A 126,664-nucleotide genomic window follows, 5' to 3' on the forward strand; every position below is an offset into this window, starting at 1 on the left:
ACAGTTTTGGGGACTTGGGGGAGGAAGGGTTTGCTTTTTGGGGGGTGAGAAAAGAATTTTTATTGACCAATCGTGGGTTTTTCAGAAAAATAAAAACATTTATTTCCATCTGTCATTTCTTGACTGCAGAATTCTATATTATGAATTATTTCTAGGGACAACTGGTATTTGTATGTCGGCATTCATGCTGCCTGAGGTTTATTTACAGTGGAAATGAAACCAAGGCATCCTTAGGGCCTGTAGACCAGTTGCTTTTTCTCAGACTTCAGTTTGAGTGGTTTATTATTTCTTGGGGGTCTGGAGGGATCACCACCACCAAAAATCAATACATTGCATCAGGTCCCTGTGTTGGCTTTGGCTGCTACCATTGATCTGGTTATTGAAAACCCCAAACCTGACTTAATATTTGGGATCATGTATTTGAGATTGAAACTGCTAAAATCGTATCCCTACTCCTCTTCCAAAAAAAGATGCAGGCACATAATACAAAAGTTCACCCCCTTGTAAGCTGAGTTAGCTCTGCTAGCTGGTAACCAGGATGCTAATGTCGATGCTGGGGGGGAAATCCTAGTGCCAGCCTGCTGCAGCATCTTCTGTTTGTGCAAGGATGGGCTCCAGAAATGGAGGTGTCCTCTGACAGATGGGGAAAAGTCCACTTTTCCTTGAATCTGTGATTTGTTTGGGTTTTTTTCACATTTGTTGACTAGGGTTTTGCTACGTTATTGAGTCCTGTGCCCCTAAAAGAGGTGTGTATTATTTTTCAACTGATGTCAGATATTATGGGCCAGATCCCATCTTCTGCCCTCTGTATTCATGGTGAACTTGTCCCACAGCCAAGGTATGAGCTGAATTACAGATTATCGTAAATTAGGGATTATGAGAAGAGGCATGGCATGGTGATCGCCTGTCAGTATTGTTGCATCGACAGCCATACTACAGCGTCTCTGTTGCATGTTGCTTCTAAAAAATACAGTATTTTTCCACTGCAGGACAGAGTGCACGGTTCCATCAGACTCTCGTCTCTGAGCGCCATTCAAACTGTATGTGCGTGAGCTCTTCTCTCTGGAAGGGCTGTCCCTGGTGTGAACAGGCTGGGTTTGTGCCCCTTGGGGAGCGTGGGGTGTTGGTGCCTGTGCCCTTGCCCAGCCCAGCAAGCCCTGTCCCCTGGACCTCAGAGCACAGCTCTGACTTGCTGGTCTGGGGAGAGATGGCAGGAGGGAGATCTGTCTCTGTAGCGCGGAGTTTGGACTGATAAATGATCTCATCTACAACCCCAAATGGTCTTCTAGCTTCTGTTCTATTTATGTAGCTTGTCAGTATTGTTATTGATTTTCCTGAGGAAAACACATAGCGTGGGATGGCTGGCCTTGCCTGCTCGCCATTAGGATGTGGTCTAAAGGGCAGGGCAGCGACCTGTCGAGTGGGCATTGACTTAAAACAAAAACTGCCTGTGCTGAAGTCCCCAAAACTTGTGTACTGCACTCATTCTGGCTTCAGTTCAAACCAGAGTGCTTAGTGAGGAACACTAGTGGATGTTTGCTACTTCATTTGATTAACGTCCAAGAAATTGCAAAAACAAAAGACAAAACAAGGAGAACGTGGACACTAGTTCTGAAGGTCTGGAGCCGTGATTTCGCTAATCCCTGCCGCTTCTGAATAAATACTTCAGCTCTGGGTGGCTCACATTAAAAATACTTACTACCAGAAAATAACAAAAGTAGCTGTGCATTTCTTTCCCTTGCTTTCTCCAGTTCAGGAGGCTTGTTTTTCTTCTGCTTGGGGCTGTGCCTGGGAAGCGCAAGAGTAATAATTTTGGCCCTAACGCAGTGCTTGGTCTCTTCAAAGCATTGTACAAACCTTCAATTAAGCATCTCTCCACCTGTAAGGGAAGAAAGTAGCAATAAGCTCATCTTGCAGCTGGGGAGGCTGAAGAGGCTCGACTTCCACCCACCTGGGTGGCAGGCTGCACTTCAAGAGTCACACTCAGCTGCCACCCTCTTTCACAACCCCTCTTGCAGTATAGAAAGAGGTTAGAATTGGTGAGGTGCTATGACACAGGATTTTTTTAAAGCTGAGAGTTGCAAGCTCTTCAAGCAAATACAAGGCATCCTTGAAATGTCTGAATAAGCTTAAAAAGTAACACTACAACCATGTTAGGCTTGATGGTACTGTTGGGATTTTTTTTTTTTCTAATTCCTTCCCAAGTGAGAGAAAAATAAATGAAATAAAATTCCCTTCACCTTTCATGTTTTAAGTAGGGTTTACCAATGTCTTCATCTCCTTCCTCTGGTTCATCTCTTCAGTAGTGACTGTAATTTTCTGTTTATGATATTTCAGTTCCTTACCACAGAACTCAGGCATTATGGGGGAGGGCAGGAATAGCAACAAAAAGCTCCAGTGCAATTTGTGAAAAAGCTTTGGTCATTCATATGGTGGTCACAACAAAATCCTGATGCACGCCGGGATAGTTGACGGCAGGAATTTTCAGGTGTGGTTGCTGAGATGGGGCAAGGCACGGCTGTCTCCCAGCTTCAAACGCTCCAAAATAAAAATGACAACAGTGCAAAACTAGGGCTCAAACCCTCACGGATTATCTTCCTCCTTAAGCAGCTGCTCCTCTTTCTCACAGTTGTAGCCTTTAGATGAGTAGTTTAAAAGCTGTGCTATCATCTCCGCTGTAACCAGTGCAGCTATTCCAGGAGAAAGCTGCTTGGCTCAGGGACAGCTGTTCTGCAGAAAAATTCTCTTCTGATGCATTATTGATAGATGTAAGTTAAAGCCATAAAGCTTGCAGCTTTATCAGGCAATATCTACTAAATCCTGGAAGCATGTAAGATAACCTAAATGTAATCTACTGCATACCAGCTCCTTCAGTGATGGATAGCACAACAAAAGCAGGACTAATGAAAAATTAATGAAAACAGTTACTTCCATAAGAAAAATGATCTGTTTTCTCCCACCTTTGTATTGATTTTAACTGGCCCTGTAATTGGAAGTGTATAATTTTTTCCTAAGGTAAAGAGGATTGAGGGCGAGGGAGAGCGAGCGTATAATTCTATTCATGTTTGTGACATACTTTCAGGCTACAAAAACAAAGCATTTTCCTTAGGATGTTGAAGCCGCCTGTGAATGCAGACTTCAAGCATATTTTCTCAGCTCAGGCAAACTGCCACGCTGGTTTGCCTGAAACCAGATATTGCATGAGCAGAGTACTTGGAGTACTTTGAAGGCTAGCAAGGAAGTACAAAGAAACAATGTTTAAGAAAAATCAAATACAGTGCATGTAACTTGGTGGGTTTAAGGTTTCATGCATTCAAGTTCATTCCTGATTGATCTGCCACTTTCTGAAAGGGAAAAATCCTTCAGTTGCTCTTTGGAGAGTGCATGAATGTCAGGCTCAGAGGAAGGACCTTCTCTGTGAGACAGAACCAATTGCACCATGTTGTTCATGCACTGGCTCGGCAGTGAATTCGCTGCCACGTGTAGTCTCACCACCTTCTCACTAACACATTTAAACACAACTGTCTTTTTCCCTAAATTTAATAGAATATTTCTCTCTTTTTCACCATACAACAGCAGAAGTCAGTCAGACCTGCGACTGCTGTAAGCTCTATTTTAGATTATTCTTAAGTCTTTACCTGCTTAATGTTAATATATCCACTAAGCCCAAAGGGCACTGCTGAGATAATAAATCAATCGGAGTAGCATATAGTTTGTTTTGGTAGGGAAAAAAAAGTGCATTTCTCAAAGTGTTTAGGAAATGCTTCTTTCCTCTTCCCTGTTGTGTATGGTGTGGGTCTTTTTCTAATCTCTTCCATCAAAGACATGATATAGGGCCATACTGTGATGAGAAGCAAGATGTTTCTGCACATATTGGTAGTAAATGTTACTCTTTAGCTATGTCTTTTTTTAACAACTTTTGGCTAGTATGCCTAAACATATGTCTATTTTTTTAACTTGAGACATTTAGCCACGTCCTCGGTTGTTGCTTTTTTGGTTGTCTTTCTCATTGGCCTGATTAACAGCTGCAATACAAGATGAACTGCCTCTTTCAATGCATGTCATTAAAAATTAGGGCATTTACTTGTCCTCAATGTTTGGCTTGGCTTTATTTTTGTTGCAGCAGTCTCAGCTGGACCAGCCTCAGCTGGTGCTCTGCGCAGCAGATGTGGTGACCGATTGGCATGGGTGACAACGGGTCCCTTTGTGACGGTGCCCTCCCCAGCTCGCTGGGCCTTGCTGCGTGAGCGAGTGCTGCAAGAGCAGCACCAGTGAGGAGAAACCACCCCACAGTCGCTGTGGCTGCAACCGTCCCGCAGCGAGGGAGGGCTGCAGGCCCGGGCAGCTCCTGTACCAGCCGCCGGGGACTGCCCGCGCTGCAGGGCTGGGAGGGGTGCTGCTGGCAGCAAGGTGTCCTGGGTGCCCGGCTCCCTGCAACACCCTCCGGCAAACCCTCTGGGTCCCCTGGAGATACTCCAAAGCTGTCTGGGCACGGTCCTGGGCAACCAGCTCTAGGTGGCCCTGCTTGAGCAGGGGCGGTGGACGAGATGATCTCCAGAGGTCCCTGCCAACCTCAAGCATTCTTGTTTCTGTCGTTTCCAAGAAGGCTGGACTGACAGAGATGTGAAAAGTTTGTCAGGGAGAGTGAAATGCAGCCCTAACCCCCTACTTGGTGCCATCAAGGTCCTCTTCTTTTTGCAGAGTGATGCACCAGGAGTGCAAAAAATTTCCAGAGAGGAGATAGTGCTGGCTGCAGAAGTGTGCGGCCAGGCCAGGAAAAGCACTATCTATCTGCATGAAACAGCGTTACTGTAAACCTGGTGCTCACAGCACCTTCAATAAACCCGCAAGACTTGTTTAAAAAAATTACACCAGGGAAAGCAGGCTGGAGAAAGGCATCAAAGCCCGTCGTGGAAAGGCACTGGGGCTTCCTGGGGGCTGAGGGTGCTGGTGAAGCACTTAGTGGTGTGAGCAGGGCGTTACTGGGACGGGCCAGCTGTGTCCCCGAGTGACAGTGCATGCTTGAGTAGTGAGCTGGATGGAGGGCTCAGCGCCCTGGGTCCCAGTCTTGCTGCTCTGCAGGTCAAGCTCGGCTCTGCAGGGGTGGGAGCAGTGTACGGAAGGAAGAACACTGTATAAACAAGAAAGGGTCTTAACGTAGGAAAACAAAGCTGTAAGTCATCAAAAATGGTTAACAGCAATGTCACAGGTGAAGAGCATTTAGGCTGACTGGCAACTCTGGTATTAGGTCTGTATTTTGTAGGCCACTTGTGAATTCAGGCTAGTGATGGCAAAATGTGGGAATGATAAATGAGGGCAAGTGATCAGCATGTAATCTTTCCTTAGCATGCCAGAGTGGGAGAAGGACAGTAATTTGAGTGCAGGTGCGTGGATGAGAAAATTATCTTGATTGCTTTCATTCTTTAAAGAAGAAAAACTTAACTGTTACAGTTGTTACTGCAACAAAAAATACAGGCCAGCCACTTTATGCTGAGCAAAAAAGAAGAGACATCCTGAAAAAGCGTGTTTTGTTACAGATGATGTTCTTATTACTTTCTCCTGCCATCATCTGTCCATTAATTACAAAGTCAATCTTCTGCCTGGCCATCACTTCATTCTGTCTTGCTCAACATGTGCTATGGACTGTAAGAAAGTTCATCAAGAGAGATATAAACAATATAGAGATTTTTTTCAGAAACAATCATTATTTACACTAACACCACAACTGTTTTTCTTAAAAATGAATATGCACTCTGTGTCTGTCTGTTCACCCACCTTGGAGTTTGATTTTGTTTTGAGAGAACCTCGGCAAGGCAGAGTCTGAGTAAAGATTTGCTTTGAGAAGTGCAGGAAAGGAGAACGTCTCTGCTCCACACAGTGGGATAAAGTTGATAGTAGGTTGCAGGAAGAGCTCTTCTCCCAAATGACAACTAGGAACTCGCATGAAACAAATATAAATAAAAACAGAGCCTTTCGGGCAGTGTCAGAAACAGAAAATAGTCTGCATGTGTTGCCTCAAAAATAAAAATCAGCAGGGAAAAGGCTTTCATGCTTCCTTGCACTTCTCAGAGATCCAAAGAAGCCACAAACTTCCTCCAAGTGTCACTCTCAAGTTATGCTGTTTACTTCTGGAGCATTATAATTGTCTTGCATCTTCTTAAAACTAAGACATCACTTCATTCTGCTTTCCTCTCCTTGTCCTATAATCTGGGGGTTTAATTCTGTCCTCTTGGTTTTTTTCAGTCGAGAGAGATCTTTTACAACATTTTTTTTCAGTAGGGAATGGAATGGGGATTCAGTCCTAATGGGGGGTTGAAAGCCATCAGGTGCCAGTGCTGAGCTTGATGTAATAAACTATATTTAAAGTATTACTCATAGAAATTCTGCAAACAGCGAAGCTCATAATTACATGACATTCTTGCTGAAGAACGAAGAAACGAACAGCAGAGCTTTGAGAAAGGTAGACCCAGTGCTCCTCACAGCTCCCTTGTGGGCCCCTGATTTGGGAAGGCATTTCAGGGTGTCCATAGCCATCAGTACGGTAAAACTTTAGTCTTCATTTCAGTGGGACACTCGCAGTACTGAAATTGTGCATATATTTCCATACCTCACCAAGCTAAGACACAGATGCTTAAAGGAAAGAGGAGTGAGAAGACACCAGAGAAAGCTTCCTAAAATCTGTTCTTTCTGATTTTTTTGTTTGTTTTACTGATTGTTGGGCTAAATACTGATTTTTCAGCTCTGAAAAACAGAAGACATAGCATGTTCTGCCATGTTCTCAATATACTTAAAAAGAAAAATCACTCCATGACCATGTTTTTCCCCTTTAAAAATGTAAGCAATTAACACAGCAGGTTCTCAGTTCAATATGTATAATTTATTGTAAAATGTATATAATTGGTTTGGCAGACAGCAAATGCACCAACACAAGCATAAACCTTTTTATGAATCCATATGTAATACTGGATGTTGATGGATTATTACTACAGCAAGATGTCATGTTAAATAACTGATGCAGATGTACAGTAGCAAATTACTGCTTTTGCCATTTTCATTAAAAAAGGAAACAAACAGCCCCCCCCCCCCCCCCATTCACATCTCCATTATTTATTGAAGAATTTTTTTAATACACTCACTGCTGGAGCATCTGGGTGTATTAAACAGCTGAATTCAGTATCACATTAAGCTAAATTGCCCACAATGGGCAGCTGCCTCATTTCACTGTTCTTAAAAGTCCAAAATTTGTTTTCTGAACCTGAGGTTTTTGTCTCCTTGCTGAAGCGGTGTGCTGGTGAGTATTTCACTGAAGAAAGCAGGGGGGGAGCATGTTGCTGTGCTGCCGAGACCCAGGCCAAACTGTGGCCAAAAATTTCTGAGCGCCGGAGAGAGGACAGGAACAGGAGGAGAGGTCAAAACTGCGCTCCCAGCTTCGTGTGCATGGACCTGGTTTAAAACCTGGTGGCCAAGGAGCATTGTGTGCTGGGTCTGTGGGGAGAGCCGCCATCCCGGGTTAGCCCAGCAACTTCTCAAGCACCCTGGCTCCCAAATATCTATGTGCCATGTAGGGGTGTAGAGGCAACATGGGTTGTGGGTACCCCACTGGTGCTGGCTCGCAGGCTGGGAGCCGCAGAGTGGTGCAAAGAGGGGTGTGCGTGTGTGTCAGGGCAGGGGGGACATGGTGGAGGAGCCACCGGGGTCTGCCCTGGTCTCCATGCCACATACCCCTACCCTGTGCTCCTTGGTCCTGCAGAAAGCCCTGAAGCCCCTCAGGAAGAAGCAGGGGCTCCTGCAGCACCTGCCCAGGCTTGGTCCCTGGGGCATCTCTAGCAAGTTGAGCAAGACAAGGGGACCCCCCCCACTCTGTTCCTTCCCTGCCCCATTACCCCTATGTCTTTTTCCGTAGAGACCAGAAACAGCTCAGACATTTCCCAGCCTCTCTGGAGGTGTCAGTACTCCTCAGGGAAGTCTCTTCACATCATCGATGGCGCTCAGATGTCAAACCCCTGTGTCTGTCCCTGCACCCAGCACCTCCTGTGTTTCACACCAGCATTCCTCCACTTGTATCCTCCTTTCACGTCTTCTTTGGCCTTTCCCTCATCCCAGAGTGGATTTTCCCATTCATTTTCCCAGCTTTTATATGGTCCTCCTCCTTTATCCCATTTTTCATCATCTCTTTCCAGTCATCTGTTTTCTTTCTTCTCCTATAATCCTGTACATTTGGATAATTTTCATTTGGACTGTTTAACATAACCACTAGATTTGTGTTTTAGCCTTGTTCAGCAGGTTAAAGGCTCCCTTTTCTATCTTATGTTCTGCATTGTCTTCTCCCTCTTAATATGGCAGCATTTACAGACTTGGGATCCAGCACAACTTCAGTGGGAAGCTTCACCAGTGACTTCCATAGGAGCGGGGGAAAACATTCAAAATGTTCCAGTGTGAGAGGCTAAAACTAAAAGTGTCTGGGTTTGTCTATGGTCAGATTTCCCAAGCTACTCCATGCTTCCAGCACCTCCCAGCTCCAAAGGGACCCGTAAGTAGAAAGAACAATGTTTCTGAAAAGCAGGCTGCGTTTCCTTAGGTTACAGATGATGAAGGCAGCATCCTACCTGGTTTGATCCAACATGTCAGAGCAGGGACCTTATCTCCAGCGAATCTCTGCTAGGCATCGTGCCCAGTCCTTCTGCTGTATTTATATTTATCAGTAGTACGTTTGGAAGGAAGGAGAAAGTCTTTTTTGCTTTCCAACTTCTTTCCAGGGGCAGCGCATAGAGGTTCACGTGTTTCAGGCAAGCCAGAAATGTCTGTTCCATCACCCAACTTACACAGTCACACATTACCTGACTGTGGTGCTGCCCCACGGTAGTTTTCTGAGCATCTGTATCCTGCAGACATGCTGTGGCCATCCCAAACCAACCATGGGTGAAGCCACTCATCCCCATAGCTAATCTAACAAAATACCCCCCATAATGTACATTCAGTGATATGCTAAAAAATATGCTTTTGCTGGCAGGATTTATTCCGTGACCCTGCTCTCCTCAGCCAGCAAAGCAGGGACTGATGCAAGGGATGCCTGCAGGAAGCCCACTCAAACTCTGCATAACCCGGGATGGCTGCGCTGGCAAAGTACTGCTAATGCAGCCCTGGAAGTAGGCAGCCCTGGTTGTTTCCAGCCTTGGTGTGCGGAAAGACAGACTCACACATTATGCTCCCATCACATTCAGATGGTTTTTATTCTTCAGTTGCAAAACACCGCAGAAAAATAATCCAAACCGATCTCAGGAGTGAAAGAAAAATGGAGCGGCAGCTGCTTTTGAGTGAGGCTCCTTTATCAAATTCTGTCTGTTCAAACCCCTTCTGTTCAGTAGAAAACGTCCCACTAGAAAAGGTCCCCATTTCCAGCTTATCTTTTCTGCAGCTGTCATTGCGCTGCTCATTGTTCGTGAAGTTACCGGCACCTGTGTCTCCCTGAGATGCGATCTAGAGGCTCCCACTGTTTATTTCAATGTAAATATTTTTTTTGTTGAGAAACAAAAGGGCTGGAAAAAGGGAGGTTATGGGAATATTCAGGATGAGATAAGGAATCTGAGGCAGAAAAGAACACACCAATTACCTCAGCTCACACGCTCATCTGCCAGATGAAACCAGTTTTACCGGCTGTTGCCCCAAGGCAAAACACCATAGGGCTTCTGATGTCATGTTGGCCTTTGGTTATGAGCCCGGGTAAATGGGTACCTGGCAGAGAGAGAAAAAGGGCTGTGCTGCTTAATGCCAGCTTCACCTATTTATGTTCGTCTAGCATCAATTAAAAAGATCTCTGTCTCATTCTGCCTGCCTGCCTGCCTGCTAGTGTGGTATTTGTTTTCTTTCCATAACACTGTAGATTGCCTTGCCCTACAGTTTCCAACAAAGTTGGCATTTGCCTCTGGCAGGCCAGAGGATGAGAAACCATTTCACTTTCATACTACTTTTCCTCCATTCTGTCTCCGCACAGAGCAGCGAAGGTGTTTGATGTGCCGGTTGTCGTGGAGGGGTGATGTACAAGGCCAGGGCTGTTGTTAATTTGTAGTGCTTCAATAGCATTAGCTTTTTCCTTAGGATTTAAATTGAATTGGTGGCATTGCTGGGACAATGTAGCGCTGTAGATCTGAACTGTGTTCCGTATAGTCATCTCTTTTTCTTTATTATGTTAACCTTCTTTTTCTTCCGTTTTTTTCCCTTTTTATATCAGCAAGACCCAGTGAAGCAGACTTTATGTTGCAATAATTCTGCATGTTTTGGTTATAAATATCCCGAAGCAAAGTTAAGGTTTTTTTCATATAACTATCAAAGCAAGTGTCTGCTTCAGCACAGGGTGAAAGGGACGTTTTACACATAAAAGCTCATCAGTGGGTGGTAAACAGCTTTCGTCCTAATACATATTGCAAATATTCAGCTGCGGCACAGACTGACGGCTTTGGTGAAATTGGTAGCATCTGACTGAGACGCAACAGTTCCCTGTGCTGGTTGCTATCGTGGGAGCCTAACCAGGGTCTGAGCACTCAAGAAATCCCAGGAAAATCAAGTCTTTTGCCTATTGCACTACAAAAGACGTCTCTTGCGTTTTAAATTTCCAGTTGTCTCCCTAAGAGCAAATAATGCTGCAAAGTAATTTAAAAGCAGAGGAGGTAAAAATCAGTAACTTCAGCAATAGCAGTGTAGACAGTTTCCTCCATCGCAATCTCCCATCTAGATTTTCTGAGCAGACTCATGATTTCAGCGGCTGCCTTGGCAGGTGCCCAGCGTGATGCACCTGAAAGCAGCCAGGCTGTCTGAGAGCAGATGTGCAATGGTTTCAGAAAATCAGAGGTCTTCAAGACTTCTGAAGTTGAACATTGAAAACTACTAAATATTTCACATTTTTCTTCTTCCTCAGTGTTGCACGCCCTCAGAATGGCAAATGCTTTGTGATGTGAAGTCAACACAACAGCACTGCTGTATCACTGGCTTGCAACAGCATCCATTTGAAGGGATGTTTTAAAGCAGTCTGCAGTGCTGGAAGGCAGCTTTTTCTGTACTGCTTCTAGCAAGGATGTGCTGATCTGAGCACTCGGCGACATGATTTATTTATTAGAACTTCATAACATTTTTTTTTCTCCCCATTGACACAGGATTAAAATTAAACATCCTTAACTGTGCGAGATGGAAGTATAGCTTAGCTCATTCAGGTGCGTCTGTATTAGATATGTGTGTAAGCGATTGCTCTCCACTAGCTTGATCTTGCATTCGTGTACAGGCAAAACTCCCCCGAGATGGCTTGCCTGAGTCAGATGTTCAGATGAACCGTGACTATGCCCGGAGGTGGCAATGATTGGAGTAGGCCAGGGCAAAACTTTGCAGCCTTTGATTCTCCAAAGACCCCATCGATAGCTGTCATTGATACTAAGGGGGGCTGTCATTAAGGCTGAGGTCCTTGGGAATGCATCGGATTCGTGGCCTCATCATTTCACCTGCTGAGCACGGTGCTGTGCCAACAAGCATTAAAGCTCGATAACTCACCTCTTCATGAATTGGTGAAGAGGAGATGCGTTCTCAGGTCATGCACCTGCCTGGCTGCCGAGAGGCCCTGGGGACACCAGTGCTGGAGGAGCCTGGCCAGGCAAGAGGGACCTCCACGAGTGACTGCGGCGCGGTGGGGGTTTTGAAATTGTAGTAGCACTGAAGCAAAACTCGATGCATTGGCAGCGAGCAGGGTTTGCATTCAAAGACGCATTAGAGGTGTGCTGAGCTGGGGATGGCACTTTAGCACGTGCAGATTTTGCAAGGCCCCCTGCGGAAGCAAGGGACTTCCAGGGAAGGCTGTGCTGGAGGCACAAGGCAGCCACCGGCAGCGCGCCTGTGGTCATTTGGGCTGACTCTACTTCACAGTAAGACTTTGCTCATAGCAGCTACCAAGTCTCAGGGGAATGGTGGTACCTTACAGTGGTCTCATCCCTTGGTGCTGCCTTTCCCGGAGACAGTCCAGGCTGACGGAAAATGCCTAGCTGGGTGTCCTGCTGTTGGTACACAGCAATGTCTCACAGGGTGGCATTGTGGGGAGCAGCCCTGGAGATACACAGGAGCCAGGAGAGGGAAGGGGAAGCATCCCGCACCAAAGATCCACTGTCAGGGAGGCAGTGCTGGCTGCTTTGGGTGTTGGGAAAGGAGCAGGCACATGCAGAAACCTGGCTGGCAGGGAAGGCGGCAGATGCACAGGGAAGGATCTCCGTGCATCCAGCCACTGCCATGGGGACCCGGGTGATCCACCCTGAAAAACACTGCTGGGCCAGAACGTGCTGCTGCAAGCAGGTTGTATTCTACCACTCCGTTGTTAAAGTTTCTCCTGCTCTATCAAGCGTACTTACCCCAGTGTCTTGGCTGACAGGTGTGAGTTTGAGTTTGGGGTTCAAATAGGACAGACGGGGGAAAAGGGCTCCAGAAGTTACCACCGGCTTTTCAGGGAGGTGGTTTGCCTGCGCCTCTGCTTCCCTTGCAGTCGCCGCTGCCCTCGCAGCTGGGGAGAGAGCGGTGGGAGGTGGTCACCCGTCCTGGCCACAGGTCAAGGGGCTTGGTGGTCTTTTGCTGATGGACGCAGTATGGAGAAGTCAGTCAGAGTCAGGCAAGCCGGTGTGGTTGTTTGTGGCATACTAGGAACATGCATGGTGCAGAATTGCTTGCGCTGACTGGAGTCCGAAAGGGCCTTGTCAGGGATGCAAAGGGTTTTTTTGGGGAAAAGTGTTGCCTACAAGGATCTCTAAGCTTTGCAAAGTGTGGAGGTGAGCATGGTGCTCTGAAAGGAGCAGGAGGGACTGTGGTGGAAAATGGGCTCTGCTCGCTCTGCCAGGAGCTCTACACAGCATCCAGCAGACAAGCGCAGATGTGGGCTTCAGGGGAAAGCATCCCCTGTAGCATTATCTAGAAGCTGAATGCTTCCCCAGGAAGGATCACAAAGCAGACGTGAAATATACTTCTTGCTGGAAGTTTCACTGTATGCACAACTTGTTGCCTTTTACACCAGCTACCTTGAAACACAACCTCATCCTGCATGTAACCAGCTACAAAAGCAAGGTCTGTTTTATCCTTCAGACTGCCCATTTTCCCTCCTTTTGCAATGACTAACAAGTGTATTACTTTGTCCATTGGTCTCTGTGCATATGTTATGTGGTGACATATGATGTGGTGATGACACTGAAACCAGCTGCCCTGTGCTTGAGATTCCCAAAAGTTTGGAAGGGTGGCCTGAAATGAAAGCTATTGTTGCAAAGACCTTCACACATGGGTTGGTTGGTGATTACAGAGTACGAAGGAATGAGATAGTAGAGCTTGGGCAGTTTTATTGCAAACACTGCGGTCAAGGTTATGCTGTAGATGTTGAGGTGTCCTCATTCATGAAGCTTAAATCACACAATAGAAGAAGCAGCCATGTTACCAATGCTTACAGAAACGTAATATATATGAAAGTACTTCCAGTGCTTCCATCTCCACAGAAGTAAACAGAAATTAAAATGTGCTCTAAGTTTGCACACAGAGAATCATTAACTTTGTATAGTTAGGGACTAGAGGGAGGGAGGGAAGGGGGATTTTTGGTAGTTTTTTTTTTTCTTTTTTTTTGCCCTGGGCAAAATTTTCAACATTAACTAATTAATGTTTATAAAGCACTTTGCATATATAGTGCCTTTCATCAGGGGATCTCCGAGTATTAGATTATATTATCTTGAAGGCCCCAGGCCTGTGCATACTAGCCCTATAAAGTATTAGCCTTATAAACTTTAGTAATTCACTTTGGGTTTTTTTCTGGGCTTTTTTTGGTTAGGTTTTTAATCTTCCCTCTTCTGAAATTGTGCCGAGCATTTTGGCTGTGTATGTAAAAAGGTGGTAAGAAGGGTGGTGTCAGCCAGAATGACCATATGAAAAATCAGGGCCCCATAATGCACTTCTCAAATCCTCTAATTGCTGGAGTTGCTAGGGAGTAGCAACCATGCCAAACTTAAATTGAACTATAAATCCCACATGTCAAGTAGCGATCAGGAGGAGGCATCATCACCAGTGGGGGAAGCAGCTCTGATATTTGCTCTGCATTACCTGGTAATGACAGCGGAGACAGGGAAAGAAAGGGAGACCTCTGATCTCTAGCAGCATCAGGAGGCAAACATAAGCTCCAGCATGGGGGCAAGCTGGTGGCTCTTCTATTTCACATTAAGTTTCTGTTACTGGTGGCTGGGAGCTGGGAACCCAAGGATGGGCTTGAAAATGGCCACTTTTAGCCCATCTGGAGTGTCTTCATTGCTGTCACCCTCCCGGGCAGAGGCAGGAGGCAGAGTACCCCAAAGCCATGCCAACAGTAGTGAATCTCCCATGTGTTAAATCTGAAAAGTCTGCTTGGGCGTGGGCTCAGTGGATGACTCAAACAATTACTTAACAATAGCCAGTTGCGTGAGCTGGCAGGGATGTAGCCAGGTTCACAATGGAAAAAATGTGTGGGCATCTCGGCTTTAGTGAAACACATGGGGAGCAGGCTTGCTGCTGCATGCAGGAACTACCAACAGAGAAAGCAAGGCCTTGGGGAGCAGAAACTTGACAGGGACAAGGCAGAGGATGTCTTTGCCCTTACTTGCAAGTCTTACAGGTGGAATTCCCCAGCTGAATTTAGCTGGGTAAGGGCTGCTGCTCCAAGGGCAAAGACCAAGCAGCAAATCCAGTCTTTCAAAGAGTCAGCGGTACTCAGAAATCAAGAACTGAGCCGTCCCCTCCGAGGCCATCTTGCCCAGACCAAAGTACCATTGCGAGCAGCAAAAGTTCACAGCAAAGGGTGGGAAACCCCTCCCCTTCAAAGGAGAAGGAGAGTTCAGCAGGCTGATGGCACATGTAGCTAAAACCAGACCGGTATTTCTTCATAAAAACAACCTGAGAACTCTTCCAGAGCCTGCACACATTGAAGCACTTGATGGGGAGCTTGGGATGAGTAAAAGCACTCACTTGCTGCTTGTGGGCTGATGTTCTGAGTCCCAAAATAACCACTGCATGCAGCTGCCAGGGGAGAGGCAGCTGGGAGAAGTGTGCAAGGGAGCTGCAGGGAACGGCTCGCCAGCCAGGGTGCAGGCAGCATCTGGACATGGAAAGTCGTATCAGGAAACTGAGCAAGTAGGATTCACTCACCAGGTTTGCAATGTGGACAAGAGGCTTGGAAGGCTAAGCCTTGCACCCCACACTGTGCACTCCCGGTCCTGAAGAAGAGTGGGAACTCCATGCAGATGTGGAGGGTGTTCACTGTGTTGACCTAGAGCAGCATTCGGATGGAAACGCAGCTGTAGCACACCTTTTGCTGGCAGAGAGCAGCCAGAGATGGCTTTGCTGTGGAGCTCCACATCCTCTATCCCTGGAGCCAGTGCTGTGAGAGACCAGGAGGCCCACATCTCATGTTGGCAGGTCTCCTAGGAAACATGGCCCACATGGGCTGCTCTGTTGTTGCAAGCAAGAGAGGGGTGCGAGGGGCAGCTGTGGATTGAGAGCAAAAAGAGAGCTAACTTTCCTCCTCTGGAGACACTACAGTGCAGACTCAGCCTGGAAGCAGCCAAAGTCTCATCACCTTGCTCCAACCAAGTGTAGGCTGATGTACTGTATATGACCCCAGTGAGCATTGAGAAGGACTTCTGGTCTTCTCTCTCCCCCCCAGGTAGCTGTGGTTGAAGAGAGACTGGGAGAAGATGAATCAAAGCAAGAACTACGCTGGGGTATGGCTGGGTCTGTCCTCCTGGGCTCTGAGAATGCTCTTTTCCTGAGATCTCCACATGCGCTAGGCTCATTTTTCTTTCAGCTTCTCCTGTGCCACACACACCATGTTTGTCTCCCATTTGCAAGTGTGTATTTATATTGGCAAATGAGACCATCTACCAGATAAAGGGCCTCTAACAAGGCAAGCAGGCACGTTTACGAGGTGCCGCTGCCGCTGGCTGTGCGTGTACGCGTTATTCTCACCTCTTCTTTGATGTAGACACTTCACTTACAGGTCAGGCTAATATGCCTGGTCCTTCAGGCCAGGATACTCCCACACTTGCTTGTTATGCAGCAGGAGGGAGTGCTTGGTGCTATTGGTATTACCTCCAACCTTGGGCAAGAGTGGATTAATTCATGCTCATCAATAGGGAGCGAGGCGCCTTTTCCCTTTCACTGAACTCAGGAAGCAGACGTTGCTGCACCAGGCCCTGGGGAGCCCAGAGCCGGGCATGACAGCTCACAGGTAACCATAAACCAGCTGTGAGTCATTTCTGCCCTGGAAGCCGACCAGCTCATGCTTGTGAGCTACCATTGCAAGAGCTACTGCTCCTGTTAGACATGAGTGGTTTCACTGCCTGCTGGTTGCTGTCCCTGCCCGTTGGGTTGGAAGTCACCTGCACTCCTCTTCCAACGGTGGGTGGTACAAGTGCTTTGGAGCAAAATATGATGCTCGGCTTTGAAGGAGAAAGGCTGTGAGGTTTTACCCATTGCACGGCTGCAGCTCCACCCCTCACCAAAGCAGGTGCACTGCCAACTGCAGACTTCAGCCTCAGCAGGTCTGGGAGAACTGGGGCTCTTTGGTTGCTCTTCCCATTTGCATTCAATTCCCTCTAACTCCTGAATCCTCTCCCTGTGACAGGTAATTTGCCTACCTGACGGGAGCTTGGGAAGAGCCATGCAGCCTGGGATTTCCCCACGTTTCACACTGATGAGTCCTGACGGGTACGCTCCTGTAACTGTGAGCTGGGATGTAAGAGCAACATGCAAGGATGAGAGTGGCTTCTGCTGAAGCAGAAGAGGTGTCGGTCCAGTGCAGGGAGGCAACACTAACATGCGTGAGCTTGGGAAGACCATCTCATGGCGCTGTCTAGGCAATCATCCTTGGGAGTCCTCTCCCACAGAGGTCACCCTGCTGGTCCTCCGGTGTGGACGGCTGTAGCTGAGCAGCTGTAGCACAACCAAAGAGCTTGGAAGGGCCAACATCGCGGCACTGGCAGTGGCTGAGGGACTCCAGAGGGATCGACAAGAAAGGACTTGCAGCAAAGCTGACTCTGCAAGGCTGAGTTGGGCAACAGCAGTTTAGATCAGCTATAGATCTAGAGGCCCTCCAGTGAGGCAGGAGACAGAGGAAGCTTCCCTCTCCTGCCAGCACATCCATATTTGGAGCTGTGGGTGAAGGCTGCTCGCTGCCTAGGGGCTCAGGCGCCAACAAATTCGGCGACTTAATCTAGCACTGGGGAATTTTGCCACAGTGCTCTCCTTCTCAGGTTTTGGGGGGGGGTTGGGGTGATTTGGGGGGAGGAGGTATTAATTTGTACCCCCAGATAAAATATCTTCAGCTCTGTCTTATAGCGAGCGCTTGCATAGTGTGGAAAGCAATTAATGTCCCTCAAAACAGGCGTCGCGGGCAACTCTCCCTACCTCGGGCAGTGCTGCTTTGGTTTTATGGCCCAGGCTACGTAAGTCTTTGAACTATTCGAAGCAGTGCCTCTCTCTTATGAAAGTCTGTGGGACAAAATAGAGGTGCCGCTTCCTCGCCACCTCCCCACGGGGAGAAGGCCGACCCTGGTGCAAGTGGCTGTTGTTCCCCACTGCGGCAAGATGGGCACTGGGGCTCGGCAGTCCTTCCAGGCGCCTCAGCACGGATGTGATGGAGCGGCAGCGATGCCCCACAGTGGGGGAGAGCACTGCAGTGAGGCAGGCTTGGGAGATTGGGAGGGTGGGATGACCGTCTTGGGCTCCAGCATAGGGAAGACAGGTTCCTATAAGCACACATAAGCCTCGACTCCAGCCTGTCAGCACTCTCTCCCCAACGGAGGGCATGCAGCTTCCCCTAGAGCATTGAAAACATGGAGGGAAATACCCTTCAGAAACTGCCCAGATTTCATATTTGAAATTCAGACCACCAGTCTTGTGATTCCTGGAGATCTGATTCATGCTTTTTGAACGTGTGGGTTTGGCAATCCTGTGCTTGCACTTACAGCCATTTCCCAACCCCTTATTTTCCCCAGAGGTGTTCTTACTTTTCCCTTTTTTACTGTTGTATACATGAAATAAACTGCTCGGGGGTTAGGGGAGTTGTTACCGATAGCAAAACTCATCTATTAAATTCACAGTGAGCTGCTCACTAAACAACAACAAAAAATCCCCCACAACTTTAGAGTCTAAAATAACAACGGGTTGGAGCGACTCCTCCCTGCTCTTGCTTTGCCTTGGGGTGGGATAGACTGGGCAAGGGCTCCTCTCCCCAGGGAGCAGCAGGAAAATGCTGTCCCCCCACTGCAGCCATGCCAGGGGTGGCAGACAAGCCCTGGATCGTCATGGTGGATGTGACCTGTCCTGTCCCCATGTGTTTCTGTGGGAAAGCTGAGCTTCTGCCCTCATCAGTGGCTCTGGGGAGGGAGGTCTGGGGTGCACGCAGGCATGTAAGCCCCTAGGAGAGCATCTAAGGGCCTCTCCTGGGGTCACGAAAAGAGGATGGTTTTGTTTTGGGAGAGTGAGTATGAGAGTTTTGGACCCATATTCAGTCAGGTAGCAAAAAATCCTGGTTTTTCCTCTCAAATATTTTTTTCGTCCAGTCGTGGCAGGGACTGTATCTTTGTTGCTGTAGATATCAATCAGGGCCATAAGTGCTACCTTAGCTCAAAGAAACAGTATTATCTGAAGTCTGTGCTGAGCACCATTTGTATTCCCATAGACAGCCTGCTGCTGACATGATAGAAGGCAAAACCCCACACCCATGGGAGTGGAAACTGTTTTCCATTCCCTGGGAGGGATCCCTGCCCACTTGAAGACAGAGCAGCAGTCAAGGAGCAAAAGGGAGCCCTGCTGCAAGGGAGAGGGTTTGCAGGGTGCTGGCCCTGAATTGGGGTGTGGGGGCCAGGCATGAGAGGTGCTACGAGATGTGGCCTTGGTGGTGGGTTTGGGACTTGCAGCTAATTTCAGGTAAGGGCCTCGTTGTGGTAAATATTAGGGAGGTATAAAGAGCCCCTGCTACCCTGAGGCTCCACTGCCTCAAGCAATGTGCCAAGGAGATCCCCAGAGGATGGCACATTGGGAAGGGGGACTACCAAAACTACATGGAAGGCTTTAGCTGCTGAGAAGTGAGTGCTTCCTTCTCGCGGCGTTCACTGTGATGCCGCAGAAGCCTAACAACAGCAAGTTTTTATTGGCATCACGGCAAAGCCCAACTTGAAGGAGACAGCTTAATAGCCTAAAAGCGTTGTAGCTGCCTGGGACAGCCTGCCTCCTTTCTGCAGTAGATGCACACAGGGGTCTAGGAAAGGAAAACCGTTCCACCATGGCTGTCCTCCCCTGTGGAAAAGGAAACCTGCATTTCCGACACCTTGGGAAGCCAGAGATGATGGTGGAGACCTTTGCAGCCAGCACTCCTCAAGGCTCTCCAGAAGTCATGACCAAGATTTGGAAGCTCTTGAGAGGGCAAGTGCAACAGGAGCGACGTTGCCTAGCCATTAAAAAAGATTATGGGAAGAGAAAGTAACTGAGGCCTATTTTAGCCCTGTTGAATTTGATTTAACGTCTCAGCATGCCCACAGGGTCTCCAGGTGCTCACAATTTCTGCCTGTGCAGAGGACAACAGGTTTGCAATCAATATCTGTGAGCCATTAGCCTAGACAAGTGGCAGCTGAGGAGCTGTTTGTGCAGATGTCTCCTTTGGAAGGCAATGAAAGCAACGAGCCTGAAGAAGGCTGGGAAGGGATGGTAGGTTTCCAAGGGAAACAGATTATTTGAGGAATGGGGAGAAGAACTGGAGCAGCCATGGAAGCTGAAGAGGAAGGCAAGCTTTTGGGAAGAGCAGAAGTGCCCAACAAGCAGTGCAAGATGAGGGTGGGAGCACCCGGTCTGGACCTTGCTTGGCCGTAAGCATTTCACTTGGGTTTCACCTGAGCACAGAAGTTAAAGCCAGGCCAGAGGGTGCTTGGGCAAAGCAGGCAGACTCCATGCTTACAAGTACTTCCTAGGGCTTTGAACACCAAGAAAGGGCAGTGGGCAGGGACACCAGCGAGGGAAGGCAGGCAGGCAGTGCTACAGCATGTTCGCGCTGCAAGGCACTAGCATGGGGGCAAAATGCAAAACTAAGGCAGCCGGGGGGGGGAAGGGGAGGTGGGAAGGAGATCCAACGCCACAGAAACCAGGTGGAAGGGATGAAAGGCAAGAGTGGGAAAGACGAGCTGGGCTATTGCACCCGCATCTCAGCCAGACGCGTCTGGGGATCTCCGTTCAAAGAGTCAGGGAGCATTTGTGCTGCATCCCGATGTCAGGAGCTCAAGCCCCTTACGTACGGCTTACTGCCCATGATGGAGACTGGCGCGCCAAGGACACCTCCTCAACGTGGGCTGTGTCCGAGGAGACTGCGCGTACGGTGCCGTGACGGATCAAGGAGCACCCGGGGGGGTCAGTCGGCCCAAGGAGGGCTCAAAGTCGCCGCAGCCAGGCCTCCCACCTACGCGCCTACAAGCTCATCCTCTGGCCAAGAGCCACCGGACCCCAGCCCGGCGCAGCCGAGGGGCAGGGCAGTCCCGCGGCGGCTCCGCGGGCCCCCGGCAGGCTGGGCCGGGCCGGGCATGCCCGGCGGCCCCGGGGCGGCGGGGCGGTGCTGGCTCCTCTGGGCCCTCCGCCAAGCAGGCGGCTTTCTCAAGGGCACCTCCGCCAGCGCAGCCCCACCGCCCTTCCCGGGACACGGTCCCCGCGCAGGAGCCACGGGCGAGTCGCCACCAGCTCCCACCACCCATCGCCCCCGTGCCACCCACCCTGCCCGAACCCTACGCTGCTTCGACTTCTTCTACGTGCCGAAGCGCCGCCCAAGGCGGCCGACAGCTATACTGGGTTTTAAATCCCTTCTCGAGCAGTGCGCTGTGTTTCGGGGGGGGATATCTCCAAAAGAGGCAGCACCCGTGCAAGGGCTGGGCTGCGTCTCCCCGGCTTTCTTCCTGGGGGGATACTGCCCCTAGGGTCAGCTCGGCTTCCCCGCGTCGGAAACTCAGCCGCGGCTCAGGACTGCAAACTTTTTATCCTGTTAGAGAGAAAAAGCCTGAAAAGGCAGCCGTCTGCCTCAGGAGGTGGAGGAGCCTCATCCAGGTATAGGGAGGTCTGGAAGAGTCGGGTCCCTGCAAAGTTTTCTTAAGTTTTCACTTGATCAAGACTATAGAGAAAAAAAAAAAAAAAAAAAAAAAAAAGCCTCCTGACTCACTCTCTTCCCAAGACTGCCCTAGCCCAGAGCATTTTCCCTGCCTTGGGAAGTGTTGCAAAATTTGAGCTTGCCCTGGAGGTATCTCTCACTAATTACTGGATATCCTGGTTTTGTGTAAGGACACAGGCAGAACCTTCCCACAGGTTCTTCTTTACAGCATGGGAAAAAAAACTCGAAACACTGATTTCTGTTTCAGCATCCCCAGCAGATTGCTGTGAAGGGCTGATTGCACACTCGAGGGGATCTCTTTCTGGAGCCATCCTCCCCACCTCTGGGGCAACACTTACCAACAGTCTCTAAGCAGCAAGGAATTTCAAAGGCAAAACCAACCTTACTTTTAATATTTGCCCTCTGTACCTGAAGTTTGGGTCACTTTCAATTTTTTTCCTCTGTAATAAAGAAGGCTAAAGCGTTCAAATTAGAAGCAAAGACTCTGAGAGCTGTGTGAGATGAGGCCTGTTTGAGTTCACACCGCCCGTCAGCCATGCTGCAAAGGGCTAATGAATCGGCTGGTGAAAGGCAGGGTGCAGAAAATAACAGCCCTGGCCCTGACAAGAGGTAGCACAACCCCGATTACCATGTTAGCTTGATCCGAGACAGATGCTCACATGGGCTGTAAGCCCCCATCCATGGTTTATTCACATTAGTAGAGGAAAACTGCTTCAGCTCTGAGATGTTGAATAGCCCATGCTGTATCTACACATCTTCTGCTCATTCCAGCCTCTTCTTTCAGCATTAGTCAGGCCATCAACTCCCGTGGACAGCACATGTGCCCCCCTGTCCCGCATCCCGCAGTGCTTCAGCTCTGTGGCTCAACTGCAGCACTGGGCTGCAGCTGGTGATGATCCTTCTTGCCACTCCTTCAAAGAGAGATGAGATGATTACAGAGGGTTTCTCCAGATTTTAAGAGACATGAAGAATGAAAACTGCATTGAACAGGAAGCAACGATTTAAGGATTTCTTCCTCAATTAGTCTACTTCATTAAATACATAGCCTGCATACACATACCCACCTAATTTGATGGATTTTTTTTTTTTTTTTTTTTTTTTTTTCTAGAAAGGCCCTTTTCTGTCATTTCTGTAAATGAAAGCCTCTGCCAGAATGCATGTAAAGGTAGCACTGAAGATCCTGGAGAGAGAAGCAAGCTCTGTCTTCAATCCTCCGAGTGCCTTCTCCTTTTCCTACCCTCCCTTCCTGAGAAGTCCCGCTGATCAGCTCTTCAAGGGAGTCTTTATTCTCTGCCCAATTTTGCACAAAGGTATCAAAGGATTTTAATGTATTAAAACTTGCAACCTCTTCAAGAATTTGTCTCCTTCCTCTCTCTTTCCTTGTTGCTGGAGTTTCACACCTGGGAGATGTTATAACTCATCCTTACAAGAAGTAGGGTATTTATTTTTAAAAGTTACTTAGCCATCCTTATACACACAGAGTACATGTATATTCACACATAATTACTTGAAAAAAAAAATACTTCCCCTTCTCCCTTCCAGCTTCTAAGGACAGAAATAAGAAACACCTCCAAATAACTGTAAATAATCAACACTTCAAAGCGGAAGTGCAAATATCTCAAGAAGCTTGGGGAACTACACAAAATTAGCTCTCAAAAACAGATACAGATGATCTGTCAGATAATTTTTCATTCCGAATAGATTTAAAAATAATATTCCCTGTGATCTGGTAGAGAGAGTAACTGCTTACCAATAACTGCAGTTCTTCAAGTAAAGCCTGTGGAGCGGGAGCATGCATGCCAAGCTGCTGAGATGAAAACGACTTTTTTGCCTTTGCAGTACCCATGCAGAAGACCCCCACCTTTGCTCCCTCCCCGCAGGGCACAGCCTCAGGGGAGGCAGTCTTTCAGCGACACTACTGATGGGCAGAGCTCCAGAGAAACACATACTGGTCACCCCCTGGGGCTTCAGCGCAGGTCTTGATACCACCCAATGTCCACCTCAATCATGTGAGACACGGCTCCATACCCTTTCCTACTTCTGAGACAGAAACGGACTGAAGAGGAGATACCTGGAAGAGCTGTAGGACTGTGGGATGGGGAAAAGAACAGATGACCATCTCTGATGGGGTCTCTGGCTGGAACTTTAGGTGGCTCTGCCAGGGAAACAAACATCCCCTGGAAGGTGGGAAGTACCTACTGCTGCAAGGACCTTGTAGAAAACTCTTGACCAAAGCAGGACTTAATGGCAGAAGTCTTGGCCACCATGAAACACAAACTTCCTGCGAGGATGTGCTCCCTGCACAGAAAGTAGCAGCCTCAGGGCTGACGTGAGCTGACCTGCACCACCACCTCCCTCCACTCCAGAATAGCCATTCAACTTTCAAGTCCTGGATGGAGATACTCCTTTTCCTCCCTCCTCCACAGCAAAAACCCTTTCAAAAGCAGGCTGCCTGGAGGCACCCTGCAAACTGTGAAGCAGGGGATCCTGAGGAAAGACGGGGTAGCAAAGTTAGCAGCTGACATGCCAGAATAGCTACAGAAAGCAGGAGAGGAGTGACCAGCTCATGCCAGCTCATGCCTGCAGTAAAAGAGGAAAGAAGAAGTGGTAGGAACAAGGACTGATGTATCTGGAAGGAAAAGACAAGGTTTCTTGCTTATTCCTTCAAAGTGTTACAAAGCCAAAAGGGGTGCTCATCTAGCTTACAAAAGCCCTGCACCAAGTGGAGCACTGACATTGTGGCCTGCAGATAGGCAGCCTTTCTACCAAATGAGGGTGGGACAAGTCACTGACACACGGTAACGAACCCAGTACCCAAAGTGGCAAAACAGAGAGGTCCGGTGTGCTCTGTTCTTCAGTCTTGGTACTCGATTTTGCACTCATCAAAGGAGTAAAGCCTTCACTGCGGTTATCTCCAGAGCTGCAGGCTACAGCCATGGGACTTTGGATAACAACGGCTGGATCCAGCTCTTGGAGTATCTATAGACATCACGTGTGCTACGTGAAGAGGGAAGTGTGTGCAGCGCTTGGCCTCAGAAACCCAGCAACCCTCATTTGAAAAGTTGCTGGGAGCAAGCCTATTTCACCAAGTGCAATCACTTGGACTGTCTGCCCCTTCAGGGCATCCTCGCTTGCTTTAGTCTTTCCTCCTTCACCCCAGTGATTACAAATGAAGAGGAAAGCAAAGAACAGAGCAGAGATGAACCTGGAGAACAGCTGACAGCATTTTTGCCGAGCGCAGTGCACTCACATGGCGGGACACAGGTGCCTACAAGAGAGTGGGCCTGGAACAACTTGATGCAAACAGTAGCCTTAAGCTACTCGTGTCAAAGTGTCCAAGACAGTGCAATGGCTTTGAGGAATCATCTAGCAACATCTCACGGGCCCCTGCTACCTTCCTCATTAAACCTTGAACAAAGCTGCAGGGTGTGTTAGTGCACTCCGGCTAGTCTTTCCCAGGGGGAGAAGGGAAAAGCTGGAGTCAAAGACAGTGCAAAGGGCTAGATTCAGTGGCAAGACTTGAAATAGCAATAAAGGGAAAAAGCAACAGCTGGAGGAGAAAAGAGTGCAGGGCCCCTTTTGTCACCACGTAACGTACAAAACTTGGCATACTATGCTGCTAAGAGAGTAGTAGTCAAGAGCCAGCAACAACAGCTTTCCCCCAACTGTGTACACAGTTTTCTCTAAAGGCTGAATACTTGAGTGGCAGGGATAGCTGCCCAGACAGCTCAGTGCATCAGAAATAGCCACTAGGCTAGCAGGCCATCTGGACAGCAAGAAGTGCCTGGAGCAAGCTTTAGACCCCTCACAGAATCGGTGGCATAGACGGCTCTGCTGCTAGGTTCCCAAGCTTGAACAGGAGCATGCCGAGAACTAAGAGGCAAGGGAGCATGATGGCAGGGTTTGTCCTCATCACCTTATTACTGGGATTTTATTATTCTCATAAAGGGCAGCAAGGTTGGGGAAAAGGGGGGAAGTGAACGCCTGGTCATCTCTCCTTTAACTCCTGGTGTGGCTGAGCAAAGCCCAAGTGTCTCCTAAGTGCCACTTTAGAGGACACTTGTTCTTCTCAGAAGCAAAGCTGAGCTCGAATGAGAGGCAGGCTGAACCCTTGGGAGGGAAACAAGTATTTTTAGTCTTTGCACCAAGGCCTTGTCTGTCCCTGTCTGAAACTAGGCCCAAAGACCTGCTGAAAAACCTTTCTGAAAACACCTGCTACTCCTTACAGGATAAAATTTTTGGGGTTGGGTGTGTTTTGAGGGGGAAGAGGTGGCACACAGGGAAGAACTACTGGTGAAAGAGACAACTTGCTATGGCAGCAATGAAATCATGCAATCTGCATCATAGGCAGGCCATAGATTGTCTATTGTACTTTATTTGTATCTATTTATCAATTAAGTTATTTTCTCCAGCACCTTTCATTTTAGTATCACATTGGTTTAAAGAAGACGAAGAGGCAGGCCAATATGCAAATGCTCGTCTTTGGTCTCCAACCTGCACTTAATTAATTGTGAGTTGCTTTAAAAATAATTGAGGACAACGCTTCCACTGCACATTGCTGAAGTCTGAGACTGTTCCTGTGTTTTTACTTCCCAGAACACATGCGAAGTGCTCACCTGTGCCCAGCTGTTAAAAAAAAAAAAAAAAAACACACAACAAAAAAACCCCAGCCTCTGTGCTGACTGACTGGGGGAAATCAGACAAATGAGAAGTTGCTTTTTCTCCCTGCCCACCCCCTCCTTCAAGTAATCCTTTGGTCTGTCACCTAGTTCTGTTTAAAAACCTTAAAATATAGATGTTTATCGTTAATACGTCACGTGAGGCAACATGCCAATTACTGTGATGGGCAGATAGCCGGGGCTCGCTCTCAGAGGCACGCCATTAGTCATAGTGATGACAGCTTCAGACGCTGAATTTCTCATGTTAGGAAACAAAGTTACCGATTTATTATTTTTAATAAAATAATTACTTTAATGCAGTATTTAAAATAATTTTAAACATCTGATCAATAACAGTACACAAATATGGAAAATGCTGCACTTTACATAAAAAGTAAAGCTAAGCATTTAATTATACAAAACAATTTTGCCTGATGCCATCAATATCTTGCAAACTATAGCTTAGTCAAAGTACTGCTTTTCTTATATATATATATGCTATATACACATATATAAATAATTTACACCATTCATGTACTAGAGTTGTTTGCTACTGTTCCAACAAAAAACCCATAACCGATTCAAAACTTACTGAATTTGGTAACTATCTGCAGTGGTTCTAACAGTGGAGGGCATTTGAATCATTGCTTCAAGTTCTGAAGTAGCATGCCAAATAACCATAGGAAGCTTGTTCCTTAAAAGAAAAAAGTTTCAGCAGGAAGCCATTCAATACAGTCAGTGCCTTTCCCATCAGTCCTGGGAAACAGCCATGCTATACAGCACTGTGTCACGGGAGGCAAAATGTTTGGAGGCTGGGGAGAAGAGTGACTCAGAGGGTTTTCCTTCCACCACAAGGCAGTCTTTACCAGCAAGTAGAAAATCTTTGAATCTATTCTAGCAGTCTTAATAGTCCAGAGTCATCCTCCTCACTGAATGGAAACCAGGCAACTGTCTAAATACTTTCTATTTGGGAAGTTTCCCTGTTATACCACATTAAGGTATTAAATCAATATTCTAAATAAAGCTGTGAATCCTGTGCTTTGCAAACACTGCTTCTCCTTAAGAGAGTCTGCAGCTGCAAAGTTTCAATGCATCTCAGGTTCTCCCTTTTTTCCAGTCAGCACAGGTTGCTTTTGTCCATTTCATCTACATCTATGCTCAAGTTCAATGCTATTTTTTTATCTGCAGAAAGATAAACTGTTTCTTCTGTTCACCCTTCCCTTTTAGGCTCTTGTGCTCCTTGTATACCAAATTCAGTAACACCAGACTTTCCCCGAACATCAAAGTATACCCTAACTACACTGTCTGATGTACTTCAATCACAAGAACCATCAATTTGTTCTCCTTCCCTCAGTCACTTTCTCAGAGGAAAGGGGGAGGGCAGTTGAGGCAAGGTTTGGGGGGAGAAAGTACCCCTCATTCCTTTCGCTTGCTGCTTTGCTCTCACAAATGAGCATCCAGTAGTAATTCTAAACCCAGAAAATTTAAGGAGATGCTGAGCCAGATAGGCAATACATTAGCATGTTGACTGACTGCTGGTTCATGATTAAATACAGTTGCCATGCTATGCAGTGCCTTTAAAGTGTTATTGGTTCCCCTAAATAAGGTTGGATTAGAAGAAGGCACTACACATAGAACAGATGTTGCAGGCTCTGGAGTACTGAAGCAAGCGACATACATAAACTAGGGACACATATCAAGCCCTCAGAGCCTGCAAGACAGTTAAATGCAAGCAGGTAGTCAGGTACTTGTGTGTGTAGCTCAGTGTTTTCACTGGTTTACAGACTGGTTTAAACCAAACATTATTAAAAACCCTACAGGTGCTAAGTTAGGTATTTAATAAAAATGTTTATCTGTAAACAAGAGTTATCCTTACAACGGATCATTTTCCAGAAATTGGAATTTCAAGACAGTGCAACAATGCTTCAGTGTTTTCTTTGGCAGTAGACAGCAAGGTGAAATGTAAAATTCAAATCATTTCAGAAGAGCACGGTACAAGGTTAGAGAATGCTTCATCTCCCTCTCTTGTTCCATGCAGAATATCAAGTCCCTGAGACAGACGCGGGTTATTCTTGGACAGAGCAGCTGTTTCGTAAGGCTAAAACCTGATGATCCAGGAGCAATTCCATTGCCATTCAAACCCTAAATAGGGGAGGGAGAGAGAAAAAATATTAGAATTCCACATAAAGACAAGTTTTTAACCGAACTGGTTGGATTATACTGTCTACTTGCATAAAACTAGCCTGCTGATGTTCAGCTTTACATCTTGAAAACCAGCAATCCAGAAGTCCTTGCACATTAGATACTTTAAAAGACAAAGCAAGCACTTGCCAGCTGGTGGTTTATTTCAGTCAAAGCAACCAGAAAATTCTATCTTTCTTTAAAACTATATTATTATGGTAAGATAAATAACTGCCATTTCACTGAAGTCATACTACATAGACACTTGCACTGAGAAAGGACAAGCTAACTACGAAGAAGGTACTACCCGCAGTTCCTATGCAGAGCCTCAGGTTGTGCATGGCTCTTACTCCCATGTGCAAACCCCCAAGCTCCAGATGTTCACGTCTCTTCTTGAAGAAAACCATCACTGTGAGTGGGCTCTAGCCTTGAAACACGGCCGGGAGAAACTCTTACCCTGGCCATCACCTGTGAATTGTCCTTTAAGGGAGCAACAAATACACACAGTCAAAGCATCTGCGTGTTCAGAACACTGTATATGAGCATATCCATCTCAGTCGGCTGCCTTGCTTGGTTATGAAAGCACAATTGGTAGGAGCTGATGATGTTTAGTAGTTATACATTCAGGCTACTGGAATGAGCAACCCCCACGCATTCCAAAATGCCCCAAGATTTATTATTAGGGGTGGGGAGGAGGAAGATTACCATGAGCTGCACAATAGACTGGCTACTTATCTTGGAGCCAATCTATGCTACACAGCCAGTCTCTTATCACTACTGGAGGGTTCTTGGTAATGAATGCAATTTGTACAAATACGAGTGCTCAGTCTCTGTAACTTCAGCAAGGCAATGCCTGCCAGCATCAACACCACTTGGAGATGGTGTTGCTTGGATGCTGTGTTAACTATATCAATTCTTACCCTAATACTCTCTGCAAGACTTCAGCAAAATGACTTTGCCCACTTTGCTTAGAGAAATCTGGTTAAAACCCCCATATATTAGAAACAAATACCAGTGCTGGAATATCTATAGCAGTGAATGCTACTGTTGTTAGAGGGGGAAGCATTGAAATTTATTTAAAAAGTAAAGAGATTCACCAGAGAGCACACACTAACCACAGAAAACCCAGGGCATATTGCAGAAATGGAAACTGTATTTCTTACTAGCAGCATGCAGGGTATTCAGCACCATTTCATTTGCTTTACAGTCGATACTATTAAACACTATGAAATGCCATCATTTTAAACTTTCAGTCTGTTAAATGGCTTGGAACAAACGCGTGCGTGGGGAAGACTGCTGGCCACATCACACAGAGCGGGCACTGCTGTCCTGGTAAGACACAAAAGGGTCACAGTTCAAGTTTGTCATATGACAACCCTGAAGGATCCAGGGAAAAGATAGCTCTGCAATGCAGCTGCCAGCACGGGTTGAAAAGGAGGTCAATCCAACAGGATGCAGCAGAAGGCCTGAGGCAATGTTATAAATGAAACAAACCCCAAGGGTTTTCAGTAACCCAACAGCAATGCCCTTTATAATTCAAAGAACTTTATTGAGGTGAAAGTACTTTCTCACTAAATAGTCATTAGACTAGAAGTCTTACCTTTAAAAAGACACCAAAGCCACCTCAATCCTGTTCACTCCCTTACAAAAAGAAGGCAGATAGCACAAATCCCCCAGCCTGCTTTGGAAGCTGTTGGAACTGCAAGATGCTACAATAGGGCAGAAACATCAAGCTGCCTGCATTTGAGACAGAGTTATGGATTTGTTTCTTCTTCACTTCTTACTCATCACACCCAGTGCAGAGACGTAAAGCAATGTTATGCTGTAATATCACATCCAAAGGCAAAGCTTATCCCAGACTCCCGTTTGCTAAGACAGCCAGGTCATACTTCCAAGTTTTATGTAGCATCACACCGGCTTATCAGAGCTACTGAGTACAGCATTTCAGGGGCCAGGGCTCTTTGACTAGTTACTGAACATAGTTAAACCAGCAGCTGCTGCTACATGCAAGTTAAAAGAAAAAGTCCTTCCCTCAAAGTGCATGATGGTTTAAAATTAAAGAAGCCAACAGACAGCCTAGGTCATTCCATTCTAGACTGGGACTGCATTGGGGAACTCACTCTGAACTAAGTTTACACGGGGATGAGCACTAACTTCTTTTAGCTACTGTCCTCCATAGCTGCATCGAAACACTAGCCTTTCATGGTTTTGTTTTGGACTTTGGACCAAGCAGTGGAGGGTGTACTGCTTGTCTTTTTCTAATAAACAAAAAGTGAAAACACTTGAAATTAAGATGCCATCTGTGCATCACAATGAACCATCATAGGCGCCTCTGTTAACGTCCAAGACCTTATTTAAGAAGTGCTCAACTCTGAGCCCTCCAGCTGACACAAGGGACACTTTAGGGGAGGGTCCTCTGGTGCTCAGCTCTCAGAGCCTCCTCTTGAGCAAGCGCCTGTTGGGCAGCAAGTCAGCCTTGTCTGGCCCTAGGCAACAGTCAGCAGTCCTCTCCTTTACATCTCATATACCCCTTCCTGCACAGAAGCTCCCCACGCTGCTTTCGAGACCTTAAATACCCTGACTGGGACAACACCAGCCCACTCCTTGCTCCCAGACATCTCTATTACGTTGCTCCCAGTTGGGCAGCAACTGCTTGCATCTTGCTATTTTGGCGGTTTCTTCACTGCAGAAGTCTTCAGCCTACCCTAAGACAGCTTTGTGAGCCTCTTCTGAGGGGAAGTGAAAAGTGCTGCTTTTCAACCAGGCCACAGACAAGTACAAAGATAAGTGAATATAAAATGCATCCCTGTAGAACCAATTCTGGCAAAGGGTACTGCAACCAGCCTGCACCCCCCTTCTGCAACACCTAATTATTAGTGCCTTAACTAGCAACTGCATTTTGTCTTTTTTCATTTTCTCTTTTTTTTTTTTTTTTTTTTAATTGGAAACATTCCAGGGGAGACTGGAAGACATCAGCCGTATCCTGAAGTTCCTGCCTTTCACTGAACCCCCAGCACCCTGCTTTCCTTCCGAAAGAGAAACAACACAGAGTACATGCAGCCTGGGAGGGATAACTACCAGCATAAACACTGCCAGTCAACCTCGGTATCAACAGCTGACAGACTGTTCGTAAGCCAGGTAAGGCACTGCTGCAATGTGGCTCTGTACCACTGGAAACTACCCTTCACAGTACCGAGACCACCAGCTGCCTTAAAACCAGCCCCAGGAGGCCACAACAGCTGCTGTCCTGCTTTTGGACTATCCTCAGAGTCAAGTCAAATCAGCAGCTTTGCCAAAGCAACACGCCGTCGCCCCTTCTTGATCCTCAGAGCCTTTTACATACACCTGACAGAGATCAGTTACTCTCACTGATCTTGACAGCAGAAGACACTGTGGAGCTCCTGCTGTGAGTCCCACGCCTGTTGTGCAGCTAGTTTTGTTGAGAGGTTGCTCCTGAAACCTCTTTTAAGATCTCTAGGGCTCTCTCCAGTGGCTGGACCAAGAATTAAATACCAACTCTCTCTGAAAAGGCAAGAGTGAAGTTGATACAGAGCCACAGCTCACGACAAGGGTCTTCCTTTACCTGAGCTACCACCACCACCTTATTCCTAGTCTCCAAGGTATCTGGAGCATGTGATCTACAAGTCTGGATCACAGGTACTGACAAGGATATCAAAGTTTCTCAGAGCTAGTCTACAGGCCCCGATAAAAAGCTCAGAGGGGTCAGCAGACACCTTCCTTCCCACCAAGTTCGTGTCAGGCTCAGTGAACTGTTCCTGGCACAGTACATGCTCCCTTCTCAAGTTCAGTGGCTTCACACCAATCACATTCAAAATTTTAAATGCTTGGGAGGGGGTGCTTTAAGGGAGCAAAGTGTTCAGTTAAATGTCAAAAGACAAGCCAAGAGTTCTCATTTCAATTTTTGGTGTGGCATAAACACATCCCAGTCCCAGAGTCAAGATCCCAAGAGAGCAAACTGTCATTGCAGCTCTGCTGCACGTTATAAAAACACCACCAGCAGAAGGAAGCAAAGTCACAAGACAGTTTTCAGCGACATCTTCAAACACTGAAAAATTACAGCTGTGTGCAGCAGAGAGGTTGTTGAAAGGTGGTAAGAGCACCTAGCGAATCGGAGCAAAAGCATCCAGGTTCAACCCCCAGCTCTGTCACCTGTGGTCACACTGAGGTTGGTGTTATCTAAGTGTACCCGGTACATGAGTTTTCCAGCTGTAAAACACAGAACACATTCCTGTCTCACAGGAGGAAAAAAGGTTAAAAAGCCATTAACACATTGTGGAGTCCTCAAACACTTTCCTGGGTCTCTCCCAGCAGCAAGGGGGAAGGAAGAGATCTTGTCAGAATTGTGACAGTTTTGCTTGTACAAATAAGTGCCTAATTTAGGCCAGAGAAAAGAAAGTGAAAGAAGTTGATATTATTTTGGTGACAAGCCAGCCTACTGATGCTGCCTATTCTAACAAGCCTCAGTCTGATAGAAATACTCTCACATTCACAATACTAGAATACTACATTACTCAATATTTATGATTCTTTTTTTTAAATAAGTTGGTTGTGCTAGGTGGTTGGGGTTTTGGGGATATTTTTTTTTTTAACCTTATAGACCATTAGGGTAAATCAAGCCAATGTCTGAAAGGCTTTTAGATCTCTATTTCTGGGCTGCTTCTTCTGCAGCTGAAAACAAACATGTATATTTATGATGTTATCTGCAGCCTACAAAGAGGCCTCATGAAGCTGTCAGATCTATATAATAGAGAAAGCTATTCAACTACACATTTTTCCTCCGATTTCATTGCAACATTCTACAAGTCCTTTCAAATGTAGGCAACAACATGTTTTACATATTGAAACAAATTACTGCAATTGTAATGTCAGTTTATTCACTATTATGCCCAAGATTCATGTACGCATGTCACTTTGTATGGCTACATCAGATGCTTAATCTGTACCTGGAGGTAATGAATACTATACAAATATGTCATGTTAGTTAATAGACAATTATTAAGCTGAAATTTTCTGGCTCTTTGCCACATCATTTTAAGCAATGTATTGTCAACTAAATTATAAATCTCTTGACCCTTCACATGTCATCAACGTTTGTGTGTTACCAATACGTTCAGCCTAAAGCTACAACGCAATTAGTCATTTAAATTGCAGATATCTTTCACACATAAGAAGAATTAAGTTCATCTCTAGCACAGAGAAGGCACAATATGGGCCAATAAACTGTATTTCTGAAGTGTGTGAATGGCAGTCAAGAATATTTTTGCCTATTTAACATGGGAAAAAAATTCACATCTAGTGTATGGCCTAGACTGACAGCAGCCAGGAAATTCGGCGCTGAAATTGAAACTCTCTAGCTGATAGGGATGTGCTTAGTTAGGTCTTGCAGCAGGTAAGTAAGATGCTGAAGCCATATTTTATAATTGCAGTAACACTTTTAGCTCCCCTCTTCCCTAAAGGTATGACCACGCCATAGACTCTTCAGTTGTTTGATAGCTTGAATAAGAACTAGGAACTGAAATCAAGAGTCTGCATGCATTAAGCATATGCAAAGTAGGAAAAAAACAAAAACACACTCCCCACCCCCACCTCAAAACCCAAAAACCTCCTGTATCACTTTAGACCTATGGGCTGGGGGAAGGGCTGGTAGAGACACAGAAAGAGAGGGAAATCCCTCAAGTGTAGAAATAGTTTTTGTAGCCTTGCTCTGAACACCTACTTACATGCAAGTAGTCTAGGTCCAATTTAAATTGATTGCTTTTAAATTCATTTTCTGCAGCTTTTAAGGAAATACTTTAGCAGCCTATCGTGTACCAATGCCAAGCACCAGCCAGCAGCCTCTCTGCACACCATGGATATACAGGGAGCAGCAAACCTATCGTCATTCACTACAGAGCCAATTTCTGCATTTAATTCACATTTAGACACAGTCACATCCTTAACACCAATACTGAAGTTGATGAATTGTGCTAGCATGTCCTCTCATCAGAAAAGCTTATGGCCAAAAAGGTGGCAGTAACTTCTATAGCTACCACTTATGAGAGTGTAAAGCCACATACCCCTTAACTACCACACACCCCTCCCGCAAATGCCAAAAAACCTGAAAGTGATTTGATTGTCACACAGTGGAAGAAACAAAACATCTCTCTTCCCCAATCATTTGGAAGAGTTGGGGTCTTCTTTTAATCTTCAGAAAAGGACTTGTTGCTCAAAGGCTTCATTCTTCCTAGGTCAGCCTAAAGAGCATTCCCAAAGCTTAAACAAGCACCATATACAGAATGTTTAATCAACATGAATATCAGCATCCTAAGCTGTAAACAAGAAGGGTAAGTTTAAGTTCTGCTAATAATGATCAGTTGTGGCAGAGACCTAGCCCTAGAAGAGAAGATGACAAGCTTGTTTTCTCCACCCACCACCAATACTAAAAATGGAACAATGACCAGTGTGGTAAACAAGACATTTCTCCTATTTCTTCTTGCCAAACTTCTTCCCAGAAGAAGAATACAAGCTTATTCGTGGACTGCTGCATTAGATGTGCATTGCCGTGGAAGTATCACATTATTTTATGCATGTTGGCCAGAGCTAGGAGTTTGACAGAAATAAAGTGCTTGAATGCCTCTGCACTGACCCCAGGATATCAGTTGCATCATTTACTTTCGTAGCAGCTACTTGCAGTAGCCTAAGTTTCCACAGCAGAGCTAGACTACGGGTGGCAAGGTAAGACCCACACTTACTAACAGAGCAGCCAGTCTTGGCAGTGGACAGAACAGCCACAAGCAGTATCTGGAAGGAGGAAATATCCTTCGCCAGTGGATCAGGCAAAAAGAAAAGACACAAGATTTACCCCCGAGTCAGTCAATGTGACCAACCTGGAAGAAAGCAAGTGAACAACCCACCACCAGCAGCATGTTGGGGCGAGACAGACTGCATCACTTCCAAGTAGTTAATGTGTTATCACTGAGCCAGAAAATGGATGAGAAGCAAGCAGTCTCCCCCCCAAAATTACACAGAAGTGCAGGCATCCAAGTAAGTTTTCATGTATAAAGCAGAAGAATGGTCCAACCACAGTCTTCAGAAGCTGACCGTAAGAGTTAGAGCCAGTGTCCTAACTCTACTTTCAAAAACCTATCTAGACTTTTTTTCCTCCCTTCTGCATGATACCACACAAGTATACTGCTTTCAGTTCAAGACCAAAGATGAGCTGGGACCCGGGACACCTTTGGATAGAAGGAAAGAAAGTTTAAGGACTCAGAACTGCCGCCTGTTTCCTCACTGAAAAAAAGCTGCAGTATCTGCAAGGGTTTTCAAACTTCTAAGACTCCAGTTACAGCGAGAATGAGACAAAGCTGTTTCAAAAATAGTTTTGCCATCAGAAAAGCAGTAAAACTTAATCCAAAATAATCCTTGACTATTTCTCAGCGTTAAAAACATTATGGGGCATGTTACTAACCAATAAAAACTATGAAACACAACACAGAATCAGGAAAATAAGTCTGTGGCTTCAAGTTTACTTTTTTCTGATTTGTTTTAGAAATGTTCTCCCTTCTCAAGTCAAGTTATTTTTCAATTCTTCCCACCCTTTCATTCATTACTGTTCACCACATGCCCCCAAACTGGGAGAGAAGAGGTGGGTAATAAATACACAAACCCGAAAACACATATGAATCAAATCCAAAGGCCTCTCCCCCTCATTGTATCCAGAAGTGTCCAGAGGGACCAGAATGAGAGAGATGAAGATATTACCACCTCTGGAATACAAGTAGCACCAATTAACACATTTTCACAATAGAGGGATTTTCTTACCAGGGCTTTCTCAAATTACTCTTTCTGAACAATACCATTCAAATGTTAAGTTGCAGTGAAGAGAACATGCAAAACTACCCAAATGAGTGTTTCTAACCAGAAAGGGAAAAGAATTCCCATTATACTGATGCTTTTTTTTTTTTTTTAATTAGGCTTAGAGCATTAGCCTTATTGTTTCATTCCATGATCTTCACAGATTTGCCCCTACTGCTATTTCAAGTTTACTGATACATAAGCAATAATCATGGCAAGATATAGTTTACTCTTTTTATATTGCTTTTAGGTCCAAATTAGTTGACAGACACTCCTCTGGGCAAGAACCTCTTTCTTTATTTGCTACCTGCCACACTATGCTCATATCACCACATGTTCTAGTTCCCAGATTAAAATAATCCATATTAGGTCTCCTTAAAAGACCAAGTAAAGAAAGCAGAATTTCAGAGAGCAAGACAGGATGAATGTGCAGGAATCAGGCATTCAACTATCCCATGAAAAAAACTTTCCAGAAGAGGTGCAAAACCAGGTGACAGAGTACAGAGGAAGCAGATACCCAGGGCTGAAGAACCATCCCAATAAAACACAGATACTCATTTGTGGAGAAAAGAAACATGGTATGCTAACAAAATGCTGTTCTTAGCCCTTCACACTTACTGTTACTGCAACAGAAGGTAGCAGATCCATACCAGCCCAGTCTGCTGAGCTGACTTTTCCAGTACCCATTACATTTTGGTACTGAATAAAGGCAGGCAAATATATAACAAATTTGCTTACAGAGTTTCACTTTTTTAATACATACTGTGATTATTTCTTCCCTGTCTCCCCAAATACCTTAGGGCTTCAGTTTACACCAATAATGGCTTGAAACAATTCCTTTCCTTCAATTATTGCAGTAGGCAATGATAAAAAGAAGCTTAACAGAGTCAACTTTGCTTTAACATGGACATAAGAGATACAAACATTGTACAAAGAACGTTATCCAAGGAAAGTTGAAGTCTTAGTTAAAAAAACAAATGCAGTTAGCATCAGTGATTTCATTTAATCCTGTCAAATGATCATTCATATTTAGGAATAACTTCTTCCATCATACCTGTCTACCAAGATATTAGGCTTTAAAAAAAAAAAAAATGGTCACAGGAGTATTATGCACAGATTTACTCCTTGCCGTTGCAGTCAGGAAGTTCTGACATTTAACATTAGTTGAGAGTAAAGCTGTCTGTATTTGCAACTTGAAATGAGAAAGTACATTCTGCCTGTTTAAATTATTCTCAGACAGGTTGCCCAAAAAGATGATTTTAAAGATGCCCAAATGCGTATCAGCCTAAGGCCATATTGTACTTGCTTTCAGTTTCAAAGACCTCCTTTCATCTCTGAAGAATGGAATGTTGTTTACTGCTCAGGATGTTTTGCCATGTTATCATGAATGTATTACAAACGTTCTGCTGCTTGAACTAGAGAGTGTTTGTCAAAACCATTCTTTATTCTACATGAGAAATCTTAAGGCTTTTATAAATCCTGCTTAGATATATTGGGACACCTAAACGTCTAAGTCTAAACATCCTTCTCAAGTTTGCCATCATGCATAATTTCACAAAAACCAAAAAAGGTCTGCAGAGAATTGCTTTCTGGTAGCATGAAGCCTAAGTACTAGACACTGGAATGCAAGATTGCATGCAAGAAACAAAAGTAGTTTCACTGGCAGAATTACTTTCACCTACTGCCCTTACAACTCAGTCTAGTAAGGCAACCTATATGAGAAGCAACTCAAAATACAGCAGGTAAATTTGTGACAATGAAACGCTATCAAGGTTTATTGGTCAGTCTTAGGCACGTTATGTCCACGTTCTTTTAAACTGGCAACGTAAAGAATGGATTGCCCGTTTTCAATAGCAACACTGTTATCTCTCTGTCTTTTGCACAATCTCATGAAGTTTTTAATAAAGCAGACACACTACAGACGATGAGAAATAACTGAAAAATACTTAACAGGCAGACTTGTTAAATATTCAGAAACAAATCCGGCAATAATTACAGAAAACCACTACGAAGAACAGGAATAGTTACTCGATAGAAGCTTGGGGGAAGAGGAGAAAAGGATGGGGAAAACTGTTCTTGTGCTAGACTCATTTTTTCAAGTTTTTCCAGTGGTATTATAAAAAAATAACTATACCTTCAGCTTCATGTGAAAGTGCATTAAAAAACTTCAAAGAAGTGAAGAATAGTTGCTCAACAGCTAGGAACACTGCTTTCTGCAGCTTGTTTAGATACAGATTCCTTCAGTTTACTTGGATAAACAAGGAGCATTCAAGGAGCTAATTGTGTCTCCACATCAGGAAAAAAAAATCAGAGAAACAAGTCTACCTCACCTCCTTAGAGAGGTCTCTTGTCACAGTCCAGGCTGAGGGAAAACCTACAGGACAGATGCCACCACTGTCTCAGTTACACTGCAAATAATTTAGCTTTATATGAGGTCCTTCCAGACTCTAGCGTGCAAAAATGCCAGAGTATTTTCAATCCTAGCATGTATTTAAGCTTCCTAGGCCACAAGAATGAAAAAGACTTAAGGTTTATCAGAAAGGACAACTTTACCACCACTTCTTCCAAACAGGAGTTACTTTCCAGGCTTCTGTTCACTGTGCTTGGGCCACAAGCCAACCAGCCGTTCACTTGAGCAACACTGAGGCTTCATGAGAACAAGGGGCAAAACTGGCAACAACACTTGAATGACAGCCCGCAACACATTTCTCCCGTCTCCAGCCAAGATGATCGCTAACAGAAGTAGGCTGTCATTCTCCTTGGAAAGAACTTCTGCAGCCCCGTGAGCTTCCCAGGTCCCAGAAAGAGTTAATCACCAGCACAACATTAAGAGATTTGTTCAGACCAAGATTAGTTAAAAGCACCTCCAAGGCACTTTTAAAATGCTGCATGAGCCAGGAAAGGTGATCTGGCTCATTGTAGGAATTGAATGGTCTAGCTTTATTTATTTATTGATTGATTTTTGGAGGGATCTAGCCAAGGCAAACTCACAGTATATTTGAAGAGAGTCCCCATGCATTGTGCATGGAAAAAAGTCCCCAGCCAAATGTCAGAGCAAGAGCCAAGGTGCCAGTTTTGTTCCTCTTTCTCATTTCAAAAGCCATCCAAAACAGCCATCATGACTTCAACTGAGGGCCCATGACAACTAGCTGCTGTGGAAGACCACCACAGCTTCGTTACCCTCCACTGCAGATGGAAGTTTCTCTGAGCCATCATTTCATTCAGTCCCTTACACACAGTGCTCTTATTCACAGTTCTTCCTATAACACACAATTAAACATCCCCATGAAATTTACCAGAAACAATCCTTTCAAGTATCTAACACACAGACTAGTTTTCTTACAGTATGTAACCAGCCATTTAGTCTAAGAGAATTCTCACTTCTTCCTACAGGGAAGGATAAAAATAATTCAGTATGAAGATACAACATGCAAGTCACCGCCGTACCTCCAGCCCAGATCCAACGTTTGATGAATCCAATGGTCTTTTCTTCCTTGGTCCAATGGCTGCCAAAGCTGTGAGGTTGGCTTCTTTTTGTTGCATTTGTGCTAACTCCAACTGTTGTATCTAATTGAAAAGGAAAACACCTCCATCAGTTACAATATACAGTATCCTAAAAGTCTTGTTCTCTTTATGGCAGTTTCAGACAGCTCTGCAATCCCTACTGAAGCAATGTATTTCACAGCATCTTCTCCTGTCTTTCTGGACACTTTTGACAGATTCCAATACTCAGTCACTCTTAGAGCCTTGAAACACTAACGACCCTAGAAATAGCACCGTGTAAGTAACACTTTTTATGGAGATCGCATTGTAGTATCAATGCAGCCTTAACAGGTGTCTTGCTGCTGGTTCTGCAGCTCAGAAGCTTTGCTATTTCTGATTAACAGAAAAAATTGATCAGAACTGGTTTATGAGGCTGGATTAGTATTAAAAGCTGAAGTTACCGAGTTCTGTGAACTAGGCATATTCTTAATTCAAAATCTCAATTCATGACTGCAACAAGCAAGACACTCAATTTCTTCATGCTGTATTACCTGAAACCAGCACTCAGTATTGCCATTCTGAAACATCTTATTATCCAACTGAACAGGATGCTGTCAGTGCACTGATATTCTTTCTTTTCTCAGTACATATTTGGATGTTCAGGTGTATCTGAAGCAAGTTAGAGATACACTGCATATATTTATTTTCACTGACCTCCAAAACCTGTTCAACATGAAGAAATCCTTAGAAACAACTTCTACCTGGGTTTGGTAAACTTGGGATGGGAGAGAAACCCATAGTCAAGAGGATTAAAAAAATAAAGGTTTTATCTCTGCGTTTTGAGGTACATCATTCTACTTCATTCTAATTGATAACTATAGATACCAGCTGCTCTGGAGCTTGGCCCAGTCAAGTCTGGTAACAGACTTACTAGCTTGGATTGGCCACCTTGGTAATTCAACCACACTGCTTTAGATCCGCCAGCTGTCCAAATTGGAGCATGGGTAGAGGGGAGTGATTTCTCTCTCTGTAGAGAAGGAAGCTTTTCTATTTACTCAGTTTGAGTTTGTCCTTAAACACAAACCTCTGGGTTTGATGTTAACCCTTAGATGATCTGACATGCAACTAGGACAGCTCCTTAGCCCATGCTCTCCCCATTCCCAGGACTTACAAAATTGTTTGGATGGGAATTCTCTGCATGGATATGTGTGCATATCTTTAAAGAAAGTACAGCCATGGTACTTGGTAGCAAAGCATCCAATTCTCCTCCCTTACTCCCCTCTACCCCCTACAATCATAAAACCAATTAATTGGAATTCCTCATCCAGTCAGTACAGATATTTTGCTTACTAAGCTTGCAATACACTGTGTTTTTGCTTGCTTTCAGCTCTCAGAAATCCCAACTGGAGAAGAGAAATTCAGCTGTTAAGAACTGAGCTTGTAGCACCTATATGGCATTACTCCCCCACTTGCTACTACTTAAATAAAGACAAATCCACAATACAGAAATACCGTGGGGTTTTGGGGGGGTGTTTTGGGGAGGAGGACTGGTTTTTTGTGTGTGTGGGTTTGCAAGTCTTATTTTACTTCAGTTAGGTAGACTCATTCTTACTTCAGTGATGCTGGCAGCTTCACATCAAGTACTGCGGCAGCTAGGCTATGTAAAGCAAAATAGTATTTCAGTGCAAGACTCCTAAAAGGACATCCGCCCCTGTAAGACTCAAACTATATGCATGTTCAAGATTTTTCAGCAAAAATCAGGGAATGCAAGACTGACATACATATGTTGAGACTAGTTGTTTGGGGGTGGGGGTGGCATTTTTTTGGTGTTTGGGGGTGTTTTTTTTGAAGATGAGACAAATGCTTCAGTTATGAAAACAACACTATTTGCAAGTCAGCTTTGTTCACACTATGTAGGCTTTTGCTTACAGGAATGTAATAGTACTTCTTCAATGCTAGATACCATCATTCACTTACCACACACACTATTCTTGCTTTTGTGTGCAGTATAAACGCTTATAACCTTATTTATCAGAATTCATTCAGTTCTGAATGGGATTTTTTTTGTTTTTTCAAAATATACAGTATTGCTTTCAAGAATGTTTTACAGACTATAAGGTTTTATGTCCCTTAAACTTGAAAACTACTAGTGTGCTGCAGTTGTCTGAGGTTACCTCCAGCTAGCCTACTTGCATAAAATGTTTAAGATAAAATTCTCTTTAATCTCAGTCTTAAATATGTATATTTATATTCAGGAACACACTGCAACCCATCAGGGATGGGGGGAAATAAGACTGAATCCAAAAACATAACTTGAAACTTCACAAACTCTGCGAACACTGAGGCTTAGAAACTCTTTTTATGCGATGTCTTCATCACTCCCTGGATTAACCAGGAGCAATAAAATGCTGAGATTCTTCGGCGGAGGCACACGCTGACTTCCAGCCCCAGCTGCCCAGGCCTCCGACACCTGGAGCCACCCCCACTTACAGGCAGCTACGGAGCATCCCTGTAGAAGTACACCTTCCTGCTAGCAAGTGTAGTTCAGTCGTCACGGTGGTCACAGGTACACCACAGTCTTCTTGCCCTGAGAAGAGGCATTACAACATGCCACGCACGTGGCATCCCTCTGGGGGCAGATTAAATTCAAAAAGGCTCCAGTGGCAAAGAAAACCAGAAGGGGAAAGACGATTTGCTTTACTTTTAAGAATCATTACACTTAAAATGAAAAGGACTTTCAAAACCATTAAACTTAAAACAAAAAAACCCAAAACAAAAGCCTTTATTAGCCTAACCTTGTGCTTCCATCCCTGGGAATCACTGAAAAACATATCCCCCCCTCTCCCTCAACCCTACAAAACACACACAAACCAGTTTCACTGAAGTTAGGCATGTCAAAAATGGGTGGCTGCTGAACATTTGGTCACTGGCTTGAAGCAGCATTGAAATAAGACACCCTCTCCTTTTTACAGCCGATGTTGATAGGCAGCCGTGGTAAAGACCAAGGACAAGAGGCAGAGTTATGACCGAGGGAGCTTTGGGTTGGCATCAGCATGGGGTGGAGGGGACTCGGTGAGTTGAGTTGACTCGCCTCTTCGTGGAGTACCAGAACGCTGCTCTGGCTGAGGACTCGGTAGTGCTCAGGCACCATCACCATTTACCCCAAGGAAGTCAAGCTGACAAAGCATGCTGTCGACACAGATGCCCTTCTCCTGGTTTCGGCTAGGATAGAGTTAATTTTCTTCCTAGTAGCTGGTATAGTGTTATGTTTTGGATTCGGTATGAGAAGAATGTTGATAACACACTGATGTTTTCAGTTGTTGCCAAGTAATGTTTAGACTAAGTCAAGGATTTTTCAGCTTCTCATGCCCAGCAAGCAAGAAGGTTGGAGGGGCACAAGAAGTTGGCACAGGACACAGCCAGGGCACCTGACCCAAACTGGCCAAAGGGGTATTCCATACCATGTGACACCATGCCCAGTCTATAAACTGGGGGGGAATGGGGCTGGTAGGGATCACTCCTCAGGAACTAACTGGGCACTGGTCAGTGGGTGGTGAGCAACTGCATTGTGCGTCACTTGTTTTGTATATTTCAATCCTTTTATTATTATTGTAATTTTTTTATTGTTGTTATCATTATTAGTTTCTTCCTTTCTGTTCTACTAAACTGTTCTTACCTCAACCCACTAATTTTACCTTCCCCCCCCCCCCCCAATTCTCTCCCCCATCCCACTGGGTGGGGGGCAAGTGAGTGGGTGGCTGCATGGTGCTTAGTTGCTGGCTGGGATTAAACCACACCAGCCCTGTAGGAGTGAGCACTGCTAGTGGAGGTCAGTGCTGGCAGAAAACCCACTAATACAAAGAACAGGATGACAGTTGGTGGACGGTATGAAAAAGATGTGCTTTCTAGAAACAGAATTGATGCATCTTTGACCACGCAGTTCCCAAGACAATGTCAGAAACACATGTTATTACCATCATCTGCTCTCCCCAATACATTTTCAACCTCGTAACCAGTCAAAGGATTTTTCAAGTCAGGCAGAATCTCACCAGGGTTTTGGAGCAAAAGAAAAAAAGAAATCATAGTCTTATTGCATTTTAGACATCTTGGGGATTTTTCTGAGAACATAATTAAGACAAATGAATTTAAACATTCAATCTCCATAATGGACTCAACAGATCCCCATTAAGTGATACGGGCACGCATCCAAATTACCCTGCTGAAGCCAGCAAAATCATCTTTTCATCAAGTTTTGTTCCATTAAAAAGTGTGAGATTAAATGTCCAAACATTGTGTGAGCAGTTAAAAGCACAGGATAAGGAGAAGACAGGCAGATAACATCAAGGGATACCTGAGGATACTGGCTGGCTAACTACTGCCAGATTTTCCTAAACAAGATTAGGAAAGAGCAAGAGGCAACCATGTTGAATCAATCTTTAACAGACAGTTTTGTAGCACACAAGTTAGGGCAGAAAGATCACTGCAGCAAGTGAAAGACAGTAAAAGTAGTATATATACTTTATTAAAATATAACATAGAGAAGCTGCACCTATAGCATTGATTCCCTTCTAGGGGCCAGTCTTACTAATAATGGTGTCTCTGACTAAAATAGGATACAAATAGGAACTGTCATACCCAGGTTTGTATCTTGAAAATAGATGATTTTTCTCCCTTGAAGATAGAAGTGTGTAATGACAATTCAAGAGGAGCAGGGGGCACCTGCACCATACGTGGGACCCACAAACTAGCAGGCTTCCCCTCAACCTGACCTACTTCATCTGCTGAAAGATGCTGCTGTTCCACCACAACACAGAAGTCCAACACATGTTCTGTTCAAAATTCATTCCTCAAGAAGGGCATTGACAGGGGACGGTCTCCAGGCAAGAGGCAAATGAATGTTCATGCACCTTCTCCCCTCTTTCTGATTTTTACATATGCTAAGAATCACAGTACAAAGAGTTCTAAAAACCTGTGTATAAAGATCAAATTGCTATGAAAACGTCTCAGAACTTGTAAAATAGTCTTTGTTGCTGCTGGCCTTTTTAATAATAAAAATAGGGTTTAAAGTCTGGTCTTGCAGCAAGCAGGAATCTCTAGGGTGACACAATAACCATTTTAGTTAATCTGACCTGCAGCACAAATCAAGAGGTAAGGTATGTTTTAAAGTCCTCCCTTATAGTGAAATGGCATTTGCAGCATGGCTGTAATCACACAAAATGAAAGGTTTTAAAATTGACCTCTCTGTTCTTCACTCAATCCTCTACTGAGAAAAATATTTCTTTTCCTGCTCACAGAAATTCTATCTCACTTTTGTCTCATACTCCACATTTCAGAAAATATGCAAAATCTATTTTTACTACTACACCAATGACATTTCTGTGGCATTTTAATATTAAAAATTAAATTTCAAGTTGCGTAAGAAGACACGAAGTACCTCAGCTATGAGATGCCCAGACTTTTTTTTAAAGCAATACTGCAAGTTGGTTTTAAAACCCTTTAAGTTACGAAGTACATGGTATGTGGTTGTTAGCATTATCAGAGCTCCAATAATTCAAGCTATGCAAATCTTGCAAGATTTTCCCTAAACACTGCAAAGAATCCCTTAAACACAACTGAAGAAAGGAAAAAGTATATGCTACTACAAATAAAGTCAACTAGGTCTGAGGTTAAAGAAAAGCCAGACAGGTGGCACTTGTCTGCATGATGCTGGCAGATAACATGCATCTCAAGAAATTCCTACCACTGTCCACTTCTGCAGGAACTTCAATATATAAAGTACTAAGAAATAAATGAAGAGATTTCTTTTCTCTGCTTCTCAGATTGAAGTGCTAGGAACCTATGTTGAAAAAAAACAACCCCAAAATAGTCTTGGCAATGCAATAACAAATAAATACAGCTGTATGGATGTAAATGAGCTCAGAAGAAATGCTGGTAAGACAGATGGGGAAGCTGAACACCACAATTCTGGACTTGGTTATAATTAACGCAAGGGAAAGACTAAAAAGCATATATATAAGATACTGGGTTTAATATCAAGAAAAAAGCGGGGCTGTCTCCATGTATGACATTGTAGGCTGACAGAGTATGGGACAGATTAAATAAATATTTAAAGTAACAGAAGAACTGGCAGGAAAGGAAACCAGGGAAGGCTGAAGACAAGTTAATGTATGCCTAAGGGTTATGTGTGCTATCCAGCAATAAGTACATCAGGAGTAATAAAAGCACTAAGGTAGATGAACACGAATTTGTGTAAGACTTGCAGGGGAAAAAAAGCAAGGAATATAAGCATACAAAAGTGGCAAAAGCCCCTGATTCTTTCAGCTTCCACAATAAAGAAATTAAACAATAAATTAATGAATATTAAAATTCAAAGTAAATCAAAGCAACTGTGACCAAATACCAACATTTATTTTTCTAGCTCGCACCAGTGAAAAAGGAAGCTGAACACTTACATAAGTCCTTACTACTGCCCTTTACTGTACATTTTTAAAGAACTAAATATTGAGGTACCTTTTAAGTGGGGCCAACTTATCCCACTGAACTGACTTCTCTCTCTTCTTTCTATCTTTTTTTTTTTTTTTACTACCTTTTTTAATCAAAGTTTCACTGGGTTTCATTGTGTTCTCCATTTAGTGCTTTGAAAGTTTTCTACTGCTCTCAGTTGCTTCTCCCTTCACTGTCTTTGGAAAAAAAGAACTAACATTTTTTCGCGTTCCCTTTAAGTGTTTCAAGGAACTTGTGACAAAAATGAAAAATAAACCTTAAAAATCTGTTTTCAATCCTGAGCCTCTCACACTGGTTGTCATAAAGCTGACTGAGCATTACCGCCTCCAGCCTCTACCTTTCCTATACAAAATTTTCTGCCCTACAGGTTGAATGCAGCTGAATAGCAGACTTCTCATATGGGGGACATTCTCTGAGGAAAACCGACATTTGAAGGCTGCATATTTAAACATTTACCATCCTCTCCTCTTGCCTGTAATGCAATTTCTCTTCTTGCAATTGCTTCCTTTCAAACTGTTTTAATTAGCCATACAATTAGTTTCCACTGACTCTTCCCTCTGTTGTAATTTAGATTTAACAGCAGAAAGGCAGAATAGCATGCAGTGGTTTGATACGCAGTCCTAACTTATAATAGGGATGAACGTAATACTGTAGACTTCTTTCAGGTTAATATTCTACACACATGCTTCAGTGGCAGAACAGGCCCTACCGTGGCTGTGTCCCCCAAGACCAGGTTCCTTGCCTGTCTAGAACTAAAGGGTGCAATAAGATGTTTTGGAGAACAGAACATTTTTCCAGGATAGCCATGAAGTAACCTACCCATAAGGAAAAAAACAAATTCCTTCAGTTGATATCCAAGATTCCCTAATATATAAATAATTAACTCCCCAAAAGAATTCAAGAAAAAAATCCAGGGTGCAGTGACTTCCTGACTCTTTATTTTGCCCATTCTTGTTAGGAATTTCCCAAGTGTGAAATGTATATTGCCTTTTACCAGTTTTTTGGTTTGTTTTGTTTAACAATTATTGATGCATTTCTGTGTATCCTAGAACACCTGGAGCATGCTTTCCCCTGTGCAGTCCCATCAGCTTGCCTTACTTGGAGGCTCAGCGAAGTTCCTGGGTGTCTGGCATCCAGCATCAAGCTCTCTATGCGCATTTTCAGATGCTGCCTAGGCTACTTTTGTTGGAAGGCCAAGAAAAAGACTACAGCACATCACACCAAAGCAATATATTTGTAGTTTTTGTTAAGACTGCTCAATGACTGTCAGCAGACTTGCATTATCACAACGGGACGGTGTCCAGCCCTTGCAAGACATTACTTTAAAACCAACTGCAGTTCTTCCAAACGCATGATATTTTGAATGTCTGTCAGCTGCTGTAACACTGCATATTCATTCACTCACTCTTGAGGTCTCAAAGCTAGAGAACCTTTAGGACTTACTTACCTTCCACCTGCAAGTTTCTCCATCTCATCATGCAGTCCACCCAACACTTGTTCTTGGCACAGAACTCTCTGGCTCTCCATTATCATCCTTTCGTCACACTTTTAGTCCTAAAATTCCCTCTTATTAGCAAGTTTCTAATTCAAGGTCATACTTTCAGCTTGTTGCATGTCCATTATAGTCTCAGAGAAACTTAGAAAAGGCTATTTGAAAATCCAAAACCAGGCTTAATGGAGTTTTTAGGGGGCTTTTGTTTTTCCACTGGATAAAGATAGTTGCTACCATCTTCCAGCCAGCTGGTTTTAGGGTATCTGACACAGTCAGCTGCTCTTTTCTGATGCTCCTTCAAAACACCAATATGAATGCCACATAAACAGGGACTTGGTTCACTTTTTAGTTTGCTCAATAATCTAACACTTCACAGCATTTCCATCCCTAACTTTCTGCAAGACTTGTAACACAGAATCTCTGATGATAACCCTTTGTTATTTGTAGGGCTACACTGCAGGATAACAAAATTTATGTCTGTTCAATAATCATGCTTTTTTTTCCAAAACATGCAGTAGCAGGTAAGAAACACTACAGAACAATAAAGATAATATAAATCAGATAATTAAGCAGAAGCTCTCAGGATGTCACTGAAGGCTCATAAAAAGCCAATTGATCGCGATGAGATCTTATTTTGCTCGCAGCATCGTTTGCTTTTTGAGAGGTTATGGTTAACTAGGGAGTTTCCTTTTCCCCTGCCACAAGAGTGGTCTTAAAGAATTTGAACGATTAGGTTCAGAAGACTAAATACAGAAGCAGCCCAAGAGGTGTAGGGGAAAAAGGAAACAGCTTGAAAATATGAGTTGGAGACAGCAGGGAGAGCAGCAAAGAATCAGGTTACAGTTAGTTGTTATCTGAGAATGTGAGAGGAAATAAGGGAAAGAGTTAGGATGGACACACATAATAGAAAAAAAAAAAAGAGGATTTTTGAAAAAAGATAATACAGAACAACTAAATTTCCGTCATTACTGTATAACTCCCAGAAACTCACTGGAATCATGCAAACTTTTTGTTCTATGTTTTTGATAGGGTTTGTTTTGTGTCTACAAAAAACCCTAGGGTTTGCTGTTTTCCTCCCAGTCAGTTGATACTAAAGGTATTTCTCAGCATCTCATCTATTGACGTCTTGTGACATGTATGTCAAAATCTTAACAGTTAAATGCGCAAGTACATCAAGCAAGCAGGAACAAGGGACCTGTGCAGTTGTAAGTGAACAGAGCTGCTGCAAGAGCAAGGCATGGGGCAGGCAAGACTGGTGCCCATCAGGTGCTTGCTCCACATGCTCCTTCCCCTAGTTTAAAACTTGGTTGCTCACCTTCATCTACTGATAGATGCTGCAAGGTAAGAGCAGAGACGAAGGTAGCTACTACGGAATAAGCAAAGATGCTATCAGTACGATACCTGTTCACCCGCTCAACCCCAAGCAGCAATCTTGCACACGTACAATCTGAAAGGTTTGCCCAGCCTCTGCCTTATGCTTCCTGAAGCCATACTATAAGCACGCTCACTTTTGAAGATGAGAGACAGAAATACAAAAGATCAGGGTTTATATTTAAATTTACAGTATATACTGTTTAATACTGACATTTTTACAGGTCTTCTGGGATGCACCGTTCATATGGCATACTTGCACATGTGACAGTATCCTACACCTACTCAATTTAAGTAAGCTCATTTCAGAAGAGGGATGAAGCCAGAGATAAACTATAAATACAGCTACAAGAATTGCATCAGCTGAACATTTTCTTCGTAACTGGAAGTATAGTTGAAAGTAGAACAGGAAATAGCAGAAAGCACCTAAAAAAAGTTATGGTTTAAAAGTGCAAGCACTGGGGACAATGCAAGGACTGTATCCCCTCAGCTTGAAGTGGCAGATAAGGCTGAATGAAAAGTGGGGGTAATTCACCCAGACTTTGGGAATGCTGTTGCACAAAGAGCTGGCTCATGAGGTGAGCAAAGACAAAATTCTTGAGTGCACAAAGGAGCAGCTTGGGGCAAGCCTTGCAGCTGTCTCGGAAGGAATGCGCACTTTCCATAGGTATTAAAATCTGCTGAAACAGGTGAAAGGGGGAAGTAAATAAAGATTTAATTCATAGTGAGCTACATAGACTAAGAATATAGGAAAGTAAATGACTTAGCATAGGGGAAGTTTGAGGCAATAGGTCATGCAAAAAGGGATGAAAAGGTCACAGCAATTATGTATAGCCTTTTGGATAAAAGAATCCACTGCTGAGTCTCTGAATGTACTTCCAGCAATGTTAAGATGTTGCCTCCAGCTGCTAGATGACAGCATATCCTGGATTTATGAGAATTCATTGTTAGGATGTACACTCTGCATTTTGGGAAACATTGCTTTAGAACTTGCCCCAGTGCCATTACCCAACACCCTCTCCCTTCTCCCAGGGGTCACCATCAACACATAAAAGACAGCTTTGAGGAAGGAAGGCCCATATTCATTCTTAAAGAACTTTAAGTGGATCAGATCAGGCTTTCCAGTGGATAGTCAACCAGAGTGGCCTGGAAATGATCTGATTCCAGCTGGCAGAGGTATCAAAATTCCCAAGTGTGGTTTCTTAGGAGCATACTACGCTCACAACATGACAAGACAGACAGACAATGGTGAGCCTTTTCAGGCTTTCATCCCAGTATACACAGTGCTTCTGCGTTACCGCTTTCAGCCTTGGGATATTTGTTGATTTTTATTTTGTTCTTATTCCAGCTCTACTCATGTTCGTATTTTTTAATGCAAATGTGTGCTGACCATTTATCTCCAAACTGTCAATAAAGTGCCAACACTGATCAGAGCTGCATTTGGGCTCATTTCTACTCAAGCTTGAGATAGTCTCACAGATAAGAAAGCACCCCCAGCACAGAAGGTGGGTTTCCCATGTGGCATGTGAAGCCTGGAGAAGTTCTGGCTGCCTCATTTTCTGGAGAACAAAGCAGCAGAACAGAGGGCAAGGCAATACCAACAGAGAGATATGCGTTGTCCCAAGAAGCACATCTGCCTCTTCTTTTGGTGAAGCAGTTTGAGACCATCGCTCTGGGAGCAGCACAGCACGGAGAAATAAGCAGGACAAGTGTGATGAAGGCTGTTAGTCTGGCACAACATAAGATGCACTGAAGGATGTGAACTCAAGCACTTAACAGAACATTAAATACTAAACTCAGACACCTTCTCCACTCTGTTGGCTCCTTTTTTGTACATCAATATTCCACTTTTTAACAGAGATCTCATTAACAATACCAACTAATCTAAAAAGTGACCCAAAACACACACATATAACTTCTTTCTGTTCTAAATATCCAAATCACGGAATATTTTTCAAGATCCTACACATTATTGTTCAGAGGAAAAGAGAAAAGAAGTTGGATAAACGAATTGCTTTGCAGTGTTTTATTAAAAGAAAGAACCTCTAGAAATGACCAGATGATGCAGAGGTAAAGCCACCTACAAAACAAGACAAATTAGCATCACCCACTGACTGTTGATCCTGGTGGCACTAGAGGCAAACTGGGAAGGGCTTTAGGGCAACTTTGTACTCACAGACTATAAGCATGAAGGATTGATAAGCAGAAAGAAAGAATTAAAACACAGATACTAAAGCAAGTTCCTTCTCTATCTCCTCTTCTTTTACAAATTTCTTCTACTATGGTGCAAATCCAGAGCATTGATTCTAATACTATTTTACTGGATTTCCATTTGTTTTGCCTGGGCTCCTACATTAATCCAAACAATAAGGGCCTTTAAAGCATTCATAAATAACCTGCTGCTGCTGCTGGCACCTAGGAGCCAAGTGCAGCAATGTTAAGCAACAACAAATTTCATAGTTCAAGAGGCACAGTTAAGGAAAAAGGTTGCTCAGAAAATCACTCTCATTTAGCACAAAGATCCTTAAAAATTGCATGAAATCAGTCAAGTAACTATAGAAACCAATTTCTTCAGCTCTGTATCACACGTCTCACACCTCAATTGTCTTTATTATCATCCGCTGTCAGATCCTTAATCAGAAATGTGAACAGGCTTGATGATTTATTCAGCAGGGAAAAGAATCTGTAGGTCAAGTGAAAAATTTCACACACACATACACACGCACACACATCTTCAACCTTAGGTACTTTCATTTCATTCTGTTCCCAGTAGCTCTGGGGGCAACTCCAGTGAGATCCAATATTAAGGCTCAATTAAAATAAGCTCCAATTAGTGGAGCTTTTTTCTCTCAGGCTAGAAAAGTCAGGAAATGGATATTGGGAAATGTAAAAAGTCAGCTACTGAGAGAAGGCTGCAGACATAAATGAACTTATTTGTTGATTTCTACAGTTGCTATGCAGAGGCCTCTGGGAGTAAAAGCTTAACCAGTCTAAGCTATAAACTAAAACCCCTGCAGCTAAACATGAACTGTGTGAAACAAGGGCTCCATTCCAGAACAGAAAACTGCTGGGCCCAGAAAATTAAAAGCCAGAGGCGTTTTCCATTTAAAACTAAATCCCAGTACCGCCTCCCAGCCAAAGAATTATAAGCAGTATCAGATTTACAAAACGAACAATTACCCTGGAAAAATGTAGCCTATTGTACAGTCCCAGATGCTAAATCTCAAAGTTTCTTTTTTTTTTTTTTTTTTTTTTTTTTCTAATCCCACATTATATTCCTACCAAGTGTACTGCTGCAGTTTACAAAGGACCATTTCTAGACAGGACTGAAACTACGAAAATAAAATGTTAAAAAAGAGAGCTCATAATTCATTGACCTCATTTGAAGCGCTGCCCTTGCCTGTGGCAGTTCCTGTCCTTCCCCAAGGCCTCTGCAAATGGTATGCAGCAGCAAAATAAACCCTGACCTAATTGCCAGGACAGGGCTGCCAACCTTCTCTCAACACACAAAGGCAAGCATGGTAACTGGAAAGTCCTACCTCTTTCGCTTTCTGCTTTAACCGCAGTTGCTCTGGATCTTCTTTATTGGAACGGCTCTACCAAAGGAAGAGGAAAAAGATTGAATAGAAATTACTGGCATCCAAACACCATCATATCCGTTAAATATTTAATAAATGACAATTTTCTCTGATGATTGAAAGATTTAGCCCCAGGGGTGAATGCCTCAATCCAGACTGGCTTCCCTCCCCCTCCACACACATACGTGCACCCCCCTCCTCATCTGGGCCGGCTGCCTCTGCTCTAGCCTGAAGCAAGATTAAGCTGAAAATGATGCTAACGCTGTCAGTCAGGTCCAGTCTAGGCATGATGTTGTTCATGTCAGCAGCAGACACTTACAAAGGACAGGAACTATAAGAAAGAAAGGGAGTCGTACTCATGCAAGTACAACACAATTCTTTCAACTCTAGATTAGGCTTCCACCCAAGGGGCTCCAGAATTCAGCTTGAAACAAAACCAAAAAAACCCCCAACAAACAGAAGATTATCAAGTTACACCTGATGGAGCAACATCTACTGATCTTTATTTTTTCTTGCTCCTGTTCTTGAGGGGAGGGAAGGCAGAAGAAGGGTACTTATTCTGTACTGGCAGTGGCTCCCATCAGGGGTTTGCAGATGCTAGGGTACCACCTCCAAGACTAGCCCTCTGATCTGACTACAGAAAACAAATACATCTGGCAGGCCAGTGGATCTCACCGGGCTCCAGCCTGAACAAGCATAGCGAACCCATATTTTCAAGCAGTGCCATACACAGATATGAAGAAAGACATACCAATTTCAGAGCCAGAAATAGAGCCAGGAAAGACATTCACAGCTATGTGAATACATCTTTTATTTCATTTTGACCAGTAGGAATAATCTCAAAAGAAGAGTTCACCCCACCACACATTTGAAAGAACTCCCGTGATTCTTTTAAAGAATGTAAAAGGCTAAAATCCTCTTCTGTATAGCCTAAGCTATCCTAAACATTATGGATTTCCAGTTACAGGATTAATGGTTACTAAACTTAAAGCAGAAATAGGAGAAACCTGAAGATGTTCACCAGTCTAAAGGATACCACTACTTCCTTGGAGAACAAGAAGTGAAGTTCTTACCTTGGCTGCTCGAAGCAACATTTCACGTTCCTCTTCATCCTTTCTCTGCTTTTCTAGGTGATCAAGCTTTTCAAGAAATCTCAGCTGTGCTCTGGTGTCACTAGATACGATATACCTATCACTCCCCTGGAAAGAGAAGTTTGTTAAAGACAACCAGACTTTTATACACACCACTAGACCTAACAAACCCAATGGGAACAACCTGAAAAGAAGAACATTATTTTTTCAAAGCTGAAAAGTATAGGCTGTTTTGAAAATACTTCAGGTGGGAGGTAGTCATTTACACATCTCCTCTCCACTGAAGCATGTTTCCTGGCATCTGTGACTAGTAAGAGGTTATTGAACAAGTGACACTAACAACATGTAGTCTATATTGACTATAACAAAAATAAAGTCTTTAAGTCTAAAGGCTGAAACTTTGTTTTAAACAGCGACTTCATATCCAGTAAACATAGGTACAAGACTGTCTTCTGGACAGGTTAAGAGTTAAAAACCAAGAATTGTAAAGCAACAGAACATCATATCCTTTCCCCTTTAAAGAGAAAGGGTGAAGAAAAAATAAAATTTGACATTTTAAGTTTCTAGTGTTTGGTGTTCTAGTTTCATCCATTTGATCCAGAACTTGAAATAAGCCTCACCTGGTATTTCCAAAAAGAGCTTTTATGGAGTGGAGGGGTGGTTTAGAACTCGTTATAATGAATCTTGGGGGTGTGGAAAGTGACATAAATTATATATGTTTTATTATAGCTTTAGGAATACTTATTTTTGCCTCAGTGGATGCTCTCAAGTCATAGAATAGTTTATGTTGAAAGGTGACCTGTGGAAGTCATCTGGTCCAGCCCCCTGTGCAAAGCTGGGCCAGTGAATACTAATGAATACTTCCAAAAATAACTGGACACACATGCATTGAAACAAGACTACGGTCCTTTTGGACTAAAAAATAACAATCAGTAATTTATTTTTCAGACTGTTTTTGCCCTCACTGGAAAGCCTGAGTTTAGTTTTACTTCAGATTGGAGAGAAGACAGAGAAAGGAAAGATCTAAAATGTGGTCAACAGGCAATGAAAAGCTAGTTTTTACTGTTCTGCTCTTCCAAAGACACGCTATTTAAGGCATGTGTTGGCCAGAGGGCATTAGGCAAAACAAGGCTGGGAGCCCATTGTAGATGAGGTATGTCTGTGCCACTTGTTTATACCACTCTTTAATGCATGTCCTAGACTCGTCTTCCTTCTGTGTTACCTTGTGAGCTTGCCTTTTCCTGAGAAATTTATCCTTGGGCTTTTACCAGCCAAACACATTATATACTTTCAGCAACCCTTCTTTCTACCCTACCCCAATCTCACACTTTAATGAAGCAACCTTGACACACAACTATTCTGGAATAAGCACAGCATATTTTACAGCTGTATTTTAGGCAAGGGTATATTTTAAGTATACGGACTATCAATGACTTCAGTTGCTAAATTTTTAGTTTTCAAACACACTATACTCAAGATTTCTTCCCATACCCAGTCATATCCTTTTCAGAGCTAGAAGGAAAGTAAAAGTCTTCTTGTGGGGCACTGTTGTCTCCCAATCTGAATTCTCACAACCCAGCCAGAACATGAAATCAATCCCTCTTCCTGTATTAAGTTTGGTCCTTTTCAGTGAGCTACCACACTGTCACGTATCACCAATTGTGGCTCAGACCACACCATGTGTTGCAACCAAGGAAAATTTCTTTCCCAAGCAGAGTCTGTGGCTCTGCAAAAAAGTCCAACAAACCTTTCCCCTCTCTTCTGTTACTGCTTGAGATTTTTTTTTTACTGCTCCCCACAAAATAGACGCTACTTTCAGTCTCAGTCCATTAGTACAATTTGTTTTGAAGCAGCAGTTTATAATAATCCACCACCATGCCACAATCCTTTTAAAGGGACAAAGAAGAAAACCGTATTACCAGAAGATTATTTTTTCCAAAGTTTAGAAATGTTTTGCTTTGGAATGCCCAAAGTCAGAATCAGATACTTAGATTTTTAAAGCCAAATCCAAGACCCTATGCCAATTAGGAATGCAAGCCTCTCAACCAGAAGCACCCCAATGCACTACCATGAGCTTATATGGAACAAGAAATGGGTGGATCCATAATAGTATTTCAGCTCATCAACAACTGTTTTAAGATGCCTTATTTCAGGAATTTTTGGAAGACGAATACCTGCAGTTACATTTTGTCCTGCTCAATAAACTTGTTTTCTGTGATCATTCACCACTGAATTGTTTAGACAGAAAACATCATACTGTATACCTGTTCATAACTTCTGGACATTACTGTTATGATGAAGCAAGTTGGATCCAGTGTTTGTCATGTAACAGTTTAACTTACTCACACAAGGCCAAAACCTGTCCCCTGCTACAACAGTGCAATCCCAACAAAACTAAAGTTACAAGTGTAATCGAGGCCAGAATTTAAGTTACTGATAGATAAAGCACGTAACCACAATACAGAGCAATGGTTAGATATGGATGCGCCAAAGCTGAACTTGTGTATCTGACAGTTAAAAAGTCATTCTTACTTTAACTGAGCTAAATTTAATCTGGAGTTCACCAAAAGCAAAAGGAAGTTTTTCTGCTATCCTGAAAGAAACTATTGCTTTCACACAACAATAGCACATTAGCACATCTATACAATCTTGTTATAAACTCATCCCCCATACTTTTTTTTTTCTTCAAGAGAAATGCATACACTCAAGACTTCTCCACCGATGTGTTCTTAAAGCACAGCCAAGTCCTACCAAAATTCTTATGTTAGGTTTACACATATTTGAAACACACAGCATTAAAGTAAAGCATTCCCAGGTATGTCTTTAATGAGATGATAGCTGGCAACAAATTCAAGAACAGCGATAACGCCTTGTCTGTGATTTGCAACTTCCTTCCTAGATTGTCACATACTTGTAAATGAACCTGAAACCTGACTAAGACACTTGTGGTTTAGCACCAGGAATGTATTGTACGTTCAGGGGCAGAAAGGAAAAACCCACACACAGGGAAGCTGTGGCCCACTTTGGTCCACCAGGAAAGAACTTGGAAGAATCCCACAGAGACCAGTTCTCCCACAGAATCTGAACAGTTTAAGTCATGCTGAACAGCCTTGCTGAGGATGGCAGTTGCAGAGGCTCAGCTACTATGTGGGAACCTATTAAGCTTTGGCTTTTCATAGTCAACTCCTAAACCAAGTTAATAACAGAAAGGCTTCTGATAAGTTAGCTCGGCACTCTGCAGCTTGATGGTGGCATGGGATGGGTAGGAGGAGGCTGGCTATTTTCTCATCTAGGAGCGCTCATTCCTTCACTACATTTAGAGCTTAACCCGTAAACCAATGCAGCGGCCACGCCATATTGCCCTACAGATAGTGCAGTTTAGGGTTGCGGTGTTTTACTGCTGCTGCACATCGGGAAGCTGTTTTCATGGAGCAATGTTTATAGCACAGCACCGTACCATGCCTCTCGAAGCCATGTGCTCATGGGCTCCAAACACAGGAGAGCGGCAGTGAGATCATGCTGTGCTGAATCCACCCGCATCAAAAACATTTTTTAATCATTGTACTGTTTAGTTGTCATTATTAATTCTGGTCTTGGGTATCATATTATGTCACATGCATACTCTTATACCTCTGCAGTTCTCCGGATTATAGGAGGGAAGCAGCCAAGGAACTAAACCAGCTAGCTAATTGCCTTTATGCTCTTACCAAGGCTCTATAAAGGCACTGCAACAAGAGTTGCAGCACAGAGAGCAGCTTACAACAATCTGAAAGGCTATTCCTACTTCACATAGAGACCACCATGATAGTTTTATCCTATTTAAGTTAGGAACTTCCAATTATATACCTTTTTTTTTTTCTTTCTTAAATTTAGCAAAAAAGGGCAAAAGTTGGCAAGTCTACATGGTGGCATGGTATGAAGCTTTTACCTTGCCAACTCTCTCTCTGCAGGGCTACCATCAGTTGTAAGCTGCTAGGCATGAGCTGAGCAAACTGGGAAGAAGAGTTTCCTGAGCACAGTCCCATGAATCATTGGCTTTTTACATCAACTTCTACCCTAACAATAGTTACCTTGGTTTCACCACACCTATCCCTATTCCTGTCCATCTTTTTGTAATTAAGATAGGCCAATACAAAGACTTACAGGGCAACTACCCAATTCTCTTGGAGAGTTTCTGGATAATTCTCGGAAATACATGGAGCCCACATTGCTCACTGGTACCTATCAATAGCCTAGAGGGAAAAGAGGATGGGGCAAGCACTGGGGGAGATAGAATACAGGACTGTGTAAATACATAACAGGGCTCCAAAACCCTGTAGTGTTCTGTTCTTGAACTTAGATTTCTAAAAGCCTGTTAGCATCTCTCACCATAATATTACTCACAAACGCAATCCTGTAGGACACTCCTCTGTAGTGTAATACCATCTTCCTAAAGAAAGAGGGTACCTGTGCCTCCAGAATTATTATGCCCATTACTTTTTTGTTTGTTTGTTTTGTTTTTGATAAAAGACGAAAAGAAAGCAAGCTTATTGTAGTCTTACAATCTTATCATTGCTTCTGGCAATTCAGTCAGACAAAAACCTATCAGTTTTTCTATTGCTTTAGTTCAATGAGAAAGAAACCAGCCCCATCAAGCCCACTGTCCAAAAACATTCCCTTGTGTCCTTGGCGTCTGCAAGACACTTAAGATCTACTGGTTACTCAGGACTTCAGCTTCCACCTCACTTTTGCTCACAAGCAATATTGGATCTCCCACTTTGGAGAGACAACACAGAACATGTGTAGATTTCTAAAGACTTCTCATAAAAAACTCTACTTTTTCTGTAATGATTTTTTTTCTACTGCATCCTCTTCTGGCAAGGAACAGCATACTCCAACTGCTCCAGACATCACTATAAATACTTGGAAGTTTCCACATAGTTCCTGCTCTTTACTATTGCTTCTCCAGTGCTTAAAAGCCTATAAAAAGCGTTCAGTACAAAAATAACTCCTATCCCATCAGTCAGTTGCTCTTGTTAAATTTCATTAAGTATAAAGTTCCTGTAAAAAAACCCAAACAAACAAACAAGAACTTAAGAGTTGACAGATACATCTGCTTCTAACTTCCAATTTTTTTCTAAAACAGCTTGAGGCTGAAAAAAGTAAGGACTTATTATTTAATGAAAAAAAAAAAAGTCTCAAAGCTTCCCATTTGTACTGTACAAGCATCTTAAGGGATACTGGCCCACTGGAACCCAATACACTTTATACTGAATGAAGCTAATACAAGAGGGAGGGGAGGGAATCTTAACTAGCACTGGCAGAAAAAAAGTTCCAGAACCTTTAAGATCAAAGGGGTCTCTGCCTTCACATGTAGCACTTCTAAAAATAAAATACTCAATTCGGTTTCCCAAGGCTTTTTACTAAGCTAGTACTGCAGTTCCACCAACAGTAAATGCATAAAGCAAACACAAGCCCCTAAATCAACCCAACCACCAAGAGCATTCAAAAATAGCTTTACATTTACCATGCAAGACAGATTTTGTAGAAGAGCCACCACTTCTGTGGAAGAGAAGAAATGCATGCATTTACTCTTATGCTGGGTTTTAAGAGCACCTATTCAACAAGTCGAATGGAAAATGTAAAGAATAGTTAGAGGCTATAAACAGTTAAAACAAAACCACCCTTTGGTAGATACTGAAAATGCATGTATTGCATATGATGTACCTATACTCGGAAGAGGTGTACCTGCAAGGCTGCAAAGCAGGAAAACTTAAGTGCAAAACTTGCTTAATGATTTCCTTTACCTTGTGGGTTGATACTCTGTGCTGAGCAATTACAGTTAGTTTTTCTAGGAGCCCTCGTAATCTCTCCTGTGTAGCGTGGGAGATCAAGTTCACAACATCAGAGTTAAGTTCCATAATGTCATGCCTTTTACCTGTGGAAGCAGAGAAAATCCATTACGTGTTTTAGTAGTAGCTGATAATTGAAATAATTAGCACAGCAGGTATTCTGTTCCCCCTGGAAGTCATACCCATTATGAATAAAGGTTTGGAGATTATGATTTTCCTGGTAAAGTCACAACTTCAAAGATCTTAGACATTACATTAATAAAACTTAGCCTGGAGCTTCAGAAAATATAGACATTGTTTCACTTAGCCTCCAGAACCGCTCTCCTTGCAAGGTCATTTATAGGACAAAGTTAATAAGAACACAAATCAAGCTTCATGTTCGGGGAGGGGGAGAAGTGGTAGCTGTAAAAATTAGTGCCATATTCTGTTAATTCCAGTAATTAAAAAAAATAGAGAATTACATTTTGCCCTGTTTGACACCATACTTGTTAACAACTCATGACATTTATTCGATGAGCGGGGATAGTTTTTGCAGCGCACTCCGGGCACACGGGACCCTCTCACCTGCCTCGGCTGCCCGGCACGGGGCGGACAGACCCAGCCATCCCACGGCAGCAGCTCGGACAGCACAGATCAAGTCCAGCTGGGGTCACCGTGCCATCACCTTCAACCTTTCCTCTCGGGCTGCCGCTGCCTCTCTGCGTTTCAGCAGCTGCGACCGAGGCTGCCGACAGCTCTGGGCAGAGCTGTCCCAGCCCCATGCCCAGAGCTGGGCATCACCTCCGCAACCTTCCTGCGGCTGCAGGCTGCCGACAGAGAAGCCTTCCCGTGGTTGACACCATCGATCACTCGACACAACTCCGCCTAGACACCTGGATGTCAGCAACTTTTCCCTGGTAGGCATGGCAGGCAGCAGTTTCACACGCTTCATATGCCATACCCATCAGAAGCGCTCTTCCTTGCCCCTCACTGCATTTACAGCAGCTGTAATACTTTATGGTGCAATATACAGCACGGCTTCAAAACCCATTTCAGTATTTATTGCCAAGTGTAGTGTTAAGAATGGATAAACAGTACACTGTAAAAAACCTAATCACCTATTTCATTTGCCTTTGCTACTCTAACTGAAAATGAATAACAATCTCACAAGACAGGCAGAATCTACAATGTTTTCCCAGATACGATCAAAGTGTTCCCACTATTTGATCTCGGACAGTAAGCATTGACCTGTACCTTAGCTGAGTGCAAACTCATTTTGCTCAAGCACCTTTCAACACTTCCTCAGCAGTATTCCCATCAGAATACTGAAACATCAACTTAAAGAGAAAACAAAATGCCCCCAAACCTCAAGATCTCCCTCCACACACACACACACACACACTTCCTAAACCAAAGTTGGCTCAGTTCAAGAGCAGAAGCATTCATTTTCTGAATCGCTGTACTCCCTGACAGTATTCCTTTCCTTGCAATCAAAGCACTTTTCATTTGTGACATTAATAATAATAAAATATAAGAATAAAATATAAGTTTTTAATAAATAATTAAATAATGATTGAATAAATATTTAAATAAAATAATTATTATTGTTGTTATGATGATGATTGATGGAGCAGCTACCATGCCAGCCATGAAACAGCCAGGCTTGTATTTTCCATCTTTCAATGAACTGTCTTCACTCTCCAAACCAGCCAATTATCTAAAAGTACTTTCTGTTTATGTTTTTGTAGAGGTCTTTATTTTTCCTTATATCTACTTCCCATGGATGACCGGTTAATCCTCTACTGAATTTTGAGAAAAGCTTCTAGGCACCAGTTTCAGTGTATATTTTCCCTTTTCAACTAGTAGCACAGCACTTACTTCACTCAGCTATGCCCCATACAGCTCAGATGGCACATCTGGCTAACCAGTGCAGGATGTACTGAGGTAGCAGATAGCATTTGCAGGTTACATGCTTGTCACAGGCTAGCTGCTTAGTTTAGACTAAGAACAAGTTGCGTGCAGAAAGACTGCAATCATGTAGTTAAACCACTGTGACAGAATTATGACTGCACGTAGGAACTGCAGGCTTTCCTGAATGCTCAGCTGTAAAACTCACTGTTCCAGTATGGCAAGCTACCAGGCAGACAGCAGGAGCAAGGAGTTGAGCAACATTCACCCAGTTTGCTGTAGACAGCAGTGGTACCAGTCAGTGTGGTGCTACACAAATGCCTGCTCCCTGCTCTGACAGAACACAACATTGCCAAGCAACAGTTATTATTTTGCTCAGAAACTAACAGCTGAGATGATACATACACTAAAAAACTTCCTGTTACAGTTGAGTCTCAGCCATTCAACGTACGTTCCACAGTATTATTCACAGATACAAACAGCTTTAACATCTCTTTTGCATAAAATTAATGAAAGATTTTTCCATAGCGGGACTCATAAACAAAGGTCTGCCCCATGCATATTGGCAGTTTGAAACTTATTCCTAATCACATGGGCGGGATCTGTAATGTTTGTCAATAGAGTACATATATCTGAACAGGCTGAGGAATGCAAAAGCTGTTAGGAAAGTCAGCGTAATGCATCAAGTTAGGAGCTGCAGAAATAGGAAAGCACGCTTAAGTGTTTGATTTGACACTAGCATCTATATGGTTGTTATGTGTTCCATTAAGAGTAATATAGTCAATCCATTCTCACATGTAAAAGTGGCACCAATTTCTTTTTTCTGGTTGTGCTTCAGACTACTTCCATGTAAATAACTTAGACAAAAAAAAACCCCAAAAAACTTAGTTGTTTCCTAGAAGAGGAAGTAAAAACTCAGTATAGTTTGGTGGAAACACATGAATTGAGATGGCAGATCTTTATAGTTCCAGCTCCTTCTTCAAAGATTGGAGGCTGGCTGATGAAACAGGCAAGGAAATATTACATCCCTACATCTCTGTTACATATGCTTTGTTCTCACCTATGTTCAAGATCATCTTCTGAAGCGCTTCCGAGGAGAGAAAAGGTTCATCTGCACAAGAACGGATCACTGTACCAATGAGCTCAGAGTTTGTTGCCAAAATGCATGCGTTCTCCTCGTTAAGACTGACCCCAGCCATTGAAGTCACATCATTTATGTCATCTTCATCTCTACTAAAAAGAAAACCAACATTTTATGCTTCGTTCAGAATGCGTACAAAGAAAAAGCCTCTCAACTATCAACAAACAGCCACAGTCCCGTATCTTGGAGGCTACCCCTATACAATAGATGTTTAGTGTGGGCGTGGACAAGGGCAGACAGCTCCTAAAAGCTTTCACATTTCAGTCAAGTGCCTCTCAAACGTTTAATTCACTAACGCCTCAGTTGCTAGGCATGCAAATCCTTTACATGAAACTGAAATCCTGAGCAAGCTCGGAAACCAAGGACTGAGGTAAACCTGGATTAAAAGTCCCTAAAAGCCCCCCACCCTGCACCACTGCTCTTACAGCCTGAAATTTGTTCTAAAACTCCAATTCACCAGGTAGAACCAAGTGTTGAATAAAGCTGAATACTGACTCATTGAACTTATAAACATTTGCCTTATAAACTTATGCCCATTTTCTGAGATGCCTATCCTACAAACTGAAGCTTACAGCACAAGCGTATTAGCACAAACCTGATCTTCACTTTTATTTTAGTGAGTTCCCTTAAAAAATAAGATACAAACTCTCCTTGTCAGTAGTACCTTGCCCTTTGAATCAGTCCTACCATACAGTACTTATGTATGTAGCGGGGAGGATGCTATGCTTCTGAGGAACAGAGGCAGATCTCTAGTTTTTAACATCCCTCTATTAGCTGGATTCTGCTGTAGCAGCTTTGGTCTACATATTCAAAATAAAAACTCAAGTCTGGTGTACCTAGGGCTAACATAACTAAGACTAGCTATAATCATGGCAAAGCTCATGTTAAGCAAATAGCCTGTGTGCCTCAGCTTTGAAAAAAGAAAGATAATTTTGTTAAAATACTGAATGAATTTTATATGGGAAAGGTTTTTGCAAGACTCTAGCAATGAAAATACGCAAGTTATTTTCAATTAAGTTTAGATCATCAAAAGAAAGCCTTTTTTGCTTCACAAAGTGACAAAGGCCCTAATGGTGGCTTCAAGTGTTTAGAACCAGAATGCAAGTCAGCACTAATTAATACAGACAGGTGGAAGCACTCAGCCTGAAGGTCTTTGGATTTGGAAAACAAAAGAAAACAAATATCCCCAAACCAGACACACACCCCTCCTGAAAAGTATTTGCAGGAAGGTTTGATGAAGTTAATCTTCAGAAAATACTGTGTGACCTAAATAACTCTTGAACAAGGGGTTAGTCAAAAACTTGCCATTGTTAGGTGAAATGGGATCTCTTGGAGGCTGTCTTCTGACTGGCAACAGGTAAAAGCTGAAGTTATTAGAATGTGGGTTGGGTTTCAGCAATACTCAAAAAACACAAGAAAGAGTTGGGATTTTTTCTTAAACTATAGATGCATTTTCTCCTTTAGGCTTCAATAGGTTTCTATGGCGCAAGTCTTCTCCCACAAACTTCTAGAGAGAAGCCAGGCTAGGAAAGGAGTCCAGCCTTCCCCTACTCCTCCTGCCATTTGTTTGTGAGCCCTCATGGCTAGGAGTTTCTATATGATTTGTTCAGGAAAAAGGAGACCCAACAGATTCTCAAACCAGCTTCATTCATTAGGTCTAACTAGATGTAGCTTCCTGACTAGGCTTGTGCCCCAAATCCATCGTGCTAAGAAAAGTGTTAATACCCTGGGATTGTCAGAATGGTTAAGTGATCACAGTTAGGATTCAAAGCTGAAGTCACTGCTGCCAGAACAGCTTCCCTCCTCCTACCCCTTCACAACCAGACACTGAGCAGTTCCAAGTGTACACTCATGCTTTATCAGCCTAACAGAGACCCTGATCTTTCAATAAGAGCGTAAATGAAGCTTCACTGCATTCTAATTGAGTGCTAACTCATTTTCACAAGTACACTCCAGTTTCTTCTTCTTAATGACCCCTACAGAGAAGCTGGTGGCAGAGACAAGAATCCCACCGCAAGTGCAGTGACTGTCATGGATCTGCTGATAAAGGAGATCACAAAATCAGCACAGCTACCACCAAGAGTATAGATCACAAGCTATCAGATCTGCAGATGCTGGAACCTGACATCACCCCAACGGAGCTGTTTACAGAATCCAAGTAAGGATGCTTCCATAGCATGAAACCATAGCACGTGGTTTCAGCAAATCATTTTAGCTTTTAATCTGGCCGCATACTCCAAATACTCAAGGAAGGAGGAGTTAAACTTCTGTACTATACATCTATCCACCTTTCTACGTACACAAGTTTCAGTTCTCTAAACCCAGCCTTTATCAGGCTACTATATTCTGTAATATTTCCATGTATGTAGTCTCTCTTGGGGGCTTATATACAAGCAGACATCTCTGCCTGTGCTATTTTTAAGGACCAATTCTAACTTTTTCACTGTGGGACATAAGTTTGCATTAAGTCACCGAGTCACTAGCCTTGATGAAAGATTAATTTGCACCTATGAAAACACTGCTGCACTTATTTTACTTAACCCAAAGAAATTAGTATTACATTTCCTCAGAAGTAGTGCTCACTAAAGATTAATGCAAGTTTCAGAAGCTGTGTTAAGGTTGTACCTTCTCCTACTCTTTTTTTCCTTGCTGTTCAAACAATCCCCAATCATTTTAAGCAAGGTATCATGTACTTCCAGTAGGCTATTCTCATTCTACTAAGGTGATAGATTTAAAATATTCCAGAGTATACATGCAGACATTTGTTGCACACTGACTTGCTTTCATTTTCAGCAATCCCACTGCAATGCCCCTCTTCTACACCACTTCCTTTAATGCTTTTTGCATTTGATCATGTCACACCCAGAAATCAACAAGAAAAACTCTCCCAGCTGTTATAAGTCTCCAGTAATTTAATCTTATCAGGACAAGGGGGAAAACAGAACACAGAATTCTTTCTGAGCATTACCCTGCATGAAGCCAGGTTCGCTATTTATACTGAATATTCTACTGGAAAAAAAGCCCAAGCAATGCAGATGCAGTTCACAGCTATGAATGTGCCTATATTGGCTGAAAAGTGAGTCTGTGGCACCCTCTGGTGTTTGACCAACGAACTTGTCACCTTCTGAATCCATCTTTACTGCATTTTATACAAGTCAAAGGGAGAACTAGAAAGGCATGCATAACCCAAACCTCCATGCATCATCATGGACAACTACATGGGACAGAACAATTCCAGCAGAGTGAGAACCAGCAGCCCCCCCCCTCCATGGGGCCAGAGGAGCAGCTGCCCAGATGTTCTCCACTCTGCTGTTTCACTCCTGTTTGTCTGCTAGTTGAGATTGCTAGTACCTTCCAGACAAAATGCACAAGTCAGAGTTGTATGCGCTTTGGTGAACAACTCCATTAAACAGAATAGATGCAAAACAAATATCTGAAGATGCAAATATGCCTTATTTTTTCCAGAGTGCCCTAGCATATACTTTACAGAAGTATGCAGAGCAGCTTATAAAAATCTTGATGCTTTTAAAACAGACTTCCCTTTACAATACATGCCATGGGGAAATCAAGTGGGCTAGTGATGCCCATGTTTAGCTGAAATAATTTCTAGAAGGTTTTTTTTAACTGGGGGGGGGGGGGGGGGGGGGGGGGAGAGAAATCACCTTTTTTTTTTTACTGTTCATCTCAGGCAACCTAAACCAGCCCATTAAAGAGCAGACAAGGTCAAATTGCAGTTTATTAAGTACAGCTTAGTGAGTATTACGTTCTCGAATCCTACCCTAACCTAGTCGACACAATGGCAGAGAGAGTCAGGCTCAATGACATACTGCAAGGAGAATACACAGCTTGAAGCGTCACATATATAATCACATCAGTTATAAGACACGCTCTCTGCCCATAATGAATCCCATCACAAAACCTGAAAGGGGGCCATGGTGCTTCTCTCTGTCTCACACATGATCAGCAGTTGATGGATCACAGGTCACAAAGAATAGCTGTGCTGGGAATACTGAAAGTCAGGACAGAAGAGAGCAAACCACTTCACAGCTTACTGGGGAACATCTACTGCCCAGGCCAGATTAACACTATGTGGTGCTAGACGTGCTCAGAAAACACAGATACTTGACTGAGGGAAGCCAAAAGTTCAGGTACATGCTGCCCAGGTTCAGGTATATCAGGAATCTCATACGTAGTTTTTAAAATTGGAAAGTTTAGTTATAGCATTGCAAAGAAGCACCAGGGGTGTATCCAAAGACAAATTCTTCAGAAACAAGAGACTTACTAGAAAAATTTAAGGTGAGCTAGAGATTTCAAATCTGAATTCTCATGGACTTAAGCTACTCTGAAAATCATAATCCAAAAGCAAGAACAGAAATCCATCTCAGATCACAGTGTAGAAGCAGAGCTTTTCCTGTGCTAAGAATTTAACGATTCAAAGAAGGAACTTCAAGAATTCAAACTTTTTCATGTAACACAGTTGATACACTCCAATTAGAAGATGACAGAAAAAAAATAATTGTTTCTATTTTTTTTGTAGGAGTTCATTTGTTTGTTGTTTTTTTAAATAAAATTATGTTATTTATGAAGTGATTTTTTTTTCCCCAAACATCACTACCCAAAATTACATCCCAAATTATATTCTGAAGTATATTTCATAAGAGCTTGAGACAGCTGAACAGAGCTATTGCTTTAACATCAGCTTTTCATTTCAACTTCTGGCTACCAGCGTTTTAAGTGTTCGTCGTATACTGTATGTTACTGTAAGCAACAACAGCTCTCTGTCTGTATCAGTGCACACAAAGCTGTAGCTTTCAAGAGATGAGAAGTCAACTGGTCAACAAGACAAAGGTGTCATGTCTGCTTTTATCCCTGCAAGAGCAACTTCAAGCTTGCCTTAAACTCGTAAGACCAGTAATGCTTATGGCAGCCTGTACCTCTGCTCCAAAATTACATTTCAGAGCTACAAAAATAATTTCTGCTTTCAAAAAGTTAATGTTACCAGAACTAAAATCTGTAAGCACTCTTACAATCTAAAGGCCTAGAGAATATGCCAGAAGTCATAATCAGAGGTGTAGTCAAAGACTTTCACCTCTACATACAGGAAGAAGCTTGTCAGAGGAGCTAATAAAAAATTTCAAAATACAGCACAGAGCCTTAAGACAGGTTACCAGCCAGTCCAAGAAACAGTTCAATGCTATCCAGCCATCTGTAAAAAACAGAGGTTATATCTGCTTTAACCCTATGGAGAGCTTTTAGTACAAGGTAACTTTGCTTTACATTAGTTAATAGTACTCACAGGATGGAGAGATCAATATGGCTCCTCTACAAGTGAAAAACTGATACTTACTGATGCACACTGTTTATATCATTACACTCTTGTAATACCGATGAAAATCCAACTTCATCAGGACAGTTTTCTTTCATTAAGAATAATTAACATCTGCTACGAGGTCAAAATTTTTAGGTTCCCCCTTGCCAATTAGTATTATAAAGTGAAAAACACCTATCATAAACAAGTTTCTAAAGAAAGTTGCTTTCATTTGGGCTCCGTTCCCACCTCTATGCTTGCTGTCTGTTCCTTTTGTTCCTTCCTATAGTAAACTTCTGATATTCTTTATTTTTACCTGAAGGATGTTGCTCCATTCTCTTTTATTTTAGCTTTCTGAACAGGAGATGCTTGAAGCGACAAAATTTTATTTCCTGGCAGGGTAATTTGTTTCAGAATGGAACCTAAAACAAAACAAAGAACACGCCATAGTAGAAAGCAAAATGCTAAGACAAATGTTTAACCAGTTCATACTTCTAGCAAAGGCTACTGCAGACTCAATAGCAACTAATTAGGTCCATTGGAAAAACAGACATTCTGGAGTCTTACACTCTACATGTTCTGTATGACCAAAAACCCTACACGCTCTCAGCAAACATCCTCCTCTGTGCTAAGCAGTGAAAGGTTTTAGTGAAAACTGGCTGGCTGAGACAAACTCATCTTATGTGTCAACCTGGATCTGTTGAAGGAAAAAGCAAAGTCTCATGAAACGACTCTCAAAAGCATCATGGTTTAAAGGAAGTTCACTGCAAGGAGCTTACTCGCAGTATTTCAGCAAGTACAAATGTTTGATTGACATGCTTTTAACAGGTGCCAGAAGTAGACATGGCACTGAGTTTCTCATCAGAATTCCAAGCAGACAGTAAAGATGTTCAACTTACTGCACAGCACTGCTTGCTCCCAATAGACAACCACCTTCTTACATTCCTAAAATCTACCAACAGCCTGCACTTATTTCTATACCTCAGCAGTCCTCTCCCTTCCCCATTAGAGAGGTTCCACTTTACCTGCAGGAAACTGGTTAGTTTGAACAAGTGTATTCAGCGGCATCCTTTCCCCAGCAGATGTCTGTAGGGTCAGTGTTGAAGGTTGCGGGAGTGTGGATACTTGCTTTACAATGGTTCCTGATGGTTGTTGGACCACCTGGAAGTGGAATATCCAATATCAAGAGCAAGAAGAGCTAAACATACAGAGAAGTAAATAGTATCAACATGTTCATTTAGCCAGAAGCGCTGCTGGGCATGCACGTGTGTCTAGCTTTCAGTTCAAAGGAAACAGCATGCTCAGAAAAACCTCACTTTTTTTTTTTTTTTTTTTTTACTTCGTGACAAGAAATCTTAACAACTGGTGGTGGGCTTTAAGCTCCAGGTCATTCAGTGAGCTCTAACAGACACTTCACCCCTACTCTCTGTAACCATATTAGATGAGTTTCACTGAGTCTTATACAATCCATTACACTAAGAGGCTTTCCTCTCCGTAAGTCTTGCTTAAGAGACTAACAATTGAATATTGAGTCTGCTTGCCAGTAAGTTCAAAAGGGTAGGTATCACATACACCTAGTTAAAGAGAGAACACCAAAACAGTCATAAGTCTTGCATGAAATCCTTTTCCTGTCAAGAATTAAAGAGTATACACTATAAAGTTACTAATGCATTTTTGGAGATGCAACATCCATGGTAAATTGAGATGCTGAGTTTCAAAATGTTAAGCAAAAGTACACTGAACACATCAGTTAGCAGGAACATGAAGTACCAACTAGCAACACCTATAGTGAGTAGAGCCTCTACACAAAGACATCAGTATACTGCTGAAGGGTAAAAAGGAAGGGGATTGATAGTTTTGTTTAAAGAGGCTCTTGAAAGAAACAAAACCAGACAGCAGGATGTCATCACAACACAGACCTACAGGCACAGCCCATAAATACTAATTCTTCCTCTTCAAGGGCAACTATTAAAATGCAAGAAAGTAATAAAATTGCAGCATCCCTAAAAGCCTCATTTCTAAGCCTCCTAGCTAGCAGAATGTGGTCTGCAGCTTTTGATACATCCTTTGGAAAAGTTCTTGATTACTAGTAGTAGAAAGATGTGCTTTTACCAAAGCATAAAATTATCAACATCTTCAGATTGAATCTAGTTTTTTAGCAGCAAAAGCCTAATACAAAGGAATTTTCAGGGTCACGAAACCACTTTTTCTCCTCTACATCTTTTATTCTAACTACAGAAAGTCTAAAGAGTGCTTGTACAGCAACACTGTACAGGTTTAATTAAAGAATTGACATTTACCATACTTCAGAAATTAGGCTGTCTCCTTCTGTCATCTAACTTCAGATTTATCAGTAAACATCATCAGCATAAGCACCACACATTCACAAAAAGAGGTATTCTCTGTATCAAAGAGTCAAGAAATATCCCACCCATCTCCCATATTCATAGCATCATGGTTTGGCACAGCAGCAGTAACGTAGAATAACTGAGCTGAAGGTGGTGTCTGAAAACCAGTTGTTGAGAAGAAACCTAAGACCCATAAGAGAAAAGAGCCACGGGAATACAGGGACAGACTGTGGACAGAATCAAGGCTCACACATGCAGCACTTCCCCATGAAGTAGTGCGGACACCAACATTTACTTCTGTGTGCTTTTACCAAAATGCAGTTCAATCTTTCTTGAAGATCCAGCTTCCATACACTGGAAGTTGCAAATAATGTCAACAGCATCATTTATGCGTTCAGATAATCACTGAGCCACCGACCAGCCTGGACAAACTACTCACAGGCTCCACCAGCACCCACACAGACACACACCTAGAGATCCTTCCTACCACCAGTGAGAATGATCTTCAGCATGCAAAACACAGCACAGGAGGAAACGTAAGCATTCAAGATTAAGGTATGGCAGACAAAAGAACAGAGATAGGCAATGTTAAATCAATAGTTTAGATGGAGACTGGGAAATAAGTCAAGTAACCGAGGAGACTAGATCAATGAGAAACAGAAAGGATGTGATGGCAGTAAAGCTGATTTTCTCTTTGCCATTCTATCTGCTAGACTAAGAAAAGCTGGAAGTCCTTGGGACTTGCAACAGGAGAGGGCAATAATCCTAGAAATTTCAGCAAAGCTCTAATGCCAGAAAGTAGTATTACAAAAATAGGTAATATCTGCGAGAAAGAGTTACTGTCTCTTTTCTTCAGTTTCGCAGCCAGAAGTAATGAAGAAAAGGGACTGTTCCTTTGTGCCCCGTTAAGTAGCTTGACAGAGACATCAGAATAAAAAGCACCAACACTCTCAAGGAAAAAAAAAAAAAAAAATGCAATGCAACATCCAGCTGACAGCATAGACAGCTGCCTGAGAGAGACTTTGATTAGCCGTACTTGAACCTATTTTACATTCATAAAGCAAAGTTCAGAGATCAGCAGAGACATGTTGAGATACCATCACACACTACAAGCAGTATTGCTTCACGAAGGAAGCCTCACCAGCTGAATGCGAAAGCATACATCCAGGACAAAAAACTCTTGAAAAATAATGGAGAAGACTCTGTTCAAGAAAGATCAGCTCTGAGGGGACTCGACACTAACAACTTACTAAGAACAAGTAGTTGGAACAGCACAAGCACTTCACTACTTTCTTCAACCATTAGCAATGTCCAGGGAGCGTGTCTCACTGGTAATTGCAGGGACTACACCACAAAACTGCTGCTCTTTATGCTTAACATGAAGTTGTAGTCTCACAGCAGCTTTCTCACCATTGGAGGCCAGCAGCTGGTAATGTAAATTCTCATTTATTGTGCTTTAACAAGAGATAAAGCAATACTACAGCAACACAAGCTTTATTTCCGAGATTAAACTTCTTTGTAAGCCACTGCCCTTAAATGAGGCTGTTATAAGAAAGTCACCAGGAGGGAACCCTTCCAAACATACAACTCTCACAGCACAGGCATGCGATCAATCCCAACAGCATCCCAGAAGAACAGGTCCCTCGGTGTCTACCATACAAACCCAGACTTCCAATAATAATGCTACAGAAACAAAAGTTACATGTTGCATCACTCTGGTCACAATGTTGATACTAAAATACTGCAGTGCTGCATTCTTAAGCACCACCAACATTACAACGGAGCTGGCACATGAAAGTTCGCTTTACATTCCTCAAGCACAAGAGACCTAAATTAGAAATGGGCATGCAGAGGGAGTGTGTGGCATCAGACAACCCTGCGGGCTGGAAGGGAAAGAAATTGCTGGCAGCATTGTATGGACAGATTTGCACAGCTGGCGTGTGCTTCCTTTCAGCTGGCAGCAGGACCCTTCTGTTCAGGGAGGGGAGATCCAGATTTGTTTTCTTGTGGGAGGAAACAGACCCTCTGTCCTTTCAAGGAAAGGCATCAGGGAAGCCCTAAAAGATGCAACCGCTTCTACTAACTCGCTCTTTGTGCTAATAGGTTGTCTGAACAAATACAAGCTCCTGATATGGCTAAGCTGCAAAGTGGTCATCTCAGCCCTTCGACTATATCCAAAATACCTATTTAATTTTGGTCTTGAAGAGCAAGTATTTTAATCACCGTGCCTATGATCTACCCAAACGAAGATAAAAACATGTTTTGTATGAAATTCAATGTTTGCAAGGCACAATGAAGAACCGCAATTGCAATAGGCTGCCACACTGCAGTAGCGGAGGCGGCAGAAGTAATTTCTTGAGTTCCCCAATATCATATTCAAGAAGTGTTTCGACTCCCCGGTGTAGAGTTAAGCTTCCTCATCTATTTGTACAGATGGTCAACCTTTCCCCTGGATTACATGACTTGCTGTGTAGCCAACAAACTGCTCTCCAGCCCTTGTACAACCTAAGAAGCCCTCATTTTCTTCTGGCTGGAATTTCAAATTTAGTCCTCAAAGACAGTAAGGGTACCAACTCCTTTTCCAATTTGGCTTTAGCTACTACTATCAAAGACTGTCAGTGCATATGCTTGATAACTGTTTGGGGTTTTGGTTAGTTGGTTGGTTTTGGGGGGGGGGGGGGTGTTTTTTAAAACAAACCCACTCATAAAAAGGATCCCCCATCCCATCCATATAGTTGACTGCTTTGTTCTTTTTAAGCAAGTCTGGAAAGGTGGAAATCTGGTAGCATGAGCTCTTTATTTAGAATGCAGGATTCTTGTTATTACATCCACCTTATGCATTTGAAAGGAAGAAAATTTAAAAAGCAAAACATTTTAGGGGTCTGAATACTGTTAAATCGAGTATACACAATAAACAAACCACAAAGGAAATTCACACACTAGATGCCCTACTATACCTGTGGAAAGTAAATCTAACTTCATAGGAAGTCTAATGTTTTCTCCTCTTTTTAAAGAAAAAAAAAAAATCTTTACAAGGAAGCCCTATGCAAGAATTGAGACTGTTCTCTCAAAACAAATGAGAACATTACTTACAGGTGGACCAGTTAGCACACTACTCAGTATCTCAAACACCCATAAACCAAACCTAATGTCTTTCACAACATTGCTCTTTTGGGTATACCTGTGATCCACAGTTTGTTGGTATTTAGCATTAACATTAGCAAGAAGTTAACCTGTGCCAAGAAAAAAACGTTAACACATTGCTTTTGAGGGTATTGTTTTAATAAGACATTTATTTCTCCTGGAATTTGTTAGCTAATGAGGCCTGATAGAAAAAGCTCACTTTTGGATGACTTCATAATTAACATGTCTTTGTAAATTTGGAGGTCAGAACTCTGCTCTGAGAAGCTCCTTGAGCTAGTATATACATTTCAGTTAACATATCACTAAACATCATCAAGCCACCTGTGCCTGCAAAGTATCCAGGGTAGGAACTACCAAGGTAGAGAGACTGAAATCCCTGGTGGCTAGTTGATGCACAGCCCTAACAGAGCATCTAATAGTAATTAACGTAAGCATCCCATCAGCAATTTCTGACACTAGCATTTCCTGCCTTTTCTTTCAGATGCCAACCTAGCTTGGCTGCACTCATAGCAGGGGTCAGAACTCATATCCCTTGTGTCTCAAGCTGGATGTTCAGTCTGGTGGAATGGTGGTCAGCACATCTTGCAAGAGACCAAGCTTACAGCTTGGCTTTAGATTCACCTTTTCAGCAAGGGCTCGATATCCCTAAACTATGACAAACATAACTAGATAAGATCCAAATTGATATCCTCTTTACAAAACTGTAAGAGTCAAAGTAAAGAAGCCCAGTTAGAGAGAAGCAGAGAAATTCATCTTACCAACTGTTTCACTTTAACCACCTGCTGAGTACCCACTGACTGCGCAACGATGGAGTTCGGCTGTGAGATTTTAATACTGATTGGGGTTCCAATGGCTGGTTTCAGAGAAGGCTGGAGAGGGGCTGTTGCTGAAGATGCTGCTGCAGAGACCAGCACTGGCTTTGCAGACTGGAGAGAGGACGTTGCTACTGCGGAGGTGAAGACCGGCTTGACAGTTTGGACAGCAGTCTGCCCTGATGTTGCTGTCGTTGTGGTGAGGGCTGAAGCTGCGGGCCGAAGAGATGCTGTCACCACTGCAGAGGAAGAAACAGGCTTCACGGTCTGCACAGAACCTGATGTGCTGGCAAGGACCGGTTTTATAATCGGACGGGCTGTGACTGTTACAGAGGCAGACACTGGTTTTATAACTGGAATAGAAGTTGTTGCTCCAGCTGAGGTTGCCACTGCTATCGAAGGAGCTGGTGCTGCAGAGGTACAAGTTGAAACAGCTTCTTGGGTTGGAACTTGCTGCTGCATACACTGCTGGATAAAGCTCTGAGCATTGGGCATTAGCTGCCGTAGGGCAAGCATGCTTTTCTAGAAGAAAAACAAAAAAACACTGGACGTAACATCAGCAGAGTCTTCCACAATACTGATACATTAGCAACTGAGTCCTCTTCCAATTTAATTTTTCATGAGATAATAAATTGTTTATTTCAAACAAGTTTTGCTGGAATTCAGACACCCTTAAATTGATGACAATACTGCTCAGTGAAGACCATAAGAATCACCAGCACAGGCTGAGCAAAGGTCAACAGTCACCACAGCTTCACTGCACATGGCAAATCCCATCTATAGGGAAACTCAACCATAACTTCATTCTTTTGTTTAGATTTTTCAATTTGGAATTTATGTTTCAGAGTAAGACCATTTTAACTGCTTTACTACATCAAAAAACTTTGTTTTGCCAAAAACCCCTGCTATATTGTAACAGCTGTGTTTATTCCACAGAGCCTGTCTGACAGAGAACTACAAATTATCCAATAAAGTCAGAAACAAGCTCTGAAGATAGGAGCACTTCTATACCAATACAGCTGTATCTACACTAGGGGGGGATACCACTTTAAGAATGTCTGTATAGCTGCAGCAGCACAACTTAAGCCAGATAGTTCTCTGCAACAGGAGAACATCAGTAAAGGTACCTGGCAACATCTCATTTTTTACTACAGCTGTGTTTGAGAAGGTTAATGGACAGAATAATCTTCAAGCCCTCTACAGATTTTCCTCCTTGACTATGTACAACCTGTTATGGCTCAGAACCAGGGGAAATCAGTTCTGCAGCTACCTGTATATTCTCAAACCCCTTTTTCCCCCCCTTGACAGTTTTTGAAGTTTTTAAGAGTCTCCAGCATAGAGCTACTGCTCTGGGTTTCATGCAAAAGGAACGTCTCACATGCTAATATACCAAGTGAACAAATTGTTTGCACATCTGGACCTTCCGCAGTACACCTATCTTTAACATTCACTTCCTTTTCTTTTAAAAGGCTGCTCAGCTTTCCTCATGCTCCTAATGCAATTTACCAAAAGCACTCAGCACAGATTTGAAAATCAAGCAGGCTTCACAGCCAAAGTCACTGTACTTTTCCACTTACTGGAACAGACAAAACATGTGCAACAACTTCATCAAAAACCTGCAGCTCAAAGATAAGAGACAACTCCAGAGAGTCCTCCCTACAATTCCACTTCACTAGCTAAAAGTGAATTGGCAACAAGCCGTATCACATTTTTTTCCAGACTCGAGCTGCAAGCATTTCCCCCACAAACAAGGCCTGCACCAGTCCTTGTAGCACCTTAGAGAAGTGCTGCTAAAGTCAGCTTCCATTTGGCACTCAGTCCTGTCACAGCTGCTCAAGAGTTACAGGACAGACCTAACTGGTGTGTGTAACATCCTTACGGTATTTCAGAAAAAAGCAATCAGGGTGCAAAACATTTTAAAGGATGGGTAACACTACAAAGTCAGCTAACTGACCATGACAATGTCTAAAAACAATTCTGAAGTCACAGTATTTCTTTGTTAATATAGTGTGCAACAGGGAGAGAGCACCTTGTCAAGGACTATGGGGTATGGATACTGCCCAAAACAGAAAAACCTAGATGATACCAGTACCTGGCAGCATGCTGCAGGAGAAATGTGCAACAGCTGATGATCCAACTTCACTCCTGACCCATGCTGATGAACCCAACTTAACTCCTGTGGAACTGCGTCAAGGTCTGTGCTCCAAGTGTAGCAGCTCTCCACATTGTGGGATGGCTTATTAACTCAGGTTGAGCACTTCTGCGAGTGCATGAGGACAGCGCTGTGCTTGAGCTAATAAATAATAAACCCTTGGGGGACCCGACAGAGTGGAAGCATTAGCAAGTACAATGCAGCCACCCCATGGCTCCTCTGCATGAGCTAGTCCAGGGCTATCGGGGCTCATCAGCCCTGGACAAGGTCTAGCTGTGCCAGATTTAGGCTGGGTCTGGACAGAGCTACTGAGGTTCACCTGTGCTGTTTTGGGAACACAGCACAGCAGCACTCAAGGTGGCCCCAGGCAAGCACAGCCAGCCCACGTCCAGGGGGTTCATCAGCCAGAGCCCTGCAGAAAGGAGCTACGCCACTTTGGAAGTCAAACTCGCCCTGGGAGTTAGTAGAGCTCTGCCAAGACTCCACACAGCTCACAGGAAACCTCTGCCAGTCACACAGACCCTACACTCACAGCCCGGTCCTTCTGCAGCCAGAGCTGCACTGGACGCAGGAAAGCCCATACTCGAGCTGTTCGTTTTTCTAGCTTTTGCACGGGCATTTAAGAAGACTTAAGGCTTCTTAAGGAATTGACAAGGAATTAAACAGAGAATAAATGACCGATATAAAAATTTTATATCGAGCCCTGCAGAGATGACTGTAGTCTTCTAGACTCATGGCAAACTTGCTAGCAAAGCATTTAAAGGCTGCCATTGTAACAAAAATATTTATCTCACACTTGAACAGATTAACACCAAGCATCTAAAGTAATATCAATATTATCACATGCATTGTTACATGTGCTGTCAAATACTAAGGAAGAGGACAAACTCCAGAAAACCTCTGTCCCAGCTTTACCACTTAACTATTCTTTGATTCTCCACCATGCCTATAATGAATGCCAAGGAAAAGTACAGATCTATCAAGCCTAAGAATATGTGTACATTGCAATTAAGTAAATGTAACCAAGTTTTCCATGTTTTCACTGGGATTTAATGCTTGCTGTACAACAAAGATGTCCATTTTTATTTTGTTAATACCATTCTACCATATGATTAAAAGTGTTAAGAGAGCATTTTTTTTTAATTTATGTGATTATTTGCTTGAATGGAGGTAGAGTTGTCCTGGGTTACTTTTCCTAAGCTGCAGTAGTCCTGTCAGACCCTTTCTGGAGAAAGGGGTGGGTGTTTTTTCTGCCTCCAGTTAAACACAAACCAGCAGACATGACTAGCTTTATGTAGATTCTTTGAGCTTACATATCGCATAAACTGTGCACAGCCACTGTTGTCAGTCTTCTGTATTAGAACTCAGAAGAGCTACAGTTTTGTTGAGAAAGTAAGAGGTCACCTTAGTATAGCTGCTCTACTGTAGATGCACCAGCTTGCAAAACATTAGTCTCCACTAACAACTAGAGGGTCATTATTCTCCAATTTAAGAACACAGCATAACTTACTCCTCTGAAATCCTCCCTCCCCCCAAAATGTCTTTCCAAGAGCAACAGTCACACAGGGCTAGGTTAAGCACCATTTCCTCAACTGATCTGAGCAAGTACCTATCTGAATGCTCTGATTCTTTCCTTTCCTTTCCTGGTCCTCCTCCCTCCCCTCATTAAATACTATAAATCCACAATCGGACACTTACCTTGAGAAAAGGAACTAAATACGGTTGTGGAGATGACTTGAGCTCTATATATAGCTTTTTTGTAAATTCTTCTGGTTCAATTTTTGCTTCCTAAGAGGAAAGTATAATTACAATGGTAAGTTATAACTATGAATCTACCATATTTTTTCGCCAGATGTATCAAAAATTCGTGGAAATTTACATTATCATGTTATTGTTCAATTTCAGTACTCAAATGCTTTTCTCCTGCTGTATTGTTAAACAAAAGGTTTTAAGATAGAATGATGTTATAATTTAGATATAGTATTATCAAATTTAATTACTTTCTTCAACTACAGGCAGTTAACACACTTAAGGATACTTGTTCAAACATCCGTTCACTGAAATGAACTAATAGAAACAAGTTTATAAGTAGCACTGATCCTTTTGAGTACCTCATTGTCATGCAGAGATATGTAAAATCGACTACAAGTACTTTTTTTTTTCTGTAAAGGTAGTTTATCTGCATAAGATCAATTGAAAGGGACCAGAGACAAAAGACAACTCAGTACTTTTTGTAAGACAATTCTAGTCTAATGCATACATAGCACAATAAAGCAGAGCACTTCACATGTCTTTCAGAAGCAGGAGAAGCTGAACATGAGAACATCACTTCCACATACCACTGCTGTAACAGCCCTCTGGCTTGTAGAGTACAGTCTCCTTTCCCAATGCTTTTGGCTCTGCCCCAACACAAGCACCAGACTCAAGGGCTTGGGAGGGTGAGGAAGCTGCAGCAGACTTCCGAGACCCCTCACTCACTACTTCAGTGCCACCACGACAGAGCTAAGGTGGTGGGTAGCCCCAGACACTGCTGCCCTTTCTCACCCTCCAAGGTGAGACACCTGCCACAGAGACACCGAGAACATTGCCTCCTCCAAGAAGGTACAGACACACAAGGAAGAGGGACCCCAGCACCAATCTCTGCCTCTGCAGAGAAACTGCTCGTCTCGCCCATATTATCCTTTGGAACAACCGTTCCAAGGAGCTACATGACCAGTGCAGGGCTTGTAAGGACTGTATATTCACAGACAAACTCTATATAAATGCTCTCCTATTCAGTCATTTGATCTGCTGCCTGTTAGGTCTCACTGAGCTGTGCATACAGGTCACTGAGGTCTCACAGATACAGATGCAGTGATTTGGTATGCTACATCTCAGTGCATACAAGGCACTTGACACCCCACTTCATGAGATGCTGCCTTAAGGGACATTTTACTTCACAGCTGCCATTTACTCATTTTCCTCATACATATGAAACATTCATTTATTTTGCATTTAAATCATGTACACATACTGAATGGCAGAAGAGCAGCATTTTTAAAATACTACAACAAGCAAACAAGTGCACAGTTACTGATGTATTAATGTCTGGTAACCACTGTTCTTAAAATAAATAAATAAATAAAAGTACTGTAAGCACAAGAAGCAACAACTCTAGTATTTTCCTACAGAAGCAAGGTGTATAGTCCAGCAGGGATACAAAGGCAGAGGAATCTATTTTTGCAAGGCTGCATCTTCAAACAATCTGCTCTCTGAAATTACACCTCTGTCTACACCATGCTTTTCTAGACTGAAAAGTCCTTTGGTACCACTAGCAAAGCCATCCCCCTCCACCAGCCCACAGCCTTCTGCTATGGTGGAACAACAAAACAGCAGCAGCGGTCAAATGCCAAGACAAGAAGTGGCAGGAGAAATCGTTACCAAGAAAACCCAGCTGTGCTGGGGCACAGCACAAAGCAGCATACGGAAGCCACCTAAAAGGAGAGGGAGAGATTGGCAGTCCCCACATTATTTTCCCCATCCCACTGTCTAAACACATAGATAATGTCATGCTTCTTCCCCTGGAGCTTCACTGTCAACCTGTAAGTCAGTTCTGTCTTAGAGTAAAGCAGTAGTATGGACTTAGCACTGCACTGCAACCTCCATGGTAATACTCTTGCCATCGAGGACTCAAAACTACACTAACATGGAAAAAAAAGCAGCTCAGACCCAGGAGCTGTGTTAACACTATCAGCTCCTCCTGCTGTCAGTTATCTGTGTGCATAAAATGAAACAGGAATGTGAGGGGCGAAAAAAATACAGCATGGGATCCAGTTAAAATAAGAGTTACAATGTAAGACTCAAAGAGGGTCAGGTGTACTCAGACACAAATCCAACTCTTCAGCTGTTTAAAAAGAAAAAAAAAAGACAAGGAACAAAACTATGATTAAGTCAATGTCAAAAGCGATACACAAATGATGCAGACTTTGTTTAAAAAAAAAAAAAGTCTCACCAAAAGATTTTGCACCAGATTCTTCACATTCTGCCCCATCTCAGGGGCCTGAGGTCCACTAGAAGCCAGTTTTATTAGTGTAGCAAGAAAATTCTTGCATTTCTTCACATTCTCTAACATCTCCTAGTGTGGAAATAAAGAGAAGACTGTTAGATGTTGCGTTGGCTCTCCAACCTCTGATGAATATAGAGAATGTTAATTTTTAATTAAAAACTTTTTTTTTCCCTTACTGTAGAAGCACTGGTCTGTGCTACTGTTGTGCCCTCTGCTTTCACAGAGACTGCCTTTTGGGAGATAGCTTGTGCAGGTGGTCCTGTAACTGGAAGTTTTACAGGTGTTCCAGTACTCGAAGGCTTTACAGCAGTAACTGTAGTAACACTAGCTGTTGCAGCTGCTGGCTGAAAAGAAAAATTAACACTTTTTAACCGAAGACTAACGTGACAAACATACTGTATTTTGCTAGCGTATAAGGTAGCACCCTCCCTCCACACTACTATTTAAAACATAAAGAAACGTTTTTATCTTTGTTTTTAAAGTTTGGATTCATTTGCTTTGAGAGGCTCTATTTAATATAGTAAGTGACAGAACCCGCCCCAACCATAATTCTGTTTTTAAATCAAGGGCGGGGGGGAAGAAATGACAAAGGCTCACCCAGACTGAAGCACTGCCTGCAACTTCAAGTGAAGAGAGAAAGGTAAAGTTGCCTAGAAGAAACCAATATATTAACTTTGCCAGGCTCCTACAGCCTAAGAACTAATGAATTTTGGACAATGCTAAGCCAGGTGATACTACTCTGAAGATAAATACGACCGTAAGTGATTATTTATCTTCCTTTCTTCCCCTGCAGCTCCTCTCCCAACTGCAATATCCCTTACTCTTCCTATCACACAAGCAGTGGGCAAAAGACATCGTCTCCACTTTCAAAGGATGCATGTGCCAGCAGAAGCAGCCAGCTGAGCAAACGCACCTAACAAGTTCTTCCTGCCTTTCCCTTGTGGGCAGCAATTTGGATCTCCCTATTCTCTGCCCAGACACAAACCCTCACAAAATTCAGTTATTTTGAGATGTCTTTTTAAAATCTCATTAGAATTTACCAACAGATTCAGAAGCTCCAGCAACAGGAGAGTAATGAAGGTTTAGCAAAAAGTAAGAACACAACTGCCTCTCTCCTTTGCAAACCAAGCTAAATAGTAGTTTCCAGAGAAAAACCTCCCAAACTGAAGTATTTCTACTACAGATTTTAAAGAGAAAAAAAAACCCACACCGAAAAAACGCAACACAGTTCTTCTGATACAACAGAATACAATATGAGTAAGACTTTGCCTCTACAAAAACCACTACTTCAAATTTCTCAACCTGAAAACTAAAAAGCCAGATTGAACCTGCAGGTTACAGAAAAGCAAGTGTTTCAGGTTAGCATTTGAAACCTGAAGCTGGGTTTGTTTTTCCTCCAAACCTCTCAAGAGAAAGGGAAAGTCTGGTTTTGCAGGCCAAATTCCAGGTTCAAATCTGCACAGCGCAATTGCTTTCACGGACTCTTAGCATTTTAAACACCCCAGTTTAGTCCAACAATCACAAATTAATACTAGCTAATTGCATTAATGATAAAACAGCAACACAAGAGCCTAACTTACCCTACCATGGATAAACAAAAAACTAATCACCGTTGAACAGACTTCATGTAGAATATCAAAGGGCTTTTAAGTCTTTCAGGATAGGGAAAATTAATGAACAAACTTTTAAAGCTATAGTAAACCACTGGCACTTTTCTTATTTATTTATAAATTATTTTCTTCCTGGGTGGGTCCATCCCATGTCGTGTCGTGTGTCCCGTCCCCCACCAAGCTGCTGCCAGCTTGACATGAAAGAAGCAGGCAGCTACCAGAAAGCTTTCCAGCTTAGGCTCCCACTGTTGGTAACACTTTAATAGCTCTCTGCAGGATCTTTGCCACCACCACTGCCTCTTCCAAGGATGAGGCTCAACAGCTCTAAGACCACAGGGACACAAACTGGGCACGGGAATCCCACAAACAGATGGACGGGAGGAAGACGGAAGGGGACAGAGTACAGATCTGTCAAGCTGCAATGCCCTGGGCTTTTAAAAGTCGAAAACATGAGGTTCATGGGAGCTGATCTCTTGCAAATTCCAGCATGTTTACACATCAAGACCAGAACGGCATTTTATCAGCTAAGGGAGGGAACAACAGGAAGTCTGCTGGACCCTTTTCCCAGGAAGATGAATATATGGGAATTAACTTCTGTCATCTGCCCTCAACCTTTTTCACTACTGACAATTCTCATTCTCACTTCGAACAACAGAGAAACAGTAGCAAAAAAAAAAAAAAAAAATGGCATTAATCCTGCATATTTTGAAGTAATTTCAAGAGAAGAAGTGCTCTGCATCTAAATGAAAGTGCCCCAGCATGATGCTAATTAGATACTTTGCAGCTTCGTTACCCCAGCTGGGAAGAAGGTAAAAAATAAAAATGTGCAGGTATTTTGTCTAACTTCAGAGCTTAAAACATTCAGGAATGTTAAAAAATGGAAATGTTTTTGTAGATGAGGAGAATAATCCTGGAGTCAGTAACTAGAGAGAGTTTTGCAGACAGTGTTCCAAGCTGTACTTCGCACAGGACAGGAGATAATCCTTGGCTTGGTTGCGTATTTCCTCTCCACTGTCTCCTACTTTTTGTGATGCCATCATTTCCTAGAGTCATTGTTCCTGCTGTTTAAATCCAGCCCTATGGCTTATTAGAAGTGTTCAAGTTTCTACAACGGAAAAAAATACAGCTTACAAAAAATATTGCATGTCTACCTCTTTAAATATCTCAGAAGAGCACAAGTTAAATTGATTACATCAAAACTGAACTAAGAAAGTACAGAAGAACCAAGTCAAAGGCAGATGTAAGTTAAAAAAGGGAAAGTTAATAGCATGATGAGTCTCAATGTTTACCCACATGAGAGTGTGAGGATGCAAGCAGACTCATCCATCAGATGGAAGAAATCTTTACCTTCATCTCTTCTCCCCAGTGCAAGGGTAGTAGAGTAGATGACTATTGCTTTTATATCCTAAAGATCTCTATGCAGAGATCACAAGCACAAGGTTTGCAAGCTACTATTCAAAAATAAAAGTGGGTAAGGAATACCAGTTACTGTTCTTAGACACAAAGCGTATGTTGTTTCCATTCTAAGCAAAATAGAAAATGTATTGAGAGGCCTCTGGGTTTTCCCCTTTAGCCCCAACATTACCCATATGTAGTGAGAAGGACGAGAAAAAAAGATGACAGAGCTGTGAGTAGTTTTCAGCTGCTGATACAGAAGAACAGCAGGAGGACGAATTTGTAAGTCAGACTGTTAGTTACCACTGTCAGTGAACATATCCCCCAATCCTTCAAACACCCTCAAGGTCAAGAACATACATTCAGCATGTTTTTTTGAATGATTGATAGTGCTCATTTAGTAGAGCGCATGGTCAACTGCTACAGCCTAGTCTCCTTCAAGCTCTTGTTCACAAAAAAGTATGTACAAGCCAGACTTCCTCCCAATTTATCCTCCAGATTATGAGGAGAACAGAAAATTTTAGCTGCAGATAGAAGCAGTTTTCTTTACATCACACGTGCTTATCAAGAACTCTGGTCCCCAAGAATAGAGGATGAACTGTATCTAGAAGTATCATACTCCACAGGTGGCAAGAGCCTCCTCAGAACAGTCCTACAACATTTTTTCTCTGAAAAAAGAGAAATAAGACCTAGGAAGTAAGACAAAAAACACTACCTAAAAATAACGAGGCATTTCCAACCACTGTCTATTTACAGTCGTATCTGTGGAACCCGTCTGCCAAACTCAATTAGAAGACAGGAGGTCTTCAGCTATGACATTCCTTCAGTTTTTAATGAGGGAAAGAAATGTACACCTGAGAAACAGCTTGACTGGCAGAGACAGCTCATTTTCACCTCAAGATCATCTCAGGTATACTTTTTTTCCCCCCTAAGGAATCAGGGAACCCCAACAGAAGAGAGCATTAGGAAATCTCCATCTCCCAGAAAAGCTTCAGCTAGAGCTTGAAAGAGCTCTGTCACAGAGTACAAAAGCACTGGAAACGGCTCTCTGAACTATTTACTTTATCCATTGTTCATGCGCTTTCTCCTGTAGTGAGATAAGATGATTTGACACACTGGCGGAAGCATAATTAAAATTACGCATTTAAAAAAAGACATTCAGGAGAGAATTTATTGTGAGGACAAAAGTTACCAACCTTACTGAAAACCAGATTAGAGTTAGAAATAACAAGAATGCATCCATATTTTCTTCAGTTCTCTCTGTCACTTATTCTTATTCCACTGCACTATAAAGCTTCCCACCTACCTGTATTACAGTAGGTGACTGAACAGTAGAAGCCACAGCATTTGTTGTTTGAGATGTTTTCACAGGAGTAGCTGCTACTTTCTTTAGTAACTGGGTGCCAGAGTTCTTAAAAAAAAAAAATTAAATAATTATACATGTGCAGAGAACAGCTATCAGACAAGTCAAATGACAAAACAGACACTAAAGTTAGTACCTGCTCTTATCCAACATAAACCAAGACACCCACTCTTACAGTAACAATACAGGCATCATTCACGTAATCCATATAGTTTAAACACTGTTCAAAGCTATTTGTCTATCAGTTTAATACTCAAGAACAGATTTGGAGATATTTAGGCACAATGCCTAATCAGAATAAAACGGTTAAAGGACAAGCATGTTGGCAAGAAATATGCAGATGGTTACTTTTTTTTGTACTCACTCTTACTCTTGCGTGCTGACCACATTACAAGAGATGGAAGCAAAAAGTCAGCAGAGCTCAGACAAGGATGAACATCCTGGGGACATGGGAAAGGTCCTCAGCTTCACTCAACTTCAGAGAAGTATTCTCCTCCACAGGATTGCAAGGTTGCAGTTACTAGCAGTAACCATTCAGGTAGATTTTTTTGTTTTGGGTTGTTTGGTTTGTTTGTGGGTTTTAGTTTTTTTTTCTCCTTAAAACCCTTTACATCATCATCAGAGAGGAATTCCTAATTTGAACTATATCATATGTAACAGCTAGCAGTTTTTTCAAACCGAGAAAGCAAAGCACGTAGTGAAGTTTGTGGGCAAAACCAAACACCATCATGCTGTTCAGAAAGCGTTCAAATGCTTATTTAACCCTCCACAACTTATTTGAAAACCCTGTTATAACTACATAACATACAGCTACATCAAATCAAAGCTATGAGAGAAGTTACCTGTACAGCACATATTCTGATTGCAGGTGTGCTGGTAGGTACAGATGGTCTCACACTTGTGTTATTTTGCAGCTGGTTCTGTGCTCGTGCTATTGCTTGTTGAGATACCAGCATTAGCTGGCCATTACTGCTTCTGATAAGAACAGCTCCTGGTGGAGAAAAACATCCAGACTGTTAGAAATTAAGTGATGTTATGGCTTTCCTATGCTTCTGTGGAAGAAATAACTAAACCACACTGATAAGATAATTTAGTATTTAGTTTCTTACTCCAAGGAACAGCGGCCAAGAACTGTAAGAGCTAAGCATACATCAACTTTACTCTGCATTTTATGACAGAAAACAATTCCCAAAGTCAAGAGAAAAACTTAACTAGACAGTCACGTTGAAACACTACGTGCATACAAGGTGGAAATAGTGAAGCAGTTCATCATTTGAGTCAAAATGGTATTTTGGACATTAAAAAGACAGACACCCTACACACACACTCTGGGACTACTTTAACAGTAACTTCCTGAAGCAGTTCTTCAACCTGCAGAATTCATCACCACTGTCACACTTGGCTGCCTCTATACATTTTCACTTTCTGAACATTTAGGCACATACTTACAGGTGAAGATATAGTTTAGAGAAAACCTGCAATGGGAACTGAAGCCTGATTAATACCAGTTCACCTTCAAGACCATCTCCCTCGGTCAGAGGGCAGTGATCTCCAATGAAAGCCAAGGCCACTCTGTACAAAAGCATGAAGATGCATGGTTTTAATCAAAGTGGCTTACAGCCAAATAGGAGATATTAAGGGAGGGGGGGTGGTGGAAAGAAAGGGGGGCGGAGGAAAGAAAGACTTTTCTGTGTTGTTTCCTTGCTTTTTAATGTTTTCCTTTCAAACCTACAGCAATGTCAGACCATCACGATTCAATTCATGCCACCTTTCTCCCACCCCATCAGCTATAACGACAAACAATTAAACAGTTAACAAACAATGAGTATTTTTACTACAGCTTTCAAATGAAAATCACCCTAAGGAGAATCAGTCAGATGCCAGAGCACAGTCCCATTTTCGCTGCATTTGGAAACCACTCAGCTAGGGATGCCGCCGGCGCTGCCCCCTCCCCAGCCCCTGAGGGCTAAGGCTCTGGAAAATCCAGACGTTTCATCAGGGTCATAGATACAAAGTGCCAGCTGGAACCCTGATCTGAACAGCTTCAGATCCTTCAAGGGAGCTGCAGAGCACCCTACTTTTGCCGGTGCCTCACCTCCTTTACCTTCAACAGCAGCTGCTGCAGAGCCCACCACCAAAACCACCATCCTCGCTTCACAAAGACTTCTCGCAGAGAAGAAAAGGGGAAGGTACAGGAGAATGTCAGATACGTAAATAAGAGTACCGCAACATTTTTGGAGGACTGTGTTAAACTTTCTTGCAAGTTACCCAATATCTGAAGAATCCCAGATCTTCCATGCACACTTATGATCATTCCTAGTATAAAACAAGACTGCATCAACGAAATAGTCTTTTTACTACCTGGTTAGTCTGGAAGCTGTCAAAATATTGCTGTACAATACAGCCTAAAACACTGCTTCCATCTTGAGTTTAAATTAACACAACAGGAAGAGCCACAAGCTCCATGAGTTGGGTCTTGGTTATTTAAAAAAAAAAAAAAAAAAAAATCAAGCTATAACCACATGCTTAGAAACAGCTTTTCATCCTTCACATCTAAAAGCATAAGAGGATATTGCAAGACAACACAAAACTTGGTGTAAAATTCCGTAACACCAACATATTGCCATTTACATAGCACAGACAAAGTGAGACTGCAAGCATAGCATCTTGATGTTTCCCTCCTTTCTCAAGCAGTCTTTACGAGATGGGGCAGATGCACAAGACAGTTGCATACCCAGAAAAATACTGTTACTCCATCTGACAACTCAGCTTTCTCCTCCTCCACTGAAGACTTTAATTATATTTAGGTACAGATGGATCCTTTAATTTAATCAATGAATACCTGGAATCATAGAAAACATATCAGATTTCTAATTTTTTTTCATGCCTTTTTATTTAGACAGCGGTTCATGGTGTACAGTTTATCATCAGTCAGAAAAAGGGCATTTTTTAGCTTGTTCACATCATACGCTTATGCAGATTCTAGGGGAGGAGAGAAAGCTGACAATACCACACATTTTGATAGCAATAGCATTTCTCTCTGCTCTAGGTCTACATTCAGGATGACAGAAGTGTTGCTACCAGAGGTTTTAGGTTTTTCTTTTCTAAGCTTGCTTAAAAATGTCATTGCTAGCTCTACTCTTTGAGAAGGCACATATAAATTTATCATTTAATTCCTTTAGAGATTTGGAATGCATTAAGTGTTTTGTTTTCATGTATTTGGATATTTTGTCACTACTCATTACATTTGTTTTTTAAGCCAAACTGTCAAAAGCACAATTTCTACCTCTCTGAATCATACTGCATACCAGAAACAGCATCACTACAAGTCAACTCGATTATAGGTTTGGGGTGTTTTTTGCACTACTGTTCTGAAGTTTCAGTTAGCGTTTGCCAGAGGTGGAGACCCTGCCTGAAGAGTATCCCGTCCTCCAGTCACTTGAATGGGGAGAGTTTCCAGCAGACTCCACTTGATGGGAAATTACCTCCAGCAACACAGCTAGCAAGCTCATGCAAATACAATACACTTCATATGCATCTCAAAACAAAAAGTAAACAAAAAACAACTACCACAAATATTAACAAGTCCCAGTAGCCCCTTTCCATTTGACCATGACTGCAGTGATCCCCAACAGCACTGTACCCTGAAACATAAATCAACTTTCCTCCTAGTAACAGGACATCCATACTTCATCAGAATACCGTAAAATAACTTTAGGCTTACTCTTGGTGAGAGCATCCACAGAAGTAGTTACCTAAGGCCACTCCAGTGGTCATAGCCTTGACTGGAATATACGACTAAGATGATGTCTGTTAACTTCCATATAAGTTATGGCAAGAACCTGCTCCATTTGGAACAAACATTAATTTCCCTATATTTGTTCCATTTGGCAGAACTTTTAATATGGTGGTAGTCTTTCCATGGCAGTAGCTTTTCGTGATGGCTAGCAAAATTAGAACTCCAAAACCAACAACACCAATATTATGGCAATGTACTAACTACAGCTTTTGTCGGCTTAATACTGTAAACCCCTTATGCTAGCACAAATAAAGCTGAAGGCAAATTTGAAACAACCATCATAGCTACAGATCCATACAGTGAGTGAAGAGCCACAAGACATCACTTCAAGCATGAAACACACAGTTCTGGGCAGTTACAACCTAATGTCGCAGAGTGACAGTAAACTGACATGTGGATTGTCTGACACAGTTTGAAAGCTGTTGAGAACAGCATTTATTTTTACTTCTTTGCCACAATTTACTTACACTTTTTCGCAACTTAAAAATACCCCCAATCTTTTGATACTCCCCCTCTGCCTTGTAACAAAAGCAATGACCCAAGACTAAAGTCAATAGTGCAGACTCCAAGGGGAGACACAGGAGGTGACTTCTGCCAGAAGAAAGGGTTCCACAGCACTTAAAACCAATGCCTAAAGTCTCATATACCACGTACAGCTGCACAAGTGTGAAATGGGGGAACAGCAGGTGATGGTAACCTTGAGGTTCTCAACAGAAAGAAGTAAACAGACTTGTGCAGCTACCAAGATGCTACTATTAGAAATGAAGGGCAAGAATCCACATTCTTCACTTGAAGAAAAAAAAAAGATACTATTTCTTATCACGAGCTGTTTTCACATTCACTAGAAGGCAATTTTTGCCAAACTAAATGTGAAAACAGATCAGGTCTTGCAGTCATTGCAACTTCACAGGAAAATGGGGGGGGGGGGGGGGGGCGACGCGACACACGACACCTCTGAACAACTGAAACAGTGATGTTTCAGTTGGGCAGCAGTTCCAAGAAAGCACTGTTCACAGGATACAGTTTGATAGTTTTACTGAAGTTGTTTCAGAGAACAAGAAAGACTTTCTCGAGGAAGGCACAATCCCTTTGGGGCTACAAGGCTGTTCCTATTTTCAGATCATAAACAAAAAACCTAAGTGACCGGTTACCAGCAGGGATTAGTTCTTAACATACTTCGCTGGAGGACTCAGGTGTCTCTTGCAGATTAACAAACAGTCCTTTTTACAATGAATTGAGACTTCTGTCTCTAGATATTCTGCCTGTCCTGCCAAAAAAAGTTTGGAAAGTTATTCATTTTTCTTGACTGCCAAAGAAGGCAGTTAAAATAAAATCAGCTATTTCAGCCCTTTGTTCCCTGCGCACCTTCCTTCGGCTGCAATCCCGCAGGAAGGCTGGAGGAGAAGGAACTGACAACCGAAACCCAGCTCAGCTTCCTCCAAAGCTACACAGAAGGAGCCATGCTATAGCTTCTCACCTTGAAGAGGTCTCATTGGGATCTATACCCTTTCTCCCCAGTGACCTGCCTTCTCCTGAACGGGGGGCTCCAGGAACCATGCCTCCAGAAAGAGCGCCTGGTGTCACTCCTGCAAAGCTCAGGCAGCCACCACCCAGAACAGCCCCTACCTTGGCATGCCAGGAGTGCCTGCCATGGAAAACCAGAGGCCTTCTATTAAAATTCCATTTGCTGCTTAAACCTGAGATACCTCTGCTGTAAATTTTTGCTCTCCCAGCACCACCATCCAAGGAAACCCAGCTTTTTCTGAACTTGGTTATAATGCACTTCAAATTTTCTAAGCTGCAGCTGTGTTTAGCATCCAACCCAGGAATCACAAAATACAGATTAGCAGGAGGAGCAGCTCCCAGATACCTATTCATTGTAACTACAGACAGAGAACCAAAAACGCACCAGAAACGCGAACAAGATGCTGTGGGATCATGGCAGAGATCTGTTTATGCCACTGTACGTAAGGCCACCTGCATGGGCTTCATGGTGTTTCAAGGAAGAGTGTTAAAGAAACCACACTGCTGTTAACGTAAACTGTGCTGCCAACCGAAGCTCAGGGTTTCATCCAGCAGCACTGAACACCAATGCATGCTAACTAAAACCATCCCAACATAAGGGCAACTTTCACCATTAAACTTCTACCATGTAAGACAAGCCTGAAGCTATTTCTGAAGGGGAACATCCAGAAGGAATTTCCTGAGATGAACCAGCCAGCGAGTGTGCTCCAGTGGAGATACACCATATGCTGCTACACATGAAGCTGAAGTTGTCAAGTTAAGCCACCACTTTGATTACATGTTTTCCAGCACAACTGCTCAACACAACAGCTCTTCAGAACTGCTGGGTGGGGAGCAACACGAGGAAACGAAAAGAAGTCTTCTTGCTCCTAAAATAAAATACAAGCAAGAACCAACTGCATTAGACCCAACTCATTTAAGAGAACACAAGTTACAAAAGCCACTTTCAAAGAAGGGTTAATTTCGCTTATTTCAAAACAAGGGGTGCCTGCATCAGGTATATTGCCAACCTTAGTAAAGTTTACTTTAACACCAGTTACAAATACAGGGCTAAATGAGACTTTCAGGTCCCGAATCAGTAAGTGACCAGTTTAACAACAAAAATGTTCTAAAACAACAGTAATGTTTTGGTGCTCTCTGTTCCTAAACAAATCTCGTTCTTTCACTGAACTATTCAAAACAAAGGGATAGCTTTTAATGGCAACCAGAAAGGAATATTGTTTTTAAGTTTCTTAGCCTGACTATTTAGGATGACTCGAAATTCAGAAAGTAAAGGGCCAAATACTACTAATCCATGCAACAGCTTTGAAAAGTTTTTCTCTCTAAAGGCATCAGTTAAAAAAAAAAAAAAGGATTTTTTCTTCTTTAACCGCATTTATTGAGCCCCACAGAAGAGGTCTTAAAAGTTACAAAAACACATCACAGGACTGAATAAGAGACCCAGAACAGACATTATTAGAAACATAGACTGTTTAGGCAGTGATCATATCAAGGTGCGTTATGTTGTAGACTGGCTGTAAAAGACTGCTAAAGAGGCAGAAAGTGTTAATGTAATACCGTGAAAGACATGATATGTAAGTCTGATACTGAACTGACTTCACTTTTACATGACTTCCATAACCCTTCTAATATGTTGGGGCTGTATCTTTTCAGATGAAGTACGGACTGTACTGCATGCAGGTGAACTACTTATTCCCCGTGACCCTCACTTGGTACCTGAGTTTTCCTAGATGTCTACTGCAGATTTCTGCACTGAAGATGAAGAAACAAAGACAACAGCCCAATCCAGAGGCAACATCTAGCTGTGCTTCTCACTGTCTTAGGAATGAAGCTTCAGTGAAGATCTGGTGGTCACCCCAGGTTACCTCACCACAGGCTCCCAATGATGGAATCTAACTTCTATTTTTAAATCAAATACAACTGACTTTGGACAACTGATCTTCTGGGAAGTCACAAAGATTGCCTGCTTGTGGCTCTTCTTGTGAAAACATCTCCGACTGCTCATAGATTTCCCAGACAAGCAGGGTAGAGAGCTCACCTACACTGTATGGGTCCAGCTGGGTTGTTCATCTTGTACACTACGCCCACAAAGCATTTCACTCCGCATGAGAAATCATTCCAACCTTTGGAAGTCAATTTTAGTTGATGCGAGAGGAATTCAGCAATGATCAACCCATAATCAACACTCTTATGGCAGCAACCAGAATCACTCACCACATACCCAGGCCCTCAACCAATTCATTCCATTCACGTATCGTTTCACTAACCAAATAATTACGTATCTCAGAAAACACCCTCTGCACCCCTTCCCTCTTGTTCCAGGGAAATTTCTATACTAACAGGTCTTTGTAGCAATGGCTCAGGACCAGTGACTAGCATGTAGATACTGAAGTGTCACAGTGAGATGCCTGATTTTGAGTTCCAATGAAAGACACCTTGTTTTGCCCACAGATACGGAATTTATTGATTTCCAGGTCAGGAGAAAAGTTCAAAGGTCATAATAATCCCAATATGCTTTCATGCTACAACAGAACACAGACAGCCTAAATAAAATACAATATCATGTTATACCCACAAATTCTTTAAAGAAGTTGATTGCATCTTTGCCAACTGCACAAACACTGCACTGCAGATTCTTGTAGACTCTGGCCTACAACTTTTAACGTTACACCAGCCTCAGATGTCTGACCACATCTCACCTTTTCCAAGCCAGGGACTAGCCTTACTCGCAGACATCACCGCCCTGTTGATAGCACTGTTTCGCTAGCATTCACGTTTCCCAGCCTGCCTGGGTTGCTGTGAGCAGCTTTTTAAACTACCACGCACCCGCAACTCTGTCACACTAACAGCTCGAGGGGTGTACAGTCCCAGCAAAGGCTGCTGCCTCCAGCAACTCCAACCTTTCTCTAGCAAGGTTTGGTGCTAAAAGTGGGCAACAGCTCCCGAGATGCACAGTACAGGCACAGCCTTTTCAAGCATAGGGAGCCAGGAAAGGGATGAAGGTATCTCTTATAGGCAGGACAGAGCAGAGCCTGATAACCTATTGTTTCAAATAGTCTGGAATAATGGACACCACGCATCTTTCTGAAGAGTCAAAACAACAACCCCTCTCCCGCCCTTCCTCCAGGAACCAGACACAAAGTGCTAAAAATGCAAAACTCTGAAGCAAAGTTTCACACGCTGCTTAATCAGTCAGTCTTATCCAAGCTGTTGGAGTCTAGCTGCTCATCAATGCATTTTGGTGCCCAGATGGATATCTCTATTTAACAGACTAGCAATTGGGCCCCCATAGTGCTGATGCCTTTTCAGAGAATACAGGCCCATGTTTTAGAGCTAAGAGTTCTCCTCGACTGCACGCGCAGTTGAGCTTCATTACTTGAGAATACATTTATATCCAAGCAATTTTACAGTTATAGTAGAAATCCTGTGCAAAAATAAAACTGTCCCAGTTGCAAGGTAGTACACCATTTGTTTATAGCAAACAACAGATGTCCATACCAACCATCTAAAGAAAATCTGGACATTGCACTGATTCTTGGAGGAACTGTAAATAACCAACAGGTCATAGATATTTTCTGGGCATAGTTCCAAGATGGCACTACTGTTTCTGTTTGAATTCAAAGTGTATTTATTACACTTGAATCCCAAGAGTTTTTGTTTTTATTGTGGGTAGGCATACAGGATTCCTGGCCAACACTGCGTTCCACAAGGCAGAGTCTTATTTGATATCGTGAGAACATCTAGCTCCTGTCCTTGGGCCACGTCTTTCAGCAACTGGGATCATCTCCCATCAGCATTTCCCCATCTCATCTTTGTGGTTTGCAACTTTGCTACTTGAGGCTTGGTTGCTTTCCTACCCAAGTAATCAGACAGTTTCAAGATTGTCTACAGATAAGATGATCTGACTTAAGAGCTCTCCAGGACCCAAGTTACTGCACGAAGAAGCTTCAAGTATTTGCAGAGGACTCAGCTGACAGCAGTGAAATAGTACATCCAAGGAGCCAAAGTGACACTTCCTTACTTTCAAGACAACTCCTACTGCACTGAAAAAGGCACTGAATCTATACACCACACCCTCTTCTAGTTTGCTGTGTACTCCCTACTATTCACTGGAGTCAAATCCTTTAAATAGCAAGTTACATGCTTGGCACATTACAGCCATATATATACAGTGCACAGCTTTATAAGGACCAGAAGGTATGCCAATACCCTGCACTTACCATTTCTAGAACACTTTGAGCTATCAAACTGTTACAGAGGAATCTGAAACTTACAGAGTGTTGAACTATAAATCTTAATTTTAAACCAAGAGATGCTAAAAACATAACTGGTGTCTTGCTGGAGTTCTAATTAAGGACAAGATAAGCCCCCTTTAAATTTCTGTCTCCTTTAAATAAGAGGAGAATCAAGTCGATTAATCCATATTAATTTTGCAATGAGACACTTGTTTCTTTGGTGTTCACATGGGGACCAGCAGAGGGTTGAACTCCACTTAATTTCCTCTAAAAGTACACATTCACCCCTCTGTTGGATGGATTTTCACTTCTTTCAGAGGGGCAGGCAAGGGCTTAACACTGATTACCACCTTGCTCTAAGTGGGATGGAGCAAACAAAAATTCTTGTAGAAGACAGCAAAACCTTCATGGAAGTATTAAACCTCTGCCTACATGGATACTGTGGAAACTGTCACAACTGTGTGACATTTGTCAAGCATCCTACCCCCTCCAACACACACCATCGGCTGCCCCAAGCAGACTGCCTAGTAATACACCACCAAGCAGTCAGCTGGACCCAGCTTTGAGGGCTCCACTTGAACTAGACAGCAACTGCCACTTGGCAAGCTGCAAGTGAAAGTCTTCAAGTGTTGTGCCACCCAGGGTATGCTGTTTCACCCACTTGTTAATCTAGCCTGGACACCCACACAAGGAACTCTGATCTCCCAGGCAACTCCTAGGAGCAGCCAGTACTAACAAAGCCATCTCCTCTGCCTCCACCAAACTGGAAGTGTGCGCTAGAAGAGGTCTGCAAACATGAGCTATGAAAACCAAGGGTCATCATAACATCTGACTCTTCTTAGTTCACCAAATCACCCCAGTAAGATCACAAGTTCTCAGCCTTAACAGACCCTAGATTTGCTCATTAACAACAAGGATCTTCCATCTGCTGCCCTTTTTACCCTGCTTCTGTTGTGATCAGAGACTACTTCCTCAAGACACTGTTGGAAAAGATCCATTAGTGGACTCTGTTCTAAACGTGACCCAGATGGCAGAACAGACGTTAATCCTGACAATTTGAATAGCAAGCCACTTAGAAACACCTATTGTGATCATTTCCACTTTGCAAATTATATTTTCTTCTTAATTTTTCTTCTGAAATCATCATACTTTTCAGAGAAGTAGCTTCATGCAAAAAGAATTAAAAAAAAAAGTATTTGCCTTTGGGTTTTTGTCTAAGTGGTTAGGGCAGTACTAATTATTCATCTTTGGTAACTATCAGAAGCTTTGCAACTTACAGCAAAACTCGCACATACAACTGTAACATAGAATCCTACCCACTAAGCACAGCACAGATTTCCACCGCATGGCATGACAAATACTTGGTTCTCTAAGATAACTTAAAAAAATCTGATATTGCAAACTACTCAAAATAACAACTCGTGAGCTTACCTACTTTATCAGCATCTTTGGGAAAAGAATACTGAAATATAATTAGTATTTCTTCCAGCTGTCACTTCTGTCTGGATGATGCTATTTTTACTGCTACAAGCTGAAGGGTCCTTTAAATACTGCATAAGCAACAGAAGTCAGGCTCACATTCTCTCTAAGGATTAAAAAAGTTTACTGTTCACCAATCTGTAGCTGTAATTCTTTGCAATACACTCCAATTGATTGTAAAATCTGAACAGCATTTAACATTAATTTTACTGAGCATCATATTTCAGTGCTTCGGTATTCAGAATGCATCTGCGTTTTTTTGTGAAAACCATAAATCTAGAAGTAAGCTTTGTATCTTCTGCCAAGATTTAAATCTTAACTCCCACAGGGCTGTGCATTTAATGATATGAAGGCATTGTTTGCTAGACACATTCAGTCCTGAAAGCAAAATCAAGTTCTACAGAGCTGCTGAAATTTCTACTGGTTACAGCGGAAGACATGTACTCACTATTTTTTAAGTTTGACTTAGTTCCCCAAGCCTGCCAAAGCTTTGCTGACCCCGCCTCAGAAAAAAAAAAAAAAGTTGACCGGTGTCACCTAATGTAGAGAAGTTTGCGAAGGAACCATCCTGGTAAACCTGCTAAACAGAGGGCACTATTGGGATATAAAAGGTTGCAACTATGTCTTATTTAGCCCCTACTGGCCATCCTACAGCACAAGTATTATGCTCAGACTTCATGAGATTATCAACATCCAGAAATGGCAGACTTTGAAGGCTTTTCTAGGTATTTTTGTCTTGTTGAAACAAGAAATCTTTAGGTAGCCTCCTCCTACCCAAACATAATAAAAACTAAGAAGTATTTTAAAATCGGCGCCTCCTCCTATTCCAAAGTGAAGGACCAGATGCAAATATGAAAATATCAAATTCCTCATGCCGTCTTACAACCGAGAAATAACAACTAGAACATGAAGAGGAAGATTCAGAGTACTATACCTGAGAGGTATTAGGCCAACTTCAAAAGCAGAAGGTGGCAGCATCCAGATGTTTACTAGCCCTTACCTGCTCAGGTTACCATAGTTTCTATATCCAATTAAGAGAAACCACCCCATAGCAGTTTTGGGATACCTGCATCAGCTTTCTCCCTCCCTCCCACCCACAGGTGTCCACACACTGCCTGCCCGCCTCTTGCCACCTGCCATGAACAGTGGTTGTGCTTTCTGAACAGTTACCCACTATCAGCCCAGATAAGCTGTAGGCAGTGGAAAACCTGCCAGGGACAAGCCAAAACATCCAAGCGAAGACAACCAAGCTGCAAACAGAAACCAAGGACCTATACCTGCTGTCATTCCCCTCCAAGTCAGGTGCAAAGGAAAATTTATACGGCAGCCATGCCTAGCACCAGCTTACTAGTGCAAATTAAGGCAGACTCGGGGCAACTTCTCTTTGCTGACACCATACTTGTTCAGCCCATTGGTGTCAGCAATAAAACAGAAATACACACACCAGAGGCAGCTGATGCTACAGTGAAGAGCGCTGGCAGCTGCTGTCACAGCCCTGTAACCAGCAGCAGCGGCATCAGATGAGCTTTTTGAAGAGCTTCCTGCTGTAAGCAGATCCTAAGGTTAACAACAGAGGATCCCTAGCATCCGGTTGAGTTCTGTATTTTTTCATCCCTCCACAAGAGAAGCAGCTACATCTGCTAATTGTCCTTTCAATGCTTGCCTGTAATGAGCATTCAAGGGCTATGGATAGAATGAAAGCCATAAGAACAGACACAGAAGTGACAAAAAAACATAAGTTCAAGAAAAGTAAAGAAGAAAGGAAACCAAGGAACAACATTCTCCTTGTTATTTTTATGTTCTTTTTCTATGCTGCTGTCCTGGTTTCAGCTGGGATAGAGTTAATTTTCTTTCTAGTAGCTGGTACAGGGTTATGTTTTGGATTCAGTAGAAGAATGTTGATAACACACTGATGTTTTCAGTTGTTGCTAAGTCGTGGTTAGACTAAGTCAAGGATTTTTCAGCTTCTCATGCCCAGCCAGCAAGAAGGCTGGAGGGGCACAAGAAGTTGGGAGGGGACACAGCCAGGGCAGCTGACCCAAACTGGCCAAAGGGGTATTCCATACCATGTGACTTCATGCCCAGTATATAAACCAGGGGGAGTTGGTTGGGGGGATTGCTCCTCGGGAACTAACTGGGCATCAGTCAGCAAGTGGTGAGCAATTGCATTGTGCATCGCTTGTTTTGTATATTCCCATCCTTTTATTATTATTATTTTCATTTTATTATTATTATTATTATTTTCTTCCTTTCTGTCCTATTAAACTGTTCTTACGTCAAACCATGAGTTTTATCCTTTTTTTTTTTTCCAGTTCTCCTCCCCATCCCACTGGGAGGGGGGGAGGAGTAAGCAAGCAGCTGCATGGAGCTTAGTTGCTGGCTGGGGTTAAACCACGACGCCTCCATTTCTCCAAAGTGGTGCAGGACCCAAAGACATTAAAGTGAGCTATAGACATTTGTCATGGCCCATGGAAGCCTTGGCACTCCTTCCCCTTCCCAAGCCTTTAACTATTTCCTCCTGTTAATAGCACAGCCCAACCATTCTTCCCCCCAACACTAAGCTCAAGTTAACCAAGGACACAATTTCTTGTTAAGCAGATGGTCCATGACACGAGACGTTTGCAGTTTTGTGAGCATCAGCACAGACCACAGGACCAGCAGAGCTCAGGACTGAGGCAGTACTGCACTCGCCATGCTAGTCTGCTCTCTGCCAGTCCCACAGACTGCTACATGCCAAGCCTCCTGAAATGCTGCTAACGTGTTCTTGTCAACAAAGAGGGCAACTGAGGAAGGGTCCCTTTGGCTGATCATACAAATTCCCTCCATTTAGGAAGACACAGCCCAACCATTCAGTCTAAGAGCTGATGGTATGTAAGGTCAAAGCGCCACAACCAAACCTTCAAGGCAGAATCCGTCCAGCTGAAGGTGTACAAAGGACCCAGCCCCCAGCTGGAATCCTACCGCGTCCTAAAACCCCCAGTGGTGGCCAGCCATAAGCCGGGGGTGGGCTCACATCTCCTGACTGCTAGTGCAGGAGACACCAGGAGAGTGAAGGAGGAAGGAGCCTAGTACCAGCACTGCTCTAACAACTGGCTAGTCAGCTGAAAACCGGCACTTTGTAGAGGAAAACGTAGGAAGGGGATGAAAAACCCTTGTTACTCACGAGCAAGTCTGGGTCCTGCAAGACCTGGAGAACTTGTGAGGCTCGGTGATCTTTCCTGGGTAACTGCGTAAAGTGGCACTTGGTAGAGGGACAATCAGAGAGGTGGGGAGTCATACCTGGTCATCTGCCTTTCCCCCCTCCTGGCTTTGTTCTGGGCAAGAGGGAGGGGGAGGTTGAGATCGAAGAGAGAGAACAGCCTAAATCCGTGACTTCCATGAACCTCCACTGCCCTCCAAGCCGTGGGGGCAGACGCAGGTCCCCTGGTGCCCTTCCTTCCCCAGACTGCAGCCCCACAGAAGCACAGGAGCAATGCCTGCTCCAGGCCACAAGCAGTTCGCCAGTGCTTCAGGATGACCAGGAAGGGCAGTGCTGTGCAGCCTTCCTCAGAACAAGCCAGTTCAAATACCTCCCTTTGAAACTCAGGGGAGGATGCTTTCTGTATGCATTTTTCTTAGCAGGTGCCACAGGTTGAATGCTGTGATTTTAAAGCCAAGTCCATTCTTCCTTCTGTATTTTATCCTGCATGGCTAGATTTTGCAATTTATTTGAAATACAAACTTTTCAAGCCTAAGAATTGGGTGATTTATTCCACCTTCTTTTTTAAGGATGCTAACACTCGTAGCTTTGATGCTATTCATCTTGCATTTATGTTTCTGAATGATTTTACTATTCATTAAAAATTGAATCCACATAGAAGACAGAGGTAGAATGCTAACTCTTACTCAAGCCAGAATGCATTTTTTAAATCGTCCTTAGGACAATTATTTACACGAGTTTCCCCGAAACAGTTACCCATTTGAAATCTGACAACTTCTGTGCTCCTTCTGAAGCATTAAACTCCATAGAGTTACTTTTAATTTACAATGCTGCAAAGCACCAGCACCTCTGAACTTCCAATACAGAGTCTGCTTGCTTTGTTTCTTGCCCCAGGAGCAAGGAAAACAAGCTGATGCAACTGAAGGGTAACACTACTTTTGTTAAACCTGCTTACTGCCAGGATACAAGTCAGATGACATTCAGCAGTAGACCTTGATGTAATCAAACCCAAGCTACCAGGAAAAACAAAAGTTTTGCTAACTTGTGGTTCCCAAACTACAAGCAACTCACATGACCATTCCCGTTCACAGAAAGATGTTTAACTGAATGCCAATACATTCCAGAAAGCCAAAATATTAGGTAGAAAACCTGAAGATCTGGGGGGCCCTACTACAAAAAAATTAACATATTTCCATCATGGTTCATTTCAGCGGAATGTTGGCAAGGATTTAGACTCAACCTTGACTGCTGACTACCCAGACATTATAGCATCACGTGAGTGCTGGGAAATCTACAGTGAAACTTACCGATTAAAGACAATTTTTTTTTTAAATTACATTAGCATTACATACTTCCTTGAAAGGTACACGTCTTTGATAAAGACATGGGGGGAAAAAAAAGAGGAAAGAAAAAGAAAAAAAGGAAAAAATGCAAATATGCACCAGCAGCACAGGAATTAACGTAAACCCAGCCATCCTTTTAGGCAACATCCTACCTGAAAGTAATTGCAACAGATGCTCCAACAAAGGAACTGTCCTGGCAGGAAATAATTACAGCAACAATAGCAATAAAGTGATTACGTATCTTGGGGTCTCAAATATTGTGAGACCAAGACCAGCAGAATCAAAGTAACTTTCTTTTTTAAAAAGCATTTAAATACAGCCTGACAGGGAAGAACGGGAAATTTAGAACCAACAGCACCTTCTTCCTCTTGTGAGAAAGTGCACGTCAGAGCCCTGGCTAACCCTCTGCTGCTACCCAAAGCATTAAGCCACCGTTATCACCACCCCGTAATTCCTAACGTTAATACCTTCTTTGCCGCTATAGGAAGTACCTCCGTAAGCGTGGTACCTCTCTTCGTTTCCCCACACACGCTTTATAGAAAAAAGCGTTTCAAAGGGCAACACATAACGAAATTTCAACGTTACGCTCCTTATGCAGGGTAGTATTTTGTTTCCGTAACGGTTCTCACCGGCCTGGCAGTAAGAGCGAAGACAGTTCCCCCAGAGCAGCTTGCTCGGAGGGGGAGTACGAGCAGTATGACTTGCGCTGTAAGTGGGAGTCCCTTTGCAGTCGCTCACCCACGTTCACACTTCCCCGCGTTACTCGCTCCCCCAAGTTCCACGAAAGCCTCAGTTAGTCCTTTTCAAGTCACAAACGAAGGTGACTTGGCCACCGAGTTTGTGGTTAGTCCTCCCGCTCCTCGTGCTATCCAGCAAAGTAAAAAGTTGCCTTAATCCAGAGACTTCCAGATCCCTCCTCCCGATACGCTACGAGCATCTCGGATGCTATCAGCATCCCCGGTGCTGACTGACTTCACCCGTTTACGTGTCCAACGCCCCGCAGGGCAGACGAACACCCCAGTTCCCAGAAGTCTGGGGCAGAACAGCAACTCGCCCCAAACTTTCGGCGCACCCGCGAAACACCCCCTCCCGTAGCGGCAGCTGCCCCCCCCCCTCCCGCCGCCCTGCCCGTCCTCCGCTACGGCTCGTCGCCCGCTACGGCTGGTCCCCCCGCAGCAAGGACCCCGTCCTCCCGACCCGCTCCCAGGCAGCAGGCAGCCGCGACATGCCAGGTAAGTCGCGACACGGGACCCGGGGAGGGGGGGGGGGGGCGCCCACTCACCTGGGGGCAGCTGGAAGTTGGCCGGTAACTGGAGGGTGGCCGCGGGCGGCCCCTTGGGCGCCACCGGCCGCGGGCCCCCGGGGGCGGCCACCCGCGCCCCCGCGGCCCCCGCGGGGGCGGCCGGCAGGCGCGGCGGTTGCGGGGCGGCGGAGGGCGCCGGGCCGCCGGGCACCTTGGCGGCGGGGCTGCTCCGGTCGGGCGCCGGGCCCGCGGCGGGGACGCAGAGGAGCTTCGCTGGCGGCGCGGCGGCCGCCTGCTCCGGCTGCCCGCCGGGCATCAGCCTGACGGGGGCCGCCGCCGAGGTGCTCATGGAGGAGGAGGAGGAGGAGACGGAGGCGAGGGGACGGGGGGCGGCCGCGTCGCGTAGAGCCCCGCGCCGCCCCGCAGCATCGCGGGCGGGGGACGCTCAAGCGCTGCCCCGGCCGCCGGCTCGCTCGCGGAAACACATGGTGGCCCCGCTCTGCCGGCTCCCGAGCGCCGCGCACGTGGGCCCGGCCGGCCCGGCCTCCCCTGCCGGCGGCGGGAGGGGCGGGGGGGGGGCGGGCCCACGCCGCCGGCGCGCCCTACTGCGGCGGCGCCCGGCCCAGCCCGGCCCCGCCGCCCCTCAGAGCCCGCCCGGCCGCAGCGCGCCGCCGCCCGCCGTGTTTATAGAAGCCATGCGGACCCCCGCGCAGGCGCCGAGGCCCCGCTCCCCCGCCCCGCAGCGGGTGGGGCCCGCCCGGCGCCCAGCAGAAAGTTGGCGGCGCCCCGGGAGGCCCCCGCGGCCGCCGGCGTCCGGCTGGGGAGGAGTGGGGAGGGTCTCGCCCCGGGGGGACGCTGCGCGGCCCCGGCGGAGCCCCGGTTGTAGTCAGCCGAGTAGGTGAAGCGCGGGGGACGGCAGCCGAGCCGCGTAAGGGGAAAGGAAACGGGCCGTGCGCCGCTCCTGGCGCCCGATCTGTCGTGCCCCCCGGCCCGCCCACCTGCGGCGGCACCCGGGCGCTGCCGGGGTCCTCGGGCTTCCCTTACAAAGAAAAGGGGCTGCAGCAAGGTGTGGGAAGTTGCCCGCGTCGCCATCAGCTCAGGACCGGAGCTGAAGTCGCTGACAGGCCGAAGCGGCGCTTACCTACAGGGATGAAGGGGGCGAAGCCGTCCCGTTTGACCTTCACGGCCAGGGCTCGGCGTGGAGAAAGGCTGAGGAGCAGCCTCGTAGAGCAAGCGTCATCGTTGCGGGATACATACAACACAGCTTTAAAAAAACAACTCTGAGAGCGTAACTGAAAGAAAGTTTTTGCTCGTTTGATAGGGATGTCAGCATGACCTTCAGTCATGCCTGTTGGGAGGCTTTTGCCTATCATAGCTAAGTTTGGGCTAAATTTCAGTAGGTTTTGAAGGGTGCTTATGCAGGTGCTTCTCTTTGCCCCTAAAACTTAAGGGGCGTTGCTCATGGGCCCAAGTTGAGCACGGCCTAATTGCAAAAAGCAAAGCCTGATGCACAGTTCATTAAAGCGGTACAAAAAGCACAAAATCCAACAAAATGTTAGGGGAGCAAAAAATGACTTTCACTTTAATTACTCTTGTATTAAACATCCTTTGCAACTATGTTTTTCAGGTGGAAACGCTGACAAGAAATACTAATACTTGAGGATACACTGAAAATCATGTAAAATGCGAACAGAATGCAAAAAGTTACACAACTCTTTTTCCACGCCCTGATAGATAGTTCCATGCACTGCTGCTTACAGGTTTGTCAGACGGCAGGAGCAAAGGAAACACTCCTCCTTTTGACCATTTCCTTGCAATCAACCTTGCTTGATTTCAACAGTGGTACTGCTTTAAAACGCTGTCGGCAGCAACTGAAACAGCTACAGAACAGGAATCGCTTGAGATGAGAACTGAAAGCACATGGCCACGGCTTGATTTCCAGTGTGGTCATAACACAGGTAACTGTACCCTCCCAAACTCTACTAGTACAGGTCACAACAGGCATGAAGATAAATCGCATGGACTAGCTGGATAAGCGTCTTAATCTTTTACATGCATGTCAAGTTCATTCTACCATGCTTTCACCACTATTGTTACACTGGTAGCTTTAACAGATTACAGAAAGTGCAGCTATTGCACCTGCATTTGCAACACGCCAGGTAGGAAACACAGTGCTACAGAAGCCTATATTCAGGAACACAAAAAAACCTCAACCCTATTTAGGATCCAAACACAGCATTTGCTCTCTCTCACACAGCATCCCCTCTCCCTTATAGCCACAGCTCTCAGTGCCTACCATTCCGGAACAAACTTGGCACAAAATCCCAAACAGGCAGCAGCAGCAATGGTTTCAGTTTCCAAGTACAAGAGCAGGCTAGGAAGATGGTGGAAGAGGAGGTGATGGGATAACACAGCAGGGCGGCAGTCTCTGTACCCCTTACAGTAAGCTCTGCCAAGTGCAAGCAAATTGCATCACCTCTTACGCATATGAAGCTGTGTTACACACACAGAGTAACAACCAGGGTAAGGTGAGTTACCTCCCACATGCCGAAGGATGCTCAGAGACGAGGAGACAGGGAAACTTCAGTTCCAGCAAAGACCAAGAGTCATTGATGGCAGAAGGAGGAGGATGCAAGGAAAGGCACATTGTCCACTTTTCTTGGACTTCAGGAAGAACAGCATCAGCTTACTGCTTAAGGCCAAGTTTTTCTCTTCTTGAGGCCATTCAACTATGCAAATGCTCAGGAGTGAAAGAGTATTTGGAAGAGACAAAACCAGCTGAAGACAGAATTGTATGCACTAAAGCTGCGAGGCACAGCAGAGCATGAAAAGAGGAAATAGAAAATACAGCATAGCGAGAGAAAAACATACGGAGGCTGCAAAAGGAGCAAAGGAAGCAATACAAAAGACAACACAGGTATAGCAGAATGATAATGAAGAGAGGAAAAAAAAAAAAAAACCCAAAATCAAAAACGCTGAACAAAGCCCTGAAGATTTAGAAATGTGCATACATGTAAAAAAAATACATATATGTAAAAAAAAAAAAAAAGGGCTACGTTAATGTGCCATAAGTGTCCTTTCCAAACAAAGCAGAGGCACCCATCATTCTATGAAACTGCACAGGAAATAAAAGGAAGAGTCCTTTTTTCACACTGGAAAAATGTGCTGTAATATATTACCAGTATGCAGTTTTCATTACCCAGAGTAAACGAAATGCAAAAAGTCAGTCAGAATAACAAGGAACAAAGCATCTGGAACTGTAAAGCTATTTTCATAACTGAACAGGTTACAGCACATGTAAAGAAATTTACTTTTATCACTACCTGGAGTTTGGATTTTTTTTTTTAAATCTTTATTTTCTTGGGTGACTGCTACCACCAAAAAAACCCCATGCATTGAAAAAACTTTGAATTAAGTCACCATTCTTGTGTACAGCTTTTTTCCACCCCAAGACCTTGTCCAGGACATACTGATAAAAACGGTAACTGCTTTTCGAAGTCAGATATCTAGCTTTTCATTCCATGAATGCCCAGCCTTAGCAAATTGACCTGCTTCACCACTTCAAATAACCTATGAATGGACTCATCAGACATTCGTGTAGAAATATCTTCTTTAGCTTCTGGGCATAGGAAAGCACTACTGTAAACAAAAGTTCACAGAACTCTTAGGTTATACACTGCCCATAGTTTCGTCTGCATAACCCCTTTCTAACAGCTGAAACTTACACAGTGCACATTGAATCGGTCTCTGCTGTTCTAAGCTTTCTTGAGGCTTTCAAATAGCATATTTAAAATACAAACCAACTACCCATGCTCCAAAATTTCTGTCCAGACAGCAGGCCTTAACTCTTCCAAAGACAGACCTTTAAAAGTCCTTAGAACTTAAGTCAGTTTTACATCCAACACTTCGGTTTTAGTTTCCTACAACCCTACAAAATCCATCTAATATGCTTCAGGCTTTTTAATCTGTCAGTGGTCCTTTTTACAAAAGTTTTATTTTCTCTCCGATTGATAAATCGTCAATTAAATACAACCAGCAAATTAGCTGGAATGAGAAACTTGTAATATTTGCCTTAAGCTTTTCTTAAATGACAGAGTTGGCAGCACTATGGAATTAACTTAAGCATGTAACAGCAACATGAAGGGAAGAAATGCGTCTGAAGATTTAATCTCATTAGTTAAAATAGTTAATTTTAATGGGAAAAATTAAAAGCTTACCGTGAAACAAGTTAAATAGTAACAAAGAACACTAGCTCTTCAGGAAAAGATGCTGAAAGAAATGAGATACTCTAGATAAGACCAGTAAAAATCAGGGAATAGAAAATTTCATTTAAGAAAAAAAGAGAGGATGCGTTAGCTGGAAATGCAGGAATAGAAGACATGACCAAAAATATTAAGTAATGGGAACACAGTTGCAAATATGAATTTATTTACTAATGAAAACAACCAAGTGAAATCACAACTGGCTATTTAATATCCTCAGTAACCACACCTCTACATTAAGTTTTCAATTGGAGTAGATTTCTTCTTTTTTTTAATGTTTAGTCAGCGTTACAGTCTGCCCTGGTTTGCCTGTCTTGACTTTTTGGACATCCGGGTCACAAATGCCAAACCAAACATTACACTTACATAAATAAGTCAGACTCTGTTCCATGAGGTACAATACACTGCAGCTTTAAAACCTTATAAAACATTTAAAAGTACAACAGGAAGGTACAAGAAAAGAATTAGGCATATACTTTTATATTGTTCTAAGCTATAAAGCTTGGTTGACTACACTGAGCAGCAAGAGAGCGAACTGAACATGGAGCGTAGCCACATGGTGGGGCACGTTCAGTCCCAGCAGAGGAAAGCCTGTCCGGCTGTGCACCTGCAGTTCCTGCTGGTTTGGGGAACCCAAAGCTACATCACAAAGCTGCAGAAGAGGGAAGGTCAGGGAAGCCCACACACCTCACAAGCTAGGCTTCAAGTGAGGAAGAAATATCAGAAGGCTTAAGTGCACAGAGGGAGAAAGAAGGCTACCCAGGGAAGTGGTTGAGTCACCATCCCTGGAGATATTCAAAAAGCGAGTGGACAGTGTACTTCAGGACATGGTTTAGTGGGCATGGTTAATGGTTGGGCTCGATGATCTTGAAGGTCTTTTCCAACCTAAATGATTCTATGATTCTAAGGGAGGAATTGGCACAAGCAATAGAAATGGGTAGCTGAAAATACACAGTAACAGGAAATAGGTACAGTTAAAGTGCCTCTGCAAAAAAAAAAAAAAAAAAAAAAAAGATTCACAGCATTAAAGGCTTAGCCATTGGGCACAAATATGTTCTCAATGGAACACAGAGTAAAAAAAAAAAAATTGATCTAAGACTTAACATTTTAAGAATTACATAACTGTATTAAGAAGTCATACTGAATACCACTTGCTATATGGTAAAATGCCTTAAAAGAAAGCAGTTTTATCATTGAAGCTGCAGGGCCTATAATAATACAGCATTATGAAAAGTGACATTGCTAATCTATTTTTCATTAATAACGTACAGCATTGCAACACTTAGTAAATGAAACAGAATACAAATCAGAACTTTACTGGACTCGTAATACCACTGAGCAGTAATTATCCCATATTAAAAGTTACAGTAGAAAAGGGAAAAAAATAGGGGTTCTAACAGATTTTTCATCTCTTGTACCAACACTAACTGGGGGCAATCATCAGCTTCTGGAAAACATGTTAGTAACTTTTTGTGGCAAATACATGTGCAAGAAAAAAAGAATAATATGTGAATATATGCCTCTCTGCACAGTGCAGGATGAATGAGCATATTGGGTGTAGCACAACTGTAGCTTCATCAAGTTTCAAGAAAACTACAGAACTCAGCTTAGGAAGAAACAAGTTCATTTAGCAACTCTGTGCACTGTAGACAATTCCTGCCTCTTAGAACTTCAAAAACAAAACAGCTATCATAGTTGTTCTGCGAGTTAGGTATTTTTCTCTGTTTCTTTTAAGATTCTTTTTCCCTTCTCTGTTTCTGCAACTTGCATTTCAATATCTTTTGCACCAAAAATCTAAGACAAAATGATTAATACTACTGATTTCCAGTTGTGACACTCTAATCTACTTAGTTACATTCCATAGCAAAACTTGTGCTGCTAAATATTTGTAAAGCATTTCAAAGCGATGCAAACAGTCAGAATCAGATTTATGAATCAGATGATGGTGAATTAAGAGACCGCCAGCAACAAACAGTGGAGTTACCAAAGGGTCTAAAGAGGGCTGCATCCCCCTCCTGCTACTTAACACCAGCCACGATAAGGCTGAGCGAAAGCTGTAACACAAACTACACCCATAAAATCTGAAATCCAACTGCAGACAAATTGAAACTGGTGTTGGTGTTCACCTACGACCTTAAACAGAAACTGGAATTGTTGTAGCATATAGGATATCTTCCTGTTCTTTCATGCTGTGACCTAGTATTAAACAAGCTCAGATGTTAGTCAGAGCTATACTCCACTAGGTGCCTTCCAAAATTTAAAAATATGTACTATATTTAATTGTTTATCAGTATTTAATAAACATGTAGGTAGTTATGCCAGCTATTAGAAATTTTTATTTCCAAAAGAAAACAGAACACTCAAGAATTAACACTCTGGTGAGTATTCCAACTTTTTTGGGAAAATAGTTATTTTTTCCTCTGTGAAAAAAAAAACAAAAACCAACAACAAAACAAAACCAGAAAACCCACTACTGACTGGGAAAAGGCCATAGCAAATCAGTTTCATCAGGGCAAATCACGAATCCTCCTTCAAATGACAAGGTTGTGTCTTTGTTTTCCTTTGTCCTCGTAAGTATCACCTTGTAGGAAACTATTGCTGGAGGAGTGGTGCATTTAATTTCCACCTCGCTGTGCTTGCATATCATCTTGGATTAAGCAGGTGCATGTTTTTTAGCTGAACTGCTGGCCTTCCACTGGGAATTCATAATCTGATTCACCCTAAACACACACAAAGCATAAAAGCATGGAAATACATGATTTCTGAATCTGGAACTGCAATCTTGCTTCCTTCTTTTAGTTCCATGGGTGTTTCAAACAAGCTGATTCACTTGATCAAAAATAAAAAGTGCCTGCAAAGAATATCTGGATTTATCTTTTTACTTCTCTTGGTGAATAATAAAAAGATCAAGATTGTTTTTTTTCCTTCTCTTCCCTCCCCTCACACTGTTCTCATATTTGAAGGGGCAGCGAGGTATTTTAAACTTTGAACAAATGTTAAAACTAAAAAGTTAGTCTAATTAATGTCAAAAACATTAATGCGAAGCAAATTAATTGCTTCTTTATATATTTGGGAAAGTGTGTTTACATATTGTTCCCTCCCCCGTTTTCTCTGTGCTGTTTTCCTAAACATCCAAGTCACAGTCACTGTACTATTGTGTTGGAGAGATGAAATGCACACTGAATTTCAAAGCACACAGTCATTAAAATTTGTTATTCAAGCTGAAGGCCTAGAGACAGTCAATAGGAAACCCGAGGTACCTGTAGTTAAGCCAGGTAAATTTGAGTCCACCCCTTTTCTCCATCCACACCTGAGAGTTACTGGAAGAAAACAACAAACAAAACACCAAAACATAATGAGCTGGAACAATGAACACAGTTTTGAAGATGGTGTCTTTATTTTTTCCACCAACTATCACAGAACCACAGAATGGTTGAGGTCGGAAGGGATCTCTGGGGGTCCTCTGGTCCAACCCTTCCTGCCCAAGCAGGGCCACCTAGACCCAGTAGACCCAGCTGCCCAGGACCATGTCCAGACAGCTTTTGAATATCCGTAAGCATGGCGACTCCACAACCTCTCTGGGCAACCTGTGCCAGTGCTCGGTCACCCTCATAGTAAAATAAAAAAAAAAAAAATAAAATAATAAAAAAAAAAAGTATTTCCTGATGTTCAGAGGGCACCTCCTGTGTTTCAGTTTGTGCCCGTTACCTCCAGTCCTGCCACTGGGCACCACTGAGAAGAGCCTGGCTCTGTTGTCTTTGCACCCTCTCTTCAGGTATTTACATACATTAACAACATCCCCCTGAGCCTTTTCTTCTCCAGGTTGAGTAGTCCTAGCTCTCTCAGCCTCTCCTCATAGGAGAGATGCTCCAGTCCCTTCTTCATCTTTGTGGCCCTTTGTTGGACTCTCTCCAGTATGTCCATGTCTCCCTTGTACTGGGGAGCCCACAATTGGACACAGCACTCCCGGTGTGGCCTCATCAGTGCCGAGTTGAAAGGAAGGATCGCCTCCCTTGACCTGCTGGCAATACTTCGTAGTATGTAGTGAGTATTCAAGTAACTGTTCCAAAAATAGAAGATCCTGTATTCCGATAATATTTTTAATGTAAATTTTTGTACATACTCTAAAGCCCGTATTTTCCACTTGTGATAGAAACAGACGCTATTAAGCTATGAAGGGACCACAGCACGTCAGAAATACTGTGATAAGGATCACTACAGGATAAAACACTCCTATCATTTTCAAAAGACAATGATAATGTCTTATACAACCCACACAAGTAGCATGTTGCCATACACCTTCCTACACTGCTTGCTGCATGAGATGTTCCCAACAGCATCTTACACTGTTATAAATTAGCAGCAATCGCTATAGCTCCCAGCACTATCAATCTACAGAGACACTACAGAAGTCACCTAACATTGTACCACCAGATGTTAGGGGAGATTTCATACATCAACTTGAATGCACAGGTGTCACCTGGAATAATTTTTGTGAGAAGATTTTGTATACCAGTTATATACTTGTTTCCTGTAAAGTCATTAACACATACCTGTGGTGGCTGGTTTCTCCTTATAGGAAATTTAATGTTTTTTCCACCAGATTTCACAGTGTAGCATACAAAAATCATTAAAACAAGTATATTTACCACGCATTTCACATTTTCATGAAGGAAAGAAGCCCAAGCTTTTCTTGAAGCATTTATCACCCCCTTTGTACTGGATTACTTCTTAGCAAAGCTGATGGCTAATTCAAAGGTGTCCTTTTGAGCTCCTGTAGCTTCTTCTCGGTAATGCTTTCCCAAAAACTCTTACGCAGTTTTAGCATTGGCCTGTGGAGGACAGAAAGGAAGTTACAGATCTCACCACAACATACATTAACATACCTGCCGTAATCAATCTTATAAAGGCTTGTGTACATTTCATACTGGAACTCCCTCATTATCACTATGCAATATGTAGCGCACAACTTGCCTGTCTGCCGGGTCAACGACTTCCCCTTGCAGCTTCTACTTAGACTCTGCTAATGTTTCAATACTTGATCTTAGGGTATCTGGGAACATAAATATGTGAGAACAGCAGTTCTCAAATTTTTCATGCCACACATGTCTTTTTCTTTATGTAAGCTATTCTAGCAACTCTATGTTTGCCAAAACCTCTTCTGATATAGAAGCAGGACAGAAATTTCAATCCCCTTTAACACAGTCCTGAGAGCAATAGTTGAAGAAACTGAAATTAAATTCTGTCCATGGGAGAAGCATTCTGAGTAAGCCAGGATGTAGAATATTTCACTAACCAATGTGGATCTATATTCAGCATTTTACACATGCCATGGTTTGGTGATTTTGTTTTGTTTGTTTGTTTTTCAAAAAAGCCAAGAAGTTCTGTTTGGAGGAACTGCCAAAGTTTGATACCTATTTCTTTACATCAGAGAAGAAAAAAAGGCATGCGCAGGGTTTCTCTCAAATGGAATTCAAAACTTTTTTCAGTTTCACTGGTATCTAAATTGCTATCAGAGCTTCCTGGTGAATTGAAGAGTGTCCACGTGGTCTGGTGTGCAAGACTGGCTTCTAGTGCTGCGGCTATTGCCTTTTCTTGCAATATCTAGTGAACAAATATTTGTAGTGATTCAAGGATTATCTTCCCCTCTCTGAAGTTTAATAATAAAAAGAATTATTCTAATGTAATAATAATAATAATAATAAAAATTCACATTTGTTCATTTAAAAGGGAAGTAGAAGGTGGGCAGAAGTTTTGTCTGGGTTTACTGAAGAGCTGATTATGACCATGTCCACCTGAGCCATGACTTTGTCACCTAACCATATCCCTGGTAGCCCAACTGCCAAGATGCCCCTGCCAACCCTGCAGACAAGGTTCCACCAGCATTTTCTCAGATTAAAAAGAGAATGGCACAAATGGTGTCTTGCACTGTTTACAGTGAAAAAAGTACATTCAGAAAGTTGTTTTTCTTTTCACATTTACAATACTGTCATTAATAAACCAGTTGCTGGATTGTGTAAATCCTCAGTTTTTCACGGGCTCATTGCTTGATCTATCCAACGTCTGTCTGTGTGCCTCAGAACTCTTTTCCAGCCAGCTCAAAAACACCTTTGAAATATTATGATAGCTCATGAGCACAGTGGTCTGTGTTTTGGTCTGAGTTCATTAGAGATGAAAGAAATCCACAGGACGGGGGAAAAGCAGATGGTGGCTAGGACTTCCCTGCTTTCTAGCTCTTGGGAATCAAGCAGAGAACATGAACTGTAATTCAATTAACTACACCCTTGAGGCAAAAAACTAGGGAATAAGAGGCAACTACAGGCATGTCCCAGGAGGACAGGGAATGAAGAAGGTGTGATGGGCACATCACAGTATAGAACAATAGAAGACAGCAAAGCAAAAACACTACTACATGCATTGGTAAGTAACTCTGCTACTCTAGGCTCACCTTGGGAAAAATAAAAACAAACAAATAAACAAATATGTGATAATTAAGAAAGGAGGAAAGAAGGAATTAGGACTTCTCCTGGCCTTTTGTCCATAACCTCCAAGTTAAGAACTCAAATCTCAGAGCAAAAGGGAATTGGGAAGGAGATAATGCTAACAGCAAGAATGGCTATTACCTGACATATATCTAAAAGGCAACTTTCCCCACAAAGTTTCTTAAATAGAGACAACACAAAGTGTTTACTTACTTGCCAGTTCTAGCAGCTACGTTAAAGCCATCAATAGTGTTAAGAGGCCTAAGAAAAATGGCAAAAATATTAAACTGATAAAACTAGCGCATTTTACAGTATTAACATAGTAATGAGAAATACTTACATAATAAAACTATCTACTTGGAAACAAAGATAGGTCAATACAGAAGTGATATTCGCTATTAAACTTTCTCTTTGTTTTTTTTATTTCACTGGTGGACAAAGACAGAGAGAAATTCATAAAATGTGCAGAACATACATAAAACTAGGGTAAGACTTTTCAGGATCCTTATGCCCTTCAGTCCTTTGCCTCAAAGCAAAAGTGACCTTTGTATGTGCCTTGGAGAAGGCAAATCACTTACAGATCTGGGGGAGTTTTAATCCATGCTACAGAAAAATTGTTCCAATTTACACATAACTAAAGTATGGAAGCTATTACAACATGTTGGTGTGCTATCTTCCTCCCTCCTCTTACTACTAAGTTCGGAAGATACTTATTCAAAGAGAATTAATCCAAAGCCTTCTGAGCAGTAAATGTGGACACCGCGCCCATCCACACTGGAGAGACGAATCCACTGCAGCAGCTTTCAGCTGCCTTAGCTATACCTGTGCCAGAACAGAAAAGTCATCAGTGCACAGGTCCAGACACTGGAGCTTGGTTATCTCTATTGCTACAATGGCCTCTGGCACACATTGGGAGCAGGCAGGCAGGACACAGCTGGTCCATTTTGGAGGCAAGGACAGTCTGGTACGAACATGGTCTCAGGGATGAAAAGTGGGCTTTGGCACTTTTGTTCACTAATGAAGAGGTACCCCATCAGCTCATGCACTGTAAGAGCTTTCTGCAACCACTAGGCACAAACGCAGCAATGAAATTACTCCAGTAAATAAAAGTGGTAAATATCTGATTGACTGAGTACAAAGTATGGACAACACCAGCTGCAGTCAGGTGTGACCTTTCCTTTAGCCAAAGGACTTCCTCAACCCTGCCTCTACCTGTCTTCATTTAATAATACTACTGCTACTACTCTTGGTCATTGCCTCCATGACCAACCATCATATTCAACCATTTCCCTGCAATTGGAATGGAAACCTAAATATAATCATCCAGCTTGCTCTCTTGCTACTGCTTCCAGCAGCACAGCTGCATGCCGATAGGAAGAGTTTCTAGTGTGAACAGACCGTATGCTGAAGGGTTCACCATATTTCTTCCAGTCCTGCTTCAGTCAATTACAAAAAACGGTGATCAAGAGCAAGGTACGACTCAAAATTCTCTGGTACAAAAACTCTAATAATGGCCTAGTTGCTGTTTATGTTCTTTCAAATACAGCTGATATGTGAGTTTTAAGTACCTATACAGAAAAGTTTCTATAAAAAGCGACAAGTGAACAAAAGAATCACAAAAAAACACAAGACACATTTCGGATGGATTTTTTTTTTCTGTATGAACAGACTACCATTTCTTGCAGTAAGTATTAAGCCTCTGTAAAACTTTTACATCTATTTATGTATTTTTGCTATCGCTTATTATAACTTTATTTCCAAACCCAAGTACGCTTCAGTGACTTTGTCAGCTTGACCCTTCTTCCTGATCCTACTGATGTTTGGTTCAGAATTCAATATCCAATGTCAGAGACACACACCAACTATGCAAAAACTTTTAATGCATAAAATTAATTCTTCATACAGTCCCTATATGCAGTACTTAGATACTTACAGACTATATATATATATATATATATAAAAAAGTTGACACTTACCTTCCAAGGCTGGTAGGTACCAGACAGATGTCTGGTGCAGTTCAGGACTCCTGCTGCTATCAAAGCCCACAGTCAAGGCAGACATACCAAAAAGTCTACAGCCATTGCTTTGCGTCTAGCACTTTGGGAAAGCTGACCAGTTTTGGCATCCCAGAAAATTAAGAAATTTACTGGCCCGATACACAAGCAAAGCACAAGACTGAAAGGCTGAATACAGGTATTCACCATAAAACTCTTGATTTCCAATGTATCAACAGCTCACTTCTGATCTTCAGAAGGTAGCTTGTGATCAATGTTCTAGTTGCACAACTCCATTCAAGTCACACAAATAACTGAAGCAAAACAGGCCTCACTGTAAAGAAACTAGTCCCTGTTAAAACCACACAGACTACAGGAATTAAGGCTTAATTAGATTATGCTTTAACATGATCTCAGGCACAGTTGTGAACAGATTTGAAGCAACATCTCAGATGGTTGCAATCAATCAGCCTGCTCACAGGTGTTCTGCTAGTCTTTAGTATTTGAAAATTAAGAATCTGTATCCGTGAGTTTTACATTAAATTTGGTCTTTCACATTGCTCTCTTCTGTAAGGGATTTTGTTGTTTTCTTTTTAAGTTTATGTTTTCATCTCAACTCTTTTATACAGTAATATTGTTTGGTCTCTCTGCATTGTTATTTCCAAATTATACAATAAAGTTCTTCACAGTTCTATACATATAAGGAACAGTTATGTTTGCATAACTGCAAAGGTGCTCCTTAAAATAAAAGAGGTACAATGGTGATTATTTTCTTGTGAAAACCAGTTATTTTTCTCAAGTGATATTAACTTTTTTAAGAAGTCGTGTAAAGGAAACTTAACCTGACTTCCTTTTTTTACAGATAATAATAGAAACAACCGGTTTGTTTTCAAGACTCAGGATCATCTGACGCTTTTAAGTGGAAACCTAAAAGTGTCAGACTGCTTACCTGCTAAATTTGCAGCGTGTGGTATATTCTACTGTGACTGGACCCTCAAGAGTCAGTTTATGGCGCTCTTAATCACTGTTCTGGCACCAGCAGCCAGGTGTGCATAATCATAATGATAAAGTCATCACAAAGATTCTTTCATTAACTAGCAACAAATTATTATTCAAGAAGGAGCAAACCATTGCAACTTTTTTTTAAGTCAGAAACTGCTGAAAAAGCAAGGTAGGTGAAGACAGAAACAAATTCAAAATGGCACACAATTAACTTTATTCTAACTAAGAAACAGCAATTTTAAGTAAATCTTAAGCCATAACATTTTTTAAGTTTACAGAAAGATAACTTACAGAATTAAATATGCGTTTAGCTCCTCCAAAAACACATATGAAAAGTGCCCTGCTCCCTACCATGCCACATGTCATGGTTTTGGTATTGTACCACTCCCTCCACCCCACAGTACCAAGAAATTGGGGTTACATCACCATAATAGTATGTAAGAAGAGAGGGTTGCTGAGGTACATCCTTCTTCTTCCTTACAAGCTACTGTAGAAAATCCAAGGCACAGTTTCACATTATAACTTTCCTGATGGTAAAGCCAGCTGAGTAGGCTCCTGATTTCCCAATTTCCTAGTCAATTATTCACTCACTGGTGTAGTTCTTCATACTCCTATTCTCCCACAAATTCACCTGCTTGTGAGGCCAGTGAAAACATTCAGCTTCCAAAATTAAAGAGATAATTTTAAAATTTTTTTAAAGTTGGATCATTTTGGTGAGCCATTTACTACAACAAGCTGAAAATTTCTTCTATCACTTGGAATCCCCTTCTTGGGGAGCAGGTCCATGTTCAACATCAGCCAATCTAAGAGCACACTGCTAGCAAAAGAGGAGATTCCCCCATCTCCTGTCCCTCACTGCATCTTCTCATTCTCTCCCTGTGTTAGGATGAGCTGTTCTGCAGCTGTTAAGTCAGATCAGTGTGTGGACCCAACTCAAAACTAAATTTTTTTTGACAAGCTGAGTTTTGTTTTCATCCCTTCTGAAAGCATGGACAGTTTCACATCCTGATAGCATGACCTAAATGGAGATTGCCAAAAAAAAGAGCAGCAGTTCTACTCTTCCCAGTCACTTCCACATAGATGTTCCTGCAGCTTCCCCTGAACCAGATTTAACAATCACACAACTTTGTGGCAACTCACCAAAAAAAGAATTCACTTTGCATCAGATCAGTGAGTTTAGGACCATTTTCTTCAGTAGCAGCTTGCATGCACAGTTCGTTAGGTGTAACATCAAATTGCACGCTTAGTGAGTAGTAATAATGGTTTGGCCACCAAAAAAGGACAGTTCCATCTCCTCCCCCCCGCCCCCCAACTTCTTCCTTCACTCCCCCTTTCCCTCACAGAGTTATGGGATTCATACAGTTGCACATTGAATCAATTCAACAATCAAATGAAGAGGTTTTTTTCTGTGAGGTTAGTGAGTTGAGTCAACTCCCAAGGGGTCAAAGAAGGATGAGAAAGGGCAGCAGGGAGGAGATGACAGTGCCTAGGGTGGAGCAGAGAGGAGGAAGAAGTGCCACCACCCTAGAGCTCACACTCGTATGAGAGTTCAGACTGACCTAAGTCAGTGCTACTGTGGTTTTCCTCTGTGAATTGCTCCCCTTTCCCCTGAGCCTCTGCTGGCTCTCACCTGGCCTGGGTGAGACACTGCAAGAAAACTTCTCTTCCCAGCTTATCTTTCTGCCGGGCAGGCTTCCAGCCTGGCTTACCAGGCCCCAGCCAGGCAGCAAAGCCAGCACAGAAGTGACAATGGAAGAGCACAGCCCAGAGTAAGACCTTTGTCTTGCTGCTAGCCATGACCAGTCAGTTTAGTGGTCACGTGGAACTGTACGTTGAGACGAGACGTATGCTCTAGGCAGTTTTGCTAACCAGTTTGCTGAGTTTCCATGCAGTTTTGCCATCATTCAGTCCTCATCTGAAGGAAAATATTCCTTGTGGAGGCAAATGTTCAGAAGTGTTAGTTCATATATGGAACAGGGGTCTCATAAATGAGATGGGCATGTCAAGAGGTAGCTTCTAGGGCAGAGGAGGAGGACAGCAGCACAGATTCAAGCCGCAAACTGTCTTCCAGCTCTCCAGGAATACTTGCAGTATCACCCTGGTTTGTTCTGCTGAATTTGATCTCTAGGTTTGCCTTTCTTGTCCCTTTCAGTCTGCCTATTACCATTGCAACCAGTACAGAGCAGCTTCTGCTATCCAAGCGGCTTGTCCCTGATGATGAGATGCAAACAGACCTGCGTAAGATGATTTAAAAAAAAAAAAGAGGGACCAATTAAGTTTGAAAAATCAAAATAATTCCCACTGGCCCTAAGAATCCTTCAGCTATATTCAAATCAGTTATGTAGGAACCAAAGCCGTCAGATCCTAGTATTAATATCCCAAACCACAGTGTCCACCTTCACAATGTTTTCCATAAACCCAGTCTTTAAAGGTCTTTTACGTACCACATACCTGCAACGGAATGTATTTGGAGCAATAATGCTAGGAACAATACCTGCAAAAGCCAAACAGACATGATCAACCAGTGCATACATTTTCCTCACAGTTCTTTCCTCTTGAAGCTTGGTGACAGATTTTTTTGCGTACCCAACACAGCTGTATCTAACCCTCAAATACCAGCCTGTTAGATGAGAATAAAGAAATTGTTCTTAGCTCCAATATTAACTTTATTTATGTTATGCAGAGGAAATGTTATAATACTAAGTCTTTTCACAAGGACATTGGCAAACAGCTATGTGGATGCTGTGTCATCCTCCCCGAACAATAAATAACGTCTGACGTCTGTTAGGAAGAAAAAATGATAAGGTGCGGTAAACATCACAGCAAAAAGTTTCAAAGTTGCAAAAGTTGTGGTTTACAAATACAGTACAGGGAGGCAGCCCCTGAACAAAAGGCTTACAACCAAAGTAGAAAACAAAGGAAATAAGGTGGTTACAGACACAAGAGCCCAGGGAGATAGCAAGACAACACAGATTAATGTGATAAGCAGTATTCTCAGTATACTCATTGTTTATAGGTGCAGTCATGGCAAAGGTGATCTAAAAGCTAACTGCTGACAAAGAAGGGTAACACTGCTCCACTCTTCTGCCCAGGAATCATCTTCCCTTGCTTTGACATTGAAACGTCTGCTCCCAATCTGTGAAACTCAACAGGCAGAAAAGTGCTTTTAAAGAAAAGCAATTGTTTTTCTGCTAATTTAGTTTCCTTAAACATCTCACTACAACATCAGATGAGTAAAAGTGATGGTACAGGAGACAGAGTGGGAACACGTGGCCACAAGTAAGTGTAGAGGGGGCTGAAGGAAAAACATGGCCTTTGGTAATGGCATAGCTAGCTGTGAGGTTTACTTAGCTATAAGATAATGCCAGGCTGCAACTTAAATGCTGTCACTGGTTTCATAGATGTTTTGGTGGGGAAGAGTTTTGATGGTGGACATTTATTAAAAGCTCCTTTCAGAGCCAGAGGTAAAAAGAAAGAAACATGAAGACTGCTGCTTTGAAAACTTCTAAGACAGACTAATGGAAAGGATGTTAGGGTCAACATCTCAAGAGTAGGTAAGAACTTTGTTTCTTTCTCAGTTGGTAAGACGCAAAGCAACGAATGCCAAAAAGGAAAGAAAAACTGACCAGCACTGTGTCAGGTTTGACAATGGGCTGAAGAAAATATATGAACAATACGATGAATGATAAAGAAACCAGGATTTTGAGTAGAGACTTAGGAGTCTCAAGTGTGACTGAAATAGCACATAAGCATCCCCTCCTTTGCTTTCTCAGTCTTCCTCAAAGTTGCTCTCCTACCAACACTAACAAATTGATGCAAAAGAGGGCTTACAGGAACACACAAGTAGTTCTTTCCTTGCAGAAATTTATCTTTTTATCCAGCAGTCAAGAAAGAAAAGCTCTTTAGTACACTATATACAAAACTCATCCCTTTTTTACATGACTTTCTTGTGATAAATATTCTCCTTATCACTTACCTAAGACCAAAGCTTTGCTACATCACAACCAACATCAAACTTTTCAGTTTCTGTGACTATTTTGTGTAAAGTACACACAGAGTAAAATATTACATGCATGAATGTAGAAAACTGTATATTATTTTAAAAGACATAAGCTGATATATTTGGGGATTTAGGAAGAATAACAGACTATGGTTTCATACTTCTACTGTAAAATGTTTGGTCTTTAAAAAAGTCCAAACCAACAGGTACATGCAATCTAGCCATCAATTCTACTTATTTTAGAGCTCATAAAACTTCCGTTTTTAAATAGGCCAGCAAAAGTTTTCATAGGCAATTTCTTGTTACATTTTCAATCCATTATAAGTTTTGTCCTCTGTTCTAGCGCTACAATTTATTACTTTGCTTACAAAATTTAGATTTGAACCAATAAATAGCAATAAACATAGGAGGTTTCATCTGCTTCTCTTCACCAGATTTGACCACTATCTCTTCCACTTGGCTCTCCTCGTCATAATTTCTGATGAATTTAATTTTTTGGTTTCCTATCCCCAAAGGGCAAAATTACCTCTATTCTTGATTCATGGGTTATAATTTCTTGTGCATGCCAGTGTCTAATCAACTCTGCAAGTTGATGCTGACCAAACACTATGAGGAAGTCTGGGAAAGACAAACACCAATGAAAAATAAAATCTATACTTAATATTTTCAACAAATACATAAACCCTGAATCCTACAAAACAGAATTATTCCAAAATGAATTATTCCCAATAGATAAATCAGCAGGGTAAAATGATACATCACATAAGGCAGAATCAAAGGCCCACTTGGAATGACTAGGAAAGAATGTAGCATTTAGAAAATGGTATAATGAATTTATTTGACCAACAGTACCTTATTCCTGCAAAAATATATGCATATTAATAGCTAATCTGTGAATGTATTTAGAAAGTTGTGCAAAATCACATTTTATCAATATCAGAAGACTAGTAGTATTTAATAATAAAGTGTAGATTACATTACTGAACAAAAGACTCCTTTTTTATTCCTACAGAATCAACACAAGAGAGGCATAGGTATTATTATGGCCCACATTCCCATCAGCAAGGCTTCTAATTAGTCTTTTAACTTAGAATTTTTCTTACTGATACCCAGAGCAAACTCAACTTGATTTTCAGACTGACTTAATAGTAAGATACATTGCTGTTTTACTTGCAAAAGAATATATAGCAATTATGGGGTAACACTGTGATACTTCTCTAGAGTATCTTTTTAGACGAGAGTCATACTTTAAAATTTCTTGCTGAATAAAAGGAAAAGATGGGGAGTGGTAAAAAGCATTGCTACATCCTTAAAGCAAAATAAATACTAGAAATTAACACAGTTACTATTTTTTTCTGTTTTTCTATGTTGCTTAGAGACAATTACAGTCAATTCCTCTTTGTAGGGTAGTTCAAATGCAGTTTACCTATTTCTAGCATGCATCCCTTGTTGCCCTCATTTTAAGACAAGGGAAGACCCAGGCTTATAGTTCCTACCTTGCAAATACCAACTACGGACATTGTAATTAAAGTGAATTTGTGTGTGCTCCCTGCTTCTCCTGGAGCTCAACCTTCCCACCACCTTTTGGTGTGCCTAGTCCGGCGAGCATGCAGGGAGGTCCTCCCAGGAAGGCAGGAGGACACCTCGCATGCCAGGGGAATACTCAAACTTTTTGTCATCATTACACCTGCCTTTATCAGTTGCGTGCCTGCTTTCCTCAGTGGCATAACAGGAAAAGAGCAGCGCTCCAGCAGCCATCATCCCTACAGGCCAGACTTCTCCCCAGGGATGCAGTCTCCTGTTTTGCACAGCAGACCTCCTCTACCTTGGGACCCTCTTCTCACGGACTGCACTCCCAAGAAGCATCTTCCTTCTCCTCCTTTTTGCTCCTGCTTGAAAAGAAACACACATGCATAGATGCAAGGAGACCTGCATGGATGAACCAGGAGCTCCTGACAAAAACCCAAACATAAAAAGGAAGCATACCAGAGGTGGAAGCAGGGACAGGTGATCTGGAGGAATACAGGGACACTGACTGAGCATGCAGAGAGGGGAAAGCAGTGGATTTTTTAAAATCTCAACCTTAGTAAGGCTTTAGGCAGTGTCTCCTATAACATTCTCATAGGCAAACTGATGAAGTACAGACTAAATAAGTGTACAGTGAGGTGTACTGAAAATTAGCTGAACTGCCAGGCTCATAGGGTTGTGGTCAGCAGCACGGAGTCCAGCTGGGGGCCAGTCCATAGTGATATATCTCAGGGGTCAATACTGGGGCCAATACTGTTTAACTTCTTCATTAATGACCTGGATGATAGCAGAGAGTGGACGCTCAGCAAGTTTGCAGATGTTACAAGATGGGGAGGAGTGGCTGAACACCAAGTGGTTGTGCTGCCATTCAGAGGACATCAATAGGTTGAAGAAATAGGCAGACATGAACCTCATGAAGTTCAACAAAGGCAGGTGCAAGGTCCTGCACCTGGGGAGGAACAACCCCATGTACCAGTACATGCTGGGGGACGACCGCTGGAAAGCAGCTTTGCAGAAAAGGACCTGGGGGTCCTGATGGACAAGGTGAATGTGAGCCAGCAATGTGCCCTTGCAGCAAAGGCCAACACCATCCTGGGCAGCATTGGAAAGAGCACTGCCAGCAGAATGAGGGAGGTCTTTAGGTCATGGATCAGGCTCTCTGAAAGAAAATTGCACTTGATATAATTTGCACTTTTTATATTCCCTCAGCACGTTGTTGATTAGAGCTGTGACAACAAGGTAGAAGTACTCCCCTGTAGTCGTTCAGTCATATCCTCTGTCCTTCATGGTCATGAGTCTTCAGAAGGCAGAAAGAAGTTGAAGATGAAGCAGAAGTGAGAGTCCCCAGAAGCATCTCCAGAAGAATAGTCTCTATTGCAAATGTGTTGCCTTTTAACAGAACTGAATGTTCAGCGGTCGCCAAGATCATTGCTACCTTTTCTTCAGCACTGCTTGGCAGTGCCTTCTCATGCTTATCTTTTCTGCTTTGCTTTCAACATTCAAAAAATGAGGAAGTTAGTGAACTACAGTGCCTTGCTTCTGTGTCCTAAAATACAATATTAACCTCTAAGAACTCTTGAAGAATTTTCAGCTCTAAGGAGGCTTAGATTAGATGTTCTGCTATTCTTTATTTATAGCATATGTTCCTAGTAGCTGGAGATCCTGTTTTTTCTCCTGTTTTTTGGAGAACAAAATCAGGACACAGAAAGATTTTCCCACCACAGCTGTTGCACTTACTCCCATTAGTGCAAACTGCTGAACCTGCTGTGAGTTTCTTTATTCTAAATATTTATATTTGCAGACTAAAATGACAGATATTAGAATAAAAATTTAGCATCCCAATGATTTTTTTCTGGGTTTGTTATTGCCCGTCTGGAATATGGCAGAGCCACCAATATCCTTGTAGTGTACAGTGCTGTTTGGGTACTTCACTTTATAACAGAGCATATAGGCTTGCATTTCAGGTGTTACTTCTGATTAATATTCCATATAATAGCCAATGCAGAATATAAAGGACAAAACTGGAAAAAAAAACCAGACAAGAAGCTGACAGAATAAATTCAAGACAAATTTATCCTGTTAGTGTGATCCCTTTTAGGAAGCAAAAAGCACCATTTACCCTAAAACCACTCTGATATTGTTGTGTATTTTGATAACAAGTTACTGTTTTTTAAAAAAAAAAGAATCAGAACCATTTTCAAGACTCAACCATTTACATAGGCAGACCTTCAGGTGCAAGCTCCATTTTGCAACAAGAGGAATTAACAAGGAGACTGGGTGTGTAGGAAATCCCACAAAAGTTATGAGATCACACCAAGTTCAGTTGGTGAAGAAACACTACACCAAAAATAGTATTTCTTCCTTTTGCTATCTTCCTTTTTCATCTACCAAAATACGCTCCTTCCTTGGGATCTGCTCTGTTACCTGATTGTATTGCTGATGTTCCAAAACACATGCGTAAACATCCCCCCCCCCGCCATTTTTTTAAATTGCAAGTTGAAAAAGTAGTCTACCCTGAAAAAGAGGCTCAAATTCACCCTGTCATCCTATTAGCAGTAGATCCCGAGCTATCATACTTACTCTAGTAAAGAAAGTGTGGGGGTTTTTTTGTCAATTTGAAGTGAATGCACAAAATGAGGTGCTGTCACCAACATGTTGAAGGCTTTGTCTGAGGAGCATCTAACTCTCGGGAATCATTCTCCACTTTCATACTGAGACCTTTAGTCAAGCAGGTTTAAGCAGATGGTGCCACCATAAAATTCTTTGCTGTCCTCTTTCTTGTATATATAGCTTCGTAAATGCTAAGTTTGAAATTTTAATTTTAAATGCAAATTTGATAATGTTAATGAATCAGCATTCTGTATTTTCCTGTTTCTGGATGGCAACGTCTGTGGGTTCCTTCTCTTACTTACCTATCCTATTCCAGAGAATTTATGGAAACTCAAATAATAAAAATGGCAGAAAAATAAAGACAGAAACTGAAAATCACTTACTATTTTTTCTCAGAATTGTTGGAAGACTGGATCACTGCAAATATTATAGGTTTCTCCAAAACAAAGTGAATTCCTCTGCAATGAGGAATTTTGACACAATCCTGAGAAGACTCAAATCGCTCTACTGCTAGCACTTCATTTCAAATGATAGCTTTTTCTCGGAACTAAATGTTAATGCTTTCCAGACCCTCGTCTCAGAAACTACATCTTTACCTACTACTTGTTACTGAGAAACATGAGTTGGAAACAGGGGGGAAAAGTCTTTCAGAAAAGGAGTTCTACCTCTGCCTGCATTCTTTTCTCTCCAAAAAATATGACATGCACATCAAGAAAAAAGACACTACACTGACAAAAGCTAGAACAGAGGTGGAAGAAGATCTGATTGAAATATATTTGAATTTGGAATTCTAGATGATGGTCTAGATTTATGCATCTAAATTACAATTAAATAATGCTAAGGTTGTGAGTAACTCACAAGAGCAAAGAAATGTGCAATTAAAGAGAAAATATACCATATGTCCTTTGATATCTAGGCATATTGCAGTGCATTAAGAAAGTCATAAAAGAGACACCCTGTTGTGGTTATGTGTTCTGAGACATGTGGCACATTTCCATTGTAGCTCTCTATTTCCCTGCTTGTATGCATCTGTGCCATTATTTAAATGTTGATTTTGAGTGTGAATTGCGATTTGCATGGTAAAAAAAGTGGATCCGTGGACTCTTTTTTCAATGTTTCTTTAGATCTGTTGCTATTTATGAATGCAGAAGTCCAAAATGTTAAACATATGAATGAAAAATCATCACAAAGGGGAATAAATGGATTTAATTTACTCGTCAGACAAAATTATCAAAGGAGATGGTTTTAGTTACTATGAATGAATGATCTTACATCTTCCTCTAAAAACTGATACAGTTGAACTACAAACACTGTTCTCCCGTATTTTGCGTGGAAGTAGGAATATACTAAAAAATTTCACATATTTGATTTGGACCATTTTCGGAAATAGAATAGGAAATTACTCCTTTAATTTTAAGGTCCCTCACCTGTGGCATCCCACAAGCCTATTTTTTTTTCCTCTACTGAAAAACCAACCTGAAAATGTGGGAGAACATGATGGAACATTCAGATCTTAAAAGCAGTATTTATGTGGCTGACATCTAACCCACATTGTCTCAAATGCTGTGATCACCGAGACACCCCAATGTGAAATATTTTATAAGCAGTGGTTGGGTAACCAGAAGATGAGAGCAAGTTATACTTGTGGGAAGAGAAAAACATTTTGTGGAATTCCCAGTGTTCAGAGTATTTCATCAGAACTTGTTTGCCCTCCAGTTGCTGAAGATGCCTGCAGCATTGGGGCACTTTCAGACAGCTCACCAGTTCGCCAGAGCCAAGTATATACTTCTGGTAAAGAAGTCCTTGTAATTCTATTTGCAACCAGCTAGGAGATAGCACCTTCTGATTACATGCTGATTTGGCCATGGCTGTCTTGCATTCTTCATTCCTAGGATTCTTTGTTGTCTTTTGTAGTAACTAGAAATAGTATCAATTTGGGCATACAGCTATTATGACAGTTATCCTGTGAGTTCACTCCAAGGTAATACAGTAACAACCATGACTTACCATGAAGCATATCATCTTTAGAAAAAACAGGTTTCTTCAACTCTTTCTTTTTTTGCTTTTGGTTTCCTACAAGTATGATAGTGAAGATGATGATAAAGTGTGTGTGAGAGAAAAAAACCCCCAACCTACTAGTCCAGAAAATGGACCCAGATACCATGGTGTATGAGTGAAATAATGGTTAGAAACACAAACAGCCTAATGGATATGCTGGCATCGCTCCTCCTTCCTCAGCATGACCTACAGTGCAAGGACTGGGCCAGAGACATTTTCTGGAGAGGAGAGCAAGCCAAATTAACATCACATCAACTCAGGGTCCTGTATAATCTGAAGAGACAGGGCAGAAGCAGTGCCATTCTGGTAACAGAGAGCATCAGGCCCAGGTGGCGGACCCTTGGAGAGGGGGATGCTGTAGGAATGCAAGAACAGCTTGGAGCCAGCAGCCTGGGAACTGGTTGTCAAGGGAAAAAAGCAGGGGGTGATGGGCAGTCACAGTAAATCCTAGGACAGCAGAGCCAGGAAGGGTAATCTCCATGGGGTTGGGGAAAGGAGCCAGCCTAAAAAGTCTGAGGAGCGAGCATGCCAGTTGGGAAGCAGCTGTACAGCCATGGGGTGGCCACGGATGCCACTGACAAATGTGTGCTGTAACCAAAAGGGTTAGGGCTTCAGGGAAGAGGCAGGGACGTCAGCCAGCAACAGCTGAGAAGCAGAGCAAGCAATGCACCGAGTAAGGAACAAGATTCACGTATTGTGGTGTGGTGTCATGTCACCGAGTAGCGTCCCGTTAGCCACAGCAACACACACTTCTGCCAACCACAAGAGCAGACATCAGTTTACGAAAGGCCACAGCTTGGAACGGAGGCAGTACTGACAGCCTGTAGTGCGGCACTGAAAAGCACACAGGCTGAGCAGGGGATGTGCCCGGGAAAGATCACATTTAAAATGCTTTAGTTGGAGAATTTCAACTTTACTGTACCATTACCCTTCGAAACTCTCATCCTTGTAAAGAACAGTCTTAGACTTTGCAAACTTGTACCTGGCGAAACCGAGATCCCCTCCAGCGGCCGCACTGAAAAAAATCACGGCTGTTTTTAACACTTTCAGCGTCTAAAATTTATTTAAAGTTGCAGCAGTAACTGCTTCTCCTTGCTCCGTTTTGTTCTCACGACAGGGAAGCTGCGGCCGCCGAGGTCGGTAGGAAAAGCCGCCCCGACCCAACCAGCTGGGGGTCGCACAGCTGCTCCCCTCCAACTTTTTCTTCACGGTTTGTTTCTCCCCCCACCTCTCAGCGCTGGCAGCGGCGGCGGCGGCACAGGCCCTGCTGAAGGAGCGGCACCGCAAACGGCAGAAGTGTCACGGCGGCAGCGGCACCTCCCCCGGCGGTTAGCACCGGGCCCGCGACTGCCAGCTCCCCTCGCGGGCGAGCCCGACGGTGCCACGCCGAAACCGCGGCGGCCCCGCCAGCGGAGCGCAGGACCGGCCCCCGCGGCCGCCTCTCGGCGCCTCCCTGAGGTGCCTGCCGCCCCGCCCCGCGCGGCCGCCAG

The 126,664-nt window shown here is 42.9% G+C and overlaps 1 protein-coding gene and 1 long non-coding RNA gene across 2 annotated transcripts; both read right to left on the reverse strand.

Moving 5' to 3' along the window:
* Positions 1–26,181: 26,181 nt before the first annotated feature.
* On the reverse strand, positions 26,182–101,762 carry TAF4B (TATA-box binding protein associated factor 4b). The gene is made up of 15 exons (XM_030012809.2): positions 101,279–101,762; positions 85,260–85,408; positions 84,361–84,465; positions 80,226–80,393; positions 79,996–80,118; positions 77,703–77,792; positions 73,799–74,374; positions 68,574–68,709; positions 67,865–67,970; positions 62,160–62,329; positions 59,168–59,298; positions 53,364–53,489; positions 52,252–52,308; positions 39,310–39,429; positions 26,182–27,969 (listed from the first exon to the last, which is right to left on the reverse strand). The coding sequence occupies exons 1-15, from the start codon at positions 101,586–101,588 to the stop codon at positions 27,802–27,804; spliced, it is 2,535 nt and encodes an 844-aa protein (XP_029868669.2). The 5' UTR covers positions 101,589–101,762; the 3' UTR covers positions 26,182–27,801.
* Positions 101,763–107,906: 6,144 nt separating this feature from the next.
* On the reverse strand, positions 107,907–110,327 carry LOC115340549. The gene is made up of 3 exons (XR_003923090.2): positions 110,151–110,327; positions 108,762–108,821; positions 107,907–108,221 (listed from the first exon to the last, which is right to left on the reverse strand). It is a non-coding gene; the product is annotated as an uncharacterized LOC115340549 (long non-coding RNA).
* Between the last annotated feature and the right edge of the window lie 16,337 nt (positions 110,328–126,664).

Source organism: Aquila chrysaetos, chromosome 4 (genome assembly GCF_900496995.4).
Source record: "Aquila chrysaetos chrysaetos chromosome 4, bAquChr1.4, whole genome shotgun sequence".
NCBI lineage: Eukaryota > Metazoa > Chordata > Aves > Accipitriformes > Accipitridae > Aquila > Aquila chrysaetos.

Coding starts and splice junctions, on each gene's coding strand:
- TAF4B (XM_030012809.2), bottom strand. CDS start 101,588: ATGAGCACCTCGGCGGCGGCCCCCGTCAGGCTGATGCCCGGCGGGCAG. Junction 84,466..85,259: donor TCAGAATATGTGCTGTACAG/GTAACTTCTCTC, acceptor TTTTTTTTTAAG/AACTCTGGCACCCAGTTACT. Junction 39,430..52,251: donor TAAAGCAGAAAGCGAAAGAG/GTAGGACTTTCC, acceptor CTTTTCAATTAG/ATACAACAGTTGGAGTTAGC.